This window comes from Microcaecilia unicolor, chromosome 3 (genome assembly GCF_901765095.1).
Source record: "Microcaecilia unicolor chromosome 3, aMicUni1.1, whole genome shotgun sequence".
In the NCBI taxonomy this organism is placed as follows: domain Eukaryota; kingdom Metazoa; phylum Chordata; class Amphibia; order Gymnophiona; family Siphonopidae; genus Microcaecilia; species Microcaecilia unicolor.
In genome coordinates, this window is record NC_044033.1 from 206,304,564 (window position 1) to 206,437,320 (window position 132,757).

At 44.8% G+C, this 132,757-nt stretch overlaps 3 protein-coding genes across 3 annotated transcripts in view; 1 reads left to right on the top strand and 2 right to left on the bottom strand.

Annotated features, from left to right (window-relative positions):
- LOC115466167 (H-2 class II histocompatibility antigen, A-U alpha chain-like) overlaps nucleotides 1-11,469 on the bottom strand; it is an 11,555-nt gene extending 86 nt beyond the window's left edge. The window contains exons 1-6 of the mRNA XM_030197253.1: nucleotides 11,374-11,469; nucleotides 11,010-11,113; nucleotides 8,168-8,413; nucleotides 4,518-4,802; nucleotides 3,785-3,944; nucleotides 1-952 (exon numbers count right to left, since the gene is read on the bottom strand). The exon at nucleotides 1-952 is cut by the window's left edge and continues 86 nt beyond it. Of these exons, the coding sequence (XP_030053113.1) occupies nucleotides 3,793-3,944; nucleotides 4,518-4,802; nucleotides 8,168-8,413; nucleotides 11,010-11,079 (753 nt within the window). The 5' untranslated portion in view covers nucleotides 11,080-11,113; nucleotides 11,374-11,469 and the 3' untranslated portion in view covers nucleotides 1-952; nucleotides 3,785-3,792. The remainder of the gene's footprint in view (nucleotides 953-3,784; nucleotides 3,945-4,517; nucleotides 4,803-8,167; nucleotides 8,414-11,009; nucleotides 11,114-11,373) is intronic.
- Nucleotides 11,470-33,657: 22,188 nt separating this feature from the next.
- Nucleotides 33,658-70,735, bottom strand: LOC115466166 (H-2 class II histocompatibility antigen, E-S beta chain-like). The gene is made up of 6 exons (XM_030197251.1): nucleotides 70,583-70,735; nucleotides 63,467-63,736; nucleotides 53,872-54,150; nucleotides 40,831-40,944; nucleotides 35,719-35,751; nucleotides 33,658-34,713 (listed from the first exon to the last, which is right to left on the bottom strand). Exons 1-6 carry the CDS (start codon nucleotides 70,671-70,673, stop codon nucleotides 34,700-34,702), a joined length of 801 nt encoding a protein of 266 aa, XP_030053111.1. The 5' UTR covers nucleotides 70,674-70,735; the 3' UTR covers nucleotides 33,658-34,699.
- Nucleotides 70,736-73,278: 2,543 nt separating this feature from the next.
- Nucleotides 73,279-98,483, top strand: LOC115466169 (HLA class II histocompatibility antigen, DR alpha chain-like). The gene is made up of 5 exons (XM_030197254.1): nucleotides 73,279-73,428; nucleotides 78,632-78,877; nucleotides 88,126-88,407; nucleotides 89,334-89,498; nucleotides 96,572-98,483. The coding sequence occupies exons 1-4, from the start codon at nucleotides 73,347-73,349 to the stop codon at nucleotides 89,483-89,485; spliced, it is 762 nt and encodes a 253-aa protein (XP_030053114.1). The 5' UTR covers nucleotides 73,279-73,346; the 3' UTR covers nucleotides 89,486-89,498; nucleotides 96,572-98,483.
- Nucleotides 98,484-132,757: the final 34,274 nt, after the last annotated feature.

A 132,757-nucleotide genomic window follows, 5' to 3' on the forward strand; every position in this document is an offset into this window, starting at 1 on the left:
ACTTCCATCCTTGGGTGGAGGGCTGCAGTTGGCTCAGGTTCTTAAGATATCCACCAGTAATGTTCATGAGACCTACCTGCATAAATTTAGCCTAAAAATCATGTTCGTTTCTATATGCTAGTGATCCTGAAACATGGGGCTGAATGTGAACCTTGAAGATCCTGCTCCATATTATGTAACTGGAGAAAGCAGATATTGTTACAGTGAACTTACTGAAAATAAGAATCAAAGCAGATATTTGAGAAGATAACTCATGTTTTAAACAACTAAGCTAAAATGAACCCCCCTACACCCCCCCCCCCCCGAGATGCACAGAATAAACCAGCCAATGGCATTCTCTTTTCTCCTTTTCTGTTGCTATACTCTATTACTCTTTGGATACATTGTAGCTGTTGGTCATTTTCCTTTTTTCTTTTTTTTTTTTGTTTATGAATGTAAGTGTCTTTGTTTGGCCTCTAACAGAGGATGTAAAGTGGTATAAGTCATCTTCAAAGAAACTGAACTAAACTTTGTCTTGACTTTGGAAGGTTCAGGCAAAATTAACCTACGGAACCTTTTGTCTCCCCCCTAGGACAGAGAGAAACAGAGGGAGTGTTGGAGGAATGTCACCCCATCACCACACTGCTGCTGCCAAGACAGGATCCAAACTTGCACCCTACTGAGAATTAAGGCAGCTAAGCCACAAAAACAGTGTGGGGGGGGAGGGGGACTTAGCTTGTGAATTCGCTGAGGTGAGCTCAGCTTGATCAGTTTATGATTTTAGGATACCCCAGAATAAACCACTAAGATGCCTGGATTTGCTCTGAAGCAGTCACACACAGTATCAACACACAGCGTAGAGAGAGAAGACAACTTGGATGACATTGCAGGAAACGTCTTCTCAAACAGGGCTGAGTTTGGGCAAAGCTCACAAGAAATCTTCTCCACTCTTTGCTCATCTGGAAGGTTTCATCTGGGGAAAAAAGGAAACGCCTAAAACTTAATTTGAGGAAGCACAAGGCTGGATGTTTTTCTAGGTTGCCTAATATGCTTGCACTGGTCTGTCTCTGGGGAAACTGTCTCCAAATGGGTCAGTTTTGCACATACCATGAAACCATCCAGTTTAGAAAATGGCCACAAAGATGTCCATGAAGAGCAGTGGGGTAGCCTAGCGGTTAGTGCAGTGGACTGTAAACTAAGGAACCCAAATCCCACTTCAACTCTTTTTTTTTTTTAATTGTGAGCCCTCCGGGAACATACACATACCTACTTTACATGAATGTCCACCATTTCAATAGCCTGCTGGTGTCTTATATATTTAGGTACGGTAGTTATGTGTCTGTTTCTGGAAGGCTCACAATTAAAAAAAAATTGAAGTGGGATTTGAATCTGGGTCCCTCAGTTTACATTCCATTGCACTAAACACCAAACTACCCCTCAGACTTGCTTCTTGCTCTGTTAAGAACATCCCTCCCTAATACCATAACCTGTCATAGCGCCTGGCATCCCCTTCTGGTTTCAGAGGAGAGGGGACAGCAGCCACTGGGGGTTTAAGGAGGAGTCATGCCTTAGTCTCTTCAGTGAACTGCTCAATTGGAGCACTTTTCTGTACCCTAAAACAAGTCTAAATAAAGACGTCCTTTTTAGTCATGGACATTTCTTCCCCTTTGGTAATCACTCTTGAACATCCCGCCCTAAACACGTACTGCAGTGTTGCACATCCCTATTCTGCCTTTGTAAAATCAGGATTTGGATGTTCCAAGCAAATGGATGTCCATTTAGGTTTTTTTAGATATCCATATGCTTCGAAAATCAGCACCATAGCAGTGATTTTTATTTCCAGAGACATTTATTTTTTATTTAATTAAAAGGGGAAGTTATCAAGGTGAATTACTGTTAAGAATGTGTTATTTTACTGTTAACTCCAATTATTAGTAACTAGGTCTTATTGCATAAAATGTGACCTGTGCTAAAATAGCACAACTTGTGGTAAATTAATCCATCTTAACTGTAGCCCACGCTGATAACTTACTCCCTTGGGGTGAAGAGTTTCAGTCTCGCAACCAGAGCTGGTATTGTGATATCACAATGCCTCATTCCACCAATAACAGCCACCCTCATCAGTGATGTCACAATGACTTGATTGCTCTATACTTGGCTCACTTCTGATATTGTGAGGTCATAATGCCTCATTCCACCAATGCCTAACACCCTCATGATCAAAAGCAAACGCCGGCGCTAGAGGCTGTTAGCACCGTACAGGCGCCGGTGTTTGCTACTGCCCCATGATTAGAGCCCTCGAGCGCGTGAAACAACGCGCTCTAGGGCTCTTTGCGCAAGTAGCATGCAAATGCATGCTAAACAGGGCTTAGCGCACTCATCCCCAATGATCAGCAGCCAACGCACCAAAATTTGGGTCGCTGGCTGCGGCAGACCCTACGCCAGCTCTGAGCTGGCGTTAGGGTTTGCCGATCACTGGGGAGGAATGGTGAGCCCTGTCCAGCATGCAGTTGCATGCTGGCAGGCCCCCTTTCCCCCCCAAAGCAAATGCCAACAGGGGACTGGAGATCCGGTGGACCTCCGGTCCCCCCGATGATCCCACCCCCCCAGGTTCATGGAGGGCTGGAGATCCGGTGGGTCTCCAGCCCCCCAACCCCCCCCAAAAAAATGGTCCCTGGTGATCTAGTGGCCGCCAGCCAAACCCTCCTCCCACCCTCCCTCCGAACGAGCGACAGGGGATGCATTAGGCGGGGCTGGGCGCCGCCATTTTGTCGTCGTCGACTCAAGGAAGAGGAGGAAGGCAGGCTACCACCCTCCTCCTCCAACCAAGGTAGGGGGGCTGGGAGGGGGTTTCTTTTTGTAAGCTGGACCACCACCGAAGATAACACTGGGTGGGGGGGGGGGGGAGTTGGGGTGGGTCCGCCGGACCTCCAGCCCCCCCTGTCGCTCGTTGGGAGGGGGTTTGGCCGGCGGCCACTAGACCACCAGGGACCATTTTTTCGGGGAGTATGGGGGGGCTGGAGACCCACCAGATCTCCAGCCCTCCCTGAACCTGGGGGGGGATGGGATCGTCGGGGGGACTGGAGGTCCACCGGACCTCCAGACTCTGTTTTTCCTTACTCGGGGCAGGGGTAGTCAGGACCTGGTGGTCCCATGGACCTCCAGCCCCTGTGTTTGACAGGTTTGAGCTTTTGACAGCCCAGACCTGTCAAACAAATGTGGGAACAATTCGCCTGCACTTCTACCCCATGATCAGAGATAATTGCACTGCTTATATTTGCATGCATTATCTCTGATCATCCGTGTGGTAAAGCCCCATGCTGTTCCAGCGCTATTTTTAGAGCGCTGTTAGGAACAGCGCGGGGCTTTTGATCATCTGCCCCTAAGAGCCAACCTCATCGGTGATGTCACAATGGCTTGATTGTCCTATACTTGGCTTGCTTTCATTAAATATAGCAGTGATTACAATTTCTAGGGACATTTCTTTGTTCTTTAAGGGGGAAGTTATCAACGTGCACTGCCGTTAAGATGTGTTATTTTACTGTTAACTCCAGTTATTAGTAACTAGGTCTTATTGCATAAAATGGGACTAGTCATTGATAAATTAACATCTTAATGGTAGCCCACTTTGATAACTTTCCCCCTTTACATCCTTAATGTTTAATAGGTTTTATATGGGCTAACACATGCTTATCCACACCAGATGAAAGTGTGTTTTCTCTTATCTGTGCTGAAGGTGGGCACAGCTGGGGTTGCGGCAGGATTGATTATTGCATGCCCCCTCCCCCATTTTTTTTCAACTTACACACGTCCTCAGTTGACTCCTCTCCTGTGTCCTCCATTCTGTCTCATCCCTTTGATTATAAGGATGGTTCCCACAATTATCCCGATGATCCCAGCAGCGAGTCCCAGAGCACAAATCACTGTCTGCCTCACTTCAGAGGGAGGGGAGGGGACCTCGGCATCTACAGAGGGAGAATGAAATACATAGTGACATGGGGGTACAAGGACCCTCCAGAGAGGGGGAGGAGGAGCTCAGCCACAACGTATAGAAGAATAACACAAATATAGAATCTGAGGGTAGATATGGATGGACCAAGTTTGTCCACTGATCCCTGGGTTTACCTTCACTTCCTCATAACTATGGATCCTGAAGATCCCTCTTAAGGTTCTGTAGTATATTCACCTCTCGTCTTTGTATACTACCAGAAGCTTGTGGAATTCTGTGCCATACCACTCACCTCCTCCCCCACCTACATTCCCACCATCAGGAGCTAGGGCAGGTGGAGGCATGTGGCAGTGCCTGAGCCACTGGTGTGGGAGGATGAGTGAGCCCTAGAGCAGTGCAAATGATAGAGATGTGGAAAAGCCAAGGAAAAAGGCTCCTTAATGGATCCTATTTACATACAACTCCCCTCCCCCTCCACCAAGGATGGTAGTACCACATCCAGATTTAGAAGAATGGTGCTTATCCATGGCCTGGTTTGCGGCTCATCAGATCTCTCTGTGGACTGTCCCTTAATGTGTCTTTCACTTACTCCAGAACTGCACCAGTGGACTCTTCTCCAACCCATAATGATCCACAGAGCAGGCGTATTCGTCCTTCTCATTTGGGACGAAGGTCAGGTAGTGGAACTTCCGGAATGTCTGATCCTTTGTGGGGTAGAAATCCGTCTCCCCGACCCCCTGTACCACAGGATCTCCATTCTTCAGCCAGGTGACATTGATTACGGGTGGGAAAAAAGTGTTCATGAGACAGATCAATACATTGGGCTCCCCCAGCTCCACAGGATTCCGGGGATACACCTTGACCTCGGGGGCCACTGCCGAAAAGAAAACAAGAACAGTTATTCACCATGCATCCCAGCAGCCCAGTCAATATGGATAAATCTCCAGAGATTCAATGACTTGACATTTTAGTGAACTTGGGTCACAATCTCCAGCTTCCTGCACTGGCACATCCCAACTAAGGTCCACCTTGTAGAGCAAAGATTTAAAAGGGCACAATAATCCTTGAAATTTTGAATAGGATATCTTGGCATTCACAATACAAACCCTTCAAAACTGGGCTTCAATGGAAACCACCTCAACTGGATACAAGTGACGTATCACTACTACTACTATTTGACATATCAGCCAATAGCAGAGGGGAGAGGAGAGATCCCTGTCTAGCATCTCCGCCCAAAGTAAATATTTCTGCAAAACCATTATTTATTTTAGGGACTATTACAATGTGACCTCTGGCCAAGGCCTTGGGAAGGAACACAGATAACAGGGGGATAAAGACACAGAATGTGATTACTAAATTTCCCTCTTCACTAATAATATAAGTGCTTTTATAAGGGACCTGAGAATGTAGAACTGCGCTCCACACAGTGGCGTAGCCATAGGTGGGCTTGGGTGGGCCAGGGCCCACCCATTTATAGCTCAGGCCCACCGAACAGTAGCACATGTTTAGTGGTAAATGATGGGAATCCCAAGCTCTGCCAGCTGAAGATTTCCCCCTGATGGTAACAAAAACACTACTCTCCACGACACCGGCACCTGCGCATGCTCAGTTTTCACTGCATTCCTGCTGCCAAGATGGAAAGAAGCATTTTCCCACCAGCTGAGATTTTTGTTTTTTTTTGGAGGGGGGGAGAACACTTGGTGCCCACCCAATTCTTGCCGCGGCCCACCCAAAATCTGTTGTCTGGCTACGCCCCTGGCTCCACATGGTCAGGGGGTGTAATTGCACACAAAGTCAGTATACAGAAACAGGAGATCCAGCCAAGGTGGAGACCATGATAATGTAGGACCAGAAAAAAACACAGAGGGTGGAGGTGCGTTAATTCCCTACGTGAAGAAGATGCAGAAGAAAGAAGTAGGGAGAGTAGGCTCTTCTCAACACCAGAGACGTATTCATGGAGCAAAAGTCTTTATTGCAAGATATCAAAATCAACAACATAGCAGCCGTGTTTTGGCGCCTAAATGCCTGCCTCAGGAGTCTTATGATGTATGGTCGATTATGAAAAAAGATATTCTTATCAAATCTCTATAAACAAAAGATATCTATCTAACCTTGATGGGGCCATGTTTCACCCTCAGGTTGCGTCAGGGGTAAGAGAACTAAGAGGGGTAAAAACACAGTACACCCATGTCCAAAGGAGTGGAGGAGTGAGTTAGAGGCATATGCTGAAACGGAGGAGGACGTTTACAGCAGAATCTGAATCGGCGGAACCACTCCTAAACACCTAAGAGAAATCAGCTTGGAGTTTTTGGCTCCCGTGGAGGTTACATTGAATATCATCTGGAAGGCCCTTCGGGACCTAACGGTGGAAGTAAATAATTTTGTTTCAGATATAATTCTATTAGAGAGTTACACGGACAATTTAACTGAACCCTTTGAGAGTGAAAAATTTATATAACAAATGAAGTTCTACACAAGCAAGAAGTGGTTATGATCTTGAAAATGATAATAGACCAGAAACTTTGAATAATAAAATTAATATTATTATAGATGATTAATATCGAGATTATTGTTTTTCCCAGAGTTCCGGGTATGACTCCTAAAGTTTTCCTCAGAAATATTTCCTTAATTATTACTTTAAAAGGAGTGAAGTCTGTGAAAACTGGGATTACTTTAATAAGTGGGATCTGAATTAGAGACTTAAGTATATGTATTGTTAAATAACTTCTGTTTTTTTAAAAGAGAAAGAATGTAATCAGATGTATTATTTCTAACTAATATTGGATAATAAGTATGTTGTCAATGAAATGATCTGACTATACACCGTATTGGGCTTGAAGAAGCCAACCAGATGATCAATGTGAAATAATGAATTAGATGAGTAATATCTGAGGATAAACAGGTTAATACCACTTTTTTTTCTGTTTACTGTTTAATTGATCTCCTTGTCTTGTTTCACTCTCTCTATTTAGTGGTCTAAGGAAGAGAATAGAATTACCTGATTGAAATAATTCCTATATATTACCTTCCCTGTATTTCTGGCAAGTTGTTTTATTGCTTGTAAAAATTTAAATGGTTATAAATAAAAAAATAAAAAACACAGTATACCCCTAATAGTAAAAATCAAACCATCTATTCCACTTCTTCACACAAACAGATTAATTTATCTCATAATCAACCATACATCATAAGACTCCTGAGGCAGGCACTTAGGCGCCGAAACACGGCTGCTGTGTTGAGTCGATTTTGATGTCTTGGAATAAAGACTTTTGATCCATTAATATGTCTCCTCCAGTGTTTGAGAAGAGCCTACTCTCCCTACTTTTTGCTTCTGGACCATGATAATGTAAACACCAGTAGCCAGGATTTAAATCAATACCTATACACAGCACTGCTGTACAGATAATCAGGATGGGCTGTCGTTTGTGATACAATGTAGCTCGCAGACAAGAGTGCACCCTCTTCCCCGGATTCTATCATTTTGGCGTGGATCCAAGATGCACCTGCAACTAAATTAGTTAACGAGCCAGTAACCATGAATGAGTTGACCTTATCAATCAATTATTGATGTTAACTGGCATTAATTTGGATTTGCGCGCACATCTTCAACACGCTAGTCCGTAACACCAAGCACCTGAATCCTATAGCGCACAACTCAAAATACGGAATGGCCAGGGGAGAAATATAGGCGTCAGGGGTGTTCCAAAAGTCTCCACACAGTGTTAGAGAATAGCACCATTTATGCACTGAACTGTCACCAGGTTTCAGCTGACATAACTACCAGTGCTCAACTTTAGGCGTTGGAATCAGCTCTATGCACTATTCTATACAGTGTGTTCATCCCAGTTCACCCTTTACAGGACAGTGCTTACCGCCAATTTTTTCCAGCGCCGATTTTTGAGCGCCATTTACAGGATACAAAGAAGACGTACTCTTCTTAAAGAGTGTGACCCTTTTCCGATAGTGCATGCATGTGTGAACCATCATGCACGTGTGAACCACTGGAAAGGGGCACGGACTCTTGACATTCGCTCCGGAATGAAAAAAAGGACAAAAGCACAAATCTTCTGGATGCTCACCCCTAGCGTCTATGTGAAGACCCTACAGTTATGTGGCATATGGGTTTGATTAATAATTTGCAGAGTTGCATCTATGTATTTTCTTCAACATTTGGGGAGGGGAGGGGAGGGTGGTGAATGTAGTCAACTTTGGTGCATTTTAAAGTAAAGACAACATTACCGTTCTCGCCCGCTGAGATGTTCCAACTCTCCATGAGAATCTTTAGATTGTAATAGCAGGTAGACATTATCCCCAGGGCTCCCTGCGCATCAAATGAGATATATTTGGTGAATTCGGGGAGCCTAAAGACGGATTCTTTCTTATCCAAATCCACATGGAACCTCTCATCGTCATCGTAATTCTGGGTGTATTCTCCCTTCGGACTCCCGGTTTGGCAGAACACCGCCTGGTACTGGACGTGCTCCACTGGAGAAAAAGGGAGAGAGAACAAAAGCCCATGTAAGCAGAAATGAAAGGAGACTAGAAGGATTTCGTGCAAGTCTGAGGGAGGGGTTGCAAATTAGAACTCACTCCTACCACTGGACAAGAAATTTAGTTACCATTAATGGAGTCATTCATTGCAGTGAGGTCTGGAGGTATAAACTAGAAGGATGATGTAGGAATAACAGAAAGGAACAGAAATCACACTAAGGGAAAAGCTTATTTATATCTGTAAGGAGCAGGCACAATACAAGAACCTCTTACTATGAGGAGAATCAGAAGAGCAAATACTGATTTTTTTCTTTTCTCCTTTATTATTCATAATGTTTCATACAATCATACAAAAAAAAAACAATTACTAGTACAAAACCAGAAATGGTCTGTACCTCATAAGTACATAAGTACTGCCATACTGGGAAAGACCAAAGGTCCATCAAGCCCAGCATCCTGTTTCCAACAGTGGCCAATCCAGGTCACAAATACCTGGCAAGATCCCAAACAAGTACAAAACATTTTATACTACTTATCCCAGAAATACTGGATTTTCCCCAAATCCATTTAATAATGGTCTATGGACTTTTCCTTTAGGAAGTCGTCCAAACCTTTTTTTAAACTCCGCTAAGCTAACCACCTTTACCACATTCTCTGGCAACAAATTCCAGAATAACCAATTCCAAAAGTAACCAGAGAGCAAAATATAAACAACATCAAAGGTAACAGGTGGTTTTTGTTATTATAATAATAATCCTGGTGCTTCTCTCTGATGGATACAAGTTTGATGTTTTCTTAGAAATAACTCCAGAGGTCTTCAGAACAAATTGTATAAAGAGAATGGGATTTGATATACTGCCTTTCTGTAGTTACAATTAAAACGGTTTATGTATTATATACAGGTACTTAGTACCTTGGGCAAAGTGACTTGCCCAGAGTCACAAGGAGCTGCAGTGGGAATTAAACCCAGTTCCCCTGATTCTCAGGCCACTGCACAAACCATTAGCCTACTCCTCCACTCCAGGGAATCCAGGCAGGCTCTTATGCAAAGTATCTGTAAGTTACTTTTCCATGACCAGGGCATACCAGATATAACTCAACCATACTTTAATTAACAGCTTAGCAGAGGGACCCTCAATAACTGGCTACCCTTCTCCCAAAGGTCATTAAACCAGTGAGAAATCAGTGGATCTCTCTGAAGTATCTCCTATCCCTCCAGGGTCAGTGCTTCCAATACAAAAGCCAAAAGGGTCCTGAAATAGGGGTTCTATTATCAAGTCAATTAAGGGTGATCAAGGGCAGCCCCCCTGGTACCTCTTAACTGAATCATAGAAGAGAAAATGCCATTAACTTTAACAATTGCATCATCCAAGGCATAAACTTCAGCCCAAATCCTCAATATATCACAGGGTTTCCCCTTCCAAGGGCTATTCCTTTGCACTTGATTTTAAATCAATTCTGTTCTCAGGCATGACATAGAAGGCTAAGGGGGCCTTGTACTAAGCTGCATTAAGCGTTAACATTCGCCTAACATAGCTTAAAATGGTGCACCATGGTATGCGCTTAGGCATCCTGTGGTAACTGCCAAATCTGCATGTACTAACCACACGCTAAAAAATAATTAGTTGAGGGTGTGTGTCAGGGGGGCATTCCTGTGGTAATTTTTCAAAATGGCAACAGTGCATGGCCATTAATACAAAAAATAGAAAAAAGCCATTTTTACGGCTGCAGTAAAAATGGCCTTAGCGTGCCGGAAAGACCTGCATAAGAGCATGCTAAGGTCACTTTTTACCGCAGCTTAGGAACAGTTGACACAATTTTGGCTGAAAAGATACCATCTGTATATAAACTCAGCATTTCTTTCAAATGAAAGACTAAAGGAGAAACCTCAGAACTCAACCTGAATATAAAGAATTCATCCTGCAGTCAGAAAATCCTTCCCATATTTTCCCAAAGTTACTGAGTTATTTTGGAATTTTTTATTGATTTAATTAATAAATGTATGTTCTGCCTAGCCAGTAAGGCAGTCCAAAGTACATTACATCAGAAATCTACAATATATAAACAACATAAACATTACACACACATAATATAAAAATAACAATTCACAATACAGTAATTGACTTCAGCTGTCTAAATAATCTTGTTTTCAATGTCTTTCTGAACTTGGAAAGACGACTCCAATGTAATGTAAGCACCCCAGCCCACAAGATGTATTAAAGGAGGACAGTATTTCTTTCCTTGTATAAAGTGTAGTTACTTACCTGTAACCTAGGTTCTCCGTGGACAGCTGGATGTCAGCCACATATAGGTGACGTCCCCTGAGGCATCCTGCTTGTCCTAGGAGAAGTAATTCTACCCTCCCCCTTCCCCCCTTCTGATTTTAGGCAGGATAATCTGTCAGTAAGGGACGGCACAGAACAGACACCATCCTCTTCTGCCTCTGCCTCCCCCCTTCTCCAAAGCTCTGCTGGACTCAGTGCTTTGTCTTCATATGCCCACACCTGCTCTTAACTCTTTCAAAACATCTGCCAGTGCCAGCTTCCTGCCATGCTCTAGTCTGGAAAGGGGGAGGGGGATATTTACCTACCTTTTCCTGATGCTTGTCCATGAGGTAGGGTCAGGACTGACAGTGCCAGGACCCACAAGCAGACCCCCATCGTCTGAGATCTTCCCTTCAGGAACTGACAGTCTTTGGGGAGTGATGCAGGTGCAGAATCAACCAGTCAGTGTTATCTGTACACACTCAGTCCCAGTCAGACAGCCTCATCTGTAACTATACACACTCAGTTCCAGACACAGTGTCACCTCTGGGGGCGCAGTCGGAGCTTCACCTACAGGCACTCAGTGACAGACAGTGTCACCTATATGCATTCAGTTACATTGCCACCACAATCATAAGTGTCACCTGAATACAAAGACACATAGAAAGAGCATACCCTATATATGGTCACCTAAAGCTCCACAGCACAGGCAAAATCCCATATACACACGCAGTCCCTGGAACCCTATATACACACTCCTACTGAATAGTCTCTAAACCAGGGCTGAATGACTCCTCACTTGTTACTCTAAAGCTGGCAATATGATTGCTGAACAAATACCCAACGTGCATCATACAGCCAATAGGAATAATCCTTACTGGCTGCTAATCTGTTGCTAGGTAGAAGTCATCTTTCCATTGCTTCAGTTCCCCAGATGCCAGGGTACCTGTTCTCAGAGAAATCCAGATGTTCAGTGAACTTTATACACCTGGTTTCTAAAGAGCTAGGAAGGGATTTCAAATTATTTAAAGTAGAGAGATCTGGTAGCCGTGTCCACTTTTAAAGGTAGTCAATAGAAATAAAAGAAAATAAAACATAGTCCAATAAAAAAGGTATCATCTTATTTCCTTTCTAACTTAATATACTTTTTGATTAGCTTTCAAAGGTAACCCTTCTTCATTTAAATAAACTTGTGCCCTACTTCAAAAGCAGTAAGAATGATCAGAATGAATGAGCATTGTAACTGTTACTCACCTTTCTAGTATGAATGATTATGTTTGCTGTGCTTTACTATTGAATAATGGATTTCTAATATATGTGTTAGTGTGGATATATATATATCATTTATAAAGTGCAAATCGTTTTGGTTTTGCAAATGCAATAAATAACGGTATAGTAAATAAATAAATGATAAACAATAAGATCCATTACAACCTGCACTGCAGACTTGCTGTTTTTCAGAGGTTTCCTGAACCGGGGTCCAGAGGCAGTCAGGCATGATTGGAATGTTGTTGTCACGAATGCAATCAAGTATATATATACTTCAGGAAACAGGTGAAAGCTTAGCTCTTCAACCAGGCCTTTAATGGAAGAAGTAACTAACTTGCTAGTCTCACTCACACACACAAGGAGTGACTTGGGCTGCACATACTGCAGCGGGACATGTTTATTCACTTCTACCCTAGCTGAAAGAATATTTAACCATCTCTCTGACCTCATGTGCAACTTTCTTTAAATCGGTCACCTTACTTTCTAACGCTTCCTACTTTCTTACCTATCTATATGTTACATCTTTGCTTTACCGTTCACTATCAATTATAATGCTCTATTCATTATGTATTGTGTTGACATTGTAAGTAGTATATTGTGCCATACTTTGTATTGTTATTGCAATATTTTTACTGCTGTAATTGTCTATTGGTCATGTTTGATTTATTCTTACTGTACATCGCCTTGAGTGAATTCCTTCAAAAAGGCGGTAAATAAATCCTAATAAGTAAATAAGCTACAATCGTCCTACCTCCTCTATAAAACTCCCAAAATAACTACATGAACTATTGTCCTACATTTTTCAAACTCCATGGACAACTACATAATCTATCAATGCCCTCCACATGTCATAACTGTAAAAAAAAAACACTATTGTAATCTCAGCAAAATGTAAATTGTAAGCCACTTTGAACCAAAACTTGTTTTGGATAACAGTGTGATACAAAAATGAATAAATAAAGAATCATAAAACATCAAGATCAGTTTTTCATGCCCTATTTCATTCAGGGTAAAGCCTCATAGAGATAGTCACAAGAGAGTGGTCATTGCTTTGCACCTGCTTCACAAGTCTATTAGCTGTGCAGTGTTTTACAGTTAAAAGGGCAAAGGGGGGGGGGGGGTGTTGTACTCAGTAAAAATGTTACAGTGTCATTATAAATTCCTGCAGGCCTGAAAATAGCTACAAGTTACATCTCATTCATTGTTACCTGATTGGACCTTTTTATGGTTTACAATTCCAAGCATGAGTGACGTGGTGCAGTAGCTCTGTTACTACTACTACTACTACTTAGCATTTCTATAGCGCTGCCAGGGTTACGCAGCGCTGTACAAGTTTAGACAAGGGGAAGGACAGTCCCTGCTCAAGAGAGCTTACAATCTAAAGGTAGTCTACTGGTAATAAATAGTCCAATAAAAAAGGTATCATCATCTTTTCTTTGCTTTGCTTTATTTCTAACAATACATTTTTTTGATTGGCTTTGGAAGGCAATATCTTCTTCAGATCTGAAATGAGCAAATGATGAGGAGTAGCCTAGTGGTTAGGGTGGTGGACTTTGGTCCTGAGGAACTGAGTTTGATTCCCACTTCAGGCACAGGCAGCTCCTTGTGACTCTGGGCAAGTCACTTAACCCTCTGTTGCCCCATGTAAGCTGCATTGAGCCTGCCATGAGTGGGAAATAAAATAGATATTATTGGAGATTCTAGATGGAATATTGCTATTCACTAGCAACATTCCATGTAGAAGCCTGCGCAGCCACATTGGTGATCTGCAAGGGCCGACTTCTACATGGAATGTTGGAATAGCAACATTCCATGTGTAGAATCTCAAATAGTAGCAACAGTGGAGGAGTGGCCTAGTGGTTAGGGTGGTGGACTTTGGTCCTGAGGAACTGAGTTCGATTCCCACTTCAGGCACAGGCAGCTCCTTGTGACTCTGGGCAAGTCACTTAACCCTCCATTGCCCCATGTAAGCCGCATTGAGCCTGCAATGAGTGGGAAAGCGCAGGGTACAAATGTAACAAATAAAAAAATATAACACTAATAAAATGGTATCATCTTATTTTCTCTGCTTTGTTTTAGTTCTATTTATTACCAATTCCAAACAAAAAAAAACCAGAAATGATTAATCACAAGCAGTGGGAAGAGAATAAGCAGCCTAACAGCATTATTATATCAAGCTGGTCCCCAGCTCTGATTGGGCCTATTCCTAGAGTTTTCATCACATGACTTTAAGGTCAGAGCTTATTGAAATTAATTAATTATGGATGAAAATAGTTGATTCCCAATATCCCCAGATAAGTATTATGTATGCTTCAGGTATTTTTCATGTGTACCAAAGTTAATTCATAATAAGAACATAAGAGTAGCCATACTGGGTCAGACCAATGGTCCATCTAGCCCAGTATCCTGTTTTCTGAACAGTGACCAAGCCAGGCCACAAGTACCTGACAGAAACCCAAATCATGGGGAGGAAGTGACGTCACGCTCCGTTATGGAGGTCTAATAGCGGAGCTCCCGACACCCAGCCTGGAAAAACGAAGCATATAGCTACATTCAGCGTCTTGAAACAGCCTCAATTTGCGGATTAGAGCAGCGAAAGACCAGCGACACTGGAGATGGCGAGCATTAAAACTAAATCGGCAGATTTAACTACTTTTGCGTACCGACAGCGCGAGGCCAAAACCATAATGCAGGCCGAGAACTCAGACGCGAATGAAAGCGCCATGTGGACACGCTCACCGTCGCCCCAACAAGAATGAGGGGAAGACGGAGACAATGAGCTGCTACCCAATAAATGGGAGCAGCTTAAAACCTGGTTCCAGGATATTAAAATGGAAATGAAAGAGATGCGCAAGGACTTCGCACAACTCGGAGCAGAACTCCGAGGAGAAATCACAGAACTAGGGAACAGAGTTAACGAGGTGGAAGTTGGACTGGAAGAGAACGCTGACTCCTTAAATACCATCAAGGCTACCGTGCAGGAACAGCGCACAAACCTACGCTTTCTAACTGATAAGGTGGCAGATTTAGAAAATCAGAGTCGGAGATCTAACATTAGAATACGGGGGCTCCCGGAACTACCAGAACATAATGACTGTGAACAGGTAGTGAAGGACCTAGCAGCCCAGCTCCTGACTACGCCGGAGCAAGTCACTACACCTGAAGGTATACAGATTGAAAGGGCGCACCGGGCGCTAGGTCCGCGACGGGCCAATGTGCCCAAAGATATTGTGGCCTGCTTTTCTGACTATAAAGTTAAGGAAAAACTCATGCATAAAGCACGGGCGAGTGGCCCGATCACATGGAACACCTATCCGCTGGAAATATTTCAAGATATCTCAGCAACTACGCTTAAGTGCAGATGAGAATTACAGCCACTCACTGCACAGCTATGAGCGGAAGGGATAAAGTACAAATGGCAACATCCTTTTGCCCTGCTATTTTATAAAGCCGGTAAACAATGCAGAATTACATCGCTGGAGGAAGCCCAAGAACACCTGGACCACGGAGCAATGGCGGAACCCGCGCACTGAAGCCGCCCAACGGCCACCTCACAGAACAGCACCAAAGCGCGATGGCAGCGCGCCTCGCAGGGTCGAGGAAGACTGAGAAGGCAGCAATCTGGCCATACAGGGCCCAACCAACGCTGATGGATTATAAATATTGGACCTCGCAAAGAGCTAAGATAAACATCATCGGAGGGGACTGTAACATTACTTGACTGAACAACTTGCAACAGCACCAGGCTGGTAATATTTCGGGATTGCATTCACTTACCTCCTTGACATGTCTCACCCAAGGGGAAAGATATGTCATACATGGGTTTGGGGGATGAGGGGAGGGGGGTGGGAGGTAGGGATCTGGGAGAGGGATGCCAGTGGTGGTTACATAGTTGAAATCTTTTCTGTTTATGGTTGATAAAGAATTGAAAGGTGTTACCTTGAATGTAAGAGGGCTTAACTCACCTACAAAACAAAAGCTAATGTTCAAAGATATGATACGCTTGCAGGCCGATATAGTTCTATTGCAAGAAACTAATTTGAAAAAAATGTCATCAGAAACTGGTGAGCCACGGACGATACTCTGTCGTTAAGTTTTCCTCCTGCGCTGTCATGCCCAAAAAACGAGGGGTCTTGATAGAGCTGGCGGCGTCTCGCCCATGGCAAGTTTTGAAAACTATAAGTGATAAAGAAGGTAGATACCTGTTGATGGTGGTTTCTGTATACAATAACGTTTATACTATACTTAATGTGTACGCCCCGAATCAGGGACAGGGCCCTTTTTTGGAGCAGATAGAACGGATCCTGCAACAACACCAACAGGGCCACTTATTAATGGGAGGGGATTTTAATGTCACCATACATCCCCCTGTGGATAACTCCACAGGATCCGCAACGTATGCCAAAGCAGATAGAAAATTATTGAAAAAGCTAATGGCCCGCTGGGGACTGATAGACATATGGCGAGAGAAGCATGGTAATGAGAGGGACTATACATATTACTCCCCCAAATATAAGTCCTATTCTAGAATAGATGGCTGGCTAGGAGATGTTAACATAGCAAGTAAGACACAGGGTACCAGCATAGAACCTCGCACATGGTCCGACCACTCTCCGGTTGTGCTGACACTTACACTGGGGGCTCATTTTGTAGGCACAAGATACTGGCGACTAGACGACACTTTGCTATACGATGAGAAGAACATACAGGAGATAGAACAACATATTGTTGAATACCTCAAATTCAAAGATACGGGCGAAGTCAGGGTGAGCACTTTGTGGGAAGGCCTAAAGGCAGTGACCAGAGGGCATCTAATAGCATTGCGAGCCCATATACTAAAAACTCGCACGGAACAGGAAAACAATATTAGAAAGGAACTCAGACAAACAGAACAGAAACACAAAGCACAACCAGCTGACACTAACGAGGCAGAGAAGCTACACCAATTGAGATTAGCACTTAATGAGCTCCAACTGGAAAGCCTAGCTGCGCAATTACAACAGACTCAACAAGAATACTTCGAGTTTGGGGAGAAAGCGGGTAGGCTACTGGCCAATAAGCTCAAAAAGCAAGCTCAACGAAACCACATAGGGGGGGTACGAGATGCAACACACATCACACATCTAGAAGAGATACAAAAAACCTTCTTAGAATACTATACCTCATTATATGAGAAAGAGCCCACGTTAGAGCCAGCAATTGTGGAACAATACCTACGAGACAGTGGCATCCCCCAATTGAGAGGAGTGGAGAGCGAAACACTATCGGCCCCTATAACATCGGACGAAATTAAGTGGGCGATTATGGACAGTGCACATGGCAAAGCACCCGGCCCTGATGGGTACACTATAAAATTTTATAAAACATTTGCAAAACATCTGACCCCAATATTAGAGAGGTTATTTAATGAACTGGAAGAGGCTCAAGAGATACCACAAACGTGGAAGCTAGCAGCAATTACATTACTCTTGAAGCCAGGCAAAGATCCCCAACAATGTAGCTCATATCGCCCGATATCTTTGCTCAACGTAGATTATAAACTTTTTACGAAAGTACTGGCCCATAGGTTACAAAAGCAGCTCCCAAACCTGGTTCATGAAGACCAGGCGGGATTTATCATTGGGCGACAAACGTTTGACAACATCCGAAGCCTCATCCATACTATTCAACATATACGGGATGAAAAAATACCGGCAGTACTACTCTCTATTGACGCAGAAAAGGCGTTCGATCGCGTTGATTGGACATACCTTTTTACGGTGCTGCGGCAGGCGGGAATAACAGGACGTTACCTGCAATGGCTACAACTTTTATATAAAGACCCGAAAGCAATATTAAAAATCAATGGATCATATACAGCTGCATTTCCGCTTAGACGCGGCACTAGGCAGGAGTGTGCTCTCTCCCCACTTCTTTTTGCTTTATCTGTAGAACCGTTAGCTTGTATATTGAGAAATGATGAGGAAGTGGGGGGTATAGTAAGAGGGCGAAAAGAGCAGAAACTTCTGCTCTTTACTGATGATATACTACTTACCCTCGCGCAACCTGCAATATCAGTACAAAAAGCAATAGACCACGTGACATATTATGGAGCAGTATCCGGGTTTAAACCCAATCTAACCAAATCTACCCTATTAAACATAATAGTACCCAATGAAGAGATACCGAACCTGCGAGATGCATTTCCATTCGCCTGGGCACAAAAATCTATTAAATACTTAGGAACACAGATCACTCCCAATACAGCAGATCTATTTCAGGCTAACTTCCCCTCAAAGATAGCTGAACTCTTTCAAGAATTAGATAGATGGGAGGGCCTCAACATATCTTGGAAAGGGTGTATCAATGCTATCAAGATGATGTTGCTCCCCAAATTATTATACTTATTTCTAGTGCTGCCTATACCGATTCCTGCCTCCTTTTTCTCACAGCTAAACAGGAAGATGTTCAGATACATATGGAGGAAGCGGCCTCCACGTGTTCGTAGAGCCATGATGTATCAAACACCTGACCTAGGGGGCATGGGAGTACCCAATTTTTACCTGTATTACCAAGCAGCACAATTAAGAATATTGGCTGAGTGGGCTCCAGGGGCAATAAAGAAATGGATGCACTGGGAGAGAGCATGGATAGGCAGGTACGCGATAGAGGATATATTGTGGATACCAGGGGGAGAGCTGACACCTATAATGCAAAGATTACCTATTAGTCTAAAACATCCTCTCCAAACATGGCTACAAATTAGAAGACATATGTTCCCGGAAAGGAAATATTATCGAAGAACAGCGATAAGGTGGGCGGAGGGTTTCCCACTGGGGAGATCAGAAAAGATATTTGACAGCTGGGCTAAAGCAGGCCTATACACACTAGGGCAAGTATGGTCAGAGGGAAACATGATTAGTTTTAGGGAACTTCAGGAAGAATATGGATTGACGGAGAGAGATCTTGTTTATTATTGCTGTTTACGTAACTTTATTAGAAGACGAGCACAAGATGAGCTAGATTTAGAAGAGACAACCCTCGAACTAGCAATGCGCAGGGGAGGGGGCAGAGGTGGTATATCCCGGATATATCTTGCATTCTTGGGTAGAACAGACCCTCAAACTACCTATCATAAGAGGTGGGAGAGGGTGTTGCAATTTGCACACCCTAGAACAACATGGATGAGCAGTTATAAATATTTACTCAAAGCATCCCCAGCACAATCTATCAATGAAAATGGGCATAAATTATTATACTGGTGGTATTATACCCCAGATAAATTGCAAAAGATATATCCGGGAACCTCGGGACAATGTTGGCGGGGATGTGGTCTCCAGGGCACATTCTACCATATTTGGTGGACACAGGGGCGTAGCCAGACAGCAGATTTTGGGTGGGCCTAGGCAAGAAGTGGGGGGGCACCAAGTGTCCTCCTCCTCCCCCCCCCCCCAAAAAAAAAAAAATATCTAAGCTGGTGGAAAAATGTTTCTCTCCACCTTGGCAGTCTGCAGCAGGCATGCGCTGAAAACTGAGCATCCACAGGTGCCAGTAACGTGGAGCACACCATTTTCAATACCATCAGAGGGAAGTCTTCAGCTGGTAGAGCTTGGAATCCCCATCAGCTACTGCTAAACATGTGCTACTGTTGGGTGGGCCTGAGCCCTAAGTGGGTGGGCCCCGGCCCACCCAGGCCCACCTGTGGCTACGCCACTGGGTGGACATGTCCAAAAGTGGAATTGTTCTGGGAGGCAGTAGTGAAGTTGGTAAATACAGTGCTGCTCCAACCATACCCAAAGAAGGCAGAACACTGCCTCCTCCATTTCCGGCCCCGCTCATTTTCCAGCGGACAACATAGATTGGCTACTCAATACTTTGTAACGGCCAAGATAGCCTTAGCTCGAGCCTGGAAACAAGCAGAAACACCTGCATTGCAAATGATAACTCACAAAGTAGACTTTCTATACCAGATGTCGAAATTGACCGCCAAGAGGAAAGGCACCATGAGAACTTTCACGAACATCTGGTCAGCATATGAACAATCTCAAGAGCCGGAATCAACACCACTGACTGAGGGAGGGAGGGAGGGAGCAGGACTATAGAATAGACACAGGTTGATATCTGATATTATTTCGTTATGTTTGTAACTTGCTGTATTATCAATAAAATATTTACAAAAAAAAAGAAACCCAAATCATGGTAACACTCCATACTACAAATCCCAGGGCAAGCAGTTGCGTCCCATGTCTGCCTCAATAGCAGACTATGGACTTTTCCTCCAGGAATTTGTCCAAACCTTTTTTAAAGCCAGATACACTAACCGCTGTTAGCACATCCTCCGGCAAAGAGTTCCAGAGCTTGACTATTCGTTGAGTGAATATTTCCTCCTATTGTTTTAAAAGTATTTCCATGTAATTACTGAACTACAGCACTATACAGTGGTGATAGGTCCTTTCTTCAAAGATCTTACAGTCCAAAATGCTCCCTCAGGCAACAGAAAACTTGCCCAAAGTCATAAGGGATCTCGGGGTGGTAGTGGAGTTTGAACCCTGTCATCCCTGGGTTTCAATCAATTGCTCTAACCACTAAGTGTAAACACATAAGATTAGATCAAGAAATCACTTGTAGTTCTGTGAATCTTATTTTTAAAAGGATGATGGGATGGGACTGGTTGGGTGGCTCAGGGTTTCAGGGATGGGAGGCAGTGTTCACAGCCACTATGAGGAGATGGAGTTAGCTGTGGTGCAATAACGACACCTAGTGGCCAGGTTGTAGAGTTCTGGAAAGAGTCTGAGCACAGCTTCTGGCCAAGAGCCATTGCTGCAATCGCTAGGCTGGGTGAGTCTGAAAAGGGGTACAAACTAAGGGGGTCTTTTACTTAGGCATCCTGGCATTTTTTAGCGCACGTTAAAAATAGCCACACGCTAAATGCTAAAGACGCCCATAGGAATACATTGGCGTCTTTAGCGTTTAGTGTGTGCCTATTTTTAGCGCGTGCTAAAAACGCCAGCGCACCTTAGTAAAAGACCCCCTAAGGCGGATAACACAAGATTCCAGCTCAAAGAAGTAGGGGAAAATTATCAGCTGTCCTTCCCCCCAACACCTTATTACACTCGGTTACTGCAGAGAGGCAAAAGAGTATGAAGTTCAAGATGTGTTATAGCAGATAGCATTAGACAATGAGACAAAGGCCACGCTCTGTCATGAAGGCCTTATACATAGGTGACAACATTTCAAAATGATTGGGGGGTGCAAACACAACACAAATTATCCCTCCCTGAACACAGTGAAGGAGCTTGCTCGATATTGGGGATGCTCAGCACCCACTGGCATCCACACAGCTGCCCTCAGAGATGGGACATTTAGAGCAGCTTAGAAGCCAAACACTGTGCATTGAGAATTAGATACCCTGCACGGTGATCACCAAAAGGACAGAAGCCATGGAATGTGTTTCTGTGAGCGAGAGAGAAACAAGTTTTGTTTTCTGGCTTTTTGATTTATTTGAAATGTGAGCTTCAGGCTGCAAAGGGATTAAATAACAGAAGCAAACATGGAAACAAATGGGATGTGATGATCAGGGAAACTGAGCCAAAGAAAGGAGCTGAGAACCAATCAGAAAAGAGAACAGCACACAATCATTGGTTGGTAGGAAGAGTAAGAAAGGCAGACGGCCTCATACAGAAACCAGTAGTTAACAAAGGAAATTATGGTACTTTCCAACTTCTCTAACAGGACAAGTTTTTAGAAAGAGGTTAAAGAAACCTCCATCCTACCAAATCACAGTTATGGATCTAAGTAAATAAGGGGTGCTGCTGTACTGATTGTCATCAAACACTCCCCTCCCCCAGGCACATGTAATACTGTACTGCCAATATATAACTTTGAGGGCTGTGGATCATAGGGGAGATGCCATGTGGGCAAACAGGGATCCACACTGGAAATGTGACCCCCCCCCCCCTACCTCAGGAGAACAGCAGGGTATTGAAGGGGGCTAAGGCTTTGTGATGGAGCACAGGAGACTGGATGGTTGGTGTCAACCACATGTGGACTGAGAGACAGTAGATTATGTTTGCAGTGACTAACATTTGTGTTCAGGACTTTTTAGGTTTATGGGGGTTTTTTCACTTAGGAAATTTAGGGGGTCTTTTACTAACGATTAGCTTGAGTTATCTGCAGCAAGGCCCACTTTATTCCTATGGGCCCTGCTGCAGATAAGTTGAGCTAATCTTTAGTAAAAGACCTCCTTAGTTTCTCTCTTTAGGCAGTAATAAAGCTTAATGAATAAATATACCTTGGGTAAATAAGAATTTCAGAAGTAACTGTAAGTAGAAGGGTTTATCAAAAATGTATTTTTGCAAAATAGGAGAACCTGAGATTTTCCTTCTCAGCAGAAAGGCAGCTCATGTGCTTAGAATAGATCAAAGAGGGCTGATTGAAGTGTTAAAGGAAATGAGTTTATGGTGCTTTATCAGCTTCAAAGGAAGACAGGAATTATTTTTTTTGCAATTAATTCTGTTTTAGTTAACAGTAGCCCATAGAACATTGTGCTTTCAGAAATGCTACAAAACAGTGGCATGGCCAGATGGCAAACTTTGGGTGGTAAAATGGGTGAGCATGATGCAATTTCTCTCAAACTCCCACCCATCACTATCACCCCCACCCCCCAGCTGAACTGAAAATTTAAATACCTTAATTACCACCCCACCCCCACCCCAACTGAAAATTTAAATACCTTTACTTCAGCTGAAGATATCCGAAATCCACCATGAGTTCCCTCTGCCAATCTTGGCAGTCAGTTGCAGCATTCCTGAGCTGCCAACGCTAGCATCCCATACATAGAGAACTGAGCACATGTGGGGTGCCAGCACTGGCCTTTTAGGACTGCTGAGGTTATGGTGGGCTTCAGATGTCTTCAGCTGACGGGGTGGGCCTGGGCTGGAAGTGAATGGAACCAGGCCCACGTGGGCTCTCCTGTGCCTACACCCCTGCAAATGTGTTCTGCTCAATTTGTAGTCAGAGAAAGGTGTGGTAGCCGTGTTAGTCCACTCTTAAAGGTTATCAATAGAAATCAAACAAAATAAAACATGGAAAAGAAAATAAGATGATACCTTTTTTATTGGACATAACTTAATACATTTCTTGATTAGCTTTCGAAGGTTGTCCTTCTTCGTCAGATCGGAAATAGGCAAATGTGGTAGCTGATAGTATATATAGGAGAAACATCAAAGCATTACTTTGACAGCCTGACAGGGTGGGAGGGTGGGGGTATGCATGGGGACATCAAAGCATGTCATTTTTATTGACAACCATAACAAGAACACAACTTATATCCTATATCTAACATGGTGCTTCCTCAAATTCAAATAACAATACAGTGTGGTCACATTGTACAGTTGTAATTTTGTATTATAGTCTTCCCCTCCCCCCCTCCCCCCCCCCCATACCCTCCCTTTTCTATAACCTTTATTCCAGTCCTTCCGAGGGCACTTTTCCTTTTCCTCATCTCTGACCTTAAATGTTCAATAGATATCCTCTTGCTGTTGGCGTTAAGGTCTGCCAAAAAGCAGACCATCTCTGTTGAAATTGTTGTCCTCTCATCGTTTCCATGTTGGTTGTTTCTAATCTTTCCATTCGCATTAAGTGTATCATCTGGGCTCTCCACTGAGGTACAGTGGGTGTCTGTCTTGACAGCCACTCCAACAAAATCACCTTTTTCGCTACTATTATAGCCCTTCTCGCAAAATCTTTAAACCCTCTGGATGCTCGTGCTGAAGTGCTTATATGATCAAATAATATCACGCAGTCCAGGTTCCACTGTACCCCCCACATCTGGGAAATTCTTCGTGCCAGTATCCTCCAGAACTGGGTTATGTGTGGACATGTCCAAAACATATGCCCTAGAGTTGCCCCCACCACATTACATTTTGGGCATTCCCCCGCCGGGGACAACCCCAAATGAAAAGCTCTCCATGGTGCTATATGCATTCCCAGCGCCACCTTATATTGTATTTCCCAGCACCATGTGAAGCTGGTGGACCTCCTCATTGCTTTTATATGATTTGTAAATCTTTCTATGGGTATAGTGATGCCTAGGTCCACTGACCATGCCTGAGCCAATTGTGCATAGTTTAGCTCTCTTGCCATGTCTCTTATATGTCTATGATGTGCTGAAGAGGGACTTTCTGTTGAGCAGACAATGAGTATGCTGATGCAATCTCTTCCTGCACGTCCTCAGCCAGGTTTTGCCATTTCAGGCTTTCAGTATAGTGTTTCAATTGATGATAATAAAACAAATCCGAGTTTGGTAGTCCATAGGTATGTTGTAAGTCCAAGAATGGTTGTAATCGGCCTTCCTCTGTCAAGATCTGGTATAGATAGTGAATCCCTTTCTGTCGCCATCTTTTAAAGGAATAGTACATATCCCCTGGGGGGAAAGCTGGGTTCCCACAGATGGAGAGAAACGGAGTGGCCCTTGCCGAAAACCTGTGTAGTCCGCATATCCACCGCCAAACTTTCCTAGCTGTTGGTAGGATTGATGTGCATACTAGTTCTTGTGGAACAGGGCCTCCCGTTTCATGTAGTAAGTAGCTAAAGTGTACTTTCCCAGTCAGTTCTAGTTCAATTGGTGTTGCTGTAAAGTCCTGCGATGCTCTATACCAATCTGTGATATGTCTCATTCCGCTAGCTATCGTGATTTGTCGTACGCTCAATAACCCCAATCCACCATATTCTGTTGGTGTTTGCAAAACAGTTAGGGGGGTTCTAGGCTTTTTCCCATTCCATAAAAATTGCTGGAGCTGCCTGTTGAGTCGTTTTTCATCTTTGCAGGAAAGGTATAAGGGAAGAACCTGGAACACATATAGCCAGCGGGGTATGATGATCATATTGTACAATGCTATACGTCCCATTAGGGAGAGGGGATACCTTTGCCATGCCCTCAGTCGATCAATTGTATCATTCATTAATCTGTTCACATTCATTTCGTATAACTTAGTCAGATCTTGCATAATGTATACTCCTAAATATTTAAGTGGCTCCCCTTTGTTCAATATTGTGATTCCCCTAGTCCCTTCACCCGCAGCTTCTCCATGCACTAGTAGTGCCTTTGTTTTCTGTATGTTCATTTGGAATCCAGAATGTTTCCCGTACTCTTGTATTGCGCTCAACAGCCTAGGTAGTGATGTCTGTGCATGTTGTATCAGAACCAATAGATCATCGGCAAAAGCCAACGTCTTTATTGTTCCTCCCCCCACCTCTACCCCCTGAATCCCCTCTGTCCCTTGTAAAATTCTGATTAGTGGTTCCAACGACAAAAGGAACAACAGTGGGGACAGGGGACATCCCTGTCGTGTGCCTCTGGCAATAGGAAATGCCTGTGTTTTGATCCCATTAATGAGTATCGCTGCTGAGGGGTCCGTGTATAGAAGTTGTAAGGCCTGCATAAACCACCCCTCGAAGCCCATCACCTGAAGTACTTTAAACAAGAAGTCCCATCGTAGCTTATCAAAAGCTTTTTCTGCGTCTATACTTACAGCCAGGGACTGCCTATCCTGTGTCTGACAAGCCGCCATACCCAGTAATAACCTCCTAACATTTCCCACTATCTGTCGAGTTTTGACAAAGCCCACCTGTTCCGCACTAATTAACCGAGGCAGTATCTGTGCTAGTCGAGAAGCCATAATTTTTGCTAGTAATTTAAGGTCCAAGTTTATTAATGATATCGGCCGGTATGAATCTAGGAGATTCTCTTCTCTACCGGGCTTTTTAAGGACAATGATCAGAGCTTCATTCGCCCATTTAGGAAACCGCCCTCTCCTTATTGCCTGATCATAGTAAGAGACCAGGGGGCCCGTGATCTTGTCATTTAATAATTTATAGAACTCTCCTGTCAGACCATCTGGCCCTGGGGCAGAGTGTAACTTTAATGTTTTCACCCCCTCCTGCAGTTCTTTTCCTGAAATAGGAGCATTTAGCAATTCTAGCTCCTGTTCTGTCAGAGTTGGCAATTTTACCTTTGCTAAATAGTCTTTTAGGGTCGCCCCATCTCCTCCCTCCGGGGCCCCATACAATTTTGTAAAATGTTGCTTAAAGAGATCTGCTATCTTCAGTGTCTTATGTTGTATATGTGACCGTGGCTGTCCTTCATTGCTGTTATCACTCCCTTGTCCCCCCAAGTTTTAACCAATCTAGCTAGCATGGGCCCCACCCTGTTCCCATACCTCTGAAGTTTGTATTTATTGTAAAGTATCCCTCTCGTTGCCCTTTCATGTAACAGAGAGTTTAAGGACACCTGTATCGCATGCATGTTCTCTCTATGTGCCTTCGTCGGTGACCTAATTAGTTTCCTCTTTGCCACTATCAATTTCTTTTCTAGATCAAGGACTGCCTTAGATATTTTCTTATTTCTTGCATGTACGTATGCCATTACCTCTCCCCTCAGGACCGCTTTCGCAGTTGCCCAAAACAGGGTAGGGTTGTCTTTATGTGGTTCATTGAATTTTTCATACTCCTCCCATTTTACTTTGATATATTTCACAAACTCTGGACTTTTATACAAATATGCTGGGAATCTCCATCCCCTCCCCTGCTGCTGATAGTAAGTGGGCGCCTCCAGGTCTAGCCATACCATCGCATGGTCAGATATGTCTGCCACCCCTATTTCTACTAGTCGCACCTCCGGGAACAGCGTTCGCGCCACTAATATATAATCTAGCCTTGAATAGGTCCCATGTGCCCTGGACAAGTGAGTAAAATCTTTCTGGCTCGGATGTAGTGCCCGCCAAGTATCCACTAAATCTAAACTTCTCATAAAAGTGGACAAGGTTCTCGCCCTTGGTCCCCCCCTATGTGCCAGGCCTGGCGTAGAGCAGTCCTCCACTGGTTGTGCAATCAAATTGAAATCTCCCATTATCATCAGTTTTAATGACCGATAGGGCCTACATAACTGCACCAAGTCATTATAAAAGTTCTGGTCTCCAGTAGTGGGCCCATATAACGCTAACAGGAGTATTTCTCTTCCCTAAGCCATAAATGGATTAATACGTATTTCCCTTTGGGATCTGACATTAGCAATTCTGTTTTTGCTGCTAATCCTTTACGAATTAGGATTGCCACCCCTCCCTTGTGTCCATCTGCCGGGGAGGCGTATACCTCCCCCACCCAATTCCTCTGCAGTTTGTTGTGTTCTTCTTGGGACAAATGTGTTTCTTGCACACAGGCTATATCAGTTTGCTTTCTACGTAGTGCGGTTAGAACTTTTGCGCGTTTGATAGGTGACGAAATGCCACCTACATTCCAAGTTGTAAATCTTACTGTCCTAACCGCCATTCATGATCTCTCTATCACTCTCCCTTGATAAGTTGTTTTGATGGGGGCCAGGCGCCCAGCCTCGCCTATCCCCCCCTCGTATCTCAGCCCGTATCATTGTGAAGGTCATTGTCTCTTGCTGTGTGTTTGTTATGCGTGCCAGTTGGAAAAGGTTCCATATCTTGAGTGTCTTTATCTGGATTCGTGTTACTCGCTTACCCCCTCCTTCCCTTCCCTGCCCCCTCCCTCCCCCCTTACCTTCCCCCCTATACCCTTCTATTCCCTTTGATATGATCTCCACTTCCCACAAAACACCCTCTTCTTCTCCCCTCTGCATCAAGGAAATCAGTAATCACCGTGATATTCCCCCCCCCCGGTCTCCCCTCCCCCCGCCATCCTCATCACACTCTTATCACACTCTTATATATCGTATAACTGTTAACATTTAACTATACAACTCAGTCTAGCTTACATCAAATTATCATTTAACTGATCTGTATACCATTTATCATCACCTTATGTATTGTACCGCTCTGGTGTGTGCAAGTCCTTTATCTACTGCAAGTCATTTTTATCTGGTATCCAAGATATTAGTCTCTAGGACCTTGCTCATTGTCGCCTTGTGATGGATCCACACAATCCAAATATTTGTGCATAGCCAGCACTCCGGTTGTTTATAGTCTAAGGCGGCCATCATCCTTTTGCATCTCTTCAACGGTTCGCAGGCACTCTCTCAGGAGATTCTGTTTTGATATGCATCGTGCGCTGAAAAGTGTCAGCTTCCCGGGCCGATGTAAAGGCATGCCATTTCCCTTTAGAAAGAATTTTTAGCGTTGCCGGGTACATTAGCATAAACTTATCTTTTTTGGCGAACAATGCGCTGCATATTGGGGTAAATTCCTTGCGACGTTGCTGCAATGCCAGTGAATAATCCTGAAAGATTCTGACCGGTTTGCCATCATAGCACAAACTGTCCCTTTTTTGCCGTGCCCCTCTCAAAATTTCTACTTTATGCAGAAAGTTATGTACCTTGGCTATAATTACTCGGGGCCGCATGTTGCCATCTTGCCTTCGCCCCAGCCGATGTGCACGCTCTAGGCATAACTTTCCCATGCTGTCCGTTAGCGCTAAGTCTGCGCTCAACCAACGTTCTAGTACTGTGCTCAGTGATTGATCAGGCACTGTTTCGGGGAATCCTACTATTCTTATATTGGCGCGGCGGGACCGATTCTCCAGGTCATCGATAATTTGGCTTTGTTCTTGCACTGTTTTTTGAAGTTCTCGCACTGAGGCCGCCATGGCGGTTTCCCGCTCCTCCGTTTCCGCTACCCGCTTTTCTAGGTCTCCCGTACGGCGCGCCGTTTCATCCAGTGCTTTTTCTATTATATTCATTTGCTCTGATAATTGAGCAAACTGTGGCTCCACCACTCCTCGGATTGCCGCCGTGATCTGCTGCATCTGGGACTCACTGAACAATTGCGGCTCCGGGTCAGGGCTCCGCGCCATCTTGGATTCCGCCTGCCCTCGCGTCTTTGTTTGCTCTTTTTTCCCCGTTTTGCTTGACATTCCAGGCTCTGCTCTGGTAACAAAAGGATCCATAAAGCACTCACTGTTCTTGTGTGATGATTCTATGCTTCCTCTTTACATTTCTACCCCGGGGGGTCGCGGAGACCGGGAGAGGGCCCGAGAGCTAGAACAACCTGCTGCTGTTCCCCTCTAAGGCATCACGTGATCTCTCTAATAGACTATATTTTTAATTAATGTCTATGTTTTACATGTACATTAGTATTCTTATTGATGTTTTACATATTCTCATATACATATATTTTATTCTTTATGTTTTATAATTTGGTATGTTTGTTGTTTATTTTAGCCCCTGACGCAGCCCTATCGTTGGGCGAAACACGGCCTGTGTCGGGCAATTGTTTCACATACGGCATCTCCAATAAAGTTTTTTGGATATTATACTGATCTGCTGGTTTGTTTTCCACAGTGCTGAATATTGTCATTTCCTACATAACAGCACTATTACTCTGGTTATTAGCTGCTGCTGAATGTTAAACATTGTGACCAACATTTTTAAAAGTGCCAACCATGCTGGACTGCAGGGAGGTTATACCAGGGACTCCCCATACAGGCTTTCATGGGAACTAGCCATGGTCCTGAAAGCCTACCAGTGTGAATGAGAGGTTAAGATGATTAGGGAGGGTGGAGTGGAGGCAGTGATGTGGTTGGGAATTTTCAACAGGGGGTGTGTCACTAACAGGAAAGGGGTTATCACACAGTTCCTAATTATTAGGCTCTGGCACACACTATTATTGTTCTCATGTACTTTCCAGGCTGCTGATAGGAATGCAAAACAAACTGCCAGTGCTAAACTTATGCCAGTGTGAAATACTGGTGTCAGTACATTGCTTAATTGCTTAGCATAGCTGCAACACAGAAGTGAGATTCTGCTAATGTTAGTACCAGAGTTCAACAGAACTACATCAAACGTATTTTAAAAAGGAGAACAGTTTTTTTTAATTGAAGTGGTTTATAAAAATCAGAGCATACAGTAAATATTTATAGCACAATTGTTTTACAACTATAGTAGATGTCTTCAGATTCTTCTGGTTTGACAAAGTTTACTGTTGTACATTTTCCTCTAACTCTGTTGCAAAGTTTATATGTTTGTATTAGTTGAAACTTAATACTGCAGAAGTTGGGGGTCTATGCAAAACCTAGCCATGTGATATTTTGCTGCGTACTGCAAGGATGTTTTCCTTTTAGTTGATGTTATATTTTGTAATGAGCTTTACAACAGCTATTACTAAATTTCCTTGCTAGTAATAGTAATATTATGGTATATTAACCAGCTCATTTTCGAAAGAGAAAGGTGCCCAAATTGGTATAATCGAAAGCCAATTTTGGGCGTCTCCAACTGCAGTCCATCACGGGAACGAGCAAAGTTGATGGGGGTGTGTTGGAGGTGGGACTGGGGCATGTTTATCGGCCGAGGAGAGATGGGCGCGCTTGGCTGATAATGGAAAAAAGAAAGGCATTTTTAGCGAGAATTTAGGTCACTTTTTTGGAACCTTTTTACAAACAAGTCCCAAAAAAGTGCCCTAAATGACCACCGGAGAGAATCGGGGATGACCTCCCCTGACTCCCCCAGTGGTCACTAACCCCCTCCCACCAAAAAAAAACTTTCAAAACTTTTTTTTCCAGCCTGTATGCCAGCCTCAAATGTCATACCCAACTCCATCACAGCAGTATTCAGGTCCCTGGAGCAGTTGTTAGTGGGTGCAGTGGACTTCAGGCAGGTGGACCCAGGCCCATCCCCCCCTACCTGTTACACTTGTGGTGGTAAATGGGAGCCCTCTAAACCCCCTCCAAAACCCACTGTACCCACATCTAGGTGCCCCCCTTCACCCATAAGGGCTACGGTAGTGGTGTAGAGTTGTGGGGAGTGGGTTTTGGGGAGGATTTGGGGGGCTCAGCACCCAAGGTAAGGGAGCTATGGACCTGGGACGTAATTTAATGTTTTTTTAAATTTTTTAAAAGTGCCCCCTAGGGTGCCCGGTTGGTGTCCTGGCATGTGAGGGGGACCAGTCCACTACGAATCTTGGCCCCTCCCATGACCCAAAGCTTTGGATTTGTTCATTTTTGAGAGGGGCGCCTTTGGTTTCCATTATCGCTGAAAACCGAAGGCGCCCATCTCAAAAATGAACAAATCCTAGGCATTTGGGTCGCTTCCAACCGTATTTTTGAAAGAAAAGATGGATGCCCATCTTTTTTGAAAATGCGGTTCGGATCGCCCCTTCTCTTGGCCGTTCCCGGGGATGGGCGCCCTTAGAGATGGGCGGCCCGTTTCGTTTATGCCCCTCTAAATAACCCAATTACAAGGGAAAAAAAACTATAAACCTTGTATAAGGGTAAAATATAAGTAGTTATTGTGTTTTCTGAGTTTAAGAATCCCTCTATTGCATTAAAGATTTTTCACGTAGCTGAGAAAAAGCCATTTGTGATCAGGATTCCAAAATCACACTCTCAAGACCCTGTTTAGTAAGCTGTAGACTTTTTAGTACATACTAAAAATTAGAGCACGCTAATGCTAGAGACACCCATAGGAATATAATGGGTGTCTGTATCATTAACACATCCTAAAAAGTTAGCACGCCTACAGCAAGGCTTAGTAAATCGGGCCTTCAGAGTTTTAGCATTGCAAGATCCACTTCAAACGTTTTATTACACCTCTTAACAGCTATAAACAAAAACACAGCACTTCCCTCCTCTTCAGTATGTGTGTGACAAATGATAAAGGGGATGGAACTCCTCTGTATGAGGAAAGGCTAAAGAGGTTAGGGCTCTTCAGCTTAGAAAAGAGATGGATGAGTGGAGATATGATTGAGTGATGTAGAATCCTGAGTGATGTAGAATGGGTAGAAGTGAATCGATTTTTCACTTTTTCAAAAAGTACAAAGACTAGGGGACACTCGAGGAAGTTACATGGAAATACTTTTAAAACAAATAGGAGGAAATATTTTTTTCACTCAACGAATAGTTAAGCTCTGGAACTCTTTGCTGGAGGAGGTGGTAACAGCGGTTAGTGTATCTGGGTTTAAAAAAGGTTTAGACAAATTCCTGGAGGAAAAGTCTATAGTCTGCTATTGAGACAGACATGGGAAGCAACTGCTTGCCCTGGGATTTATAGTATGGAGTCTTGCCATGATTTGGGTTTCTGCCAGGTACTTGTGACCTGACATGGCCACTGTTTGGAAAACAGGATACTGGGCTAGATGGACTATTGGTCTGACCCAGTATGGCTACTCTTATGTTATGCAATAGCTAACTGGCTCCTAACAAGCACACGTGTTTCCACCAATCACAGTGAATGCCATGTTTGGAAGCCTTATAAACCAGCCATTATTAGACTTCTGAGGTGATTAGAACTGGGTAGTGAAAGACAGAGCACGGCAGCTGTGAAAGAAGCAAGGTCGTGCGCTCTGAATTAAGTGCAAGTAGTTCGGTTAAAAAAACCAAACTGCTATAAGCGATTAATGAGGATGAGCATATGAGCCACGAGTAAATATAAAAATACGAATGCTCTTTTTCTTTGTTGGATCAAGTAGTCCAGTATTACATAATTGTGTAAACAGCAAGTACATCTGAATACATGAAAATGAAAAATAAGGTGGGCTGTCAGTAGCCAAAGTTTCACTGGTGATGAAATGCGGTCAGGGAGGGACCAAGGGAATCTGACACCCTAACAACTGTAGAATTACAGGGGCCCTTTTACTAAGTCGCATAAGCGTGTACGTGTGCCCAACACATGCCCAAATGGAGTTACTGCCTGGCTATCGCGTGGCTCTTGCAGTTATTTCATTTTTGGCGCATGTCCGATATGGACGTGTGTATCGGATGCGAGCAGGTCATTATCGCCCGGTTGCCATGTGAGACTTTACCCTCTAGGTCAATGGCTGGTGGTAAGGTCCCAGACCCAAAATGGACGCATGGCAATTTTCATTTTGCTGCACGTCCATTTTCGGCAAAAATTTTAAAAAGGCCTTCTCTATAGGTGCGCTGAAAAATGATTCTGTGTGCGCCCAAAACACACGTCTACACTACCGCAGGCTATTTTTCAGCATGCCTTTGTAAAAGGACCCCACACTGAGGAAAAGCCAATGATTTTTCCATGTCCTAATCTGTCCTACTGCTGTAGGCAAGTCTTTCTAAAGCTGGAAGTTTGTAATTAAGTTCTCTTTTCTTTCCCCCTACCATAGAGGACTAAGGAGTGTTTCTAGTGTTTGATGTTTGGACTACTGCAATTCATACATATTATCTTGGATAATATATTTGCTAAGGATACCACGTATGTTACAATGCAAAATAGTTACAAAATTAAAAATGCACAAGCACCATCTGTTATGTAATACTCCAAAACAACACCAAGCAGGTATGAAACTCTGCCATGAATCAAACTCTCAAATTAAGGGGCCCTTTTACAAAGGCTAGCTGAAAAATGGCCTCTGGTAGTGTAGATATGTGTTTTGGGTGCGCAGAATTATTTTTCAGCACACCTGTAAAAAAAAGCCATTTTAAAATTGTTGCTGAAAATGGACCTGCGTCAAAATGAAAATTGCCACGCAACCATTTTGGGTCTAAGACCTTACCGCCAGCCATTGACCTAGTGGTAAAGTCTCACGCGGTAACCAGGCAGTAATGGCCTATGCGCATGAAATGCCACTTGGCGCGCGTCCGAAAAGAAAAATTATTTTTCGGACTCACACCAAAAATGAAATTACCGCAAGAGCCACATGGTAGCCGGGCGGTAACTCCATTTTGGCACGCGTTGATGCTTACGCAGCTTAATAAAAGGGCCCCTAAGCAAACCTCAGAACTACTGTGATCCAAACAAAAGCAGGCCGCCCCAATTAATACCAGTCATCCAGATCGATTTTATTCTTACTGAGTGGTTCATCACAAAGAGTAAAAGCATCAGGAACAGATTTACAGCTTACAGTGCGACTCTGATTCAAAGTTTAAATCTTACTACAGTACTAAGTTACAGCCACCCTTTATCTCAGCAGAATTAAATCACAAAGAAAGCATTTTATAAAAGTGTAAGCTATAAACAGCGGTCAGAATACCCCAGTGTTACACTCAGGACTGCCCTCATGACACCATGTTATATTTAAAGCTCTGTAGCACTCAGCCCATCAGTCCACTGTGCCCTAGAGTTCATAGGATCTGCATCGGTGCCCATCCCCTGAGCCTTCCAGTCCCCAGTGCCTTAGAAGATTCCAGATCTCCAGTCCACGGTACCCTAGAGGTGACATGCCCTGTGAACTTCCAGTGTTTCCTGTACTGAGTTATTTGGGGTGAAATGTTATTGCATAGCTATGAATTAACTGTGAATAAAAGCCTCACCCAGGAGCAATTACAGCACGTTACTTTCTACTAATCTTTTCATTATAAGAGGTCTTGTGTACATTCAAGAGTGAGAGACTTGTGACACTGCTCTTACGGTGATCGGAGTATCTCTCAGAGCCACATCCTCCCTGGTGCTGAATGTAAATTTACACAATTACATCGAAATGTTGAAAACAAATCAATCCAATAAAAAAAGAACCCAAAACTTAAGCTAGGAAGGAGGAGGAATTGATCCAGCAGGGGACATTTATTAATGCGAGTAGAATATTTGAGACGGGCAAGGTTAGTGAGCAGGTTCTCATATATTAGAAGAGAATACAGCTGAGATTTTGGTGCTACTGAACAGAAAGCTCAGTGGCGATTTAAAGTTGGGGTTCAGCCCCCTTCCCTGGGGGGTCACAGGAAGAGGTTCAAATAGACAGCAGTGGCTTCTCTAAATCCCAGCTGTTGATGCAGGTGTTTCGCTGATCCTTAGGAAGTGGGAGACTTTAGGAAGGAAAATGTGCTTTTCTGTGGAGATGGGGGATCCAACATCTCAAAGATCAGCTTAACTCATGAGACCTGTGGAGAAGAACGCGAGAGCTGTAAATGGAAAGAGTATAGGTTGTATCTGAAATGGCATCTTCTGTACTTCCCTCACCTTAGCAAGTCCTGGGCTTATAAAGTCCTCCTCCCCCTCCCCCATCAGTGAAAGGCCAGGTCGAACTGTCTTTGCATCTCTCCTTCATGATCTATGTCCCTGTGTCTCTAATGATCTCAGCCCAACCACTAGGCAAGACTAAATAGTTGCCTAGGACATTAATTTCGAGGTGGGGGAGGGGAGCAGACAGCAGCAGCAGTCAAAATAAAACAGTATGTAAAAGAAACTAAAAGAACCATCAATTCTTACTTTTACCTGTAAAACAACGTTTCATACTTAAAAGCATTATGTCCAAGTATGTTTTTTTATAGAATTATTGTAGGGTGATTGTGATTCGAGAGTTTAATTATCAACTTCTCGGAGAGAGAGAGCTGACGGACCAGGGTTCTGAAAACTGAGGAGGCTGCAATGCTGAAGGTTAGCCTAGTCTAGATAGCCTTCTGTTTATAGCACTGGTCTGACAACCACATAACTCACCATGAGCTACTACTGAAAAAGCTGAGAGCTAAATCCAGCTAAATTGCACCTGCCCTCTATGGTCTGTTTGTGTCCATGCTTCTTTCTTTCAAGCTGTAAATCCCAGTGAGGACTGCTTTATAAAGCTGCTCCAAAATGTACACAAGAGGCTATCGGGAAGGGAATACAGGGTATATACTGTACAAGGTCTCTCTTGGGCCCCTGAGTATATTCTACCCATTGTACACATTATTAATCTCTCTCATACATATTCGTTAGGGATAACCTAAAAATTTCTTCTGTTTGAAGCCCTGAGGATCGTCAGTGAATCCCAATGATGTTGGGCCTCTCCTGGATGTGTTCTGCTTAGGTCACTCTCGTTTCCCCCTTGTCTGCACGGTGCTCTGTATTCAGAAGGAAACCTTCAGGCACAGTAGCTCTCACTCTCCACCCTGGGATTAATTATTTACCTTCATTCACAGGAATCTGAAGTCGAGGTGTACCTGAAAAAAAAAGAACAAACCAATCCAAAGTCACTGGGTTTGTTTATCAGCTACTCTGTCCCATAAGGATTTTCCTAAGAGTGTGAGTTTGTGTGTGTAAAGATTTGCACACTTCTGGGAAGTGCTCTCAGCCAATCACCAAGCTCCCCCAGTTCCCACCCATAACAAACACAGTAACTACATCATGAAATTCTAACTAATCACAGCAGACTAACAAAACCTGATGATATCACAGCATGTGCCAGTACCACAAACTTCAACTGAAATCAATTCTTTCTTAATTTAAATATGGCCTGTTTGAGAATGTTGTGTGAGGTTAACATTTCTCTGGAAGTTCTTAAACTCTAAGGACTGGATTCAAATACAATGCTTTTTTTTTTTTATTGGAGGGGGGGGATATAGTATGAAGCCCGAGTATCAAAAGGACAGACACAATGGACTCTAAAGACCAAAATTTCTTGACTTGTCTTTCCTACCATTAACCAATCTTCCAGGAAAAACAAATATGTCCTTTTTCTACAGACGAGTATCTACTACTGTTTGACCCTTTGTGACTATCCTTGGTGTTAAGGCTAAATGTAAGGGAAGAATGTGGTACTGGCAGCACCTGCCTTGTGGGGTGAAATGAAGGTATCTCCTACGATTTGGACGAATCAGTGTGTATATGCATCCCTTCAATCTCGTGAACACATAAAATAATTCTGTTGAAGAAGCAGGATAAAAGAGAGAACATCTTGAAATTTTCTTTTTGAGAAAACCTAAAATCTCTTAGGTCCAAAATTGGTTCCAGTTTCTTTGGAATGAGGAAATACTTGGAGGGCAACCCTGGCTAATTTCATGGGTTGGTGGAACTGATTCTACTTCATTTGCTTGTAGAAGAGATTGAAGTATCTCTTCTTGGTTTCTGTTGTATGTACAGAATATATTGGAAGCACGTTTGGGGGAAGGTGGGCAAAATAAAACTTGTAACTTTTGCGAACAGTCTTCAGATCCCATTTGCCTATTATTTGAGGTCAACCGATCAGAAAAATAATCCAGCCCCTGATAGAATATGAGTTACTTGCAGACAATCAAAACATTGGGATATTTTTGGTTTAGGTTTGCTCTCCACAAATACAAATAGGCCATATTCGTTGTACCCCTCAATCTAATGCCACTTAAAAAACTCAGGAGTGTATGTCACGAGCATCTATATCTATAATCTATACATATACAAAGAATCTTGACTAGGATCTTGTAATCCAATGGATTCAAGCTATCTAATCTAATCTACAGCTTGTATACCGCTCAAATCCCAACTAGAGGTTCGAGGCGGTTTACACAGTAAGAGACTCTACAGAGCAGAAGAATGAATTTAGGATACGGTCATTGTACTGACTTTAGTTTCTGTACGACTTCAGACGGGAGAGGCAGGTAGCGGTTAAAATTTGTTGAATAGGGTCTTCAGTTTCCTGCGGAGCATACAATTTGATTCTGAATGGACTATAACTGGTAGAGAGTTCCACTCAGCAATGGCACGAAAGGAGAACATAAGAGTTGATCTGACGTTTGTACTTTAAATTCTTAATAACAGGGCACTTCAGTAGTATGTTGTCCCAAAGTCTGGTAGAATTATAATAACAGTGGGAGAAGAGTTGAATCAGTAGTTCAGAGGAAAGCCCGTGCAACACTTGAAAAACAATGCAAATGGTTTTGAAGATGATGCGGACATGAACGCATAGCCAATGTAGTTCTCTTAGGTGGCCAAAGACACTTTCGAACTTCCTTAATCGGAAGATCAGGCACACTGCTGTGTTTTGTTGTTCAGTCCGATGTATAAGGAGTTACAGTAATCCAAGTTGGATATAACCAGCATAGAAAAATGTGAACTTTGGAAATATGATCTTATCAGCCTCAGCTGATGCATGCGGAAGAAGGATTTCCCAAACTTGGTTGATCTGGCGAACTGGAAGTGAAGGCAGAGCAGCATTGCTCACTGAGGCAGGCACGCTCTGCTGAAGTTGCTTAAAAGAATACAACCAGTGCTATATATGTCTTTGGTATGGGAAGAACTTCTCATTCGGGGTGAGCTTGAAGTGAACAACATTCAAATTAAAGAGAACAGGTTTGGAGGGAGGTGTGCAAGTGAGACTGGGGAGAAATAAAAAATAAATAGTGTAATTGTTAAAATCTTTAAATGGTTCAAAGTTTTTGTTTTTTTTCTGAGCATATACACCGAGAGGAGGGCATGACTGCAATGATGTGTGCATAATTATCAGGTAACCTGGGATATCTATAGCTAAAAGCCATTTCATTGGCTGATGGTTCCAACAGTAGGTTCAAACAGGAAGTTTAGCTGGATAGTGTTGACAGAGCTGGTAAGTGAAAATCTGATTGCTTTTTTTGTGTTTGTTTTTATATAAAACATTCTCCTTGGATAGGCAGAGGTTGTGATATGTGAAAATACATTTTGCTTTAATGAAATTGCTAAACTTTAGAGTCAGAGACTTATCAATGAGGGATACATACAGTGCTTTTTTTGTGCCGGTACAGCGTACCGGCACCTTTTTCCTGAGGTCCGGCTCACTTGCCCGCACCCTTCCGTTCCTGCTCCCGCGCTCCAAAATCTTTTACCCGAAGTCGCAATTCTCCTCTCTCCCCTGCCCTCCCCTCCATGTCCAGCAATTCTCTCTCCCCTCCATGTCCAGCATGTCGGCTCCCTCCCCTGCCCTCCCCTCTCCTCTCCAAGTCGCGGCGAACTGGAAGTGAAGGCAGCGCAGCAGTGCTCACTGAGGCAGGCACGCAGGCAGGTTCGTCTCCTCTCGTGTCGTTTCCCTCTCAGTGCGTCCTCTGCAGTGCCCAGGTTAAAATAATAATAATAATATTATTATTTAAAAGCTTTATATTTAATGTGGGCAGGTTTCTGGGTGGGGGTGAGGGAATGCCATATTAGGGAGTTATGGGTAAGGGGGTAGGACAGGGCTAATGCTAGGCTGCGTGCAGGGAGGGCTGGGGCAGATGCCTACCAATCAGATGGATGGTGGGGAAGGGAAGGACTGATGCTGGGCTATGGGAATGGATAGTGGGGGTAGAGTACAGAAGGGAAGGCTGGATGGTGGGATAGGGAAGGGAAAGGCTGATGCCAGGCTACAAGGATGGATAGGGGGGTAAGGAAAGGAAGGACTGATGCCAGGCTACAAGACAATTTCTGATTTTTGGTCCTTAATTCTATAATTGATGAGGGTTGGTCTGTGTTTTGCATGTTAACCAGCAGGTGAGAGATTTTGCTGGCATGTAGTTTGTGTGGGGGATCTAGGAATCTAACTTGTCTGGCCTTTTCAATGAGATGCATATTGCTGTTGTGTGTATTCACTGCTGCCTTTTTAAAAGGTACTGTTATTGGCATTTGTATTCAGAATTGGTTAAGGTTTGCAACATAGACTCAAGAAGCTTCTTTGCAGGATTTTCTGTTACTTCACAAAGCACCTGGAGGTGAAGGGATTTTGTGTTGCTATTACTGAGGTGCTACCTGAATTTAAATACATTTTTCCTATGGAAAGCTATAAGAAGAAACATTCTAGCTATGTCCTCTATATGCGACAAATTCCATAGTAGGTAGAAAAGGAAGAAGTCTTCAAAGGTATATTTACCACATTTTAAATGTTTGATTAATACAGCTTAAGAAGGCATATATATTTATTATAATGTAAAGTTGAAGGATATGTACCAAACTGTGGTCATTTTATTTTGTCAGCATCAGAAGGGAGATAGAATAGAGCTAGAGGAAGTGAAAAAGACTTCAACGTTTACTTAATCAGACATTTGTTATAAAGCAAAGTTTGAAGGATATATGCTATTGCTGTAATTATATTGCAGGATCCTGTCATGTGTATTGAGATGTTTGCCATTATTGCAAACTTATGTCTGGTCAAGTTTAAGATATGGGATAATGTAACTGTATTACACATATCTGTTTTTCTATTAAGTATATATGTGGTTTATATTGATGCAGGGCAGCTGTTGGGCAGACTACTTAGAAATCCATCATTAAGTGCTACACATACCTATATACATAGTGCCCACCCATATTAGCTCCAGGCCCACCCAAAATATCAGGTCTGGCTATGCCACTTGGCAGAACTATATTAGGGGGAATGTCACTCAGGGAAATGGACAATCATAGTAGTTTTGCCTTGGTCTGTTTCAGTTGGAACATGTGATCAGAGGCCCATTTGGGGATTTTGTCGGAAGTTTCCTTTAGTGTGGGTCCTGCAGGAACTAGCATTAAAATGTCGTCAGCATATGAGAAAACGAGCTCTCCTTCACCTAGAGTAATACCGGAGAGGGTGCTCATAAATAGACTGAACAGCAAGGGGAACAGTGGGGAGCCTTGAGGCACTCCACTTGCAGATACCCAGCTCTTATACAGTTTGGAAAGGGGGAATATTGTCTAAGAATGGTTTCACAGCAAGTCATTGAACCAGCTCAATATGGGACCTGACAGCCCCAGGTCGCCAAATCTGGTCCACGGAATCAAAAGTTGCTGAAATGTCGTACGGAGTAGGATGATCTGTTTGCTCCTTGCCAGATGGTCCCTGACAATGGTAGCCAGTACCAGAAAGAGGGACTCAGTGCTGTGTTGGGGGTCTGAATTCAAATTGTGTGGGGTGGTAACAGGAGAACCTTGTAATGTGTTTAGTAAGCAGTTGACAGATGACAGTTCCCAACAGCTTAATTAGTACAGGGATATCAGCTATGGGTCTAAAGTTAGATGTAAGGGATAAGTCTAAGTTTGGAGCATTTGGCATAGGAGTAAGGGCAATATGGCCCATCTGTTCCGGAAGTTTCACAATTACTAGTAGACAATTCAGAAAACAAAGCAAGCTATGAAAGTATTGGCATTGGAGGGTTGGCCAACAAGGCAGAAGGACAGGTATCCAGGCTGCAACGACAGGACGACAGTTTGGGAAGCTATTACATTACTACATCCTTCACCAGTGACAGGAGAGGTGAGATTATCTGGCTGTGAGTGTGGTTACCTTTAGGAGTGACGATGACAGTAATAGGAAAGGAGACATTATCCATCTGTGATCAATTTACCTTTTTTATTCTTCAGGTAAATAATGAGTCCCACTATGATGAACACGGCCCCCAGCACGAACCCCACAATCCCTGTCAGCAGCTTGTTCTTTGCAGACTCTGAGGTCTGAGGCTCTGCAAAAAAAAAAAAACACAACACCAGGTGTAAATATTTACAGACTGTAGATACAGCAAATACAGTATAGTGGGGAGGGGGGGGGGGGGGGAAACGACAAACCACATCCACCTTCAAGAGTTATGCAGAAGGTGCTCATGCCCAGGAGTTACTGTGTGACAACGGAGCAACAACCAAGTGCTGTCTCCACGAATTACAGAATGTGTTATGTCAGTATCAGCGATTCTCAGCTCACACTCATTCACCCCTGGACATTACTGTGTAATGAAAGTGAATTTTGAGGGGTCTGAGTTACTTTTATGCTCTGTGACTATCTAGTATGATTTTCCAAAAATGTCCGTAAAAACAAGAGATGTATTTCACTTCTAGGAATACACCTAAATGAGAGACTCAGTCTAGTAATGACAGCTGTGTAACATGGCTGTTTGCAGGCAGGACAGACCACTGATTCCTGCTCAGTTGTGCTCCTAAGTTTGGCTGAAAATAGGGAACAAATATAAGAGGCGAATTTAGGAGCATAAATTTAGCTCAGCACTTTCTGAATATTGGGCGCTAGTAATCTTTACACTGTCCTGCCGTCCAGAGATCTACATAATAACTCAGCACAGGTGGGGGTGTCAGGGAGAGTGAGAGGAGGGGCAGGGTTGGCTCTGATACACCAGAGTGTTATAGCTGGAAGTAGAATATGACACAGGGACAAAGTTTGTCCCCGTCCCTGTCTCTGTCCCTGCAGGCCCTGTCCTCATCTGCAGAAGCCTTGAACGCTTATGATTTTATATTTAAATCTTTTTATTAAAGTATAAAAAGGAACAATATGCTGTGCAACTGTTGTGTATAAATTACAAATAAAAAACAATAATAACAACGAGCAGCTATAATAACCCTCCTTCCCACCACCACCCTCTACCCTTCCAACCCCAACAATAGCTGATTTCTACTACCCCAAGGAATCCTAATCCACCTTGTTAAAATGTCCAGGGGCACAAAATACAACCCGTTCTGTATGCCTTAGAGGGGAGAAATATGCCCTATGAAGCACTGTTATGATTTTTTAAATCTGTGAATGAATAAGTCATCAACAATCTCAGGATTCAGTCTAGCGCTCCTGTCTTCCACAATCCTTCCTGCAACGGAAGATGTCTTCTTAGAAGATGTGCTGGTGAGGGAAGTGACGTCACCGAGTGGTATGGGTGCCTGAAAAGTTAGCTCCGGTGGCCCCACGACGAAAACGGCAATAAACAGAGTTTAAAAGTCTGGCTGGAGAGTCAAACTTACCGAGAGTACAGCCTGGAAGACAGCGGAACGATAGCGCATGAGCCTGTCCCGGTCTGCAGTGGATCTTAAGCGGTTTGCTTTTGTTAGCGATGCGACAACGCCACAAAACAAAATGGCGGCCGCGCAGAAAATAAAAGAGTCCGCACAAGCGGAATGCAGCAGACCCCAGGAGACCTCGCTGGAACAGCGAACGGTAGCGGAAACCGCGGAGGGGGATCAATTAAGTCTGCAAGTATGGCTGCAGAACATCAGTGCAGACCTTAAAGCGCTGCGTGCGGAGGTGGCGACGATGGGAGCAGACCTACGGGGTGAAATCCAAGAGCTGAGAGCACGCTTGGAGAGCACAGAGGTGCAGGTAGAAGCTCACAGTGAAGCCATAGACACGCTAGACCACCAGATCGCAGAAATGCGGAGCACACAACAACAGTTGCTGGACAAAGCAGAAGATTTAGAAAATCGGGGGAGACACAGCAATTTACGATTCCGAGGTCTGCCAGAAACATCAACCTACCAAGACAGCGAACAGGTGGTCCAAAAAATTGTGCATGAACTGTTTACTCTTAATGGTGACACAGTGGAGCCTGGAACAATAACACTGGAGAGGGCGCACCGGGCGCTGGGACCCGTGCGCAACAACAAACCCAAAGATATCACTGCGTGCTTCTCTAGTTATAAACTCAAAGAACAAGTGCTGAAGATGGCGCGTCAAACCCAGGATTTTAAATGGGACTCATATGCCACTGAAATATACCAAGATTTAGCAGCGGCGACATTGAGATGGAGGGGGGAACTGAAACCCTTCACGAGGCATTTAAGAGACTTAAAGATTCAATATAGATGGCGACATCCCTTTGCCTTGGTGTTTTATAAAGATGGAAAAATGCACCAAATTCAATCTATCATGGAAGCACAAAACATCTGCCCGGGGGCAGTGGAACCCGAGGATCGACAGGAGGCCAACTCTGGAACCAGGCCCAGCCCCCGCCCCCTCCCGCCAAAGTGGCAACGGGTGGGGAAAGGTCCAAAGAGGCTGCAGCGTCAACAATCCTCCACACGAGTCACCTGAAGAGGCACCGACTCTTGCCTTGGATTTATCATTGACACATGCGATATAGTTGATTTTGAAGTTATATATGTTGAGCCATTCTCCAGCATTGGATAAGAGGTAGCTCGAGCTATGTTTTTGTTGTGGGGTACACGGGAATGGGTTCTATGCTACTCCTTCCTCCCTGATTAGGCAACCACGGGGGTTAATAGTGGTGCCTAAACTACTTAAGGATAGCAGGGGAAAGGGGAGGGGATTTCTCAAAGGGAGGGGAGGGAGCGACTCCAATATGGTACAAAATGCGAGTAGGATACAGGATCATGACCAAAGCTACTGGGGAAGTACGGGGTGGATCCATAGCCCTTAAAGAAGGATGGGTGATATTAAATGTTTGTCACTTAATGTCAGAGGTTTGAATATACTTAGGAAGCGACAGCTACTATTCCGCGAATTAGAGCGATTGGGGGTGGACATAGGACTGATACAGGAGACTCACTTAAAACCAAGATATGAATATTTATGTAAACATAAGAGATTCCCCATTATCCACTTTGCCTCCAACACTGACAATACAAAAAGTAGAGGTGTCTTATTAGCATTTGGGGGCGGTAAACCCTGGGAGATCAAGAAAGTAACAGAAGATAAAGGAGGGAGGTATCTGTTAGTAGTTTTTGCACTGGCAGGACGCCTCTACACAATGGTGAATGTTTATGGCCCTAACACCAGGCATGGAGTCTTCTTTACAGAACTAGACCAATTACTGACCAGACATATAGAGGGGTCATTGATAATAGGTGGGGACTTTAATCTTACGTTGAACCCGCGTCTAGATAATACAACTCGCAACACAAATTATGCTAAACACAATAGGAAACAATTCCATGAGTTTGTGACACGCTGGCAACTTATAGACTATTGGCGTAGGGACAATCCCACTCAGCGGGCTTATACATATTTTTCTACAGTACACCAGTCTTCCTCCAGAATTGATATGTGACTAGGGGACACCTCCATGCTGGGGGCAGTGGGGGAACATGCCATCCTTCCCCGCACTTGGTCAGATCATGCCCCAGAGCTGGTTCAATTCAAAGGATTAAGTCTCAATAGAATGCGGTGGCAGTGGCGTCTGGATGACGCCTTGTTAATGGATCCAGCCAATGTAACTCAGATAGAACAGTATATTAAGGAATACATTCAATTCAATGATAATGAGGAGGTATCTCCAACAGTGCTATGGGAGGGCCTCAAAGCAGTGATACGAGGTCAATTGATAGCTTTGAAGTCTAGGAGGTGGAGGGAGAGAAGTGCTAAAGAAGTTGCTCTCCGCCACAAATTAACACACACTGAGAAGCTACTCCAAGAGGAGAAGGCCCAGAATCCCTCGGCACTCAGAGGGCAGGTCCACGAACTTCGCACTCAGCTTCACGAGCTAGAGTTAGCAGACATAGCAGAAAAACTACAGACAGTGCGTCAGGTACACTTTGAGTTTGGCAATAAACCTAGTAGACTCTTAGCTCATAAATTAGCGCAGCATAATAGTAGGAACATAATAGGTGGACTTAAAGATGAAAGGGGAATAGTGCACTCAGATTCAGACTTCCTTAAATCAGCTTTTAGAGAATATTATAAAACTTTATATAATATTGAAGGAGGCAGTAGTGATGAGGAGATAGCGACCCATTTAAGGGATATGGACCTCCCGAGACTCCCTGAAGTGGCTGACCAAAAATTGGGGGAACCAATCACACTGGAGGAGGTAGAGCAGACGATCAAGGGCATGGCCTTGAATAAAGCCCCAGGGCCCGATGGGTTTACAAATACATTTTATAAAGTCTTTGGAGGGTTGCTAGCTCCTTTTTTGCCAAGAGTTTTTAACTCATTGGATGAGACTACAGGACTGCCACCTACTTGGAACCTGGCCACAATCACGGTTCTGCTCAAGCCGGGCAAGGACCCTCAGCAGTGTGGCTCTTACAGACCTATCTCATTGCTGGGAGTAGACTATAAGATCTTTTCAAAGATTATGGCTACTAGGCTACAAATCTTCCTCCCACAGTTAATACATGAAGACCAAGCAGGCTTTGTCCATGAACGCCAGACATTTGACAATATACGGAGAACACTGCAAGTAATTCAAGGGGCTCAGATACTCCAATCACCACTCTGTATATTGTCTCTGGACGCAGAGAAGGCATTTGATCGGGTCCATTGGCCATTCCTCCTTGCAGTGTTGGAAAGGGCGGGCATCGGTGGGCGATACGTGGAATGGCTACGTCTTATTTATAAGACCCCAACTGCAGCAGTGAGAGTTAATGGGACACTGACTCAGCCCTTTTTTTCACACAGAGGAACACGGCAGGGTTGCGCATTGTCGCCTCTGCTGTTTGCTCTGGTGATGGAACCTTTAGCAGCCAGAATCAGAGCAAACCCGAGAATTAAGGGCCTTAGAGGGGGAGGCATTGAGACCAAGATACTCCTCTTTGCAGATGACATCCTGCTCACCCTAAAAGATCCTTTGTCAGCATTCCCAGCCCTGGGAGAAGAAATTCACACATATGGGTCACTATCGGGTTTTAAGGTTAACTTCAACAAATCTGAGGCACTAGATATAAATTTATCTCATACTACATTAGAAACCCTGAGAAAACAATTTCCTTATAGATGGGCTAAAAGGTATATTAGGTATCTGGGAGTTAATATAACTCGACAGGTGGAAGATTTATTTGAATATAACTTCCCTCCTAAAACACGAGAACTGTTTACAGAGCTAGAACGGTGGGAAGGTTTAACATTATCCTGGATGGGTAGAATTAATGCTATTAAGATGATAGTTCTCCCGAAGCTGTTGTACCTATTCATGGCTTTACCGATTGAAATACCAGATGCCTTCTTTCGAGGTCTACAAGCAGAGTATTCTCATTTATTTGGAAGAAAAGGCCACCAAGGATAAACCGGGAGACGATGTACCAATTCCGAGACAGGGGAGGTATGGGGGTCCCCTCACTTCAGGGATACTATTGTGCGGCCCATTTGCGAATCTTAGCGATCTGGCTCCAGAAATCGGAGAAAATCTGGGTGGATATAGAACAGAGCTGGCTGGAACCATACCCACTTAGGGCCATACCATGGCTACCAAAACATACATTGAGAGAATTAATAAAAAGAAGTCCAAACATTATTCAATGGCCACTGGCAACCTGGTATAAGATTAGAGACCAATTTTTCCCGGAGCGCACCTATTTTAGGCATACATACCTTAGATTTGCCCCCCAATTCGGCACAGGAAGCCCAGATACCGTGTACAAAGAATGGGAAGACATGGGATTGTGCGAATTGGGGCAAATGAGCGAAGAAGGTACGCTCCCTTCATTTTCAGAACTCTGTGGGGAGCATGGGCTGTCCCCGCTACAGGCATTCCATTACTACCAAGTACAGGATTTCATTAAACACACAGCAGGGGAGGAACTTGAACTTACTGAGACACGATTGGAGAAGGGAATGACAAGTGGTGGAGGTAGAGGGGGTATCTCTAGGATATATAAGGCTCTTCTATCCCGGCAATACCCAGTAGAATATTATACGCATAAATGGGAACTAGCAATGGGGACTACATATGATCCTAGACAATGGGCGAGAGCTTTTTATGTTTAAATCTTTTTTTTATTGATAACAACAAAACTTGTACATTTTACACTGAAAGTAGGTAAATCCAAATATCAACGTGATATCTCAAGTCAGTTTGTTAGGGTTTTAGCTTTATCCCCCTTCCCATCCCCTCTCCCCACCCCCTTCCCCCCTCAAGTTATGCACACCCCCAACTTCATACAATGCTACCATCCATAGGATATACTGTTCAGGGTATTGATCATAGGAATACTCTTCATTATGAGACATTAGATTAAAGGCAAGATCTGCCGCACAGGGTCTTGTTTCTTATAACCCTTCATCTTACTTCTCCGTCTCTTACATGAACCATACAGCTTTATTTCCAACATCAGCACCCATAAAACTAAAACATTTCCCTATAGTCAGTTGTCGGTGGTATTTGTCTCAGAAATATCCCCCATCCTCTTCCCTCCCTCTCCACCCTTCCCCCCCCCCCCCCAGCACTTCTCCCTTCCTCACCATTCGCTCTATCTCCACTGTCATCTCCATTCACTCCAACTCATTCAACACCTGACTTCTAACTCTGGGCGCTACTACATTCAAATATGCTGTCCAAATTTTTATGAAATGTTTCCTCCTTTTGGGGGTGAAACGAGCACCTCTGGCCTCCCACAGCATAAGCGCATGCAATTTGTTCCTCCAATACCAGTAGGAGGGCGGTATGTCCATTAACCAATGATTCAATATGCATTTCTTCCCCAGAATGCAAGACTTACTCAGGAATAGCTTCTCTTCTTTTGTTCCCCGTGTCCACACTTTTGGCGAGCTAAACATGACTCGCTCGAAAGTGAGCTGTATTCTACACCCCAAGATCCTTGATACAAACCGGGCGAGAGCTGTCCAGAAACCCCGAATTCGCTGACACTGCCATAATCCATGTGCCAAAGAAGGCATGCCCACTCCACACTTCCGGCATCTCTCAGCTTCCACTATCCCTGCATGCCATGCTTGCTTGCCCGAGAAGTATGCTCTATGTATTGTTCTAAAGTGACATTCTTGTAGTTCTGCACTATGCACTACTCCTGTCATCCCTTTTAGTGCTGTCATCACCTTCTCTATAGCAAAAGAACTTCCCAGCTCTTGCTCCCATCTCCCCACTATCTCTTTGACATCTTTGGGGGGTTTTAAATCCCTCAGCGCCTTGTGAAACCAGGAGATTGATGTCTGTTCTACTTCATCCCCTTTCAGGAACTCCCGAACCTTCTTCCCAAACTCCAATGTGAGTGCAGACCTGGGTAAGCTTCTGAAATAGTGTTCCAGTTGTAAATAGGCCAATCTCGCCAGTGGACCTCCCGCACACCTCCTTTCAAATTCCCCATAGGGCAGTAGCGACCCATCCATCTGAAGAAAACTCTCCAGTAGTGTCACTCCCTGTCGCTCCATGTCTTTAAAAATTCGGTTCTCTCTACCCGCCTGGAAATCTACATTCCCCACTAACGTTAGCATCACACTAGCCTCTGGGTCCTGCCCCCAGATGCCCAACAACAACCTCCAGGCGTAACGTAGAGGTTGTAATAGTACACTATCTTGGAAAGGAGTTGGTATCTTCACTTTCCTAGTGTGTAATAAGCAATTTAAAGACCATGGTCGAAACAAAGCCTGTTCCCATCCTATATCAGTGTAGGTTGTCAAATGCAAGACCCAATCTCGCAAGTGTCTGGCCATACAAGCCCAGTTATATTCTTTTAAATCAGGCATGCCCAACCCACCCTCACGCTGTGACCCAAACACATATTTCCACTTCATTTTCGATTTTTTTCCCCGCCCAGCAGAACCATGCTATGTGTCTCTGCAGAGTTTTCAAATCTCTGACCAACAGCCTGATAGGCAAGATCTGCAACATGTACAGCCATTTCGGGAATATGACCATGCGATATAGATGAATTCTACCTAGAAAAGACAGCGGCAGAGAAACCCAAGCTGTCAGTTGTATTTTAGTTTCCCCAATTAAACGAGGGATATTAATTCTATATAGTTGTGCCGGGTCCATTGACAGTTGCACTCCCAAATACTTAAATTCCGTGTGTGCTTGGCGGATCTGTGACCGACTCCATATCTCTGGGTCTACCCCGTCACTGACTAGGGCTTCTGATTTCTCTAGATTCAATTTGAAGCCCGCAAAGTCCCCGTATTCCTTCATACTTTCCAACAACCGAGTCAACGATTTCTGAGGATCCGTTATTAGTGCCAGTAAATCATCTGCAAATGCTGCAGTTTTAAATTCCTGATCCAGGATCCGAACGCCTTTAATTTCTACGTTGTTGTTAATTTCCCGTAATAGCGGATCCAGTGTCAATACAAATAGTAGCGGCGAGAGCGGGCATCCCTGCCGGGTGCCCCTTCCTATATCAAACCAGTCGGAGAATAACCCATTGACACTAATTCGCGCCTTAGGATTTGTATATAACGTCTTTACAGCTTTTCCAAAAAAGCCTTTTATGCCATAGGCTTTTAAGGTCTCAAACATAAAGCCCCAGTCCACTCTGTCAAAGGCCTTTTCGGCGTCAAAGCTTATTAACATGGCTTGCAAACCTTCATCCCTCACTCGTTCCAGTGCCCCAAGTATTCGTCTCAGATTCCTAACCACTTTTCGACCTTGCACGAAACCCACCTGCGATTCTTCCAGCAATGTCGGCAAAAACCGGGCCAGTCTATTCGCCAGAATCTTAGCTAAAAACTTCGTCTCCGAGTTCAGCAAAGATATAGGTCTGTAAGATTCCGGTAAGTGTGCCTGCTTATGTGGCTTCAGTATTACCGTAATATTAGCCTTATTCATATGTTCAGGCATCTGCCCCCTCCTGACCACCTCATTGAATACCTCCGCTAGTTGTCGTCCAATTCCAGGCCTAAGTGATTTATAAAATTCGTTACTGAGGCCATCCGGCCCAGGTGCCTTCCCCAGGGAGCTCTGCTGTACTACCCAATCTACTTCATCCTCTGTTATTCCTGCATTTAAGATCTTTAATTCTGCAGCTTCCAACTGTGGTAGATCCACACTGCCAAGATATGCTGCGCTCGGAGTTACCACCTCTGATTGCAGTTTATACAGTTGTTCATAAAAATGTCTAAAGATCTCAGCTATCGCCTTATCCGTGTGTTTCAGCTCTTTTTGGCTATTAGCTAGTGAAAGCACTTTTCTGGACCCCACCTGCCTTTTCAATAGTCTAGCCAGAAATTTCCCCCCTTTATTAGCAAATTTATACAATTGATATTTGTAATACATTGCGGATTTTTGCGCTGTCTGTTGCAGCAGTTCATTTAAAGTTTGCTGTGCCTCTAATAACCGGGCTCGCGCTTCTGGTGTGTGTGTATGGCCATATTCTCTCCTTAAGGTTGTTACCCTCTTCTCCCATCTCAGTATTTCTCTCTTCCGCACCTTCCTTTGGAAACTATTATATGCTATTGTCTCACCTCGGAGAACCGCTTTTGCGGCTTCCCAAAAGAGCACCGGATCACTCCTGTGGGCCTCATTTTCCCCTTGATATTGTTCCCATCTAGCCTTTAATTGTAACTGAAATTGCCTATCTCGATAGAGGTATGTCGGGAAACGCCAAGAAAAGGTTCTCTGCGCATTATTATCCAGTCGCATCTCCATCAATACCCAGGCATGATCAGAGACAACTATTGGTCCAATCGCCGCCCCTTGTACTTGTGTTAACAATTCCCTTGCAATCCATAGATAATCAATACGGGACAGTGTGGAGTGAGCTCTGGACAGGTGCGTGTAGTCTTTTTCCAACGGGTGCAGGGTTCTCCAGACATCTATCACATCCAACGCCTCCTCTAGCAATCCCAACCCCCTCTGGCCCCTGGACAGCTCCCTCTCCGTCGGCCTAGACCTGTCTAGTTGCGGGTCTCTGACCTCATTAAAATCGCCACCCATCACCACAAGATTTTCCCCCATGTCTTGCACTCTGCGCAAAAGCGTCTTATAAAACACCTTCTCATAAGTATTGGGTGCATATATATTACATAACAGCATTGATTGTCTCTCTATCTCAAGGGCCACCAGGACATACCGCCCTCTAGTATCCTTTACAATTTTCCGTGTTTTCACATGCAGCCCCTTACGAATCAGTATTATCACTCCTCCCTTCCCTCCTACTGCCGGGGAATCTATGATCTCTCCCACCCACCATCTCTTTAGCTTCTCATGCTCTATGTGTGTCAGATGCGTTTCTTGCAGGAGAGCTATTGTCGTTTTCTGGTCATTCAGGACCTTCAAGATTTTTTGCCTTTTTATTGGAGAGTGAATGCCCCCCACATTCCAGGTCACTATCTTTAAGTTTGTCATCCCTGCTTACTGATGTGTGACTCCATTCCTGCCTTCCACTTTATATACACCCCGGAGATGTCCCAGCCTCCACCTCCCGGGTACAGTTCTTTGTCCGCATGTCGCCCACCATTATTGTCAGACATCCACATCTCTCTTTCATACATCTCATGCATCCACTTTCGCCCCTCTTTATTAACCCTTCTATGGCCTACCCCTCGAACCCTAGTCCTCCCTCCCATCTTCCCCTTAGTCCCTTCCCCCCCACTCCCCCCCCCAAATACTTTACCCCCAACATGCCCGAAGGCAAGTGAGCTTCCGTGTCCCCAGGATTAGGACACTTTCTTATTGTTCTGAGGGCTATGACCCTCTGATGTCCTTGTCCAGTGAAAAGTCTGCGCTCATCTGCAACCAGAAATTCTTTTGGCTCGCAACGACGAGCCAACATCAACATGTGTGTCATTCAACTCAAAGTCTCCTCCATATTTCTGCCAGCTTTAACCCCCACCACTCTGTCGCCCTTTCGTCTTGATCTGCAATTCAGTGTGCACTTCACCCATTATTCTCTCCAGGTGCTCCGCCGTCTTCTCCTTTCAGTTTACCCACGAATTCTTTAGCCTCCCTCACTGTGTCAAAGAAGACTGCTTGACCATTATTTATCACCTTCAGTCTTGCTGGGTACAGGAGACTAAACTTATATTTAAGATCAAATAAAGCTGTGCAGATGGGGGCAAAGTCCCTTCTGGCTGCAGATACCTTCTGTGAGTAGTCTTGGAAACATAAAATTTTCTTTCCCTGGTAATCCAGCTTCTTTCCTGCTCTCAGGCTCTGCAGAATCTCCATCTTGTGAGCATAGTTCAGGATCTTTAATATGGTCACCCGTGGTCTCTCCGTGTTGTCACGTCGGGGTCCCAGCCGGTGTGCCCGTTCAATTCTCAGCTTTCCTTCAAGACCTGGCTGTTCCAATGCTCCTGGCAGCCATTTTTCAAGAAAAGCACCCAGATTTTTTTCACCAGCACTCTCTGGGAGTCCCACCAGTCTCAAGTTGTTCCTCCTTGAGCGGTTCTCAAGATCCTCCAACCTCGACTCTAGCTCTCCCAATCTACGGGTCATTTTCGGGTGCTCCTCTGCTACTTTCCGGATCTCCTCCTCTGCCTGCCCCACTCGCTGCTGTACCTCGTGCAGCTCAGTCATCAGCGTGGCTTGCCTCTCGTCCATGCCATCCAGCTTATCTATGATCAACTGCATTTTATGATCGATCGTCTGCTCCACTGCCGCCTTTACTTCTTCAGTGATCTCCGCGGCCCAAAGTGAGCTAGGCGAGGGCGAATCTGGCGCTCCTTTGTCCGCCATTTTGTTTTTTCCGGGGCGCGTTCGGTCTTTAGGTTCTTTCCGCCCTAATTTCGTCGCCATGGCTCCCGATTCTCGACTTTTGACTCTCGCCTGTGCAGGACGCCTTCCCGCTTCCAGATTAACGCTTTATTTTCGTTTAGGACGCTGATTACGAGTGCGGCTCACTTCGTGTCCCGGAGTAGCTTCACCTTCCGCCTCTCTACTCCATTCCCCCACCCTGGGCGAGAGCTTTTAAATCCTTGCTTAGAGTGTCGGTATCCAGCGCATTGGTAGAAAATGGACATAAGATGATATATAGCTGGTACCACACCCCTAGCAGATTGGCTAAGATGTTTAGGACAAGCTCTGCACAGTGCTGGCGGGCATTTGGAAATGAAGGTGATATGCATCACATATGGTGGTCGTGCGAACATGCAAGCCGGTACTGGGGACGTATTGTGGATTTTGTATGCTCAGTGACTGCTGTGAAATATCAGATGAAACTGGAATACTGTCTCCTACACTTTAGACCACAGGAGGTTCAACAATACATACATCAGTTCGCTACCCAGGTGTTTGTAGCGGGTAAGCTGGTATTAGCGGCATCATGGAAAAAACCCCACCTGCCAGACATTTCAGTAGTGCTGGAAAAATTGAACTATATTCAACTGATGTCTAAACTCACTGCATTGAGCAAGGGGCATTTGGCCCAACCCCAGAGGATATGGGATCTGTATACTACTTGGTCAGCATCCTTTAAGAACGCATAACGCCAAGCGAGTTGCCCGGGGAGTGGGGGTGGGGGGAGGAGGGAGTGTGAGGGGAGGGGGTGCAGTTTCAAAAGCAGACACTGGGTTTATACCTGTATTATGTGCCATTTACAAGTTTATTTACCAAGTGTTGGAAATATGATCGAATTTTGTTTGTATAAGGTTATGAAAAATACATAAATAAAAAGTTTAAAAAAAAAAAAAAAGAAGATGTGCTGGTAGCAGGATGTACAGGATCCCCCATGCAAAGTTTGCTAGTTATGGCCAGCAGGTTTGTTTTTCCAAAAAATCAAAATATCATTGTCTGCATCATTCAAACATAAATAACAGTCCAGTTCATTAACAGGCTTCAAAGTAGAAAATAACATGGGCTCTGTCCCCATCCCTGCCCCATTCCTGTGGGATCTGTCCCCGTCCCCACCCCCATGGGATGTCTCCGTCCCCATCCCCGCGGTTACTGCGGTTCCCCGTCCCTGTGTCATTCTCTAGCTGGAAGCCTCACCTTTAACCCCCTTTCTCGTTTCTCCTGTAGGTGTATTAATGAAAAGAGCAGAGAGTCTCTTACCCCAGTTCACCTGGAGGGGCTCCGAAAGGCTGCTGTGCTCCACCTCGCAGGTATAGGTCTCCCCCCGCTGCAGCTCCATCTCCAGGATCACCAGAATCTGGAAGGTCCAGTCCCCGTTCTGTAAGAGCTCAGTGGATACCACACTGCTCTCCTCCACGTGGTTTCGCAGCCACTTCACCTTGATTCCGGAAGGGTAGAAACCAGTCACGTAACAGGCCAGCTTGCGCTGCATATGGGACGCCTCAGTTTTCATGGGCGATACTTTCACTATGGGTTTTACTGCAAGAGAAAAATGGTGCATTAGAAACCGACTCTGGGGAGGGGAGGAGGCCACCTGCCCCCACCTTTTCTTTAGGGGATAAAAGCTACATTAGGGAGAAGCTGGATTATGGAACAATGGAAACCTTGTTTGGATCAAGGTATAGATTACCTGCAGGGGTGCAAATCAGCTGAGCACCCCAAGACACGGAAGTCGATACTGGGCTACACTTTTCTCCCTTTACTAATATCTGACTATAAATGTATTTATTTTAAAAATTCATATCTCATACTATCCCACAATTCTAGGCGGGTTACAGTAAACAATACAGCCAGTAGAGTTTTATTCATTAACTAGTAAAAAAGGCCCGTTTCTGACACAAATGAAACGGGCGCTAGCAAGGTTTTCCTTGGAGTGTGTATGTTTGGGAGAGTGTATGTGAGAGTGACTGTTTGAGAGTCAGAGTGAAAGTGTGAGTGTGTGAGAGAGAGAGTGAGTCTGGGTGTGAGTGTGTTTGTGAGAGAGTGTGTGTGAGAATGAGTGTGCAAGTGTGTATGTGAGACACAGTGTGAGAGAGAGTGTGTGTGTGTGGGCAAGAGAGAGAGTGTGTGTGAGACACAGATTCTCTGTGAGAGTGAGTGTATGAGACCAAGCGAGTGTGTGAGTGACTGTGTGGCACATAGAGAGTGAATGTGATACTGTGTGAGACAGAGTGTGTGAGAGTGAGAGTCAGAAAGACATTGTATATGAGAGAGAGTGTGAGCCGTGCCCTCCCAATCCATGGCCATCTGTCCCCTGCCCCCTCCATTCATCCTTTTCCAGCAATTCCCCTCTGTCCCTGAGCCCTGCCGTCCCAATCCATGGCCATCCATGTTTGTCTGTCACCTGCCCCCTCCATTCATCCCTATCCAGCATTTCCCCTCTCTGCCTGAGGTCTGCCCTGCAATCCATATCCATCCATGCCCATCTGTCCCCTCCATTCATCCCTATCCAGCAATTCCCCTCTCCCTGAGTCCTGCCCTTCCAATCCATGCCCATCCATGCTCCTCTGTCACCTGGCCCCTCCATTTTTCCCTATCCAGCATTTCCCCTCTCTGCCTGAGGCCTGCTCTGCAATCCATATCCATCCATGCCCATCTGTCCCCTCCATTCATCCCTATCCAGCAATTCCCCTCTCCCTGAGTCCTGCCCTTCCAATCCATGCCCATCCATGCTCATCTGTCACCTGGCCCCTCCATTTTTCCCTATCCAGCAATTGCCCTCTCTCCCTGAGGCCTGTCCTGCAATCCATATCCATCCATGCCCATCTGTCCCCTCTATTCATCCCTATCCAGCAATTTCCCTCTCTCCCTGAGTCCTGCCCTCCCAATCCATGCCCATCCATGCTCCTCTGTCCCCTGCCCCCTCCATTCATCAATTTCCAGTAATTCCCCTCTCTCCCTGTGCCCTGCCCTCCCAATCCATGCCCATCCATGCTCCTCTGTCCCCTGCCGCCTCCATTCATCCTTTTCCAGCAAGTCCCCTCTCGCCCTTCCATGACCCCCCCCCTCGCATCCATGCTCCTCTCTCTCCCATGTCCCAGCCTGGCCCGCCCTCTTCTCCCCCCCCCACTTCGCATCCATGCCCCCCCCCCTTCGCATCCATGCCCCCCCCCCTTCGCATCCATGCATCCCTTTTTTTTTTTTTATTCTTTTTAACTTTACCTCCGTGGCGGTTCGTGCAGCGAAGCGTCAGGGAAGGAGGCGGCGCTCCCGACGTCTAGCTTTCCCTTCGCTGTGTTCCGCCTTCAAAACAAGGCGGAACACAGCGAAGGGAAAGCTAGACGTCGGGAGCGCCGCCTCCTTCCCTGACGATTCGCTTCCGGATTTGTTTGGTTTGAGGCGAGGGCGGGGCTCGCTGCTTTGAAGGCTTCACACCACGAATCCACGAACCCTTCAGCCTGGGAGTGACGTCAGATGGCTTCATGGCTTCACGGCTTCATGGCTTCACAGAACGTTGTCCTCAGAACGTTGAGGGTGCGTTTTATTATATTAGATTATTAGACTAATGAATATATTTCTTGGAATGTGTCGAATACGTTGTCACCTCTTCCAGGAGGAAGGCAGAGGGGACATTTGGGCTCTAATGTATCATAGGATGGGGTAACATTTAGGCTCTCTCAACTCTTCCAGGAACAGATTGCCAGTCACAATTACTGCGTGCACTCATAGTAACCTAGAAAATGACGGCAGATAAAGACCTGAACAGTTCATCCAGTCTGCCCAAGATACACTCGTTTACGTGGTATGTGATACTTTATATGTATATCTGAGTTTGATTTGTCCCTGCTTTTCTCAGGGCACAGACTGTAGAAGTCTGCCCAGCACTCTTCTTGTACTAAGTTCTGAAGATTCTGGAATCCTAAAGAGTTACAAGATTCCGGAATCCCAATTACCAGCAACATTCCATGTAGAACCCCAAAGAGTAACATAGTAAATGATGGCAGATAAAGACCTTTACGGTCCATGTCCATCAAGATAAGATAAACTCATTTTACAAGGTATGTGATACTTTATATGTATACCCGAGTTTGATTTGTCTTTGCCATTCTCAGGGCACAGACTGTAGAAGTCTGCCCAGCACTGTTCTTGTACTAAAAGTTCTGAAGCTAACGTTGAAGCCCCTTAAAATTTACACTCCAGCCCACCTATATCTATTCAGTCACGATCAGGGCATAGACTGTAGAAGTCTGCCCAGCACTGTTCTTGAACTTTCCATATCTATTCAGTTACGATCAAGGGGGTAGACCATAGAAGTCTGTCCAGAAAACATTTGCACATAGTAATGTTGTATGCAACCAACCCTAGAATCCCACTGACCTCTTAACAAAGTGATGATACTAATAAACTTCCAAAATTATTTCTTTTTTTTTTTTTTTTACCATGGAATCGCTGCTAAAGCACTTTGCTCTATAGACTGTCGATCAGTTTCAGAGCCATTTACAGAGGCCATTTACAGGGGTAAATAACTTGTCTGTCTGAAAACTGCTCCTTCCTTACTACAGGTTAAAGTTTACCTGGTGTTGCACATGTGCTAAAGCACATTTACACAGGATCGGAAAATAATGCAAGTGGACAGTATTTTCAAATCTACATACATTATTTCCTCTACAAAATCTACCCGCACAATCCACTGGTGCAAAAGTAGCTTCAAAAGGAAATGCCAGTAGTTTGGACATAAGGACAGCACTAGGCAGATTTCTATGGTTTGTGTCCCAAAAACGGCAAGGAAAGATCAGGGTCAAGTATAGGTATAGTTTAATCATGAACTGATAACGAGTGACTGTTGGGCAGACTGAATGGACCGTTTAGGTCTTTACCTTGTTATCATCTACTATTTTACTATGTGCAGACTTCCTCTTTACAACTTGGGAAAGTCCACAGGTAAAATGGATCTGTGGACTGGTATCACCAAGCATACGTTCAAAAAAGTGCTCCAGTGGTCGCTGTGAGTTTATTTGGCTATGAGGAAATAAGTGTGGGACACATCACATTTCTCCCCCACGCTGGTTCAAATCCCACTGCTACTCCTTGTGATCTTGGGCAAATCATTTAACCCTCCATTGCCCCAGTTACTAACTTACTGGCCAATGCTGAGAACTCAGACACTATCTGAAACGGCGCCAAACCAATACTGTGGGAGCAGCACCGAAAAATAGTTCCCCAATGCTCCACCGTAAAAAGATGCAAATGATATGCGCGCTGTTTGATGAAAAGCAAGGGAAAGGAACGTAACTGGTGCACGTGCACAAGAGTTTCACAGTAAGCTCTTGTGCACATGTGCCTAGCAAACCCAGAAGCAAAGCACACATCGGTGCTGTTCTTCTGTGCCTTTATATGTAAGCGTTTCAAAACTTTTTTTTCACCTGAAAAGCTTATATTTAAGTGCAGAAAATGGGCACCAATGTGTGCTTTCACTTTCGGGTTTGCTCCGACTCACACATATTCATCTTTCACTACCAGTGCTTAGGGGCTTGCATGGGCTTCCTTCTGCTTCCAAATTAAATAAAAACCGGCAGATTTTTAAAATCAGGGGAAATCCTCTCTTCAAATACCCCAATGCCAGCTCTGAACTACTGCTAGGTTTCCACTAGTAAGGGCAGCCTTGGTTTGTGTGCTGTTCTCTGAGCATTGGGACGGAAGAGGAAATGACCTCATTAACATACACAAGCACAGTTGGAAGAGACCGGGCCCGACGAGCCGCATTCACGCTGCGGGGGGAAGGGGGCGCGGGAGGGACAGGGCAGCAGGCACCGGTGAGAGCAGCTGCAGAGTGCAGACAAAGCACTATGGCACCAGCGGCATTAGTAGCCGCAATGCAGTCAGCGATGAGCTGCTAAACTACCCTGTCAGAGTAGGTCCTCCCAGCTCCCGCAGACTAACTCCACTACTGAATTAATACTCCCTGAGTGATCCGGACCCGAGCACTGCAAGAAAACAAATTAGGCAGGTAGGACTTAACGCTCCAGGCTTGTGCAGCTGAACTAAAAAGCTGTGCAGCTTAACCGGTGCCTAGAAGATCGGCACCAATTGGTGGATTAGACAAACTGGGTGGGCCTAAGCCAAGATTGGGTGGGCCGAGCCCACCCATAGCTACGCCCCCGACACTGTGAATCCCCTGGGGCCAGGGAAACACCTACTGTACCTGACTTTGAGTTATTATGAAAAACTCTGTATGCAGATAGCATCCCCTCCCCTGACACCAAGCTGTGTCTTCCCTGACCTGGAGGAGAGAGGATAACCCTCAAAAGCTTCTCACAGACATATGCAGTTAGTCCAGCGGGTCTCACCTACAGCTTTGTCTGCTGATCCCCCATTTCCACATATCCAATACAGCTTAAAAACGGAATAAATCTAAACCTTCCTTCCTCTGCAGATCTCTGCCTGCATTACAAGTCTTATTCTTGCATTTTCATTAGTCCAGGGAAATTTACAGATAATCCAGTCCATAACTTTAAACAGATTCTTTCAAGAATCTTACACGGTATTTTGAAAGAGGAGGAACAATCATTTTATTACATTTATTCTAGCGGTCACAGGAGGTGGGCAGGTTATCATTATTCAAGCTGCCCTATGCTTTCACAGACATTGGGAAAAACAAAGAAAATAAGTTATTCAGGGGCTTATCTACTAAGGGGTCCTTTTACCAAACAGTGGTAAAAGGTAGCCCATGGTGGTGTCAGTGTTATGGGTATAACAAAAGAGAGGGAACAAAGTACAAACTAAAGTCCAAACAAAAAAACAGCACCACGGGCCTTTAAAATGGAACAAAGTTCTTTAATGAATGAGCCTTGACCCGACACGGGCCGTGTTTCGGTGACTAGCACCTGCGTCAGGGGTCACAGTGATGACGTGGAAAACTTGGGGAATAACTTGAATATTTTCATCTACAATATTCCTTACCCCACGTCTCACGTAGCAAAAGTTATAAAGCACCAAGGCACCTTCCATTTGGATACAGAAAGTGAAGGTGCCTTGGTGCTTTATAACTTTTGCTACGTGAGACGTGGGGTAAGGAATATTGTAGATGAAAATATTCAAGTTATTCCCCAAGTTTTCCACGTCATCACTGTGACCCCTGACGCAGGTGCTAGTCACCGAAACACGGCCCGTGTCGGGTCAAGGCTCATTCATTAAAGAACTTTGTTCCATTTTAAAGGCCCGTGGTGCTGTTTTTTTGTTTGGTGTCAGTGTTATGCCACCTTTCACCGTAGTGGGTAAAAGATAATTTTCTTTAAAGGCCCAGTAAATGGCCAAGCGCTAATGAAACACATTGGCATGCGATCATTTGCTGGGGAAGCCCTTACCAAAAAAGCAAACAGGATGCTAGGAATTATTAGGAAAGGGATGGTGAATAAGACCGAATATACTATAATGCCTTTGTATCGCTCCATGGTGCGTCCACACCTTGAGTACTGCGTTCAGTTCTGGTCGCTGTAACTCAGAAAAGGTTCAAAGAAGAGCGACCAAAATGATAAAGGGGCTGGAACTCCTCTCCTATGAGGAAAGGCTAAAGAGGTTAGGGTTCTTCAGCTTGGAAAAGACAGATGAGGGGAGATATGATTGAGGTCTACAAAATCCTGAGTGGTGTAGAACGAGTAGACGTTAATTGATTTTTTACTTGTTCCAAAAGTACAAAGACTAGGGGACATTCGAGGAAGTTACATGGAAATACTTTTAAAACAAATAGGAGGAAATATTTTTTCACTCTCAATGAATAGTAAAGTTCTGGAACTCTTGCCAGAGGACGTGGTAACAGTGGTTAGTGTACCTGGGCTTAAAAAAAGGTTTGGACAAATTCCTGAAGGAAAAGTCCATAGTCTGCTATTGAGACAGACATGGGAAGCAACTGCTTGCTCTGGGATTTATAGTATGGAATGTTGCTACTCTTTGGGGTTCTACATGGAATCCTGGTATTCTTAGAGATTCCGGAATCTTAATATTCTTGGAGATTCCGGAATCTTGTTACTCTTTGGAGTTCTGGAATGTTGCCACGATTTGGGTTTCTGCCAGGTACTTGTGACCTGGCTTGGCCATTGTTTGGAAAACAGGATACTGGGCTAGATGGACCACTGGTCTAATCCAGTTTGGCTACTCTTATATTCTATTTAGGAGGTGGTGAGGGCTCTGGCGCTAACCCAGCACTAAAATTTCCTAGCACCGGAAACAGCACACGCCAGAAGCACCGCCGGGTGCCTGAGCAAGACCGGCGGTAGGGCCGATTTCCCATGTGCAAACCTGGCGGTAGTAAAAGGGCCCCTAAACTGTATTAGTGGTTTTTAACATGGAATTAAAGCGATAATGCAAGTTAAATGTGACCATGTCTGGGAAAAAGTGACTAAGGGGCTCATTTTCAAAGCACTTAGGATATTATGCAACTTGGAATATCTGGGGTTAATTCAGCCTGTGGCTGCAAGCGGCTTGCAAATTGTTTAGCACACTGCAGGCTGAATATCGACCCCATGAAAAGTTAATGCCAGCTTGGAGCAAGCATTAGGGTGTTTGAAGAGAGGATTTCTCATGGTTCTTCTTCAAAATCTGCCACTTTTTTCATTAAACCAACAATACATTTTTAACTGATTTAAACAAAACAGACAATGCAGAACAAAATAACAGCAGAGCAAAAAAAAAAAAAACGGCAAGTGTTTATTTAGGGAGAGTCGAGCTAGCAGGTAAGAATTATTTTTGCAAAGTGTTAAATATATTAATTTATGAATTGTTATTGATGTATTTTCTATGATTGATTTTTACTGTATGTTTATATTTTAAAATGAGTTTATATATAGTAAATCATTAATGGACCCAATACTGATGATGAAACAGACAAAAAGAAACAGGGATTGTAAGGGTGTTGGGGGGAGGGGAGGGAAACTGTCACTACTTCCAAGAAACGATGGGTAGGGATGGCATTCGAACTATGGAAGTTAGGGAGGTGGGTAAGGGGAAAATCCGTACTCTCGCCAATCACAGGAGGATTGAAAGAGTTTCTGTCTATTCTCATCACTTCCAGAAGGATGGGGCAGGCGCATTTCAGGTCTCATATGATCAAGGAGAGGGGCAGCTGTGCTGGGGCTCTCGTTACATCTAAGATGAAGGGGTGAGGGTGGTTTGTCCTGTCGCCTCTCCCAGAACGAGGAGGAAACTGAGCTTAAGCCATGCTGCTGTTCATTCAGATAACTTTATTGGCATGACAATTTTTACACGTTGCCAAGGCGATACATTTACTGCTGGGTCGATGCTCAAAACGTAACGTCAGTGTGAGAGGCAATTAACACTGGAGTAGTGGCAGCATTAGTGAACGCAGAATGCTCAAAGAGTATAGCGCGGGAGACAATGTGCACACCGAGATTGGCGTAAATATCATGCAAATGTAGTCAAACGGGATGTTAATGGGGCCATTTCCTATTCCCTCCCAACACTCAGAGAACAGCGCACAAAACAAAGCCGCCCTTACTGCTGAAAAAGATAATGCCAGTTTGGCGCAAGCATTAATTTCTCATGGTTCTTCTTAAAAATCTGCTATTTTTTTTTTTACATTTGGAAGCAGAAGGAAGCCTGTGGAAGCCTGTAAGCGCTGGTGCTAAGAAAGAAATGTGTGCGAGTCTGAGCAAACCCGAAATTGAAAGCAGACACTGGCACCTGTTTCTTGCATTTAAATATAAGCCTTCCAAGTGAAAAGAAAATTGAAAAGCTTATATTGAAAGGTGCAGAAAACAGATGCCAATGTGTGCTTCACTTTCACGTTTGTCTGGTGCATGTGCATAAGAGCTGAGTTTACTGCGAAACTTCTCACATGTGCCAAGCATTTTCCTCCCCCTTAACTTCCCACTGCTCAACGCTAACTGTGCATATAATTTGAATGCTATTAGTGTAGAGCACTGGGAAGTTTTTTCTGCGCTGTTCCTGCGACAGTAATGTACCAAGGGCAGGGTGGTGGGGGTGGTCTGTCCCAGGTGCAGGCAGCAAGAGAGTGCATGGAGCAGTCCTGTAGATGTTGGCTCTGCCAGTCCCCTGCCCCCTCTGACCTTACTTCCTGTTCTGGGTCAGGGGACTGGCAGAGCTAACAGCCAAAATACTCCATGCACCCCCTTGCAAGGAGGAAGGATGGTGGGGGTGATGACATGCTAGGGGGGGGCTCAGTGGTGATCTGCTCCAGGTGGTGACCAAGCTAGGTATGTCACTGTGCTGGGGTATTTCTTAGTGCTGTTCTGAGCACTGGCCCATGGGTGTATAAAGAGAAAGAAAGGACAGGAGATCATTAACAGAGTGAAGGTAATTACTATGTCCTTGCTCTAACAATTTGGAGTGGATGGGGAGGGTCTGAATATTCATGTGTCCTATGGGGGAGGGGACAGTGTGCTGTCAGAGCTGGGGGACCTGTGTTTCCTGTCTCCAGGGGGAGGGGGTTCTGGTAGAGAAGGGAAAGTCCTTTCACTGTGGATTTTTTAAGTTAACCCATAAATATCTTACTGTAAAATTATCATCTCAATAAAGTTATCTGAATGTCTGTGAGATGGAGGAGTGTCTCTTTCTTGTGAGGGGGGTGTCTGTCTTCTCTCCTGGTGTGGGAAGGTCTGGGTGCTCTCACAGCTGTGTTTAGTCTCTTCCTCACTGTGATGGCTGAGTTGGTGGTGAAGGGGGGGCACTGAAAGTCTCCCTCTTATAATACTACAGGGCTGGATTTCTGGCGGCAGCCGTTAGGCCCGGAGCCAGTCCCAAAATGTCTTAAATGGTAGTGGGAGGGGGGCGCTTGGTGTGCTGCTCCTCCCCAGAAGAGAGTTTCGGGGCTCTCACTCACCTCTCCGCTGCCCAGTGAAGGGATTAAGCACCCCGTAGTTGTATCTGCAGAATCTGTCCACCGCAGCCTTTCTTTCTTCTATGATCGCTGTGTCATTGTTCCAATAATCCGCGTCCGGTTTCCCGAGCTCCGTCTTAGCGATGTACCGGCCCACATCGCTGTCAAAGTACACGAGCTCCTCCATGTTGTAGAAGTACCGATCCAGGAACTTGACGTCCCGGCCCTCGTTACTGAAGTGACACTCGCCCTTCGATTCTAGCACGAAATCATCTGAGAGAGAGAGAGAGAGAGAGAGAGATCAGCACTCCGGCCCCGTCGCACCTCTCGACCCCCCCCCCCCCCCCCCAATCACTGCCTCAAGCACTTCATCCTGCCACGCTGAAAGGTGACCCCCCTCCTCACAGCTTGTTGTTGTTGTTGTTTTAACTTTGTATCTTTGTTCAACTTTTCCAATGACGCACCTCGCATAAAATCTTTCCTTCTGGATCCGGCCTCTGACTGACCCCTCTTTACACGACCCCGTTAAAAACTTTCCTCTGATAGCCACAATCCCAGGGCCGCCTCAACCACTAGGCAAAGTGCAACAGTCAGACCCCAAAAGAAACTCCAACATCCAGCACGGGCAGAGGGGAGTTTCCAGAAAGCCATCTGCCCTGGTAAATAACTTTTGGAAATCCTGTCTATATCGCCCCATCCCCATTCGTGTCTAGACCTGTTTCCTAATGTCGCTCCTCGGCAGCACCATACAAAGGGCCGTGTGGACAATATTTTAAAACTGCAAAACTCTGCATTATTTGTAGTATGTCTGCACAGACTCCCCCCCCCCCCCCCCCCCCCCCCAATTAAGGCCTGAAATCTCCTCCTGACTTTTCCCTCCTCAGGCTCCACTCTCCACAATTCCCTATCTCACTGCAGTTCCAGTTCTCTAACTCCCAGCAAGACCTCTAATTCTGTTTGCCCCCAAAGTCATATGCACTATCCCACCTCTCCTCCCCAGCTATCACTGAATTTCTCCCACTGCCCCCATGACACACTTTCAGCTTTCTGCTCCCACCCTTATGGCACACACTCATCTCGTTCTGCACCCCCCCCCCCCCCCAATCACAAGGGCACACTGTCACCTTGTTCTGCTCCTCCCAATTTCCAGGGCACACTCAATTTGCTCTGGCCCCTTCCCATTTTTAGCCACAGGGCAAACCTATAGCTTGGTACAGCCCTGCTCCTTGGTCTGCCTCCTTTAAAACCAGTGTATTAAGTCTCATTTTAGAACAATGCACTTTATTCTAATGCATAGCAGCCAACTTGAGAAACATAGAAACATGAACGCAGATAAGGGCCAAGTGGCCCATCCAGTCTGCCCTTCCTCAGTAACCACTAACTCCTCCTTTTTTAAAGGGATTCCACATGCTTGGCCCATGCTTTCTTAAATTCCAACAGTCTTTGTCTCCATGACCTCCACCGGGAGGCCATTCCACGTATCCACCACCCTTTCTGTGAAAGAGTATTTTCTTAGATTCCTCCTAAGCCTATTTCCTCTTAACTTCATGCTATGCCCTCTCATTCCAGAGTTTTCCTTCCTTTGAAAAGGGCTCACCTCCTGTACATTAATGCCACTGAGGTATTTAAACATCTCTATCATATCCCCTCTCTCCTGCCTCTCTTTAATCCTGATGCAGTAAACTAATGACATGCAAATTGCAAAATACAAAAATCAGTGCACTCTGTCATGGTAAGATGACATGTTTAGCAAGGGGTTTCTCTGTGGACAACAGGATGTCAGCCACACAATGGTGACATCATCTGACAGCACCACAGATGGATTAACTCTCCTAGACCACAGAAAGGCCTGGGAAAGACCTTTCGGAACATGTGAAGACCACCTCTTTCCACAATGCTTATCCCCTCTCCCATGCATTATCCAGCTGATCATGGAGAACCACTGTTACAGGTAAGTAACCTTGCTTACTCCATGGACAAACAATATGAGTCAGTCGCACACTGGTGACTCTGGTCTTTGAAAGGATGTCATATAGAGGAATGTGTCTTCCTCCATTTCAGCCTGTCAGTGCTCTGAGATAGGATGAAGCTGCGTGAAGGAAGCCAAGGTAAAGAGACAATAATTAAGTGCCAAGAGCAGCACAAGCAGAGGACAAGGCAGGTCATGTGTCCTAATGCATTTCATACCAGCTGCTGTGGACAAGTACTGATGCATTCAGATACAGACAGAGGCAAATGGAATGGCCAAAATGTCAAAAGATCAGGCCTGTGTACATGGAATTCCAAATCAAGGTGGCCATGAGAAATTCAGCATTGTGCAGCCCTGTTCCGAAGTCCTTTACACAGAGGGTGACTTGCAATGTTGATGCCAAGGTGGGAACTGCAGGGATTTTGTGAGGTGAAAGTGGGGCTTTCTAGCATGCTTGACTAGTTGCCTTTGTGCATGGATGCCTAAGTCTTGGTCAGGCAAAAATCCCACCTGCTTACATGTAAGCAGAGGATGGATGTATTCTGGAGGCTAAGCAAGAGTGATAATTGCTATGGCCATGATCAGATGATATGGATCGCAAGAGAGCTGAGTTCCTATGGTGTTCAAGACTAGAATGAGTAGCGTTTTGCCTGCAACATAGATTCTCTGGTGGACTGGTCTAGCAATGAACCATAGAATCCATTCGGAATTTAAAACAGTTGCATATAGAAACTGTGGTAAAAGCGTCATTGAGGACAGCCTCACAGTCCACCAGAGAATCCATGTTGCAGTGAAACAATATATATGCCCTGGGTGTGATAAAGGCTTTAGGCAGAAGGCAGACCTCACAATACACAAAAAAAATCCACAATAGAGTGAAACCATTTACATGTTCTGAGTGTGGTAAAAGCTTTGGTTGGAAAGAAAGCCTCACACACCATCAGAGAATCCACATAGGGATGAAACCATTTACGTACACTGAGGAGGTAAAAGCTTCAGTTGCAATGTTATAAAAAAATAGAAAGCTTGGTATCAGGTAGAATAATGGAAAAGTGACATCCCAGGAAAGCAATAGGGCACCCTAGGGGGCACTGCAGTGGACTTCATAAAATGCTCCCAGGTACACACCTGACCATTGCTCCCTTACCTTGTCTGCTAAGCCTTGGAGGCCCGGGGAATTTTGCCCCCCCTGCCCCCCTCTCGGCGGCCATGATTCTACAGCAATTTGAACTTTAACCTCTATGAATGCTTTCCTGTGACTGAAACTTTTCTTATGGTCTGTATCCTAATGGCTTGATTTTGTGCATTTTGCATTTGGACATTTTTTTTTGTTCAAAAATGGACTGAAAAACAAAATATCCAAATCACAAAACATTTTTCAAAACAGTATTTTCAAATGGAAAATATAACTTTTTTTGTTGAAAATGACCTTCTTTCCTGTTCAGAATTTGGATGTTTTGTGTAAAACATCCAAATTCAGATTTAGACATATCGAAAATGCCCCCATATATGTAACACATAAATTTCAAATTAACACTTTACATTTGCAATGCTATAGGTCCTAAATAGCTGAAAACTATACAAACACATGGAACATCGTCTGCAATACAAGGTTTGTAACACTTCAGATTCCTCCCAGCTACCAAACAATTTTCCTCAAAACCCCACGGACAAACAGCCCTCAGTATTTGCCACCTGGTCCTCAGAGCTCCTGGTCAGTCAGGTTTTCACGATATCCAGTGAACATGTATGAAATAGACCTACATTTACTGAAGACACTGCATTCTCATATATTGTTCTGCTGTTATGCAAGAATTCTTCAGTATTCCCAATGTCCTGGCTAGAAAATTACATGGGGAGGGGATCCGCGGTAACTGCGGGGATGGGGACAGAGCCTGCAGGGACGAGGCGGGAACAGATCCCACAGGGCGGGGATGGGGACAGAGCCTGTGAGGATGGGGACAAACTTTGTCCCCGTGTCACTTTCTACTTTGAAGCCTGTTAAAAATATTGTCATCCGCATCATTCAAACATAAATATCAGTCCAGTTCATTATTTTTTGGAAAAACAAGAAAACATGCTGGCCACAACTAGCAAAATTTGCATGGGGGATCCTGTACATCCTGCTACCAGCACATCTTCTGAGAAGACAACTTCTATTGCAGGAGGGACTGTGGAAGACAGGAGGGGTAGACTGAATCCTGAGATTGTTGATGACTTTTTATTCATCCACATACTTAAAAATCATAACAGTGCTTCATAGGGCATCTTTCTCCCCTCTAGGGCATACAGAACGGGTTGTATTTTGTACCCCTGGACATTTTAACAGGGTGGATTAGGATTCCTTGGGGTAGTAGAAATCAGCTATTGTTGAGGTTGGAAGGGTAGAGGGTGGTGATGAGGAGGGTTATTATAGCTGTTCGCTGCTGTTATTATTGTTTTCTATTTGTAATTTATACACAACAGTTGCACAGCATATTGTTCCTTTTTATAAATTAATAAAAAGATATAAATATAAAATCATAAGTGTTCACGGCTTCTGCAGACAAGAACAGAGCCCAGGGGGATGGGGACAGAACCTGTGGGGATGGGGCATGGTGGGGACAGAGACAGAACCCATGGGGACTAGGCGGGGATGGGTACAAATTTTATCCCCCTGTCATTCTCTAGTCCTGGCATAATAATAGTCATGTATTTTGCTGCTGTATGTTTTTAACGGGGTTGTGCTGCCACCCTGTGGTCTTAGAAGCAAACTGTAATATTTTACTCAAACTATGTAGCAAACAGAACCTATGAACAACAGACCTGAAACATTTCCTAGTGGGGAAGCAGAAATAGGAAGGAACCAGTTAGGGGGATTTCAAGAACCTCTTTGCTCTCCCCAGCTTGCAGACATAAATGGTTGTTAAGGAAAGTGCAGGCTTGCTGTCAGCATAGACCCACTTCCTACCTCCGGGTGACACACCAGTTGAAAACCACTGTAAGTGATCAGGAATATCCCAAAAGCTGAAGGACTAGTTTGTGGAGCACTCTCCTAACCTAGCTTTTTCTTCACTCTTCCTACTCTTGCCTCCTTTTTCCTCTCCACTCTCCTTTCTAATTACCTCCCAAATCTGCTCACACAGTGCTATTCTATAAAGGCACCATTTATAGATTCTAGTCCTTTATGTCTGTGGGGATTGCAGACAGGAAGCTGAATCAGAGAGACTAATCACATGATGCCTAACTTTAGGTGACGGCAATTATGTCTGCTAAAAGCAGGTGTAAATACCGATACCAAAGTTAGGCACCGATCGAGTCTTTTCTGTAATAATGCACGTAAATTTTGGGAATGCCCCTGTCCACGCCCCTTCAAATTAAGCGCTATATGAGTTCTGCGCAGAGCATTATAGATTATGATTTTTTATTTTATTTATTCATTGGGATTTATTAACCACCTTTATGAAGAGATTCACCCAATGCAGTGTACAGCATGTCCAGTCTGACATCAAATTTACAATTTTGTTAACAGCATAACAGTAGTAAAATGACCAAGTATAAACATAAATACATTAATGAGGAAAACCTGCAAATAGCAAAATGAAACCTAACAAGACTGACATGAAACAGGATAAAAAATGTACACATTTAACAGCACTGAAATTCAGATTACAGAGATATAATACGATGTAAGCATAATACCAATGAAATATTTAATAAGCACATAATTAGAACATTCAAATAATATAGTTGTGATACTAATGCTTTTCTACAATACAGCTTACCATACAGCTGAGGGGCCAAATGCAAATATATAGATGAGGACAAGATGGATGGCACAGAGTCAGTTGGGATAATTAGATGGGTGGCTAAACTCAAGGCAAGTTCTTTGTACAGTTTATCAAGAGATAAGGAACTGATCTAAGTTACAGTGTGTGTAGCAAACTAGTCCAGGTGCAGAATGAACGACTAGTTGGTCACCCTATGTATTAAAGGCTTGGGAGGTGAGCCAGGCTTTCACCTGCTTCCTGAAGTAGAGATAGTCTCGAGTTACATGTACCCCTCTGGGAGTAAATTCCAGAGCGTGGGGGCTACTCTTGAGAATGCTCGCTGGTAGGTATCACATCATACAATTTCTTTTAATGAGGGGATAGTGATGATCCCTGAGTGAACCTTAGAAGTTTTAAAAGGTGTGTAAAAAGGGCTAACTTATTCTTTAAGTAGTCTGGCCCATTTTGTCTGAGGACCTTGAAAATCAAAGTTTTAAATTTAGCCTTGTAAGGTAGCCAGTGTAGCTTTTGCAGGAAGGGTGTGATGTGGTCCCGCCACTTGCAGTCTTCTATCAGTCGTGCTGCAGCATTCTGAATTTGTTGGATACAAACTCTTTTTGGTTGGCCAGTGAACAGGGCATTACACTAGTCTAGTTGTCATGTTATCACGGCATGGACAACTGTGGTCAGACTGTAAAGAGATTTTGTAGCTGCCATAGGTGATAGACCAAGACTGCTCATTCTGCCTTACCTCACCCTATGCTTGGAACAACCTTCCTGAGCCCTTACGCCAAGCCCCCTCCCTGCCCATCTTCAAGTCTTTGCTTAAAACCCACCTCTTCAATGCTGCATTCGGCACCTAACTCTTACCGTTCAGTAAATCCAGACTGCCCCAATTTGACCGTCCCTATCGGACTGACCGTTCACTTGTCTCTTAGATTGTAAGCTCTTTGAGCAGGGACCATCCCCCTATGTTAGTTTGTACAGCACTGCGTAACCCTAGTAGCGCTTTAGAAATGTTAAGTAGTAGTAGTAGAGACAATTTGTAAAGGTTGTTTGAATTTGTAGGATCAGTATGAGTGATGAGTCCAGGTACCTAAAGAATCTCTGTTTTGCTTGAGTTCAGAAGAGTTTGTTGCTGTTTGCCCATTCCCGAGTTGTGGTTAGACAGGCCACAGTTTACTCAGAGCTATGCATGTAACTTCAGTTAAGGTCAATTGTTAGTAGCCAATCATTGGTGTTTATTGGCTCATTAATCAAGCTGAATGCACAATTAAGTTGCCATGTTTAGAATCCAGGGGAAAATGTTTTACCCAGGGTTTTCCTGCAATGACTGCTGTCTGTTCTCTACATGTCACTATCAGCTATCCCTGAATCCAGAGCCCCCTCAATGGTACTTACCTGGTATGTCCCTGCAGTAAGTCACATCGGTTCTCAGCACGGTCAGGATAACTATCAATACTGCTACACAACAGATCTGCTCTAAACCCATTGCTAACAGAGCTTTAGGATTAGGACTTAAACTGCAGCCAGACAGTTCACAATGAACCTTCTCAGTTCTTACCCAATATCAGCTATGAGGTTCTGCCCTCTGAGACTCTGGATTGGACAGAGTGCACTTGTTAGTCCAATCAGATTAGAACTTTGTAATTTGTCATTGGTAACTAGGTAGAGACAGCTAAAACTCCTCAACCCTGGTCAGACATCTGCCTACCAGCACTGCACTGTATTCAGCTATTTTGTGATTTCTTTTTCTTTTTATAACATTGCACATTTTGAAGGAAAGCAGTCTTCTTAAAGAAGGTTATTTCTTCCCTACCTGTGGCACAGCACAACAGGACCAATGCCAATCACAGCCCCCAGGGGGAGGGATTCTCAACTGTGGGAGGTTGAACCATCACTGTGATAAACAGGCTAGATTGGGGGGGGGGGGGGGATGCGAAAGGGATGATATAAAACTGGGTAAAATAAAGGCTCATGGGGCCATAGTCCAGTAGAAGCTGCTTCTGACTAAGGAGGAAATTGCAGGAATAAAATTTTCTCCCACCCCAAACAAAGTACTACAGTAATACTAGGGAAAATAGTCGTTTGGATTTTCATACAAGTAATAGATTTGCAGCTGAATCCCAATGAATTTTCAATGTTAGGCAAATTTGAAAAAAATTGTCACTGCCTACTAACATCCCCAACCACTTAACGACCTCCACTTATCCAGGGATGCAGAAGCTCAGTCCTTGCATGCTGCAAACAAGATATCCCTAATGAATATGCATACAATTCTATATCCAAGGTATCAAAAATATAAAAATATAGACAATTTTTCTAAAGGTGCTCAGAAAACCACTGTTACAAAAGGTGAAGATTCACCGTTACCTATCATTGCACTTCCTCATCAATCAGATGTCACAGTTGAAAAATGCCATTGAAGAGCGGCTGCTGTTGATAGATACGGTGCACCAGACATCCATAATTACCCCGACTTAGATACAGGTTTTGCTTTACACAAGCTTCTTCAGGGGGTACAAGCAAAACAAGCGATCAGGCACATAAGTAAAGTTGAAACACTAATGCCTCAAAATGGGATACCTGGGATATAGAATTGTATTTATGTAATTTGTTAACCTTAGATATTGCTTTAAGATAATTTTTATTATTTTGAAATACCATTTAAATGTTGTGACAGAACAGTGTGTTTTAAGCCTGTAAAACTGCCTTAATTCCTGAAGTGTATCTCTTCTAGTGGCCAGCAGGTGGTGCATGTTTTATGATAAAGCTGTTATAGAAAAGTGAATGCTCCCTCTTTTAGCTTCACTCAGTAAGGAAGTGATCAGCAGTATATGTTTGAAACTTGTTGTTTCGGGCTCTGATTGGCCAAGGAGCTCATTTCATTTGGAATGAACTGGCTTTTGCCCCAGTCTTAGCCAGGAAGAAAATAGAGTATGGTCTCTTTGCTGAGGCTCTGTGAACAGTTATATGTCCTGATCTTCCCAGGTACTTTTTAGAAAGTAAACAAATGTTTAGTTAGTGTTATAATTGAGCCATATTTCAGTTACCTGTTATTGTTTCATGATTGTACATTTTCTGTTCACTGTTCAATATTTTTATGAAAATAAACATAATTGTTCACTCTGCTTGTCTGGACTGATAAAGAATCCTGGTGGTTTGTGTGTTGGGTCGGTGAGTGGTTTCTGGGAACTGTGAGACCACTGGGAGTGTAGCCTCCAGTAACCTAGAAATCACTGGGGATAATTTGAGAGTGGGAGGAGACTCGCCCAGAGGCAGTTGTGACCCAGTAGGCGTGAGGAGGGGCTAGTGTAGAGCACAAGCGGCAGGTGCAGGCAGACCTGAGCTGTGCTGGGGATAGCCCCAGGTGGGTGGCAAGGCATTTCATGGCATTTAATGAATATGCTTGAGATAGAGCTCCATGGATAGTGAAATAGTAGATGACAACAGATAAAGACCAGTATGGTCCATGCAGTCTGCCCAACAAGGTAAACTCCTAGTATATGATATGATATATGCATACTTGATTGCAAATCTATTAATGCATATTCATTAGGAATATCATAAAAGCCTTCTGTATCTCTGCCCATTCCCTATCCACCCAACTGCCCCCTACTAGGCAAACCTCCTACCTTGCGCCCCCACACCCATAGAAGCTAACTTTTCAAAATTATTGGGGGTGCTAAACTTAACAGAGACTACCTCTCCCTGGACACAGTCACCCCTCTCAGAATAAGTTGGGCAAATCGACTATTTGAAAACTGGTTTGTGCCCTGAAGGAAACAGTGTGTCAAGCTTAATGTACCTGGTTACATCGGTGGACTACTTCACATACTGGGATTTGTACCCCGAGTGCTTCCAAGTTACAGAGAACTTCTGTTTGGTTGGGATCAGTAAGATGTAAAGAACACAGATTAGTCTGTATAGTACTGTAGAAAAGAAAGTTATTATAGCATCCGAAGCACAGGGTTCCTATTCAGATTCTTCACCCGGTAACTTGAGCGTCATCTACAGAAATTATTCTGATTGGGTATTGTCGCCAGGCTGAACAGTTTCCACCAATCAGAGACGAGTCCAGCAATGGTTACAGGAGAGAGTAGGAAGGGGGTGGGCAGCAGTGGGACAGCGATCGTGCGTTAAGGAGGTCGAAGTCTGAGAAGCAATGGCAGGTTCGAGAGGGGGTGCAATGCCTGTCCTGGGTCTGATCGCACTTATCTATGTACAGGGGAGCAGCACGGTGGAAGGTGAGTGACTTTGTAAGGAGGAGTAAGAGAGATTAGGGATTCCAGCACTTGTCCGGGATTATTTATATCTATGAAATTTTGGGGTTCCTTTAAATTCTCTTTTATACATTTCCTATGATCATCTAGACGTGTTGATCAAGATTGATCAAGTAACCTCTTTATTACAGTGTGCTTAGGAGCTACATTTGTAAAAATGATTGTGGGCGCTAAACCCCACCCAAATTATTCCTTCCTTTCTCAATATTTGGGGGGCGAAACACCCACAGAGCAGTCACCTATGATGGCCAGTTCTGTCTATTAGGAAAACAAATCTCGAACAGAAAATACATTGGAGTAATTCGTTGCAAGTAACAACAGCTAAAGTGTGTTTGATACCTGATACTTGTTAATCGCTTTGAGCTTGTTTGAAGTAAAGGCGGAATATCGTGTGTACTAACAATAATAATAATATATGAAGTCTTAAATAATCATAAGCATAAACTTGTTTCAAGTTATAATCAATCACATTCAGATAATGGTATTAGGGTGACATTACATATGTTTAAAGTAAAGAAAAAAACAGAATTAACAAAATAGTAATACAATAAAATAATTTAAAAAGAAAATCTAATAAATGTATCCCAACTTCCACCCTGTTGCTTTTCGCATGGGCAGCTGCACTAAGGAGAAACAGCTGCAATGCAGCTAGTGGGGATTGGCCTCAGCCCCCCTCCCCCACCCAGACAACCTTCAGCTAACCATCAGGGATGACCCAAGAATATCCACTGTTATGGAGGGTTCCATCTGGGAGAGGGCACTGTCTGCACTGCCATCTGTACTTTCTAGTTAACCTCCTGTTTTCATTAGGTTCTCAGTCTGGTTGAACAAAGCTTTTCTCTAGTAACACAACTGGGTGACACACGCACACAGGACCCTCAAGGGAGGATCCTCCAGTGAGTAATTCAGGAGGCACTGGGTCTCAGCCTCCCACCTCCCCTTTCAACTCCTTCCCCTCATAACAGTCCATCTTTTAAAATTCACCCTCTCCTTTTGAACAGCAGAGCCAAACTCACAGATACTGGTCTCTGTCTCCCACCCCACAGATACCAGCCTTTTTCCTCCATCTTCCTCTCCAGTCACCCTTCTCTACAGACATCCCCCTCTCTCATTGCTCCTTTTCTCCCTTTCAGCTTTTTTCCTTCATAGGCAGATGATTGAAAGCCCTGCGCTGTTCCAAACAGCACTTTAAAAATAGAGCTGGAACAGTGCGGGGCTTTACTGTCCCTATGATCAGAGATAATAGCATGTAAATTTAAGCACGCTATTCACTCTGATCATAGTAACATACATAGTAACATAATAGATGACGGCAGAAAAAGACCTGCACGGTCCATCCAGTCTACCCAACAAGATAACTCATACGTGCTACTTTTTGTGTATACCTGGAACATTCCTCCCGCACTTCTTTGACGGGTCTAGGCTGTCAAAAGCCCAGACCTGTGAAACACAGGGGCTAGAGGTCTGGTAATCCCCCAACCTGATCCAAGCGACACAGGGACTGGAGGTCTGGTGGAGCTCCCTCCAGTCCCCCTAACCCCCCTGACATTTTTTGGAGGGGGGGGGCTGGAGATCCAGCAGGTCTCCTAACCCCCCCTAGTGTCCCTACGAATGGACATGAGTCAACCCCCCCGGTCCCTCCAACCCTCCAAAACAGGTTCATGGGGGGGGGGCTGGTGGCCCAGTGGACCGCAAGTCAATTCTCCCCACACCTGGTGTTCTAGCGGTCCTTCTCCACCCCAGGGGCTTATCTGGACTCCGGGGTAGGGGGGGCCAGAGCCAGAGGGAGGGGAGACATTTTAGCCCCAACAACCCCCCCCCCACCACCGCCATTGCCAGAACCCCCCCTGCCATTGCCAGATCCCCCCACCAATGACTCTCCCCCCCCCCCCCCCGCCGCCAACCCTCCCCCGCTGCCGTTGCTTACCTTTGCTGGCGGGGGACCCCACCCCCACCAGCCAAGGTCTGCTTGCCGCCTTTAAAGATATTTCTTCAGCTGGCGGGGGACCCCAGCCCCCGCCAGCCAATCCGCCGTCTTTAAAGTTCTTTGGCCTCCATGGCCATGCTGTAGTTGATAGCTGTTCAATCCAGTTCGGAGTCTGACGTCCCAGCACATTGTCCTGCACGTACAACGTGCTGGGATGTCAGACTCCGAACGGTAGGGGGGTCCAGGGCGAAATCTGCGGGGGCCCAGGCCCCTGTGGCCCCACGCAGATACGCCCCTGCCCCACCCCCCTACCAACGAAGGTAGAGGTGGGAAGGGCCGCCAAGACAATCAGGTGGAGATTGACTCGCGGCACACTGGGCCACCAGGGCTCCATTGAGGGAATTCTAGTGGGGTTGGGGTGCAGGCTGCTGCATTGGGAAGAATGGGGAGCCTGCTAGAATGCTGGACATGGCTCATCATTCCAACAACAAAGAAACACCAAAACCTGGATGTAAGTCTTAAACAAACAAGTAGGTAGATTTGAACATTAAAATCTATTTGATCCCTTTCCCTTCTAATTTGTAACGGTAGCTGTTCTACAAGGTGAGTCCTACACACAAAACTTACTGTGCTAGAAATGTTTGCTTTCGACTAGTTGGAGCCAGTCTTGTAAAGCAAATATTATTTAGCGAGTAATGCACAAAAGGGTTTTCCTTGGTTCTTAACGTGTGCTGTTAGCAGCTACCGAAAACCTTGTTCAAATGCATTAGAAGGAGCTCATTAGTATTAAAATGGAGCATTCCGAGCAGTGCACAGACTGTGAGTGCAGGTCTGGACATATCATTACTTCTCCCCATGGTAGGTGCTCATGGTAGACCTGATCCAACATGACCGGACCCCCTCCTAGCCATCACCTCTGCACCCCTAATCATAAAAATCTCAGTGGTCCGGTGAGCCCCGCAACCCCTCCCAGCCCCCCCAAGCCAAATCACCCTGGTGGTTCAATGGGCCCTGATACCCCCCACACCCTCTCCCAGCCTCCACCAAAGCAAAGATCTAGCTAGTGGTCCAGTGACCCCCTCCCCTCCACATACCTTGAAAAATTGCCCAGCCCCTGCCCAGTGCATCACTAGACCACCAGATAGATTTTTGCTTTGGAGGGGCCAGGAGGGGGGGGGAGGCTCAGGGTCCACTGGACCACCAGGGTGTTTTTGCTTAGGGGGCTGGGAGGAGTCCAGTCATGTTGTGTCAGCGGGAGGGTGGGGGGTTGGGAGGAAATCCACTGAATCACCAGGGATTTTCAGCAAGCTGTTAAATACATTTGACTAGAGTCTCAAACAGTGACCAATGCAGGAAGGGGGATCCATGCATTTCATTTGCATGCGATCCCTTTTGTGCATTGGTTGCTGTTATGTATCGGGCCCCTAAATGCACAACTGCTTAGGGCTGTAGTGTCCACTCTCAGTTCTGGAGGGCTGCAAAGGGGTCAGGTTTTTCAAGACTTCCCTAATGACTATGCATGAGAGAAATTTACAAGCATAGTGTCTTTAGCATCCAACTTCTTTCTCCAATATAATACCCTTTTTCACACAGGATCCTACAGTCACTCACATGGGAAAAACATTCAGAATAAGGGGATCATTCATATGCTCATCCTCCAATGTGGTATATATCATTCAATGCAGAAAGTGTGAAGAAGAATGCTATATACCAGATGCTAAAGACACGGCTCAATTTATACAGACACAATATTAAACACTCCAGTGCCAAGCAGGATGCGACCTCTGTGGGACAGCACTTTACACAACCAGAAAGTTGCACCAATGATCTTCTGGTAGGAACACTAAAAGGACATTTTAAGACAATCCAGGAACGCAAGACCTTTGAAGTAAAAATGATGAAATATTTTGACACCTACCAAATAAAACTTAAGGAAGATATGGGCTTTCTATCCCACTATAAACCATAAAATGTCTACTGCTTTGTGCCATCCATCTCTCTCTGTCTCTCATTCACCCAGCTCTCCCTGTTTTTCACCTAACCTACTCCCCCCCCCCCCCCCCCCCCAGTCATCCCAGTGCCTCTGTGTTTTATTTTCAAATCATTGTTAGCTGCTGTGTGTCACTATTTATTATGTGCAGAACAGCTTTGCACTGGGATTTCTATAGTGACCTAAGCGTGCCCAGAAGCCCTTATAGAATTGTTGTGAAGTAGATCCTATCGTGGCGGAAATTCATAGAATTTCTCCCCTTACAGAGTCAGGGCCGGTCCTAGGGTCTCTGGTGCCCCCCTGCGGACTATCAGTTGGCGCCCCCGCCGCCCACCCCCCCCGGCGGGGCCATTACCTGGCTTAAAGAACTTGATTGAGAAGATTCTTCTTCTCTTCTGCTCTGCCGAGTGAGTCCCAACTGGTGGCGTGGCCCGTGTACGGCAGGGGTGGATGAGGAGTGCACTAGCCAGTGCAGGAAAGGCCAGGGCAGGGGCGGAAGCTTAAGCAGTGAGCCAGGCAGTCAGCTGGGAGCCTCAGCGCCTGGGACGGAGGAGCGAGCCGGCCGGAGGAGGACACAAGACGGTTAGGCAGTTAGGCTACCGCAACCGCAAGGCACACTGGCGCGCACGCAGGGTGCCGCAGGGGGAGGAGGCATCGTCTTGTGATGTCGAGAGCGGAGGAGCCGCTGGCCAGGCTGGAAGGAGACAAGCAACGCCGCAGAGGTGTAAAGCACGTGCACCGCCGCGTGCAGCATTATGGCGGGAACTGGAAGTGGGAAGGTCGTCGAACAGCTGGGCAGGCCGCGGGAGCCGGCGCCCTTGAAGGCAGGTGCCCTCCTGCGGTGCTTACCCCGCTTACTGGGTTGGACCGGCCCTGTACAGAGTTATTCTATAAAGTGAGCGCTAACATGTACAAATGATTAGAATACTGGGAGATGCACTCTGTTCTGTAAATGCATTGCATGAAATGGAGCATGGGGTGGGACTCACACTTGCACACAGGTGCTTAAATAGGGGCGCACAGGAATGTTAAGAGGGGGTGCATAGTTTTAAACAATAAAGTACACGTCCATTTCAGTCATTAATGTGTGTATTTAACCACATATGGGTAAAGCCTTTTAAGCTATTTTTCTAATTAGCTGATACTCTCTCTGCCTTGATACTGTCCACCTGTGGAACTGTTAATTCTGCCATTCAAGGAGAACTCCAGTTACAGGTAAGCAACCAATTTCTCTCTTTCTCTCTGTGCAGTGGGGAACATGCTGCTAGAGTCGGACATGGTTCAGACACAGAACCCGACCGGGGAGTTCATGTTTGAGTTTGACCAGGATGAGATCTTTCACGTGGATCTGGAGAAGAAGGAAACGGTCTGGAGGCTGCCGCAGTTTGGAGGGCTTGCTTCTTTTGAGGCAGCTGGAGCACTTGGGAACATGGCTGTGATGAAGACCAATCTAGATAATTGGAGAAAGAGGAGCAAAAATACTCCAGCCACTCCTGGTAAGAACTTCTTCTATCTCATCATACACAACCACAGATATTAACTGAAAGAGGAGTGGATGCAGTTGAGCTCTTAATTAATGAAACCCCAGAATTCATTGAGCCAACAGCTCAGTGGTGTCAAAGACTCGGTGAACGTGTCACGGTTGAAGGAGGGCACTTTGAACACAAATTAAGAATGAGCTAAGAACCCCCCCCCCCCCCCCCCCATTATACTAATGTATTTTCAAAGATCATTACTGGGGGCCTTTTACCAAACAGCAGTAAAAAGTGGCCTTAGCGCATGGGAATGGCCCATGTAAGGGCACACTTAGGGTTAAATGACCAGGCACAAATTTTCCCATTAGCACATGAGCCCCCACTGCCACCTACTTTGTAGGCAGTAGGGATCTGCACTCTAAACATGTGCGAATCAGTTAACACGCAGCTCTAAAAATGTAATTTTTTAGCATGTGAGTAGCAGTGCGGGATGCCTCAGTGTGACCCACGGCACTCGTTAGTGCTTACCACAGCTTTTCAAAAGGGCCCCTGCATGTTTAAACAATTGAAAAGTATTTTGAAACTATGTAAAAGTTCCCATTTTTTTTCCGGACAACATGAATATACACATGACGTGAGTTGAGGTTTTCAGCAGGCACAGTGACCTATAACGTAGAAGTTATCAAGATAACTGCAGAATATCACCACTATACAAATAATTTTTCACCCTACTCTGACCCACCCTACACACAGTCCCTTTTTATTTGGATAGTCTTAGGGTTACCATACTTCCGGATTTCCCCGGACATGTCCTCTTTTTCAGGACATGTCTGGGGGGTTTTGGCTGCCCGCCCATTTGTCCGGATTTGCAGGCGGGCGGGTGAGCGGCGCCGTGGGTCTCCCCTTCCCTCCCTTACTTACTATCTGCCCCGCGCCGCCCTTGGGGCTTTAAATCTTTAATTTACTGGCTCCGTCCCGTCATTTCAAAGCCCTAGCCCGTCTCTATTCTTCCCTCCCTTCGTGACGCAAGTTCGTTCGTTCCCTCAGAGTCCCGCCCTCGAGGAAATGATGTCAGTCAGAAGGCGGGACTCTGCGAAACGAACTCGCGTCACGAAGGGAGGGAAGAATAGAGACGGGCTAGGGCTTTGAAATGACGGGACGGAGCCAGTAAATTAAAGATTTAAAGCCCCAAGGGTGGCGCGGGGCAGATAGTAAGTAAATAAGGGAGAGAAGGGAAGGAGACCCTCTCCTTTGGGTGCCTGGGGGGATGCCAGCTCATCCCCTAGCCTCAAGCAAGAGTGCTTATGAGTTGTCCCTGGGGGAAAGTGCTGTCAGTGGAGGAGGCCAAGAGGAAAAACGTTATGCCTCGGTGGGGGGGGGGAGGGGGGGTAAGTGGTGCCTCTGGGGTAGAGGGGTTCGAAAAAAACCCATTCTGTGTCTGGCCCCAGGAAAAAAAAGTTCTGTTTGGGTGGTGACATGTTTTTTTCTATTCATGTGAATGAATGGTATGGGGAAGTGCTGGTAAGGAGGAAGGGAGAAAGAGCTGGGATTTGGAGGAGAAAATGGGTGGTTAGATTTTCCGTCCAGTTATCTTTCTTTTGCGTATGCTATGGGCCCCATTTTTTTTTAGCCTATTCTTTTGTTTTCACTTTTTCCTTGTTTCACCGTTACTCTTCCATTTCCCTCTCACTCCCCTCCTGATTTCTCACACATCCCTTGTTCTGTACCTCCCTACTTCTCCATAATTCTCTAATCCCTTCCTTCACCCTTCCCTCTTTGCTTCACTCATTCCTTCTCTCCATTTTTGACCCTTCCCACTCCTCCCTTCCCCACTCTTACTTCAGCTCTTCTTCCCTCCCCTTTCATCTGTCTCCTTTACCTCTTCCCTCCCACCTTCTCACCCTCCCTTATCTACCCCTCTCTATAATCTTTCATTCCCCTCTTATCTTTCTCCCATCGCTCATCTACCCTTTTCTCAGCACAGTTTTTTTCGCTCTCTCCTTTCGATTCCTTTCCCCAGAAAACTCTCCCTCCTTCATCATTCCCAGAGCTCACTCAGTCTCTCATCCTCCAACCCATTCTGGCATAAGTGCTATCTCTGTGGGTACAGTGCTCCTTAATTGTATCCAGGAGGAGTAACTTGTTTTGTTTAGCACTTCCAGCCATTTTGAAAAGTTGATGCCTATGCCTCCTGGCACAACTTCTCTCCCCTTCTCTCCTCCAAGCCCTCTCTCCTCCCCCTGACACACTCTCTCTCTATCACCAGACACTGAGTGAAGCAACATGAAACCCTGTCCCTTCCCCCAGCCCCAACATCAGACTCTTCTAACATGATACCCCCTTCTCCCACTCTACTATCTACTGGTGTTGGCTTCCTTACCTATTTCCCATTCCAGCTCTTCCTTCTCCCTGTGTCCAGCATATCTACTATCTTTTTCCTCCTACTACCAACACAGTCCAGCATCCTCCTTTTTGCCCCCTCCCAACATGGTCCGATATTTTCTCTCCTCTCCACTCCACTTCCTTACTCCCATCTGGTCTTGCATCTACCCCTCTTGCCCTCCCCCAACAAAGTCCAGCATCATCTTTCTTATCTCCTTTTCATACTGTTCCCCTTAATTAACTAGCACCCATCTTGCCCACCCCATGTGGTCCAGCATCTTCTAGCTCCTTTTCTGCCCCCCTCTTCCACATGCTCCAGCATCTCCCTCTTTCTCCCCCATCCCCCTGTGATATGGTATATTTCCTAGGGTTACCATATGTCCGGATTTCCCCGGACGTCCTATTTTTCAGGACATGTCCGGGGGGGGGGGGGGGGGGTTGGCCGCCTGCCCGTTTGTCCGGATTTGCGGCGGGCGAGCCGAGACCGAGAAGGATGCAGGGCAAGGCAGCGCTCCGGGCAGGAAAGAGGGGGTTCTTTCCTGCCCCGAAGAAGTTACTAGACCACCAGGACAGTAGACAGTAAGTAAGGGGAGGGGAGGGGAATATGCGACAGGGGGTGGGGTGAGGATGTGAAAGGGGCGGGGTGTGGGCGGGACAGGGGTGGGACATGTGTCCTCTTTTTAAGAGGACAAAATATGGTAACCCTAAATAGTCTGGACCCATTGAGCTGGATTTTCTGTCAATGTTATCTGTAAAAAAAAGTTGAAAATCTACAGATAGCAACGTTATATGTTCATCAGTGTTTATGATGTTTGTAATCAATAGAAATCAAACAAAATAAAACATGGAAAAGAAAATAAGACGATACCTTTTTTATTGGACATAACTTAATACATTTCTTGATTAGCTTTCGAAGGTTGCCCTTCTTCGTCAGATCGGAAATAAGCAAATGTGGTAGCAGATAGTATATATAGGAGAAACATCAAAGCATTACTTTGACAGGGTGGGAGGGTGGGGGTGTGCATGGGGACATCAAAGCATTTCATTGATATTCTAACAGGACGGGTGTTGGTTGGTGAGAGGAGGATAATTAACAGAGAAATAAACAGAGAAATACAACTTTATGGTTTAAAATGGGTTAGAAAACCCAGATCCTTATTAAGGATAATAAACAGAGAGATAAACAGAGAAATACAACTTTATGGTTTATAATGGGTGAGGAAACCCAGGTCTTTATTCAGTCCTGTCTGTTGGGTGTTAAAATATTCAATCATTCTTATTTCAAAGGTTTTACGTTCCTGTATTGTTTTAAAATTACCTTTCATTATCCTTACTGTGAAATCACTGGTGCCGTGTTCTGGTCTTGTAAAGTGTAGGCCCACAGGGGTGGGGGCTTGACTGGCACCAGCTATTTTCATGTGATGTCTGTGTAGGTTGAATCTTGTCTTGAGCATCTGGCCTGTTTCTCCAATATAGCATCCTTCGTTACATTTTTTACACTGAATGATATATACCACATTGGAAGATGAGCATGTAAAATAGTCCTTTATGTTGAATATTTTTCCTTTGTGATTGACTGTGGGGTCTTGTGAAATGTTCTGGCATAGCTTGCAGCTGGATGTGTTACAGGGAAACGTGCCCTTTTCTTTTTCAGACTGTGTAGGGAGTTTACTTCTGATCAGCTTGTGTTTTAAGTTTGGTGGCTGTCGGAAGGTCAGCACTGGTGGGGATGGGAATATCTCTTTCAGTAATTCATCCTCCTGGAGTAAGGGCTGTAGATCTCTTATGATTTTCCTCAATTTCTCCAGCTCTGGGTTGTATGTCACTACAAGGGGAATTCTGTCTGTGGCTTTTTTTTCTTTGTACTGTAGCAGATTTTCCCTGGGTGTTTTGAGGGAGGAGGCAATATTCTTGGAGATTATTTTGGGGTTGTAGCCTGTTTGAAGGATGCAGTCAGGGGTTCAAGGTGTCTGTCTCTATCCTCTGGGTCCGAGCAGATACGGTGGTATCTTGTGGCTTGGGTGTAAATAATTGATCTTTTTGTATGTGAAGGGTGGAAGCTGGAGTTGTGGAGGTAGCTGCATCTGTCTGTGGGTTTCTTGTATATAGATGTTTGTATACAGCCATCACTGATTGAGACTGTGGTGTCCAAAAAATTGACTTTTTCTGGGGAGCAGTCAATTTTGAATCTGATTGTAGGATGGTATGTATTGAAGGAGTAGTGAAATTGTTTCAGAGTTTCTTCCCCCTCCGTCCAAATCATAAAAATGTCATCGATGTACCGGTAGTATTTTAGAGGTTTGGTCTGGTATGTATTCAGAAATGTCTCTTCCAGCTCAGCCATAAAAAGGTTGGCATAGTGGGGTGCTGTCCTGGTGCCCATTGCAGTGCCCATTATTTGTAAATAGATATCATTGTTAAAGCGGAAGTAGTTGTGGGTTAAAATAAATTTGATTAATTTTGTAATAGTTTCTGGTGAGTATTGATGGTCCAGTGTGGATTTTTTTTAGGAGTCTTCCACATGCAGCTATGCCATCCACATGTAAAATATCATTTGAATTTTCACTTGATGGTGTGTTTATAACATAACATTACTGATGAAGGATATAAAAAGTTAGAGATGGCTCATATCTCACAGAACTCTCTGGGATGTATGGTGTGGGACACTAGGGGGTAATCCTATAATCTAGACAGCTGATACACACATGAATGCCTAGAATAGTGTCACATATGCACATATGTGTGAGGCATAACCAGACACCCAATTTTGGGTGTGCATTAGCCCAAAGTGAGCGGGCACGACAACTCTCCCTCCCTTTCCTGTAGGCTAATCCCGGCTCCACTCCCCCAGCCTCCCAGTATCTTTTAAAGCCTTCAGTTCTTCACTGGCAACCAGCAGTGACTCATCCCTGCTGTTCATGCTGGCCCCGAGCTTTCCCTCTGATACAGTTTTATGCTTCTGTTTAGGCAGGACCAGGTGACAGAGAAGGCTTGGGGCTGGTGAAGAACCAATGGCTTTAAAAGGTACGGGGGGGAGGGGGGGGGTTGGGGGACTGTAGTTCAGAGATCTGATCGCCTAGTGGTGGGGGGTAGGAGAAATGCCAAAAGTCTTCAGCTGGCAGGGCTTGAGGGATCTCTGCCAGCCATATCCCAGCTGTGCTGCTATTGGGTTGGCCAGGGTCCACCGGCACATAGACATCTCCATGCATGTATCTCACAATATTCTGCAATCAGTTCAGTAACTACACGCATATCCTATATAATAACTAGCCGTTAAGCCCGTTAAAACGGGCGAGATTTCCAGCTACCCTCCTCGCCGCCGCTCCCTCCCCCCTCCGTGCCAGGCCCCCTGCACTGACCTGACAGCGCCTCCACATGGAGGTGAGAGGCGCTGTCAGGTCAGTGCAGGGGGCCCAATACGGAGGGGGGCGGGAGCGGCGGGGGGGAGGGTGGAGGTTGGTGCGCGCAATATTCGTTTCCAGGCTCCAGTGGCAGCATCCGACAGTCCGACTCCATTTCCCTCTCTGTTCCGCCCTCTGACGTCATCACATCTTGACGCGAGGGCGGGACAGAGAGGGAAGTCTCTACTGTGCATTTGCAGGTGAGTCGGTCACTTGCCATTTATATGTTTGATTCTCACCTCCAACTTTCGAAAGCTGCCTGGGACCGTGGCTCCGTGGTCTGCTTCCGGCGGTAGATCAGTGACGTCATCCGCTTCACACAGCCTCTTCTTTCGCTTCTGTTTCTGCTGTTTGTGTGGTCCCAGGAACAGCTGAAACAGAAGCGAAAGAAGAGGCTGTGTGAAGCGATGTCCCTACGTGCAGGAGGTAAAAACGTGCAGGAGGTGGGGAGGGGGGTCCTGAAAGGCGTGGGAAGGGGAGAGGGGGAATGGGAAGAAGTGGCGGGGGGGGGGGGGGTCCTGGAACTCCGATGTGAACAAGTGGCAGGGGTTTCAGGAACTCAGACAGGAGGGGAAGGGGGTTCAGCAAACTCTCGGTCTCACTGTGTCTTACATATGCACTCGCACACACTCTCCCACAGACACACTAGCACCCAGTCTCACTCTCTCTCTGACACACACACTCCCTCAAACATACACACTACGAGGAAAACCTTGCTAACGCCCGTTTCCTTTAAAACAGAAACGGGCCTTTCTTACTAGTCACTAATAACACATAGTAGTGAGATGGGCCATACATGTGAGTGGAGCAGGATGAGGCGCACTTATATCTGCAAGTTACACACACATCTCTGGCATTTAGGTGCCAACACTCACACCAGCTCTAAGGCTGGCACAAGTGCTCATTCATAAGCATGTAAATCCCTGTTACATTAGTATTCTGTAAAAGAAAGTTGGCACCTATTTAGGTACCCATATTCATGCCAGGTCTACGGCAGGTGTAAGGGGAGGGGGATGCCAAAAGCACACTAGAATTCACTAAGGACACATAGGTGCCCAGTTCTCATATAGAGCCGTACAGAACAGACTCTCACCCTATGTTACCCTTTTGTAAAATTGCCCCTTAGATGGGTTATTTTCAAAAATCTATGAGTGCTTTTTACCTGTGGACTTTGCACCTAGGAAAAAAGGACATGCAAAAGTTCTCACCTATGTTTTCTGCAGCTACTTTCTGCTGCAAAACGTTATATATGTGGAGGGTCATTTTATAACAAGTGTCACCGCCCTTTCTGCCTTGCCTCTCCCTGTGCTTGGAATAAACTTCCTGAGCCCATAAGCCAAGCCCCCTCCCTGCCCATCTTCAAATCCTTGCTCAAAGCCCACCTCTTTAATGTCGCCTTCGGCACCTAACCATTATACCTCTATTCAGGAAATCTAGACTGCCCCAATTTGATTGACTGCACATTTTGTCCTTTAGATTGTAAGCTCCTTTGAGCAGGGACTGTCCTTCTTTGTTAAACTGTACAGCGCTGCATAACCCTATTAGCGCTTTAGAAGTGTTAAGTAGTAGTAGTAGGATATAAATATTTTTAAATAAATAAAGTGTCTTTATAGAACACTAATGCAAGTGGCAGAAATCAAGCCTACGTTGCCTGTACATGTCACACCTAAGTATTTGTGTAAATTAAGATATTTTATAATCTCTGTACCTACTTGTGAACTCCACCCAAATTCTGCCCCTGTACACGCCTGCCAGCAAAGTAAAAACATTCCACATCATTTGGAATTTTTTTAACAGGCCAGTTCCTTATTTGGCAGCTTGACTTCTAACAGTAGGACCATGAGAGTACACAGGGGGTCAGCTGGCACCCAATGGAGCAGCAGCAACTAGGGCTTGCTTCAGAATCACACCATTAGACTAGAGAGTTCCACAGGGGCAGAAATGTCACCCATATCTTGTACCCGCTAAGATCCATTCCATCTCCACAATTAATCTCCTCCATTCCCACTCGTACCCGCAGGAGTCGATGCTACTACTTACTTGCTCACAGCCCTCTGTTCTCTCCCAACCCCAACAGCCTCCCTTGGGTTTTTGGATGGCATTTTACTATTCAACCAATGAGTGTTCCAAGCCTCATTCTGGTGTTCCAGTTGCCTTTCTCATTGTATTCCAAATCTCATTGTGGAGTCACCAGAGATTTTGACTGGAATCCCATGGCAACTTCTTCCATCCTCATGGAAATCCCATGACTTCTTCCATCCTCGTGGGAATCCCATGGCAACTTCTTCCATACCTGCAAGAGTCCTGCAATCCCCATTCCCATGCAGCTCTCTACATTAGACACCAGGAATTGTGAAGGTAGAGCCAGGGGATGCCTACAGGTTGGGGGGGGAGGGGCTTTGCTAGGGGGTACACCTTCATGGGGAGCCTTCTTTGAGTGGTACTGAGGAATGGAAAATATAGCTTGCAAAGTTTCACAGTTAGCATAATAATGAGGTGCTTTACATGCTTTGTCTCTCATTATGTAGTTTGTTATGGTAAGCTAACATGCATTGCAGTAAGTAATGCACAATTTTGCCAAATTTTATACGCTGTTCCCTTAACACACATTAGTAACAACCCTTCTAACTTTGGAAGTGAGCACCTGGCCTCGGGTAAAAAATTAGATTGTGAGCCCTCCAGGGACAGAGAAATACCCACCTTGAGCTACTACTGAAAAACGTGTGAGCAAAATAAAAAAATAAATTGGCCTCCTTGAAAACTAATTATCAGATCATAGTTTCACCGGATAATTACATGAAGGAGCTGAAAATATAGATGGTTCCAGCAGATTTAGGATGGGTAATAAAGGTACTTGGCACTAATTTTCAGTATTAGGCATCTAACTTATGTTTCTATATTTAGGTGAATTGTAGTTGAAAATAAGCACCTGAGGTATCTACATTTAGGACCTCAGCAGCCATAAAGCTAAACTGCTAACTTCTCCAGTTAACGTAGGGTCACATATTTAGCAGTTCTGTCATATCTGCATAAGTTGGCTCAATATCTGTTTAAAGATAACTGGATATGTTAAGTGAAAATCAATCCCCAGGAGCCTAAATTAGGGAGTTAGCCCTAGTCAGTTTTCAAAGGTGCAAATTTAGGTTTTTGTCCCCTACAGCTAACGTTTGTATACTCTCTGAAAATCAGCCTATAAGTCTTTACTTAACTGGCCATACCACTTTGAAAATTGATCCCTCTATATAATGTGTGGGCCTGTTAAAGGACCCCCTTCCCCCATAATACTGCCAGATTCAGAACAGGATAATTCTTAAATACAAAATATTCTTTTTCAGAAATGCAAAATTCAAAAGTTGCCAAGTGAAGCAGGCAGGTCTGTTTCAATGTTTTGCTGTGTGAAATGTGCGGATAACTTTTAAAGCTGGGAACCATTGGACTGAAGTAAGAAATGTCCCATGTTTTCTCTGTCTTATTTTCCGTTTCTAGTTCCTCCGGAGGTGTCTGTGTTTTCTGAGAATCCCGTTGAGCTGGGGGAGCCCAACACATTAATCTGTTTCATGAAAAAATTCTTCCCTCCCTCAATCAATGTCACTTGGTACAAAAACGAAAAACCTGTTGTTGAGGGGGTCGGAGAGACTGATTTCTTTCCCGAGAAAGATGGTTCATTCAGGAAGTTTCACTACCTGACCTTTATCCCTAATCAGGAAGACATCTACGCCTGTTCTGTGGATCACTGGGGACTGGAGGAACCAATCAATAAATTCTGGGGTAAGTTATGAAAATCGGGAGTGCCCTCCAAAACAAAGCAGAAGCATTGCAAAAAGCATTGAACTGCCACGAAAGCAGACAGAATATTATCTCCCCACTCCCAATATTCAGCACTATTTAACCACGGTTAAATAACGCTTAACTGGCTATCCACGAATATTCAGTGGGAGATAACCAGTTATGTCCCGGTGAATATTCCCAGGTCAGCGCTTATTGCCAGATTCTATATATATTGCATGGCCAACTTTCGTGTGCTACTCAATTGTTTAACGAGCCACTTACTCATGATAAGCAGCCAATGACCACTTATCACTAATTGGACTTTAACTGGATTTTACGCACCCTTGGCTAGGCATATTCTATAAAGCTGCACACGTAAATTCCAACGCACGCAGCCAAAAAGGCAGTGTGGATGTGCCAAGCCTATCAGTCACATCTACGCACATGGTAGGTGCACCATTTACAGCAGCTTTTCACTGGCGTAAATAGTCGCACCTAAATTTAGGCGCATTCACCCGGCCCAGTCGTATTCTATATACTGTGTCTGAATTTAGGCGCTTCTTATAGAATACACCTAGGCGTCTCTATCGGACGCACCTAGATTTAACAAGCTATATATAGAATCTAGCCCTTAGCGGTTAACCAGTTATATTGTGCAATATAACTATCTGCTAATATTCAGCACATCGCTGGCTGATTGGCTTAGCTGGCTAATTTTAAGCTGGCCAAAAATAAACCGGTTATTCAATGCAGGCCAAGCATTGAATATCTGGTCTCACCATCAACCACGGGAGTTAGATGGGCTGCTTGCCACGGTCTGATTATCAGCCCCTATGTATCTAATTCTCTCACAGAACCTAAGATTTCTCTCTCTGCAGTGAGAAAGAGAGGGGTATGTAAATTACTATGTTTCTATTCTCCTGTAGATGTACAGGTTGCCTCCCATCCATCTGAAGCTACAGAAACGGTGGTTTGTGCCCTGGGACTGGCTGTCGGGATCATCGGGATAATCGTGGGAACCATCCTTGTAATTAAAGGGATGAAAAAGAATGGAGCACAGAGGAGAGGGGTCAACTGAAGATGTGGATAAAGTAAGTTGGAGTTGTTTCAGGAGATTGCAGACATAAATATGTCTGTGGTTTTTGCAACTACATTCAAAGCAGTTTACATAGTATATACAAGTACTTATTTGTACCTGGGGCAATGGAGAGTTAAGTGACTTGCCCAGAGTCACAAAGAGCTGCAGTGGGAATGGAACCCAGTTCCCCAGGATCAAAGTCCACTGCACTAACCACTAGGCTACTCCTCCATTTAACTATTACAAGGACATGAACAGGCCTGGATTACCAGACAGCAAAGTTTTAGCAAAGGTTAGAGAGCCAAAGATTTCTTCTGGAATATTTTCTCTACTCTCATATGTTGTAGGTTCCTTTCTTTTCTCTCTGCTGTTGTCCATTGCTTTGCCGTTGCCCACAAAAGGTGGCATATCAAAACTAATAAATCATAAACCATAATAGTTTGAGAGACTAAAGAACTGCCAGAGCAATCCACAGTGTTGTAATGAGAGGTCCAGGGTAGAGTTAGACTTAAAAACAGGATGAGACAATGGAGGAGAAGAAAGAAGTGGTGATCTTATACTCAGGCCTATCACACTCTGTCCTCTCTCTTCCTACTTTATTCTCCCTTTCTCATCTATATTATTTCCTCCCTTCTTTCTTGCAGCTTCTCCTGCAGGGTCTCCTCTAGTAGAAAAGTTGAGCAAGGGCACAGCTGCGGTAAAGATTGGTACAGCCTGTCTGTGGGGACCTTACTTCTTGGTCAGTTCTTCTGCTGGTGGAGAAAGGATTTCTGCCAGCAAGCTCCACTCGTCCTCACCATGATTGTGGTGGTCTTTCGTGCTCAGCAGCTGCTCCTCTTCACCTATTTTTAGTCACACATAAGAGCCTAAGGGCTCCTTGTACAAAGTGATGCTACTGAGTAACAGTGCGCTGAATGTGAAGGAGTCCATTCAATTCCATAAAAACATAAGAGTGGCCATACTGGGTCAGACCAATGGTCCATCTAGCCCAGTATCCTGTTTTCCAAACAGTGGCCAAGCTAGGTCACAAGTACCTGGCAGAAACCCAATTCGTGGCAACATTCCATGTAGAACCCCAAAGAATAGCAAGATTCTGGAATCCTAAAGAGTGGCAAGATTCCATGAAGAATCTCAAAGAGTAGCAACACTCCATACTACCAATTCCAGGGCAAGCAGTTGCTTCCCATGTCTGTCTCAATAGCAGGCTATGGACTTTTCCTCTAGGAATTTGGCCAAACCATTTTAAAACCCAGATACGCTAACCGCTGTTACCACCTCCGGCAAAGAGTTCCAGAGCTTAACTATTCGTTGAGTGAAAAAAAATTTCCTCCTATTTGTTTTAAAAGTATTTCCATGTAATTTCCTCGAGTGTCCCCTAGTCTTTGTAGTTTTGGAACGAGTAAAAAAAACGATTTACTTCTACTTGTTCTACAGTACTCAGGATTTTGTAGACCTCAATCATATCTACTACTACTACTTATCATTTCTAAAGCGCTACTAGACGTACACAGCGCTGTACACTTGAACATGAAGAGACAGTCCCTGCTCGACAGAGCTTACAATCTAATTAACAATCTCATTTCCCCCATCCATCTCTTTTCCAAGCTGAAGAACCTTAACCCTTTAGCCTTTCCTCATACAAGAGGAGTTCCATCCACTTTATCATTTTTGGTTGCTCTTCTTTGAACCTTTTCTAATTCTGCTATATATGGTGACCAGAACTGAACGCAATACTCAAGGTGCGGACGCACCATGAAGCGATACAAAAGCATTATAGTATTTTCGGTCTTATTCACCATCCCTTTCCTAATAATTCCATGGGCTTCTTCGCATTCAGTGCACTGTAATCAGTATTGTCGCTTTGTAAAAGGAGCCTTAATTTTTTTGGTAAAAAGTCTCCTAAATTTAGAAGCTTAAATTATCCAGTTGATATTCATCGGGATTTAACTGTGTGGGAAGGCTCCGATCATTGTGGTATGATCCAGTTGGTGCCAGGGTGGTCTGGGGGTGGAGTCGGGGTGACCTCTGAAATTATCCAGGCACCGCCGATATTCAGTGTCTGGATAACTTCAGGGAGCTGCTGAAGACCCTCATATTGGGGATAAGCGCCAGCACTGATTGTGTCTAATTTATCTGGCAGCAGAGTTTTTTAAAAAATGTTCCACTACCACTGAGTGAATATTTGGTATTCTGTTTATAAATGTAGGCCAGCCACTCATCTGCATAGATTTATGAGACTAGAGTTGAAATCCAGTACTAAGCGCTTAACTTTTTACTGTACCCTAAATCTGCCCCGTCGCCCCTACTTTTTATGCTACTAAATGTAGGAGTTTGGTGGCATTTTGAGCATACATTTAGGCACGGCTTTAGTAAATTTCCACCTTTTTGATGCAGCTTTCAACTCCTATCCCTTATTCACTTGTTCAGAACCCTTATTTTATCATCCTCACTTTAATATTCCCTTATCTCTTGTTTGTCCTAATTAGATTGTAAACTCTTGTCGAGCAGGGACTGTCTCTTCATGTTCAAGTGTACAGCGCTGCGTACATGTAGTAGCGCTTTAGAAATGATAAGTAGTAGTAGTAGTAGAGGTCAATGTAGGAGCCTGTCAATGCCTTGGCGAATCGTATATAATAAAAAGCACCTCCAACATTCTGAAGCCGAGAAAGTGAAGCCTGAAGCATTCGTGCTCTCTGTATCCATCTCCTGAATTGACGTCACGTACTTCTGGGTTTGTCACAAACAGCAACCACGCAAGGTTTCTCGGCTTCAGAATGTTGGAGGTCCTTTTTATTAAATAGGATTGGAGAGTTCCTTGAAGCACAGCCAGAGCTCAGCGTCCTGCACAGTAACACTCAGCTGCCTGTCCGTGAAAAAAAAAATCAGGTGTACGCTAGGTATCTGGTCAACAGCAAAAAGCAAGCACTTAAGATCTTCAGTTCCAATTCTTGGTTCATTTCTTATTGCTGGAATTTGAGTTTCATTGTCTTCTTTGATGACTAGACCGGATGATGGTAGAGATGGAAAGCCGGTATTTACTCAACCCCGCCCTGCTCGGCCTTGGGAGCGGACGTAGTCTCAGCTGGTAGTTCGGCTGCCTTGGTCTCTTTGCCATCTTGTGGTTTAGGGTTCTCTGGGCATCTGCGTCGGTAATTGAAGTTACGACGGTACCAACGCTGAGGTGGCTGCTGACTCTGGATCCCACCCCCCTGGGTTTCTTTATCTTCTTCATTCCCTTTCTCTCTTGGTTGTCTTTGTCGGGATGGTCCCCTGCGGAATCGTGGTCTGTAACCACGGTACATATTCTATCTCACAGGTTTGCCTTGCTCTCCTGCACCTTGACTGTTAGCACCCTCTATGACTTCTCCCTGTACAATACTGTGGTCTCCACCCATAGGGACGGCGCATATAGTAAGATGGATAACGCCGCAGGGGCGTAGCTATGGGTGGGCCCAGGCCCACCCAATTTCAGCCCAGGCCCCGCCCAGCGCCAGCCCCCATTGCCGGCCACTGCTGCTTTTCCTGATGAGCAGCAGGGCCGGCCTACAAAAAGAAGAAGCACTCAGCTGATTGAGCTGAGCCAACGCTAACGACGACTCGACGAGAAAAATGTTTTTAAAAAAAACGCGGCACCGCAGGCAGCCTCGAAGCATTGGCTGCTGGTTCCTCCCGTCTCTTACGTCACTGCCCCAGTGACGTAAGAGATGGGAGGAGCCTGTAGAGCCAGCAGCCAATGCTTTGAGACTGCCTGCGGTGCCGCGTTTTTTTAAAAAACATTTTTTCTCGTCGAGTCGTCGTTAGCGTTGGCGCTCAGCTCAGTCAGCTGAGCGCTTCTTCTTTTTGTAGCGCCGGCCCTGCTGCTCAACAGGAAAAGCAGCAGTGGCCGGCAGTGGGAGCTGGGGCTGGTGGGCCTGAATCGGGAGAGGGAAAACGGATGGCAGGATGGAGAGAAGAGGGAAAATGAAAAGATGGGGAGAGAAAGAGGGAAAACAGATGGGAGGATGGCAGAGAAAGAGGGAAAACGGAAGGATGGGGAGAGAAAGAGGGAAAACAGACGGAAGGATGGGGAGAGAAAGAGGGAAAACGGAAGGATGGCAGAGAAAGAAGGAAAACGGAAGGATGGGGAGAGAAAGAGGGAAAACAGATGGATGGCAGAGAAAGAGGGAAAACGGAAGGATGGGGAGAGAAAGAGGGAAAACAGATGGAAGGATGGCAGAGAAAGAGGGAAAACAGATGGATGGGGAGAGAGACACTGGATGGAAGGATGGGGAGAGAAAGAGGGGAGATGGATGAAAGGATGCAGAGAAAAGGGAGAGAGTGGAAGGATGTGGAGAAAGAAGGGACACTAACAGAAAAGGGTAGAGAGACAGACACTGGTTAGAAGGAGGGAGAGAGACATTAGATGGAAGGATCAGGAGAGGGTAGATGGGTGGAAGGATGGGGAGAGAAAGAGGGAAGACGCTGGATGGAAGGGTAGGGAGAAAGAGGTGACACGATGGAAGAATGCAGAAAGAAAGAGGGGAGACTGGAAGGATGGGGAGAGAAAGAGGAGAGCTGCTGCATGGAAAGGGGGAGTAGTGAAAGATTGGAGAATAAGAGGAAGGGGCATGGGGAGAACAAGGGTGAGAAAAAGATGAAAAGCCTTAAGTAGATGAAGGAAATTAAAGAATGGATAGTAAGAATGAATTAAATCTGGACACAGAGAGAGGCAGAAAAATATTGAAGAAAGCAAAGAAAAAGGAGAGAAAAATGACAAATGGCCAGGAAACCCTGGCAGAAGAGTTAAGCGAAAACAAAGGAAAGCAGAATCTAGAGACTGGGAGCAACACAATGAGAAAAAGTAAATGGCCATACAACAAAGGTAAAGAAAATAATTTTATTTTTAATTTAGGATAAAGTAATATGGTATCTGTGTTAATGAAGTTTCAGAGACCAATACTTCCTTCCTTAGGTCAGGAGAGGATACCGTAACAGCATTATACTGACCTGAGGCAGGAGGTTTTGGCCTCTGAAAGCTCACTGAAAAGGATTAGGCTATTAAATACATTGTCTGAAATCTGATGCACTGAAAAGCAGCACTTTACCCTGTGTGACAAATGCATCTGATTAGTGTGACTACATTTTGCTGGGGGGGGGGGGGGGGGGGTAGAGAGAAAATTTTGTGCCCACCCACTTTGGGTTCAGGCCCACCCAAAATTGGCAGTCTGGCTACGCCACTGACGCCGCCTATGGTAGGGATGTTGCTGAGAAGCACCTTCCCCTTCCGGTGCACTCTGTACCTTCACTCTTCTCTGTACCCTCACTGAGACTCCTGATGCAGGCCTAACGGCCGAAACACAACATTTGTGTCGAGCCTTTTTTCACCAATAAACAAGTGTTTTTAAGATCATTCTATCCGGTTTTGGTGTTCCGTGGTCAAACATCCCACTTTCTCCTATACCTGTATTTTCCCTTGGGGCGTTTGAGTTCTCCGCTTGTTTGCGGATTTGTTCAAACCCTCACTCTTCTCGTCACTCTCACTGTTCTGGTAATTCTGCTGGTAATTGCACGGAGGACCCCGACGACGTGGATACCGCCTGTAATAGTTCTGGTCTGTTGCATACTTGCTCCCTTGCACTGGAATTCCACCAGGACCTGTGACATTAGCTGCCTCTTTCCGCCGCCAGCGTAACTCTCCACGGGTCCAGTGCTCATTCTCTCACCACGCCCCCGCGAGACACCACATCAACGCGTGCGCGGAACCAAATACACCCTCACACCAAATTAGCTTCACACAGTTCCCTTTCCCCTTCCCCTTTCAGATATGCCCGCGTCTCGCCAATCACAGCACCGTGTGGGCCACATCAAAGAATCAACCACAAATCAGGTAAGATTTCAGCCTCAGTCTCCTCCGAGTTCAGCGGGGGGGGGGGGGGGTAACGGGAGGTGAGGGGGTCCTGACACCAGGGGGGGTGAGGGAGAGGGGGTCCTGATACCAGAGAGGGGGAGGGGTCCTGACACCTCAGAGGGGGAGGGGGTCCTGACACCTCAGAGGGGGAGGGGGTCATGAGATCAGAGAGAGAGAGGGGGGGAGGTATCTTTGTCACACATACACACTCTCACAGTCAGTGTCTTTCTCTCTCTCTCACACACTCTGTCTCACACTGTATCACATTCACTGTATGTGTCACACAGTCACTCACACACTCTCTTGGTCTCATACACTCGGTCTCACAGAGTCTGTGTCTCACACACACTCTCACACACACTGTATCTGTGTGAAACACACTCTCGCACTCACTGTGTCTCACATACACACTTGCACACACTCATTCTCACACACACACACACACTCTCTCTCACAGACACACTCACACCCAGACTCACTCACTCTTTGTCACACTCGCACATTCACTCTCTCTCTCTCTCTCTCTCACACAGTCACTCTCATACACACACTCTAAAACATACACACTCCGAGGAAAACCTTGCTAGCGCCCGTTTCATTTGTGTCAGAAACGGGCCTTTTTTACTAGTCTCTTAATAAAAGAAGTTAATACAACCCTTTGAAACTTGACCCCAAGGAAAGAAGGCTAAAATAAAATCATAGGCCGATGAGATATGAATCAGCTGCAGCTCTAAGCTCTTCCTCTAGTTTTACATTATCAGGACCTTTTCTTCAGCTTGGAGAAAAGACAGCTGAGGGGAGATATAATAGAGGTCTATAAAACACTGAGTGGAGTGGAACAGGTAGATGTGAATCGCTTGTTTACTCTTTCCAAAAATACTAGGACTCAGGGGCACTCAGTGAAGCTACAAAAATAGTAAATTTAAAACGAATCAGGGAAAATATTTCTTCACTCAACATGTAATTAAACTCTGGAATTCGTTGCCAGAGAATGTGGTAAAAGCAGTTAGTTTAGCGGGGTTTAAAAAAAAGGTTTGGATCATTTCCTAAGCATAAAATGTATTGCACTGTTTTGGGATCTTGCCAGGTACTTGTGACCCGGATTGGCTACTGTTGAAAACAGGATGCTGGGCTTGATAGACCTTCAGTCTGTCCCAATATGGCAACACTTATGTACTTATGTCTCTGCTTCTTTTCAGAATAAATTTCAAGATAATGAAATCCGTGTGCATACTGTCTTACATTCTCTGAAGAATCCTGTTTGGACCTGTCAGTGCTAACTCCATGCTCACATTGAAACAGTTTGGAAATATTTGTGCTAAGGCTGTATAAAAACGTACACTGTTTGAATGTAATTTACTTCTGTCTACATTTTTCGCTTGGGGTAGGTTTTATCCAGGGCTGTGGAGTCAGAGTCAATAAAAACGTACTGACTCCGACTCCAGCTTCAAAATAAACTTACAGCATTATAATATATGGTAAATGTATCATTTTAAACATATGTATTTTTTTTGTCCTGGATCTGTAAGTTATATTTACCAGTACTTTAGATCTAGGACAAAAAAATTTAAAGTTTAATATTGGTAGGAGTCAGGGGTCAGACAGTAGAAAAATAGAGGAGTCAGGGTCGAAGGTTTGGTGTACCAACACCACAGCCCTGGTTTTATCAGACACAATGAAAAGTAAATTTTCCTCTATATAAGAGCTGATCCCACTACATCAGGGGTTATTAACCCAGTCCCCACCTAACCAGTTATAAATATAGATTTGCATAGAGTGGAGGTAGGTGTATGCAAATTGATCTCATTCATATTTATTGTGGGTATCCTGAAAATCTGACTGGCTAGGTGTGTTCCGAGGACTGGGTTGAGAACCCCTGCTCTACGTAGATGCCCCGTGGCAGAAGTTGAACCAGACCCAGGGGATCTGACTGCCTGTAACTCGAGTTAGAATGTGAATGATGGAGAGTAGGGGATGGATAATTATTAGGGCAGAGTACAGCACCCTCCATATAAACGTGGGCAGGGAGATCAGATACCTGTTCCCCTTGTGTCACCTACATGCCACATCATCCCCTTCCCTAAAAGTGTGCGAAGGATCACTGTTGTGATTAGTAAGAGAGTCACACCTGGCATGTACAAGGGTTTAAGGACGTGCTATTCCTACTTCATCAATATGCTGTATAGATGCACATGGTATCTCAGATGATCGGAGAACTGATTTTGAGGTGGAGCAGCTTTCTGCAAAGACAGAACTCGGCATGTCCTGTATCGTACAACTGCATTAATATTAACAGACCAATTCTCAAAATTTGCATGTCCAAATTTATGCTTGGCGTGCCAATCCGTGCATTCAGTTTATAGATTAGTTTCAGTTGCACACGTAACAATTTAAGAATTAGCTGCTAATTGGCATTATGTGGCTATAATTGGCACTAATTTTCAGTTACAGGTGTAACTGCCATTAGTCATTACTCTATAAGATAAGTGCGCAAAATCCATCACGCACAACTGCAAGGGGGTGTGGACTTGGAGGGCCAGGGGCATGCTTAGCATTCACGCAGGTGGTAGAATATTATTTACACACCTGAGAACAGTTCAGCACAGGCAGTTACGCTCGCACCTAAAGTTAGGTGTGTAAATGCGGACTTATCTCTTTATTCTATAACAGTGATGACACGTAACTTTAGGTGACCTTTATAGAATTTATCCCCAGATGCATTTGATAGCGCCTCAGGACCCCGCACTGCAATCCTAGATTATGAAAGTATGAATGAATTACGTAAATATTGCTTTTGATAGAATGTATATGTACCTGCTGATAAGGCTTTCCCGACATTTTCCACAATCAAATGTATACAGGGCAGATCGGGTGCTTCAAATGAACTGCCCCAAACTTGTTATCTGTGATCAGAGGCAGGCTTTGCTTTCTTAAAACATTCGTGAATCAAGAGCTTGTGCCAAGGAACACTGGATCTGTTTTAAGTGAAATCCCACTAAACAGAGCAATGGGTGGGGGGGGGGGGGGGCATAATTCCATTGATTATTATACTTTGTGATTCTTTTACCGCCACTGTCTTTCAAAAACTAATAAATTTTTTTAAAAGGAAAAGAAATGTGTGTTCACTCGTGTTTAATTATCTGTGATGCTGTTACAGTGTCTGATCTATGGTCACAGTGATAGCGTTAACTGGAGCTCTTTCAACTGTAACTATCGGGCATAATCGAAAGAGGACGCCCATCTTTCGACACAAATCGGGAGATGGGCGTCCTATCAGGGTCGCCCAAATCGGCATAATCGAAAGCCGATTTTGGGCGTCCTCAACTGCTTTCCATTGCGGGGACAACCAAAGTTCATGGGGGCGTGTCGGCAGTGTACCGAAGGCGGGACGGGGGCGTGGTTAACAATGGGCATCCTCGGCCGATAATGGAAAAAAGAAGGGCATCCCTGATGAGCATTTGGCCGACTTTACTTGGTCCAATTTTGTTTCACGACCAAGCCTCGAAAAGGTGCCCGAACTGACCAGATGACCTCCCCTTAGTCCCTCAGTGGTCACCAACCCCCTCCCACCCAAAAAGAACAAATTAAAAAACATTTTTGCCAGCCTTAAATGTCATACCTAGCTCCATCACAGCAGTATGCAGGTCCCTGGAGCAATTTTTAGTGGGTACTGCAGTGCACTTCAGGCAGGCGGACCCAGGCCCATACACCCCCCCCCCCCCCACCTGTTACACTTGTGGTGGTAAATGGGAGCCCTCCAAAACCCACCCGAAACCCACTGTACCCACATCTAGGTGCCCCCCTTCACCCCTTAGGGCTATGGTAGTGGTGTACAGTTGTGGGGAGTGGGTTTTGGGGGGCTCAACACCCGAGGTAAGGGAGCTATGCGCCATGGGAGCAGTTTATGAAGTCCACTGCAGTGTCCCCTAAGGCATGTGAGGGGGACCAGTGCACTACGAATGCTGGCTCCTCCCACGACCAAATGCCTTGGATTTAGTCGTTTTTGAGATGGCCATCCTCGGTTTCCATTATCGGCAAAAACCGAAGTCGCCCATCTCTAAGGTCGACTATCTCAGCATTTAGGTCGACCATCACTTAGGTCAACCTAAATGTTGAGATTTGGGCATCCCCTGACTGTATTATCGAAACGAAAGATGGACGCCCATCTTGTTTTGATAATACGGGATGCCCCGCCCCTTCACGGGGACATCCTCAGAGATGGGCAGCCCCATTTGAAAATGCCTCTCTATGTGTACCGCCTTATAAGGTCCATCAATCCCAGTATCCTGTTTGCAACAGTTGCCAATCCAGGTCACAATGTACCTGGCAAGAGCCCAGATTTTATGCTGCTTATCCTAGAAATAAGCAGTAGATTTTCCCACTTGTGGACTTTTCTTTTAGGAAATTAGTCAAACCTTTTTTTAAATCCTGCTAAGCTAAACTGCTTTTATCACATTCGCTGGCAACAAATTCCAGAGTTTAGGTTACCTCATGTCACAATGGCTCAATTGTCCTACATTTGGCTCATTTATATTACTTAGAGCAGTGATTTTGATTTCCCTTAATTAAGTAGGGGGGCGTTATTGACTTAGGCTACCTTTAAGATGGGTTATTTTACTGTTAACCTATTATTAGTAACCTAGGCCCCCTTTTATCAAGTAGGGCCTACTGGGTCAGACCAATGGTTCATCTAGCCCAGTAGCCTATTTTCCAAACAGTGGCCAAGCCAGGTTAGAAGAGCCTGGCAGAAACCTAATTAGTATCAACATTCCAGAACCCCTAAGAGTAACAAGATTCCAGAATCCCCAAGAATAGCAAGATTTTTGCGGAGTTTTGCTGTGGCAGACAGATTGTTCATATGTTACAAGAAATGATTTTTCTTGGGGGAAAGAGCTCTAGAGCACTCGCTACTATTTATAATTTAAGAGCAGGTGCTGTATTTATAAGTTCTAGGATATTAATTTCTCCACCAATCACCAAAGGTGATAATTGCAATAAATTAAATAAATTAAGTATATATAAAAGATACCATATACTCAGAACACAAAGAGACCATATTTTTAGCTTCAAAAAGGTTGATTTAATATACAATTGCACACGAGAGGTAGGTTTTAAGAGATCTTTACAGATAATTTGTGCTTAAGTAAGGCAAGGTAGCAGGTCTAGATCAAAAGTTATGTTACTTACAAGTCCTTGTTACACAGTATGAACAGCATTAAGTAAGCACGTGTTCAGGACAGGAGGGCTTCTGCAGTGAGTGGATTCCTAAGTTGCTTGCAGTTGAAGAGAATCTGAATCTTGGGGAAACAGCTTTTGCTTTTATATCTTGCAAGCTGCAGGAGGATATGCCATGTGGATCTTTGTCCTGGTTTCCACACGACCCTTGGGCATTTGCAAAGCATTGTGGTATCTTGGTCTCATGTCTTATGACATCACAAGACTTGCTGTCTGGATCTTGCTGACAAATGGTCTTTTGATGTAAAAAGGCTTCCTGCTCAATCTCTGGAGCAGATACACATTACAAGTCCTTCCTTTCTGCACATGTCTGAAAGCTGATGGGAGGGGCAGGTATACCTTTGACAAGCAAATGTCCTGTTTATGCTTTTCCTCTGAGTTCTTTGTCTTCAATGGCTTCTCCAGACTTTCTGTCTCTTGGGTCTTTGGTTTTCAGAGATGTTCTGATGAGCGTCCAGGTACCCACCTTAGTCAAGCTTTTGTTCAGTCTTTTTAGGTGGGAGGGCAGAGAGAGTTTTATTTCTCTTTCAAGCACAGTACCCTTTTGGTCTCTTAAATGTCTTTGTAATTAACTAGTCCTACTACCAGAAATTCCCAAGGAAAAGGGGAAAGAAGGTACATCTTTTAAAAGCTGTCTTTTTATATTGATAAAATAATTCTGACAATTGGCTTATACCATAACACATATAAAGGTCTTTTTAAAGGTACGTGGCTTTTGTCTTCAGTAATACTAAATTTTGTATACTAGCTTTAAACACTAATGCTACAGTATGCCCATACGGAGTATCCCTGGACGAGTAGGTCACGTTATCCATTTTTACTTACTGATTATTGCCTAGACATCGTGCTTCAACACCCACCCACTCTGTTTATTGATCAAACACAGCATTTTCCCTATTAGTTTCCTTATTCTGTTTTACTGCATATGTGCCCATATGGACAATATTTTATTATTATTTTTTTCTGTTTTCTACAGACCACTCGTTAGGCTTTGTCTGCAGTTATTTTACTTTTGGAATCCTTTACTCATATATTGAGGTTAGTCTTCTATTTTTATGAATATTATTTTGATTATATTCTTTTCAGCACTTCTTTTTTATTAATATATTTTTCTTGAATATACTCTCCTCTTGTTCTTTAAAAAATTTTTTTTTGCAGATTCAATTACTAGTTGATGTTTTCATTTCAGTATCCAATCACAAGGTCAGTCTTTTTTTACATTTTTTTAATTACATTTTTTTTAAACACCTATGTATGTATATTTGTAGTCATCATTCAATGTGATTCTGAGGCTAATGGTATTTTTTCTTCTACATTTCATTTTTTTGTTTACACTGTTCACATATTAAGTATGTTTCTATCTGCATTAGCATGGTGATTATTGGATTTTGTTATTTGGCTTTTGATATCCTATACATGTTCCATTTCTATATATTATTTGGTGTACACATTGTTTATGTATTTATTTATTGTTTTTGTGTTTATAGACTCCTGATGTAGGCCTATCCGGCCGAAACACAACGTTGAGTCGAGTTAATTTTTATGTGTAATTGTTTTATTATTATTTGTTTGGAAATTAATAAACGCTGGTTATTTTAATTTTAGTTTGGTTCCAATCTTTGGATAGCGTAGCTTTTATATTCCCACCTTTTTTGTTTTTGCCCTAAAGAGTAGCAACATTCCATGCTACCAATTCCAGGGCAAGCAGTTGATTCCCTGTGTCTGTCTCAATAGCAGACTATGGACATTTCCTCCAGGAATTTGTCCAAACATGTAATTTATACAACGTAAAAAAAAAACCCCAGTGCATCAGGCCCAAAGTTAATTATTAAACAGGTCACTGGTACAGAATGAGAAACCCCTTTCTAAAGAAAAGGAAGCAGGTGGATCACTGGTGATACTGGCAATGTCATAGCAACGCTGGGTCCTATCCCTTAGCCTTCTGTAAACCCTGCTGAGGCTGGGTCTGCTACAGAGAACTGCTCACCCTCCGAGGCCCTCTTGAAGGAATTGGTGTAAATTCTCCTAAAGCAGGAGGAACCACAGGGAAGAAAGGTCCCGCTTGCATATGGTCTGGAATCTTCAGAGAAGGACCCTTCCCCAAACACAGGGTCCTTTCAAAACGTGCAGGCCCTTAATTTGACCTTCTGCCAACAATTAGAGATGCTGGAATTTTACGCTAAGCCCTGTAGTCATGGCAGCCCAACTTTTAGGCAAGACTAAACAGCCGCCTAGAGCAGCAGAAAGAGCAGCTGCAGTCAAAACAAAACAACAGATTCTCACAACCACAGAAACTCACCGAGTGTAGATATCTATGTTGGGTTGGTGGGGTATGCCTTTTTGAATAAGTAGGTTTTCAGTGATTTCCTGAAGTTTAGGTGGCCATAGGTTGTTTTCACAGCTTTTGACAGTGTGTTCCACAATTTATTTAATAGGATTTATTGCCTTTTTGATGGAATTCATTCAGGGCAGTGCAAACATCAGCAATAGCCAATTGCAGCAGTGAAAATATTCAAATAACAATACAAAGTATGGCATGATATAGTACTTACAATGTCAACACAATACACAATAAAACATTTTAATAGCGTGGGGTGTAAAGCAAAGATGAAACATATAGATATGATAGAATAACAAGAGTAAGAAAATAAGGGGATTAATTTTAAAAAGTTGCGCATGAGGTCAGAAAAGTGCTTGAACATTATCTTAACTAGGGTAGGAGTAGATAAACATGTCCTGCTGCAGTATATGCAGCCCGAGTCATTCCTTGTGTGTGTGAGTGAGACTAACAAGCTAGTTACTTCTTCCATTAAAGGCCTGGTTGGAGCCAAGCTTTCACCTTCCTGAAGCAAACATAGGCCCAGATGCACTAAACGTTTTTCATCGTTAAATGAGCCCTTAAGGAAGAATTTCCTATCCTTTCCATGCACTAAAGCCTATTTTTCGACAGCAGTAGCAGCTAACGAAACTGGAATGCAAATGAGAAACTACCATTGAAATGTAGACAATTCGGAATGCACTAACCATACCGATGATAGCAACGATTCACTTACCACCAGAAATTTAACGTCAGCTCAGACCTGTCGTTAAAGCCTGAGCTGTCATCTCCCCACTGCCCCCTGCACGATGAAAAACCAAATTGGTGGCATGTTTTAAAAGAAAAGTGGCTCCCTGCTTCCCTGTGCCCCCACCCCCCCCCGAAGTCCCCACTGCTCCCCGCTGCTCCGTTTGTGAAATAAAAGCTTTTAAAAATGAAACCTTTGCAGTTGCTGGGCTCCCCCTCCCTTCCTGTGTCTCTCTTCTTTAGTCGGCAATGCTCCGCCTCCTGCCCTCCTCCACCTCCGTGCCCCACCCCCCCGATTTCATCCCCGCCGCTCCCCCCCCCCACCGGACCCACCCCCCCCTCCACCATAATGGCCGGTGCAGCGCCTCTCACCTATGTTTGAAGGCGCTGCACAGGATGGATCAGCTATTCTTTAGCTCTTATGTCTCCTCCGATGTCTCCTTTTTCTTCCAGTGTCCGCCCTCCTCTGACGTCAGCTATCTACGTAGATAACTGACGTCAGAGGAGGGCGGACACAGGAAGAAAAAGCATGCTTTGCGCATGCTTTACGAGCCGATTACCGACGGGGATTAGTGCATCGTTCTTTCCAATACCGCACCAAACTTTTTGGGGCTGTGTTTTTGGAGCATGCTTCGTTATTTGAGATTCGGTAAAGGTTTTTACGTTTCTGATTTTTTTACGTTTGCTTGATGCATCTACCCCATAGAGGCAGATGCACTAAAGCTTAATGAGCCTTTAATGACCCTCCAATGAGGAAAATTTGATCCGTTGCATGCATCAAAGGGCTTTTACCGAGGAAGCCAGCAGCTAACAAAAACGGAATGGAGATGAGCAATTAGTGTGAAAACCCCATTGAAACGAGATGCACTAACCTTTTCCGATTGCCTTTACGCAGGAAAAAGGCAGGAAATCTAACGAGAGGTCTGGACCTCTCGTTAGGACAGCTCAGTGCCAGGAAAAATAGTAAAGTGAAAAAACAAACAAACTGTGAGACAATCCCAGCGCATTAGCAGAGCTAATAGCGCTGTGATTGGTCAAAAGGAAACTGAAAGGCACAATCCATAAACAGAAGCCTCTACAAGCCCCAAGGAGTTCAAAAATATTTTTTTTCTAGGCATGCATCCCCGTCCTCAGACTGCAAACAAAACACACGTTGCTTAGAAGGAGAAAAAATAAAGGCTTCATCATCTGTCTCTCGATCAGCAACAGAGAACATAAACTTAGAAGGTGGGCTGGGGCACGAGTTGAATGCCAAGACATTATTGAAGAATTCAGCTCTCCCTGAAAAAATTGATTTTCAGGTTTTATTTTCATGGCAATAAATCCAGGGGCAGGAGGAAGAAATGGTCCCCAGAACAGAACAGCCCCGGCCCCCCTCCCTTCCTCACTACTCTGTCTCCCCTCAGCTCCGCCTCCCGACATCCTCCGCCCTACGTAGGTTACCGACGTCAGACAGGGGCGGGCCCAGGAGGAGAGAGACGCGCAACAGAAGCTGGGCGAAGGCAGGCATCAGCTTTCTTCTTGCCCGTGCAGCGCCTTCGGACAGAGGAGAGAGGCGCTGCACTGGCCCAGTAAGAGGGAGGGGGGCCCGATGGAGGAGGGGAATGGCGGCAACGACCCCAAGAGGGGGCGGGGCTGCTAAAGGTATGTTTGCTTTTTAATTTAGAATGCAGGGGGAAGTGGGGCAGGGGGGAACGGCGACCTCGGGTGGGGGGGGGGGGCAAGGACGGCCATATAGGACGTTCCTGACGTGCGCCTTTGCCCCCTCCCGACCCTTTTTTTATTTTTGTTTTGATTTGGGAGCCATGTGATTGTGTTTTGACTGTTTGTGGCATGCGCAGAGCAGCTAACATAACGCTTGGCTGCTCTGCGCATGATTTGGGGGCCGATTAACGATGTGTATTGTGATTCTTTGATACATTGTACGTTTCAATACCGATCTCAGCATGTGTGACTTTTTTTTTGGTGCATTCTTCGTTTTTTAAAAATCGTTAGGGACTTTAACGATTTAGATTTTTTTACGTTTGGTTGCTGCATCTGCCTCATAGTCTTGTGTTAAACAGAGCCTCTCAGGCAGTGCATTCCAGAGCAAGGGGGTTACTCTGGAGAAGGCTCGCTTGCTGGTATCACATCCTGTAATGTCTTTTGGAGAGAGTGTGGTTAGGGATATCCCTTGGGATGACCTTAGTGTCCTTAGAGGTGTGTAGAGGGTGATCGTTTATACCGTCACTTACTGCTAGGGAAGTCAGAACGTTTCACAGAACAAATTATACAATAAAACACAAATTAATGTAATGTAGGAACTCCATTAAATGATTGGTATGGAAGATTTGTTTGTTCTTTCCTGAGATAACAACACAATCAGCTCAAATGACAGTCATAATATAACATAATCAATGACAGCAGATAAAGACCTATACAGTCCATCCAGTCTGCCCAACAAGATAAACTCATTTTACATGGTATGTGATACTTTATATGCATTCCTGAGTTTGATTTATCCTTGCCATTCTCAGGCAGACATAATACCCAACATAAACCCCCTTGCAATAATCTAGGTACCTGCAATCTTCCCACTAAAATATAGTAGTGTTAGGTGGCAAAAGCTATTTGATAGTAATAAGTTTTCAATGCTGAACAGAAGAGAGAGTATGATTTTTCTAATCTGATTGGCTGTGGTAAAGAATTCCATAGTGCTGGAGATAAAAAGTAAAAAGCTGACATACAGGGTTGACTCCCATTAAATCCCAGATGGCGGAGGTAGAACCAGTCTATTGTCAGTTAACAAACGAAGTGTTTGAGCAGGGTGTGTATGGAATAGTCAGAGCTGCAGCATAAGATGGGGTAGCAGTATGAAGCCCTTTGTATGTCATAGTAAGAACTTTAAAATGTTCGATATGGAACCAATGAGGATGTTGTAGGAGAGGAGAGGCCCTATTCAGGGCCGGTCTTAGACAGGAGCGACAGAGGCAGTCGCACAGGGCCCCGTGCTCCTAGGGGCCCTGCATCTCTGGCACGTCTGTCCTGTCTCAGAACACCTCCATATTGTTGGAATGTATTGTATTTTACATGCATTGACTGTCACCTATTATTTCTCTGTGATTACTCTGTGACCTCTGATGTGAATTACTTAGAGAGGTCACAGCTATGCAACTTCCTGTGGGGGTTAGACACAGCACATGGAGCTCATGTTCTCTCCTAACCTGAGAGGATCTATGGTGGTGTGAGCATCCATTACCATCTAAGCACATGGAAGGAGCTGATAATACAAATGTATAGTATTATGTATATATAAGCCTGTCTGATTATAATCTAACTACAAACTGTGAGTAAACAGATGTTTTGTTACTTCAACTTTAAACTGACTCAGCAGTGAATTATTCTGGGGTGTATGAGAGAGAGATGAAGAAAGAAATTAACATTTCTAAAGCTGAAGCTGTGTGTACTAAAATCTGCTAATTATTTACTACAAATAATCCAACAAAAGGGTTATGGGCCCAGGGTCCAGGAATTGAAAAAGAAGAGAAATATTACCAGGCAGTAAAAAAGCCACATTTTTCTCTTAAGTTTTAAAGGAAAGATTCAGTCTGTCTCTCTCTCTCCCCACACAGCAGGCAAGGCTAAGAAAATGGCTGAGGGAAGAAATTCACCATTTTTCTACTCTCTCAAGGTGCCTAAATTAACTGAATTTAATTATCAGCAATGGGAACTAAGATTCATATGTCTCCTTCGAGCAAAAGGATTAAATATATGCTTAGACCAAAACAGAACAGCTGAAAATATGGCTGAATGGGACAATGCAAACTATTATGTGAAGTGCATGTTTTTGGAAGCTCTCTCAGAGAAACAAGCCATATTAGTGGAGGGAAAAGATACACCAAAGGACATTTTATATAACTGAGAACTATGTATGCAACTACATATGCAAAGCAGCAACCAATTTGGTTAGCAGAGTTGAATGAAACCAAATTAAGGGATAAAAGTAAATGTAATGATCACATTATGCATCTTATGTCTTCATTTCAAAAGTTAGAACTTTCTGGAATTCCCATGTGTGATGCATTGAAAAGAGCATTTCTTTTTACCTCACTATCAAAGAAGTTTGATGTTTTTAGGTCTGTAAATGAAGCCATTGAAGGGCAACCTTTTGAACAGGCAACATCTAAACTAAGGCAGGAATGCATAATAAATGATTCTGAGGAGATGTGTTCTCAAAGCAAGTCAGAGAGAAATGAAACAAATTTCTTGGCAAAGAACAGAGGAAGGCGGAGCTATGGGAAAACTCCACCCAAGGGCAAGCTGATTTGCTACTCATGTGGAAAGGAGGGACATGTATCTAAATGGTGTAAGGAAACACAAAACACTCCCTCTAGCTCACCTAAGCCAATGGAACTAAAGAATTTTCAAACCAGGAAATGTATGAAGGACAATAATAAACACAAGGGTTTTCTAATGGCAGAAAAATCTTTGACTATGGTAAATAATAATTCAAATGAAAGTACTTGGATTTTGGATTCAGGGAGCACATGCCATTTAACCAATTGTAAGGATTTCTTTCAGGAAATGTGTCCAGAAGAAGGTATTCTTAAAACTGCAAACGCAGGGACTGCTCAGATCCAAGCAAAAGGAATTGGATTCTTAAAATGCAAAGTGTCTAATGAAGTTAAAGAAATTCCTGTAAGTGATGTCTTGTATATTCCCCAAGCAGTTTGCAATATGCTTAGTGTATCTACATTAGATAAGAAGGGATTTGTGATTCATTTTGAAAACAGTAAGTGCACAATCTCTAAAAATGATGAAGTGTATGCTGAAGCTTTTATGCATAATGATGTTTATAAACTGAGCATTTCAGGTGAAGCCTCACATATGGCGCAAGTAAGGAAGAATGATGGTAAATGTAGTCTGGAAATCTGGCATCGCCGCCTGGGACATCGTGATTCTAAGGTGATCCAGGATCTTCACAGTGAGCAACTAGCCACCGGCATTCAGATAAGTGCAGATGCTGGTAAAATGGAGAAATGCATAGACTGTGTTACTCAAAAAGGTGTGAGACCCTCATTTCCTGCATACACAGGAAATAGGAGTAATAAAGTACTGGACTTAATACACAGTGACTTATGTGGACCGTTTAATATCCCATCATTGGGAAATAACAGATTTGTGCTAATATTCTTGGATGATTTCTCTAGATATTGTGTGGCCTATTTGCTGAAAGAAAAAAGTCAAGTCACAGACATGCTGAAGAAATACGTAGCCATGGTGAGCAATAAATTTGAAAGAAAACCAAAGGTTCTTCAGACCGACAATGGTGGTGAGTTCACTTCACAAAGCATGCGCACATTTCTAGAACAAGAAGGCATTCAACATATCACAACAGTAGCTTACACACCAGAGCAAAATTCTGTTGCAGAGAGAAAATTTAGGTCACTTGTGGAAATGACCAGATGTATGCTGTCAGATAGCAATCTCCCTAAAAGACTATGGGGGGAAGCCATTCTCACAGCAGTGTACCTACAAAACAGAATGCCAACTAAAGGCGCTGAGCGCACACCACATGAGACGTGGCATGGTAGGAAGCCAAACCTGTCACACATAAGAACATTTGGAAGTACAGCATATGCTCATGTACCAAAGCAAAGAAGGCATAAGCTGGATTCCACAACAGAAAGGGGCATTTTAGTTGGCTATGCTCCAGGACACAAAGGATATAGAATTTTGAATCTGAAAACTGGCATTGTTGGCATAAGACATGTTACATATTTTGATGAAAACAAAAGGGTTGATAAAGGCTGGATTATCCCAGATGAGCCTTATCATCCAGAATATGAAACTAGAACCATAATAGACATGCCAGTGTATATAAATGCCATACCAAGGCAGATGTCTAAAAGCAACTCACCTGTATCTAACGAGGAACAGGCAGAGGAAGCAGACACAGAAAGGATCATTGCAGAAGACAGTACAGTTGGAGAAGGGGAATCAATTGGAGAAGGACTCTCAGATTTTGAGGATGCGGAAAGGTCAGACAAACCTGTTGTCAGACGCTCATCCAGGGAAAACAAAGGTGTTCCACCCCCAAGACTGTCTTACCTAACAAAGTCAGCAGAAGCTCAAGAGCCCTTAACATGGGATGAGATTGAGAAAATGCCAGCAGAAGAAGCTGCTGAATGGCGTAAAGCTGCACAAGAAGAAATTGATGCATTGGATAAAAATAATACTTGGATTCTTACAAAATTACCTCCTGGCAAGAAAGCTATAGGATGCAAATGGGTATTCAAGTTAAAAAGGAATGCACAAGGAAAAGTGGAAAGGTATAAAGCCAGATTAGTCGCAAAGGGATATCTTCAAAAATATGGAGAAGATTTTGATGAAGTGTTTGCACCTGTAGTGAAACACACGACAATTAGAACACTTCTGAGCATTGCAGTCTCAAAAGGCATGCAAGTCAACCACATTGATGTGAAAACAGCATTTCTTCATGGAGATATAACTGAAGACTTGTACATGGAACAGCCAACAGGTTTCATAAATACAAAACAAAGACAGCTAGTGTGTAAATTAAACAAAGGTCTTTATGGATTAAAGCAAAGTGCAAAATGTTGGAATGACAAATTGCATGAAATATTGACAAATTTAGGATTTAAGCAAGGTGAAGCAGATAAATGCTTGTACACTAGGTGCAGAAATGGACAATATGCATACATTTTAGCTTTTGTTGATGATCTGCTCATTGCAAGCAAAAGTGAGCAAGAGTACAAGGACATTGTAAAATACTTAAACCTGAATGTTGAGATAAAAGAACTTGGTAATGTGTCATACTATCTTGGTATAGAAATTGAGAAACAAAATGATGGTTCTTATCTTCTAAGCCAGAAGCAGAAAATAAATGAGCTTATTGAAAGTTTAGGTATGCAAGATGCCCAAGTTGTAAGCACTCCCATGATCACTGATTTTCTGAAGGATGAAACAGTAAGAGAACCTTTACCAGATAACATCCAATATAGATCAGCCATAGGTAAGCTTTTATATCTAACTACCACATACAGGGCTGATATAGCAAATGCAGTAGGAATTTTGAGCAGAAGGGTCAGCTCACCTACCAAATCAGATTGGACTGCAGTTAAAAGGATGGTAAGGTATTTAAAGGGTACCATTGATTGTAAATTAAAGATTTCAGCCAATAGTAATCCAAAACTAATATGTTACTGTGATTCAGATTGGGCAGGGGATCATTCTGATTATAAATCCACAAGTGGATATGTGTTTATGTATGGAAATGTACAAATTTCATGGGCCAGTCATAAACAAAGTATTGTGAGTCTGTCTTCTACAGAAGCTGAATATGTGGCCGTATCGGAAGCGTGCAGAGAACTGATGTGGATTGAAAAACTTTTGCTGGATTTTGGAATAGATGAACAGAGACCAATCCAGATAATGGAAGATAATCAGAGCTGCATCCGACTGTCACAGAATGACAAGGTTCAGTCACGCACCAAGCACATCGCAACGAAATACCACAATGTTCGAGAGTTGGCAAAAGAAGGGGTCATCAGTCTACACTATTGTCACACCAGTGAGATGACAGCTGACATCATGACCAAACCGTTACCCAGAGAACATTTTGTGAATCTGCGTATAAAGCTTGGACTTTGTATGAATAAATAATTGCATGACAGTTATGCATGAGAAGGGGTTTGTTGGAATGTATTGTATTTTACATGCATTGACTGTCACCTATTATTTCTCTGTGATTACTCTGTGACCTCTGATGTGAATTACTTAGAGAGGTCACAGCTATGCAACTTCCTGTGGGGGTTAGACACAGCACATGGAGCTCATGTTCTCTCCTAACCTGAGAGGATCTATGGTGGTGTGAGCATCCATTACCATCTAAGCACATGGAAGGAGCTGATAATACAAATGTATAGTATTATGTATATATAAGCCTGTCTGATTATAATCTAACTACAAACTGTGAGTAAACAGATGTTTTGTTACTTCAACTTTAAAGTGACTCAGCAGTGAATTATTCTGGGGTGTATGAGAGAGAGATGAAGAAAGAAATTAACATTTCTAAAGCTGAAGCTGTGTGTACTAAAATCTGCTAATTATTTACTGCAAATAATCCAACACATATTTCAGTAGACAGTATCAGGCAACGGCAGTGATTTTCATATCCTGTCAGCTGCCAAGCCCAGAGCCTCCTCGCTGCTGTGTCCCGCCTTTTGATGTCACTTCCTGCTTCCGCAAGGGCGGGATGCAGCAGCAAGGAGGCTCTGGGCTTAGCAGCTGACAGGATATGAAAATCACTGCTGCTGCTGCTGCTCTCTACTGAAACATGGTGGCTGCACATCATCAAGGTATGGGGTGAGGTGGGGTTCCGAGAGCTCTAAACCTCCTTTTAAACTATGGCTTATGGTGGCAGGCGAGGGGACACCCACTGAACTGGTTTGCACAGGGCCCCGCAATTGCTAAGACCAGCCCAACATGCCTTGAGGTCCGGCAGATGATACGAGCTGCAGTATTCTGAATAGTTTATAAATGTTTCAAGTTAGTTTTCGTGATACCGGTATAAATATTGTAACTACTACTACCTTATCATTTATATAGCGCTACAAGACATACGCAGCGCTATAGACGAGTATGAAGAGACAGTCCCTGCTGGACAGAACTTACAATCTAATTAGGACAAATAAGAGATAAGTGGTTTACTAAGGTGGGAATGATAAAGCATGGGTACTGAACAAGTGAGTAAGGGTTAGAAATTAAAAGCAGCATAAAAAAAGGTGGGCTTTTAGCCTAGATTTGAAGACGGCCAGTGTACTGGCTCAGGAAGTCTATTCTAGGCATATGGTGCACAGGGGCGTAGCTAGGCCCGCCCAATCTTGGCTCAGGCCCGCCCGTCCGCCTGCCAAGTCTCCCACATTCAGCGGGAGACTCCCGCTTTGGCAGGTCATCTTCCGCACTCCCGCCAAAGCGGGAAAGTCTCCCGCTGCCACTGCGATGATCCTCCGCCGCTTCTCTGTGAGCAGCCTCAGCAAAAGAAGAAAATGAAGCGCGGGACCGCAGCAGCCTTCAGGTATGCGCTGTCGGCTCTGCCGTCCTCTGCCCCCGCTGACGTCAATTTCCTGTTCCGACGAGGGCTGAGGACCGGCAGACCGACAGCGCATGCCTGAAGGCTGCTGCGGCCCCGCGCTTCATTTTCTTTTGTTGAGGCTGCTCACAGTGGCAGCGTGTAGAAGGGATGCAGTTGAGCTGATCTCAGCAGCCGTTTGGGTGCCTGGGGAACTAAGGTACGTGGATGCTGGGATGGAGGAAAAATATTTTGTTTGGAAGGGGAGGAGGACAATAGTGTGTCAGGGTATATGTTGCATGGGGGGGGGGGGGGAAGAGAGAGAGAGATCAAAGATGTTGGATGGGGACAGAAAAAGGGGAGACAGTGGATGAAAGGAGGAAGAGAGGAGATGGATGAAAGGAGGAAGACACTGGACAGAAGGTGGAGAGCGAGAGAAGATGTTGGTGGAAGGGAGAGAGAGAAAGGGGACATGCTGGATGGAAAGAAAGAGTTGGGATGCTGGATAGAAGGGTACAGAGAGAAAGATGAATGGAAAGAGGGGACATGGAAAAGGGCAGGGGAGAGACAAGCTGTTGGGGAGAAGGAAGGGGAGCAAGGGGGAGACCTTGGTTGGTCAGATGGAGAGAGAAACAGGAGAAATGCTGGATGAAAGGAGCGAGAGAGAGGAAAAATGCTAGAAGTAGGGCGCACTACTCATGCATATATTAGTGCCCACCCATATTAGCTCTGGGCCCAGCCAAAATGTCAGGTCTGGCTACGCCACTGGTGCAGCAAGATAAAAGGAACAGAGTCTGGAGATAGCAGTGGAGGAGAAGGGTGCAGATAAGAGAGATTTACCCAGTGAACGGAGTTCCCGGGGAGAAATGTAGAGAGAGATGAGAGTGGAGAGGTACTGAGGAGCTGCAGATTGAATGCACTTATAGGTCAATAAGAGGAGTTTGAACTGTATGTGGAAACGGATAGCGAGCCAGTGAAGTGACTTGAGGAGAGGGCTAATATGAGCATAGCGACACCGGCGGAATATAAGTCGTGCAGCAGAATTTTGAAGAGATTGAAGAGTAATTGCAGTAATCATAGCGTGTCGTGATATAGGCATATGCTAGAATATGTAGGGATTCTTGATCTATAGAGTTTCTGATGGAGCGTAACTATTGAAGGTAATAGAATGATTTTTTTTTCACAACATTGGGAAATCTGACAACTGAAAGAAAGAGTGGAGTCTATGATCACTCCTAGATATTGAATGATCTGCCTATCAAATAATGTTGGGATTAAATATGGCACTGGACTATGTCCTGTTATCCAGGAGGCTATTGTCTTATCAGGGTTTAGGGCCAAATGATGTTCAGTAAGCCACCTGGCAACCTCGCAAAGACAATCCTAGACTGGTTTCAGATCAATGGAAGATGGTTTCACATAATGGATTAATAAGAAATAATCAGCATAGGAGTATGAACTGATCCCTAGGGATTGAATGAGCAGAGCCAATGGGCTAACGAAAAGATTGAATAGTAAAGGTGACAGAATCGATCCCTGTGGAACAAGATTGTGAAGTGAAGGAATGCTGTTCGTCAAGTACTCTGAGCCATTTCCTTTAAGAGCCTAGAAGATCAGACAGGAGTTTTAAATTTGGCCCTGTGTCATACTGGCAGCCAGTGAAGTTTTTGCATACATGGTGTGATGTGGTCACATCGCTTGCAACAGGTACAAATCAAAGTATGGTATACACAAAAAGTAGCACATATGGGTTGTCTTGTTGGGCAGACTGGATGGACCATGCAGGTCTTTTTCTGCCGTCATCTACTATTTTACTATGTTAATTGGAGCCGGTGCGGACCCTTTGTAGTCAGACCAGCGTAGAGTGCATTACAGTAATCTAGTCTTGATGTTATCATGGCCTGCACAACTGAGACAAGACTTGCTGTCTGGTAGATAGGATCTGAACCAGGCAAGTACTGTTCCACTGATACCTGTTTCTGCCAGTCATGCTAGCATAATATCGTGATCCACAGTGTGAAAAGCTGCTGAGAAATCTTGCAGTACTAGCACAGAGGCAACCCCCCTGTCTCAGTTTCTGTGAAAATCATAAAAAGACTGTTTCTGTTCCATAACCGGCTCTGAATCCAGTTTGACAGGGATCTAACCAGTTTCTCTCTTCTTGCCTATCATTGAGTTGAACACAGTTTACATTCTATAAGTTTCCGTAGAAATGGGATGTTAGGTACCTGCCCAGACACCAGCCCTGCCATAGTGTTGAATTAATGGTCTGGCAGTGGGTTCAGTATGGGTTCCTGTCAGGCTCCTCTTTATAAAGCTACAGCTGTGAAAAGTGAGACAAGATGAGGAGGAAAGTTTGATAGTGAAAGCAAATGCTAAAAGCTACAGACTAGCTGGGGGAAGCTAAGATCTGCCAGGATAAGGGGGAAATTCCCTGGTCAGGTGCAGCTCCGCCAGACGCTTTCACCACAACAAAACACTCACGTCATAGGTGGGGAATTCCAGAATCTGCCCTGTGACAAAATCCCCCCTCCCTTCCCAGGCAATTTAAGGAACTCGATACTGTGCTGGTAGCAGGGAAAACAACCAATCAGAAAATCAGAAGAGGTTAAATCATCTGTAGCTAGGCAGGGAGAACACAGGAGCTCAGTTGAAGAACATGGAGGAGCACAAGCGCCCCCCTGTGGTTCCTTTGAGAAAGAAGAACTGCCGCTCCTGGGATTGACTTACCCTATGAACAAGGCACAGGACAAATGACAGCAGATAAAGATCTGTATGGTCCATCTAAATTGTCCAACGAGGTTGAACTGTACCTGCAGCTCCATGCAGGTTGCACCCCTTTATGCCCTGTTTAAAGTGTGAAGTTCATTTAAGTTTTGCTTTGATTCCACCTCTGTGTTTATCCCAGGTGTTTTTGAATTCTGCTGTCTTTGTCTGTACCATCCCTGACAGAAAGATAAAAAGTGAGCTCAACTTAATAGGCCACTTTGTTATTCACTGTATTTCTCTTATCTTGTGTATAAGTGTGCTCACTGCTCAGGTACAAAACACAGAGGCTATGTTGTTGAGAAACAACCTTAATATGATGCCACTTGAACTTTATCTTACCACAACATCACATTGTATTTGTTCACACCGGAGTCTGCAAATGCCTCTCCGGTATTATGTAAGCCACATTGAGCCCGCAAATAGGAGGGAAAATGTGGGATACAAATGTAACAAATAAATAAATAAATTTCTTTCTTTCTGCCCCAGATACCAAATAAGTATCTGTATACAATATGTAAACCACTTTGATTATAACCACAGAAAGGAGGTATATCAAGTCCTATCCCCTTTTCGATGATCACAGATTAGATAAGTTAAAAATTGGTGGGCTCAGGTTTGCAACTACTCCCACGGACGTAGGAACAGGGCACAGAGCGCCCTCTGGTGGTGTTTTTTTATTTTGAGCAACTTGGTTGTTGACTTATTTCCACTAGACCAGTGATGGCGAACCTATGGCACGCAGAGCCCTCGCTGTTGGCACGCACGCCCAGCCACTTTCCCTTCATCCTTCGTGCTACAAAAAGAAAAAAAAACCCCAAGCAATCGCGGCACTGCGCGCCATCCAGTTCCCGCCCCCCCCCCCCCCGAAATTTAAAACTCATACCTGTCCTGTTCGGGGTTAAGGCGGCGTCGGCACCGACAGCACCAGTGAAAAGCGTGCTAGCTCAGCGCACCTTCAGCTTCCCTTCTGTCACTCAAGCTCTGGTCCCGCCCGGGAGCTTGAGAGACAGAAGGGAAGTTGAAGGCGCGCCGAGCTAGCACGCTTTTCACTGGTGCTGTCGCTGCCGACACTGCCTTAACCCCGAGGACAGGTATGAGTTTTAAATTTCAGAGGGGGGGGGGGGGGAACTGGACGGTGCGCGGTGCCGCGATTGCTTGTTTTTTTTTTGTAGCACGAAGGATGAAGGGAAAGTGGCTGGGCACGCGTGCCAACAGAGGGGGGGGGGGGCGGGCGAGCGACCTGGTGCTTGGTGGGTGGGAGGGAGGCCTGATGCTGGGTGGGGTGCTGGAGGGGAGAGGAGGGTTGCTGGACATGGATGGAGGGCAAGAAATGAAGAAGAAAGGAGGAAAGTAAAGAAATAAATGGAAAGGAAGCCCTGGAAATGGAGTTAAGAGAACAGAGAGAGCAGAATCAGCGACTAGGACCAACATGGATAGAAAAACAAAATCACCAGACAACAAAGGTAGAAAAAAAATCATTTTATTTTCATTTTAGTGTTTGGAATATGTCCAATTTGAGAATTTACATCTGCTGTCTTATTTTGCACTGGGTATACTGGAGCTGTAACAGCTTACAGAAATGATTTATAATGAAAGAAAAGCATGTTATTTTTTTCTCCTATACTAGTATAATAATTTTCAATGATGTCTGTTTATATGCACCATGGCTGGTGTAAGGGGTGTGGCTATCATAGGGGTGAAGTCATATGTGGTGACCCCGCTCATAATGAGTACTGGCACTTGCGATAAATAATTAGATTTGGGTTGTTGTTTGGGCACTCGGTCTCTGAAAGGTTCGCCATCACTGCACTAGACCATACAGTACTTCACAGAACTGCCCAGTTGAATGTCTAACTCATCTTCCCTCTTTTAGACTTTCAGGTATATCATGCTTTTTGTGTAGGATAAACAAATTGAATTCTCTTCATATCTTGTCACAGGCATCTAGATTATTCTACACCCCCCATTAACCCCCTCAAGTACTGAATGAGCAAGTTCACCTGGCTGCAGATAAAGTTTTAACCCTCTGTGCCCCGGCCTAGTGCTTCTTAAGGTGGCCATTATAAATGGGCCCGCTGTTCCAGTATGTGGGGGGAAGGAAGCCGCCTCCCCACAAATAGACAGATCACCACCAATGGATACTTTAAAATATTCTTTTATTTTTTTTCCTAGTTAATGACACACTGCAGTCCAGAGCCCTGGGTTAGGGCTTCCCAGGCAGGGCTGTTCTGCCTCTCTTAGTGTACAAGCCAGCAACACAAAGTCTCTGCCCCTTTCTTGAAGGGCTGCAATAGTCCTTTGAAAATCCCTCCTTTTGAAAGTCAGTAGCACAATCAGCACTTGCCTCCAAGCAGGATTCTCCCCTCCTACCCAAACAAGTCTTTCATATTCAACCTAGTCCTTCCAAAATAATCAGGGTGCAGCTTGGGGGAACCAGGCTTGTAACTCTTCCAGCCCCCTCCCCCAACAGTCAAGGTTTCCTCACCACAAACAGGTCTAACCAAAAGAAAACAGGCTTCTTTCTTTAAGCAGGGTTTAAATCAAAATAACTTCCAAACAATATAGGTTCTCAAACCTTCAGGGGTACCTTCCTCAGGGTTTTCAAGCTCCCATTCCATTCTACTTTCTTCCCCCTGCTCAGCCTGATTAACTCCCTCTTCCACCCAATCCATCCAATCCTCATCCTGCTTCTCACCCCACCCTTCCCTATTACAGGTGGGCGGCATGATATACTGATTGCGGGTCCAGGGGAACTGGGCTCCTTCATTCTCCCTCCCTCTTGTGGTCAGAGATGGTATATGGGCAGCTTGCCTATCCCCTGGGCTCCCCCCTGCTGGGACTGGAAATGCATTCTGGGAGATGTAGTTTAGGGTTTTGCTGCTTCATTTTGTACATCTGGGCTGTAGCCTTGTCACACCATATACAAACCTAATCAAGAGATAGATTTGTTTAGAATGGAAGCAGTGCATGCAAATTTTTCCCTGTTATGCAAGCTACATAAGTATTGCCATACTGGGACAGACCACAGGTCCATCAAGCCCAGTATCCTGTTTCCAACAGTGGCCAATCCAGGTCACAAGTACCTGGCAAGATCCCAAAACAGTACATTTTATTCAGCTTATTCTAGAAATAAGCAGTGAATTTTCCCCAAGTCCATTTTAATAATGGCTTATGGACTTTTCTTTTAGAAAGCTATCCAAACCTTACATGGCAAGATCCCAAAAACATACAAAACATGTTATTGTGCTTATCCCAGAAATAAGCAGTGGATTTTCCCCAAGTCCATTTTAATAATGGTCTATGGACTTTTCCTTTAGGAAGCTGCCCAAACATTTTTTAAACCCCGCTAAGCTAACTGCCTTTACCACATTGTCTGGCAACGAATTCCAGAGTTTAATAGAGCTGAAACACTATCATCCAACAGATTTGGTGACGTTAAGGTTTTGTATGTGGTAATACTATTTCTAAAAAGGCTCTATCACCTACAACGGATTTTAAAATGCAGTGGCAAGATTTCTTACCATTGCAGAATATGGACACCATCCCTGTCAACTTCTGAAGATGCATGAGAGCGAATGTCTAGAACTCTGTAACATTGTTTTGGGATAATAGCATCATGGGTTAGATTTCTGTCACCATGCAACTCTCTAGTCTGAACCATCAATAATTGGGTGCTGAGAACCCAATGTTAATTGGCACCCATTAATGCATTATCTGGCTGCGTGCTGTTCTGTAAAGCAGGACATCTGAGGAGCATTCTGAAAAGTTAAACACATATAGAATACTGAGTAAGCTCGCCCAACTTGAGTGCCAGGTTTCAGAAAGCATAAAGCTGACACCTAAAGTTTGGGCATGGACATTTTTGCACACCATTTATAGAATTTTCCCTACAGGGCCAAGACAGTTTGACTGATATTCAGCCGGGTATGAAAGTCAGCAGGACTTATGCATCAAGAAGCCCATTCTTACCCAAAAGTCCCGTTGACTATTGACTCTATAACCGTTTTCCATCCTTTTGGAATTTTAATTCTCCCTTTCAGTTTTATTCTCTCCTATTTGAAACCTCTTATCTCAGCATACATTTTTGATTTCTCGTCTTCATGACAAAACCATTTAACCTAGAAAAGTGCTTCCCAAACTAATCTGATGCAACCCATTTTACAAAGCCAAGCTAGTGATTCCTGTGCGGCAAACGAGAGGAAGCCCATAGGAATTGAATAGGCTTCCTCTCATTTGCCGCACCGAGAATCTCGAGCACGGCTTTGTAAAAAAGCCTCTTAGTGTTATAAAGCTGCTTGCAACCCAACCCCTACGCTCCAGGTCTGTCTGTCATCATCCTCCCAGAAAGTCCATCGCAAAGGACAAATGAGAGCATCCAACACGCTCACTGTGGTCAATAACATCGCTGCCCAGAACATCGGAATAGGCTACCACAGCCGCTTCCCCACCATACTTCCCTTCAAAGTTCCAAAATGTTTTCGGACGCATTCTCCTAAACCTCCATTTAATTACTCTCTCCTCTACTCAGCAACCGTGAAGGGTGAGCCTGATTGACTGCAGAGTTTTAATGCTCCTCCTTTTTTTTTTTAACTGTTCCCTCTTTCTTATTTGGATATTGTAGATCTGCCCCTCTCCCTGTGTCCATGCGTATGCGTTAATCTGCTTTAATATAACTTTTAAATGTAAGCCACCTTGACATTTGCTTTGATAGGCAGTTAATAAAACTTGAAACATGTTTTTATTTTGCTCCAGAGGTGGTCACAACCATACATATGGATTGTGACCCCCCCCCCCCCCCATGAGATCAGAAACAACAACTAGTATGAGGAGACAAGTGCCGACACGCTTCCATTGTTTTCAAGTGCTTTGGAGATTGAGAAAACCTCCTTTCTTTTAGGCCTGGGCAGGCAGTCAGAAAGCAATCGTGCTGTAGGCCTGGAGACCTCTGAGGAAGCACATGCCATGTTTTAATGTAACATACAGTGGTGGAAATAAGTATTTGATCCCTTGCTGATTTTGTAAGTTTGCCCACTGACAAAGACATGAGCAGCCCATAATTGAAGGGTAGGTTATTGGTAACAGTGAGAGATAGCACATCACAAATTAAATCCGGAAAATCACATTGTGGAAAGTATATGAATTTATTTGCATTCTGCAGAGGGAAATAAGTATTTGATCCCCCACCAACCAGTAAGAGATCTGGCCCCTACAGACCAGGTAGATGCTCCAAATCAACTCGTTACCTGCATGACAGACAGCTGTCGGCAATGGTCACCTGTATGAAAGACACCTGTCCACAGACTCAGTGAATCAGTCAGACTCTAACCTCTACAAAATGGCCAAGAGCAAGGAGCTGTCTAAGGATGTCAGGGACAAGATCATACACCTGCACAAGGCTGGAATGGGCTACAAAACCATCAGTAAGACGCTGGGCGAGAAGGAGACAACTGTTGGTGCCATAGTAAGAAAATGGAAGAAGTACAAAATGACTGTCAATCGACAAAGATCTGGGGCTCCACGCAAAATCTCACCTCGTGGGGTATCCTTGATCATGAGGAAGGTTAGAAATCAGCCTACAACTACAAGGGGGGAACTTGTCAATGATCTCAAGGCAGCTGGGACCACTGTCACCACGAAAACCATTGGTAACACATTACGACATAACGGATTGCAATCCTGCAGTGCCCGCAAGGTCCCCCTGCTCCGGAAGGCACATGTGACGGCCCGTCTGAAGTTTGCCAGTGAACACCTGGATGATGCCGAGAGTGATTGGGAGAAGGTGCTGTGGTCAGATGAGACAAAAATTGAGCTCTTTGGCATGAACTCAACTCGCCGTGTTTGGAGGAAGAGAAATGCTGCCTATGACCCAAAGAACACCGTCCCCACTGTCAAGCATGGAGGTGGAAATGTTATGTTTTGGGGGTGTTTCTCTGCTAAGGGCACAGGACTACTTCACCGCATCAATGGGAGAATGGATGGGGCCATGTACCGTACAATTCTGAGTGACAACCTCCTTCCCTCCGCCAGGGCCTTAAAAATGGGTCGTGGCTGGGTCTTCCAGCACGACAATGACCCAAAACATACAGCCAAGGCAACAAAGGAGTGGCTCAGGAAGAAGCACATTAGGGTCATGGAATGGCCTAGCCAGTCACCAGACCTTAATCCCATTGAAAACTTATGGAGGGAGCTGAAGCTGCGAGTTGCCAAGCGACAGCCCAGAACTCTTAATGATTTAGAGATGATCTGCAAAGAGAAGTGGACCAAAATTCCTCCTGACATGTGTGCAAACCTCATCATCAACTACAGAAGACGTCTGACCGCTGTGCTTGCCAACAAGGGTTTTGCCACCAAGTATTAGGTCTTGTTTGCCAGAGGGATTAAATACTTATTTCCCTCTGCAGAATGCAAATAAATTCATATATTTTCCACAATGTGATTTTCCGGATTTAATTTGTGATGTGCTATCTCTCACTGTTACCAATAACCTACCCTTCAATTATGGGCTGCTCATGTCTTTGTCAGTGGGCACACTTACAAAATCAGCAAGGGATCAAATACTTATTTCCACCACTGTACATAGTAACATAGTAGATGACGGCAGAAAAAAGACCTGCACGGTCCATCCAGTCTGCCCAACAAGATAACTCATATCCACCGCTCCCTGTGTACACCCCACCCTGACCCGTACCTGTGCTCCTCAGGGCACAGACTGAATAAGTCTGCCCAGCAATATCCCCCACCAGCTCTGGCACAGACCGTACAAGTCTGTCCAGCACTATCCCCGCCTCCCAACCACCAGCCCCACCCTCCCCTTGGCAACTAGATCTTTCAAGCCACTGCACTGAGAGGTTGAGGGTTGTTCCAATAAGATTTGACTCATAGGTGCAGAAGTCAGACTTCTTGCAGAGACCACATGCTCTTGACCCTTCTGTTGAGGTGATTGAGACCATCCTTTGTTCTCAGAAACATAAAAGCTCAAATCCTTTCACTCGCTCTGTTATAATTTGCATCCAAGTAGATTAAACACTGGATTTGTTTCTGTCCCTTTTCAAGCATGGTCTGCATCCAGACTTCAGCAATATGCTGAAAAGCGTAAAGAAAAACAAGGTAGCTGCCCAAAGAAATGCAAGAATGCTCTGGCTGGGACTTTGCCTGTGGAAGCCATAAAGGATCACCTTCACCATCGAAAGTGGCAAGAATGCTTGGGATAGAGTTGTGTGCATGTCCACCCCAATGCATTCCCTCTACTGTGTTGGAGCCAGGTGTGACTTCTTCATGTTGATGAGGAAAGTGTCTGAAGGACTGTCATGGTAGCTCGACTAGAGGTCTCTGTCTCTTGGTTATTATAGATTCCCACAATAAGCTAGTTGTTGAGGTTAAGGAAGTCCAAGATGAAGAAACATTTATTTCTTCTGAGTCTGGTGGATGGGTATGCGAGTGTAGGTATCCTAGAGGTCTTGGTTCCGATAAGTGGGAGAACATCAGAATATAAGTGCTGCTATACCAGGTCAGACCAAAGTCCATTAAGCCCAGTATCTTGTTTCCTACAGTGGTCAATCCAGGTCACAAGTACCTGGCAAGATCCCAGAAGAGTAAAACAGATTTTACGCCACTTATCCTTGAACTAAGCAGTGGATTTTCCCGTCCATATTAATAATGACTTATGGACTTCTCTTTTTCTTATCAATGTTTATTCAGAAAATAAGGCATTACAAAATGAGTAATCCCACTTTAATAACAAATAAACTCTAACTATAAACCTCCATCCTTTCATAACACGTTTGCTGTTAGTTCTTCAGCAAATGCTCAACTAGAATTAACCAGGTACTATGCCTTCTTTTTCGCTGCACCTTCTTTCTGGAATTAACTTACCCTATATATTCGTACAGAACTTTCTTTTAAGATGTTCAAATCTGCATTGAAAGCCTGGATTTCTACCCAAGCCTTTGTCCCCACTTAGGTTGCTTCCTCTCCAGACCACTCCCTGCCCTAGCTGTAGTACAGATTTTTTTTTTTTTTTTAAGCATGCTTGGTTCTTGCCGCTTGTGTACCTTTCCTGTCGTTTATTGTAATTCTTTTCCTTTCTCCCTTTATTTTTGATTATTGTAAACCGCCAAGACCTAAGTTAGCTTAGGCAGTAAATCTTCAATAAACTACAAAACCATCCCATCCCTTATCCCTTTCCCTTAGTAATAAGAATCCCCAAGGGAGACCATTATTCATGCAATGGGTCAAAATAACCCTAACGTCTTTTCGTTAATTGTTCCAAGTCCCGAACAATCTTCAGGCACAATATCCAATCATGCAGCACCAGTCCATGACATGTATTTTGGACAGAATATGAAAATGATTCACATCTTCCCGTTTCACTTCACTCAATATTTTATAGACCTCTATCCTATCTTGCCTCAGCCGGCGAGCCCTAGCCTCTTTAGCCTTTCCTCATAGGGAAGTTGTTCCATCCCCTTTTATCATGTCATTGAACCTTTTCTAATTCTGCTATATCATTTTTTAGATGCAGTGACCAGAACTGAGCACAGTATTCAAGGTGCAGTCACACTGTGGAGCGATACAAAGAGCATTATATAACATCCTAATTTTTGTTTTCCATTCCTTTCCTAGCCGCTGCTGCACACTGAGCAGAGGATTTCAAACGATGACACCTAGATCCTTTTTCCTGTGCAAAACTCCTAATGTGGAACCTTGCATCAAGTAACTATAGTTCAAGTTCCTCTTTCTTACATGCATCACTTCGCTCACATTAAACGTCATCTGCTATTGAATTCCCATCTCCTAGTCAGGTAAGGTCCTCTTGCATGAGAAATTTGCATAGGATAGAGGTAGTGGGTTCAATTCCCACTTCAGCTCCTTATGATTCTGGGCAAGTCATTTAATCCTCCATTGCCCCAGGTATAATATCATATGTAAACAGCTTTGATTATAACCACAGAAAGGCAGTAATCAAGTCCCATCCCCTTTCATACATACATATTTTAAATACAATGAAAGCCTGAGGTTCCTGGAACAGGTTTGGGAAACACTGGAAGGTCTTATTCACAGGAAGTATATATTCAAGTAGAAGCAATTACTCAGTTGTCATGGCAGATTCAGTGATGGACTAATGCAGTAGCTAAGGTCTGTAAAATCAAGGGACTGCATCTATTTGACATCCAGTCCCAGAGAAAAGAGTTTGCCATCAATTTCAGTGTCCAAATATTTGAGGATGCCAAGGTCCTCATTTCATGGGTCAGGCATGTTGCTGGGTGATAGCAATAGTCGAATGGCCAGCTTCTGAGGAACTTGGGATAAGTTCAATCCTTGGGTGGTGAGAACAAAGGGGGACGGTCAGTGAAGGTGGCAAGTGTAAAAATGCCCGGTGAGCTGTGTGATCCCAAGAACATGGCTGAACTGACAAGACTCCATAATCTGGACTTTATTTCACCTTCAGCAATGAAATCTGGTTATGGAAAGAAATTTAGGGGAGAAGAATAATCTCCTAAGAAGTTCAGGGTGGGTGGCAAAGTCAGAGGCTGCAGATTCCATTTGTTGGAGGGAGGCTGTATCTGAAGACAGTGAGGGGCATTTTTGAACGGGGACGCCCATCTCTAAGGGTGCCCGTCTCTGAGGATGTCCCCGCGAAGGAGCGATGCATCCTGTATTATCGAAACAAGATGGGCGTCCATCTTTTGTTTCGATAATATGGTCGGGAGCATTCAAATCTCAACATTTAGGTCAACCTTAGAGATAGTCAACCCAAATGTTGAGATGGTCGACCTTAGAGATGGGCAACCTCGGTTTTCAGCGATAATGGAAACCAAGGACACCCATTTCAAAAACGACCAAATGCAAGCCATTTGGTCGTGGAAGGAGCCAGCATTCGTAGTGCACTGGTCCCCCTCACATGCCAGGATACCAACCGGACACCCTAGGCAGCACTGCAGTGGACTTCAGAAATTGCTCCCAGGTGCATAGCTCCCTTCCCTTGTGTGCTGAGCCCCCCAAACCTACTCCCCACATCTGTACACCACTACTATAGCCCTAAGGGGTGAAGGGGGGCACCTACATGTGGGTACAGTGGATTTCAGGGGGCTCACATTTACCACCACAAGTGTAACAGGTAGGGGGGATGGGCCTGGGTCCGCCCGCCTGAAGTGCACTGCACCCACTAAAAACTGCTCCAGGGACCTGCAGATTACTGTGATGGAGCTAGGCAGTGGTGTGCTGGTAAATTTTTAACAACAGGCTCTCTCCCCGGTCCACCTCGGCGCCCCCCCCCCCCCCCCCCCCGTCCACCACTGCGCCCCCCCCCCTGTCCACCTCTGCGCCCCCCCCTGTCCACCTCTGCGCCCCCCAAAATTGCAGAGCTGGCTATAGCCAGTGGGGGGGGGGGGGGGGGGGGGGCAATGCATTACTCTCGCCAGGGAAAAAAAAAATGAAATGATCCCAGGTTCCAATCTAATTCATGTTTAATGTGGGATAAAATGCCATAAATAAGTAAATAAATATAAACTTTTAATGTGAGCACCTGATTCTCAAAGTGAACATATTCCAAACACTATAATGAAAATAAAATGATTTTTTCTACCTTTGTTGTCTGGTGACTGTTTTTCTGATCATGCTGGCCCAGTATCCAATTCTGCTGCTATCTGTCCTCCTAACTCCGTTTCCAGGGCTTCCTTTCCATTTATTTCTTTTACTTTCCTCCTTTCTTCTTCATTTCTGGTCCTCAGCTTCTGCCTATTTTCTTCATCCATGTGCAGTTTTTCTCCTTTCTTCCTTTTCCCTTATCTTATCTCCTTCCTCACTCTTCCCTCCCCTCCATCTATGTCCAGCATTTATTCTCTCTCCCCTCCTCTCCCCCTGCCCTCCATTCACCCATGGCCAGCGACCCTTCTCTCCCCTGCCCTCCTTCCACCCATGGCCAGCAGTGACCCTCCTCTCCCCTGCCCTGCATGCACCCATGGCCAGCGACCCTTCTCTCCCCTGCCCTCCATCCACCCATGGCCAACGACCCTTCTCTCCCCTGCCCTCCATCCATGGCCAGCAGCTCCCTTCTCTCCCCTGCCATCCCCTCCCGACTTGTTCCGCAAATTCTCCTGCTTCCTCCCTCCCGCCCGATCAGGTCCCTCACCGACCCTACCTTGGCCATCAAATTCTTCGGGGCAGGCAGTGTTGCCTGCCCGCTGCCATCGCTGACTTTGCTCCGCCGCCCGATCGCGCTTCAAAATGGCCGCCGAGACTTACAGATGTCTCGCGAGGCTGCCTCTGGAAGTCTCGGCGGCCATTTTTAAAGCGCAAAAACAGGCGGCGGAGGAAAGTCAGCGATAGCAGCGGGCAGGCAACACTGCCTGCCCCGAAGAATTCGATAGTCAAGGTAGGATCGGTGAGGGACTGGATCCGGAGGGAGGGAGGGAGAGCCGGCTCGCCCTTTCCAACAACCGGCTCGCAAGTCCGGCCAAAATTTAACCGGATCTTGCGAGCCGGAGCAAGCCGGCTCCAGCACACCACTGGAGCTAGGTATGGCATTTGAGGCTGGCATGGAGGCTGGAAAAAAATATTTTTTAATGGTTTTTTTTTTGTGTGTGGGAGGGGGTTGGTGACCACTGGGGGAGTAAGGGGAGGTCATCCCCTATTCCCTCCGGTGGTCATCGGGTTAGTTCAGGCATCTTTTCGACGCTTGGTCGTGAAAAAAATTGGACCAAGTCAGCCAAATGCTTGTCAGGGATGCCCTTTTTTCCATTATCAACCGAGGACGCCCATCTCTTAAGCACGCCCCCATCCCGCCTTCGGTACACTGCCAACACGCCCCCGTGAACTTTGGTTGTCCCCGCGACAGAAAGCAGTTGACACCCAAAATCGGCTTTCAATTTTGCTGATTTGGGAGACCCTGAGAGGACGCCCATCTCCCGATTTGTGTCAGAAGATGGGTGTCCTTCTCTTTTGATTATGCCCCTGAATGTGTCATAAGCCTAGTATTATAATTCTAGGAAATTTATTTATGATATTTATATCCCACATTATCCCAAACAAGTTTGAGTTCAATGTGGCTTACAATAAACAGTTTTGGATACATAACCAAGACAGAAAGTAATTTGTTGTAAGAATCCAATTTTACAATACAGTATCATAAACATACTGGGATAGCTATGGATATTTAACATTTAGAAAATCTTATGAATGAGAAATTGTACAGGAAGCAAAGAGAAAGTTAATGGTAAAGAGTAATAACCAATTCAGGTAATAATTAGTTTGAGATAGGGTTGTTCTTTGTGAGGGTTTGTTTGAATAGGAACGATTTGAGGATTTTGCAGAATCTAGTATATTTCTTATTTTGGGTGTTAAGGAGTTCCACCATTTGGTTCCTAGGTAAGTGAAGTCTGCAGAGTGGACAGTTTTGTAGATCACATTTTTGCAATTTGGGAGGAAATGCTAGTATGGAATTGTCAGCCACATATATATATCTATCTTAAGAGTCCGAACCAATTATTCAACAAATCAAAAATAATAAAGTCAGACAAAAATGCTTCTAAATGTATATTATGTAAGGACTCAAAAATGCCCAGCTTACTTAATTTCAAACAAAACCTTATAGCACAAACTCATTATTCCTCTGTGCTAGTTAGTGTCTAATTGTGACTGAAGAAGAAAATTCTTTTTTTTTTTTTTTTTTTAGAAAGGGGTCCTTTTACTAAAGCTTAGTGCACACTACCAATATTTAGCATGCCTAGCTTTTTAGTTACATTTGTACCCCGCGCTTTCCCACTCATAGCAGATTCAATGCGGCTTACATATTATATACAGGTACTTATTTGTACCTGGGGCAACGAAGGGTTAAGTGACTTGCAGTCACAAGGAGCTGCCTGTGCCTGCAGTGGGAATCGAACTCAGTTCCCCAGGACCAAAGTCAACCACACTAACTACTTTTACCGCACATTAATTCAGAGGGTCTTTTACGAAGGGCCACTAGCATTTTTAGCCTGCACTAAATGCCAAGCCATTTATATTCCAATGGGCATCTTAGCATTTAGTGCATGCTAATTTTTAGAATGAGTTAAAAACACTAAACCTTTAAGAGGGGACCTCAATTATCAAATGCTAAATGTGTGCTAAGCTTTAGTAAAAGAATTTCCTCTTTGACATGATTAACAGGAAGTCCGGAATTCTGTCTTTCTTCTATGTTTGTGCAGCGCTGCGTACGCCTTGTAGCGCTATAGAAATGCTAAATAGTAGTAGTAGTAATTCAAAAAATCAGTAATCAGTCAACACCATCTGACAGCAGCAGTGTCTTTCATCCATCAAGCTTTGATTGTGGCAGTAAATGGGACCAGCCAAAGTGAAGGTATTGGGGGGGGGGGGGGGGGGGGGGGGTCTCACTAAGGCCATTTGATTTGTGGCTGTTAGGAATGGCAGAGGACTGCTACGGTAATGTGTGGTAAAGGAAGTTAGCTTAGCAGAGTTTTAAAAAGGTTTGGACGGCTTCCTAAAGAAAAAGTTCATAGACCATTATTAAATGGACTGGGGGAAAATCCACTATTTCTGGGATAAGCAGTATAGAAGGGAAAATTAGTTTCTTACCTTGGTAATTTTCTTTCCTTTAGTCACAGCAGATGAATCCATTAACTGATGGGTTGTATCCGACTACCAGCAGGTGGAGATAGCACTGAAAAACCAGTGACCTTGGATGGCTAGCCCCTTCTGCCTTCAGTATATGAAACTTCCAAAGCAGAGTGAGAAAGAAAGGTAAAATAACATGAACTTTCCTCACAGTGAACAAACGCCCCAGAACAGGAGCAATAACCAATAAAGGAGGGACATTCTCAACCTCCTGCAATAGAACAGCATGTAGAAACTCTGAGAACTGATCTTCAACTCCTCCTGATGTGATACGATATCTGCATGAAGGATCTGAACAACGAACATAACGTCAGACAGGGAGGGATCATGGATTCATCTGCTGTGACTAAAGGAAAGAAAATTACCAAGGTAAGAACCTAATTTTCCCTTCCTTTGTCATCAACAGCAGATGAATCCATTAACTGATGGGATGTACAAAAGCACTCCCTATGTAGGGTGGGAACAGGCAACTCCATGAGCAAGCACCTGCGCCCCAAAATGCGCGTCCCGCTTCACTGCCACATCCAGCCTGTAATGCCGTACAAACGAAAGCTGAGAAGCCCAAGTAGCCGCACGACAGATCTCTTGAAGAGGACCCCCATTTCAGCCCACGAGGAGGAAATCGGTCCATGGAATGCGCTTTAAATGCTTCAGGCAGAGACCGTCCTGAAAACAGATATGCAGAAAAAATGACTTCCCTGAGCCAATGGGCTATAGTGGCCTTAGACGCCGTACACCCGCATCGAGGACCTGTCAACAATACAAAAAGATGATCAGAAGTCCTGAAGTCATTTGACATCTGTAGATACTGTAACAGAGCCCTGCAAACATCTAAAAGATGCAATTGCCCAAAGGAATCCGGAAAGTCCTCCCTAGAGAAGGAAGGAAGAAAAATGGGCTGGTTCAGGTGAAACGCTAAAACCACCTTAGGCAGGAAGGAAGGCCCTGTACGTACCCCGTTACCCCGAACTCCGAGAACTGCAGAAAAGGATCCCGACATGAAAGCGCCTGGAGCTCAAATACGCGTCTAGCCGATGTCATGGCCACCAAAAAGACTGTCTTGAGAGTCACATCCTTCTCAGAAGCTCGTCTAAGCGGCTCGAAAGGATAACGCTGAAAAGCCTTCAACACCAGCCCTAGGTTCCAGGCCGGACACGGCGACCGCACAGGACGAAGCGCCCCTCTGAGAAATCGGACAATGTCCAGATGAGCAGCAAGGGACAAGCCAGAGACTTTCCCTCGGAAGCATGCCAACACTGCCACTTGAACCCGAAGGGAATTGTAAGCCAGGCCTTTTTGTAGGCCGTCCTGCAAAAACTCCAGGACTGAGACTGTAGCCCACGCGGGTATGACCGCTTTTGAACCACACCACGTCTCAAACTTTCGCAAGATCAGAGCATAAGCTGCGGAAGTAGACCGCTTGCGGGCCTGCAAGAGAGTGGTGATGACCTTGTTAGAGTAGCCCATTCCGCCGGGTCGATTTGATATCTGCTGAGGAAATCGGCTTGCACGTTGCTCTGACCTCCTATGTGAGATGCAGACAGCAGATCCAAGTGGAGCTCGGCCCAGAGGCAAATCTGAGCAGCCTTCGCGGCCAGGGCCCTGCACTGAGTGCCGCCCTGATGATTGATGTATGCCACTGCTGTCGTGTTGTCCGACAGCACCCGAACAGGAAGCCCTTTCAGATTCTTGTGGAAGACCAGCAGAGCCTGAAATATTGCTCTCAATTCCAAGCGATTGATGGACCATCCCACTTCCACGGGTGTCCACTGACCCTGAGCATAGCTTCCCTGGCAATGAGTTCCCCCAGCCCGAAAGGCTGGCATCCGTTATCACCAAGCACCAAGAAGGAAGCGCGAGCGGCATTCCCTGTCGCAGCATCCTGTCAGAGAGCCACCAATCCATACTGTGCCGGGCCACAGGGAGCCACAATAGTCTGCATTGGTATTTCCAGGAGATCGGAGACCATTGCTGAAGCAGAGCAATCTGCAGCGGCCTCATGTGAGCTCTCGCCCAGGGAACCACCTCCATGGTGGCCGTCATTGACCCCAGGAGCTGAACAAAGTCCCAAGTTCGAGGGCGAGGCAGGAGCAGATGGACCTGATTCTGAAGCTTGCACCGCCTGTGGTCGGGGAGAAAGACGAACCCCGAAGCCATGTCAAACCGGACCCCCAAATACTCGAGAGACTGAGAGGGGGTCAGGTGACTTTTGGGCAAATTGATCACCCAGCCCAGAGTCTGAAGAACAGTTATAACTCTGGTCGTGGCGAGTCGGCTCTCGTTTGCCGAATCCGCCCTGATGAGTCAGTCGTCTAAATACGGGTGAACTCTGATACCCTCTCGCCTGAGAAAGGCAGCTATCACCATCATCACCTTCGAAAAGGTATGGGGAGCTATGGCAAGGCTGAAAGGCAAGGCCCGAAACTGGAAATGTTGGCCCAAAACCGCAAACCGGAGAAACCGCTGATGCAGAGGCCAAATAGGAATGTGCAGATACGCTTCCTTTAGGTCCAGAGACGTGAGAAACTCTCCTGGCTTTACCGCCGCAATGACGGAGCGCAGGGTTTCCATGCGAAAGTGTCGCACTCTTAGGGCCTCGCTGACTCTTCGTAAGTCGAGGATCGGTCTGAAAGACCTGCCTTTCCGAGGTACCACAAAATAAATGGAGTAGCAACAACAGCCGAATTCGGCGGGAGGCACCGGAATCACCACTCCGAGGTGCAAGACTTGCAAGGTCTCCTCTACCGCCGCCCATTTGACGGCAGTGCCGCATCGGGACTCCAAAAAAGTGTCTCTCACCGGGGTACCGAATTCCAATCGGTAGCCTTCTCTGACCAGGTCCAGGACCCACTGATCCGAAGTAATCTTGGTCCACACCTCGATGAAGAGGGAAAGACGACCCCCTACTGCAGGAATCAATGAGTGGACCGGCGTCCCATCATTGTAGGACGCCCCTGAACTCCTGACCATTGGCCGGCCGCTGCGGAATGTTTGTCCAAGCGAAAGGAGTTCCTCTGCCGAAAACGGGCATGTTGAGAAAACCCTGCAAAGCGCCCCAGGCGATACCTGCGAGCTTCACGGAAGCGAGGTCTGGAAGAGGAAGGAAAAACAGGACTTTTGGAAGAAGGCCGCGGCCTATCCTCAGGTAACCGTTGGGATTTAGAGTTCCCTAGGTGTTTAACAATTTTCTCCAATTCCTGTCCAAATAACAGAAGGCCCTGAAAGGGTAACCTCACCAGCCTCTGCTTAGAGATCATGTCAGCCGCCCAATGCCGCAGCCAAAGAAGGCGGCGGGCAGACACCGCCACCGACATCTGCTTAGCTGAAGCTCTGACCAGATCATAAAGGGCATCAGCCAAAAACGACAGGGCAGACTCCATATGCGGACCAACCTCAGAGAGGGAACCCGCACCATCCTCGGGCTGATCAACCGCCTGCTGTAACCAGGAAAGACAGGCATGGGCTGCATAGGAACTGCAAATTGCCGCCCTTAAGGATAGGTCCGAGATTTCAAAGTACCGCTTCAGCACAGATTCTAGCCGCCGGTCCTGCATATCTTTCAAAGCGACCCCTCCCTCCACCGGGAAAGTGGTCTTCTTAGTCACGGCCTGTGACCAACGCATCCACTTT

What these genes read in the sequence shown, in the direction of transcription:
- LOC115466166 (XM_030197251.1), bottom strand. Translation starts at nt 70,673, where the DNA reads ATGGGTTTAGAGCAGATCTGTTGTGTAGCAGTATTGATAGTTATCCTG. An exon ending in TTACTGCAGGGACATACCAG is followed by an intron (nt 63,737 to 70,582) that starts GTAAGTACCATT and finishes TCTCTCTCTCAG; the next exon opens with ATGATTTCGTGCTAGAATCG. An exon ending in TTACCTGAAGAATAAAAAAG is followed by an intron (nt 35,752 to 40,830) that starts GTAAATTGATCA and finishes TTTTTTTTTCAG; the next exon opens with GTACACCTCGACTTCAGATT.
- LOC115466169 (XM_030197254.1), top strand. Translation starts at nt 73,347, where the DNA reads ATGGCAGGTTCGAGAGGGGGTGCAATGCCTGTCCTGGGTCTGATCGCA. An exon ending in GGGGAGCAGCACGGTGGAAG is followed by an intron (nt 73,429 to 78,631) that starts GTGAGTGACTTT and finishes CTCTCTGTGCAG; the next exon opens with TGGGGAACATGCTGCTAGAG. An exon ending in ACCAATCAATAAATTCTGGG is followed by an intron (nt 88,408 to 89,333) that starts GTAAGTTATGAA and finishes ATTCTCCTGTAG; the next exon opens with ATGTACAGGTTGCCTCCCAT.